This window comes from Cajanus cajan, chromosome 3, assembly GCF_000230855.2.
Source record: "Cajanus cajan strain Asha chromosome 3, NIPB_CcT2T_4, whole genome shotgun sequence".
Taxonomy (NCBI): domain Eukaryota; kingdom Viridiplantae; phylum Streptophyta; class Magnoliopsida; order Fabales; family Fabaceae; genus Cajanus; species Cajanus cajan.
Window position 1 is genome coordinate 74,436,881 of NC_138519.1, and position 131,467 is coordinate 74,568,347.

The following is a 131,467-nucleotide window of genomic DNA, read 5'->3' on the forward strand; positions in this document are numbered from 1 at the left end:
TTTATTTTTAAATATTTTATTTTAGTTTTTATTTTTAAAATATTTATTTTAATTATTTATTTCTTAATTTTAAGTCTATTTGATCTTTTAAAATAATAATAATTTTTATTTTTAAGATTTAATTTTAAATTATTTTTTAATTAATTTAAGATTTAATATTCGTATTGTAAGATTCAATTACATAAAAATTATTGAGTGCAAATGCAATTTAAATAAAAAAAAAATTGGCATAAATATGATAAACAATCACATAAATTTTTTTTAAAAATAATTGAAAATTTAAACAATTTAATTTTATATTATTTTTAGTTGTTTATGAAATATATTTTTCACATAATTTTTTCTATATTTATAATCTTTTTGAATTCGATCATTAATTTAATTTTTAATTTTCATATAAGTGAATCTAACATTATAAATTTTATGTCTTGAATCAATTAAAAATTTATTCAAAATCATGCCGCAAAATTAAAAATATGATTATTTTTAAATAAGTCAAATTGATTTAAATATAAAAAAATAAATGATTAAAATAAATATTTTAACAAATAAAGAACTAAAATGAGTATAAGAAATAAGATAAAAGGTTAAAAATATAATTTAATTTTATTAAGATTATTAGTTATAGCTGATAAGAAAAATATTAGTTATACTGATAATTTTTAATTAACTGTAAGTCTGTAACATCTCAAATAATTGTGATGTTATTCTTAATTAAAATTTTAAATTTTATTTTCGTAATTTACACCCAAAAAATCAGTGCTATTTAGCATAATAAAATTTTAATTAGAACAGAGACAAAAATACTTAAGACACTTCTTTTTTAATTTTAGACAAAACTCGAATGCAATTTGTTAAATGTTTTTAGTGTTTATTTAAAATTAAAATTAAAATTAATGTCAATAATCTTTAGTGAAAACCTTTGTATATATGTAAATTGAAGTTTTGTCATTGTTGCATTCTAATCATCCATGCAAGTTGCAAACGTGTAACAAGTAATGACTGAGTCGCAAAAGGACAGGGTTGGGTAGGGGAGGGAACGTGAAATGAATGTTGCGAAAACAGAACACAACAGTTGGGGAGAAAAGGAGAAGTGTGTAATTTTTTTTTTTAAAAAGAGTATTATTTCTTAATAAAAGAGAATTGAGGAGAAGTAGAGAATATTATTGTGAGATTACACCAAAAAAATCTTTCCTTATAAAATGAGGAAAAATGTGATGATATTGTGAAATTATTTTTATAACAATAAATAAAGGAAATATTTTTTAATATATATAATAAATTTTTTTAAGTTTCTCAAAGACAATTAAAATCTTCTAATATTTTATTTTTTCATTGATTTATATTTATGAATAAAATAGAAAAATATATTTACAAAAAATAACTGTCCTCTTTAAAAATATTAATAACTCGCTTTTTTTTGTTGTATAAGCACTAATTTATCTTATTTATTTTTTATGGAGGCACAAAGTATCTTTTTTACTATTGGTAATAATAATAATAATAATAAATAAATAAATAAACAAATAAATACTATATTAGAAATAATAATTAATGAATATAATTTTTATTTATAATATATATAATAAAGTAATAATAACAATAAACAAATATAATAATAAAAAACAATTTTCATTTATATTTTAAAATAAGTTTATTTATATATATGATATTTATTTATTTTTAAAAAACAATAATATATTTATTTAAAATTATCTATAAAATAATTGACTCTACTCCATATTTTTTTTATAATATTTCTCTCATGAATCAGTTTTTGTTTTTATCCTATTTTCTATATTTTTGTATATTTCTGTTTTGGTTTTTCATCATTTATTTTCTGTTGATTGAATCCTATAGGAGTGGGTGAGAGGGAGTGGCTGAGACAGCGTGAGACAGGGAGTTGGGTAACCGTAACCTCACAGCTAAACTAGGTCGAAGATCCGCCACGTCGTAAGCTGCTGGGTTCCACCACACCTCATAGGATTAAGATCCTAGATCCCCCAATCCTACCTTGCCACGTCATTCATACCTTCTTATCCTCCAATCGCCTTCAAGGAATAGATGTCCTATCCCCAATTGGTCAATTTAAAAGTGTTTTCCCATAGCCCTACAAACCAAGCTACCTAATCATTCTTCATCCTAAACACTAAACAATCATATCATCACTGATTAATCTTTCTATCAATACGTAGGGCACATGATAATATCATTCGCACAGGCAAGGTACCTCTTCTTGTTCAAAAGACTCGGAAAACATATCATGGTCATGGGGGAAAAAGAACTAGATAATCAAATATAAGAGTTATATAAATTATAATACTCCTTTATAAACAACATGGTCATTGAGAGTGTGCGTATATATAGGTTTTTGTTACATACGAATTTTATCTCATGTTTTATTGTAAAAAATAATATATCAATTACAAAAATGACAGTAGAGCCGATATGGAAGGGAGTTAGAACTTAGAAATGTTAATGTGTTTAGCTTTTCTCATGAGAGCATGTAAACAAGGTAGCTTATAGCCTATAAAAGATGGAGTTCAACATTAATTAATTCTTGTAGAAATAAGTTCATAAAGTTCACAAAGATATTTTGATCTCAAATAGTAGCAAGTTCCACACGTTTTAGTCTACACGAGAAAAATATCAGCTGTCCATAAAAAATATCTGCCTTAAATTGAGTAGTGGACAAAAATAAAGACCTAATAAAGTAGAAGCTTTTATAAAATCTACTTTACATGCACTTGTATTTTGGACTAAAAAATTTTTTGTCTCCATTTTTTTCTTTCAAGTACTAGTATAAAAAGGGTAATTTACGTCAGTTATTTTAAGTTTTTTACATCAGAAAAAGGTCCGACGTAAATGCGGGAGACGTAAATTTACATCGATTGTGATAGTCGACGTAAATTTACGTCGAACATTCATAAGAGCCGACGTAAAAAAGTTGTAAACAAAAAAAAAAATAACCTGTGTAAGCAGAACGGGCCATTCTGCTTGGAGATCCACCCAAAGACGAAGAATTTTCTACTTAGTATTAACTAATATATTAACAAACGATGATCCATCCAAACGTGAAGAAGAGGATAATATTAACTAATATATTAATAGATCAATACATACATTTATTTTCAACATATTAGCTAATATATTAAGAAAGAATTTTTCAAACTAACCTTAAACGCGAACCCAATGCAATCGGTCAAAAACTCAAGAACCACCCAAACACGCAAACGTACACTCAGATGCAATACACTCAAACGAAATCTTAACTCAGAAGACTCAAATTGCACATACACTCAAAACTCTCTTGTTTAAATATTGACGTGCGTGAAATATTTAAAATTTGTAAATATTTTACGTCGGACCTCGTAGGGACCGACGTAAATTAGAAAATTTACGTCGGACACAAGCTATATCCGACGTAGATTTTCTTTTTTACGTCGGCTCTTATGAGGTCTGACGTAAAAAACTTGATTATAATTATAAAAATATCACCGTGTTTTTTTAATATTGGATTTTTCTTTGTCCGACGAGAATACTGTGACGTAAATTACCATTTTTTTACTAGTGAAGGGTTAAAATACTAACAAGATATAGGGATAGAGCTACTTATATCAATATGATACGGACTTACTGAGAGCTAAATAGTTGATAAAGATACATATATAGTCCATCATGTAACTAATTAATTAGTGGATATAACACACTAAATTTTAAATAAAGTCGGAGAAATAAAAAAAAATAACAAACCCAACTACACAAAATGCTTATTTTAAGTATTATTTTCCACGACTCAATCACTGCAAAAATTACATAAATTTGCTTGTATCAGTGTTTTATTTGATTTGCACATGCTGCAAATTAACACCCCAGTTTTGGATGTAGATTCCAAAGGGGTGAAGCGACAAAGGATGTGGAGTGCGTGATTTTCTTCACGTGGAAACCGGGATAATGTAAAATTGTTGGGTGGCTATAGCTACCAGAATGAAATTTGGTCCTCAACCTCAAGGGCCCCTACCCTTCTTCTAGGTTCCAAGTGTAGGGGTCATCTGATCTTGTGGACTTAAGTCACTGACACTAACCCAAATTTAACTCCAAATGCAACACGCAATTTTGGTGGTCAAACTCCCATTAATTGCATGCACACCACCAACAGCTTGATCTGCTTTGTAATAAGTAGTGAAGATAGTGACAATTTTAGGTACTTTGTAACATACTCGTATTCAATTGTCTCCAAAAAATTATTAGTGTGTTGTAGGGTTGTAGCATGCATTGAGACACTGAGCTAACTTAACCCCGTGAGAGCGGCTACTGGATTGTTCTCATTGCCCTAGAGACTCCAGAGGATTCTATATAATTACGAAAATACATGCAAAGAATGATAACAATTCAATCACTTTGAATTAGTTTTATGTCCAAAGAATGTATTGAAAACACCAAGACATAAAAGTACGTGTTGGGTGGGGTTCGACTGATTGATAGTTGTAGGACACTAATTCCATTATGAGTTCAAAGCTGGATCATTATTTTGCCATATTAGCTGGATCATGCATAAAACTTCTAAGGCCTTTTAACTTTATATCTAGTTGTGTTTACAACTAAGGATCGTTGTCTTTCATGTCAGAAAAAGAAAAAAATAATAATAAACTTACGAATATTTCATCTTTCGTGCCCATAATTGACAAATATTTCGCCTATGTTTGGATAATAGTTTATTGAGGCTGAACAAACGTATTTTTTAAAATAAAAAAAAAGCATCTCCTTTGTAACTTACTAGCTTTTGCATTCAACATAATTTTTGAGGCAGTTAAATGAGTTTTTAAATATAGATTTTGCAATAAAGTAAACAAAATTTCACACTTTTCCAAACGCAAAAAAAACAACATTTTGTTACTTTGAGGTTTAGTAACTTTTTTAACGTTGAACGGTAACTGAAACCGTAGACTAGCTAGTCATGTTCTGACATCTTGGTAATTAATGGACAGTTTTGTAGATGTTTTAGTTTTGTTAATGGATTGGAAATGTGGTATCCATTTGGACAACATCTTCTTTCATGCTCACCAAACATGATACACAGAAAGCGAAGTTGCGAAGAATGTTGAAATTCTTTGAAGACATGGGTGAAAGAGTGATTGGTGAGGATGAGTAAGGCAATGTTGAAGAACAGGAATTGTCATTAGGCTCTAGAATGTTGAAGAAAAAGACGTGACCAAGGGCTAAGAGAATGTCATACAAGTATGTGAATTATATAAACTAAATGTTTATTAATAAATTATATATAAATAAATATTATATTTAAATATATATAATAAATTATGAGGAGAGATTCATTAATTTATTCTAAGAGTAAATCTTGTTGAATTTACTTTATTCAATAACTTATATTTTATATTTAATTTTAATGATCTAACTGTTGAATTAAAATTTTTTAATGCATAGATCAAGTTTACAAATTAAAAAAATAAATAAAAACTATTATACTTCGTTATATAAATTCAAATCAACGTATAAAATATTTTTATGATTATCCGTCAATTTGAATTAATAAAATAAAGTATCAAATAATTTTAATATTTTTTTAAATTTTTAACTTAATTTATGTATTAAAAATTTTAAATTTTACGATTAAATCATTGAAATTTGACGTAAAACATAAATTATTGATCACTCCTCTTAAATTATATTTAAAACTTATTATACAATTATTTTAAAATATATTTTAAATTTATGATAAATAATTTATATGCTAACACAAAATTAATAATAAAATTTAACATCTAAATAAATATGATAAATTAAAATTAAAATAAATATAACTAAAAGAATCTTTAAAAATTCTCTAATCTAATAAAAATGCGTTTAAAGACACTTTCATTAAAGAAAAAACTTCTAATAACACTCTAGCGCAAAATAATTGTTCTTTTATTCTATATTGAAGTGATTTTTTTTTTCAATGAGATAAAAAATATATATATATAAAAAATGGTGTTTGCTTATGAAATTTGCTTTCACAAAATATCTTTATCAACTATGTTTTGAGTTTAATGAATATGCGCTAATAATGTAAAAAAAAAAAAATTACACTATATCACTTGTTTTTGATGAAAATTGATTTTTAAAATACAAGTAATTTTTTTTAGTAAGACTCAGAATCTTTTAAAATTGTATAGATTTTTTTTATATTTGATCTAACTACATATACTTTGTTTTGAATTTGAAGATATGAGAAACATTAAATTATAAATTTGTATGTCTTCAAGACTTTAAGAAATATGAAAGTAATTAAAGAGTTTGAGTTTCATGAGGAAAAAGTAGGAAGAGAGAGATTTTGCAAAAAAATAAAAGAAAATGGTAAGAATTTGGAGAATAAATTGAGATTAAAAAGTAAAATGATTAAATTTAGAGAAGAAAATGAGATTACGAAGCAAAAAAAAAACTTGGAGGATAAAAAGGAAGGAGAACGAGAATGCAAATAAATGATAAAGTAGTTTAATTAAAATGTTGTTTGATAACAATGTAATAACCTAAGCGTCATTTAAATTTAAGATATGTAAGGTATTTAGAAGTTCCAACCCTTATTATAATGAGTTTACAAGTTTTTAAAGAAAATAATTCTTAACTGCCTATAATTTATAGTAACTACCCACAATCTTCATTGTTGATGATTTTATTTTCATTCTCCATTATTAATGAATTTTATGATCAGAATTCTTCAAGTTTTTGAATTTTCATCATAATCTTAGTGCAATGAGATTAATCAAAAGATAATATTTAACACTTAATCAAAATAATATACTAAAATATTATTTCTCAACACATACTTAAAATACTCTTAAAAGATTATCTTTTAATATTATAAAAAATGATAATGTTAACACCACTTGAATCGTAAATCATCATTAATATAACTTAGGTAATTATTGTAGAAATTAATAAACATATCATATATTTTTTTTAAAAATAACTTATGGTGGTTTGAAATCAAATAACAGTAAAAGTAACTCCAAGCGTGTGGTTCAGCGGTAGGGGTTGATCCACGCTTAAGCAAGGTCAGGGGTTCGAATCCTGCCTCCCTCGTAACGAGGAGATTAGTCACTGCTGTTGGCGGTGGATACTCCAGGAACGAACCTAAAAATAATAATATAAAAGTACTTTATGTACATAGCCTATTTTCTCTTAAGTTTTTTAATATTTAAAAAAAACTATTTTCTAGAAAAACAAACAAGCCTTAAATTTTTAGCACTATTCAAAATAAATATTAAAATGAAAGGCATAAAATCAAAATGGACTGATATTAATTATCATTCAATTAATAATCATTTCGAGTCCCAAATGTCACTAAAGAGTTGACCGATTTGTTGCTATCCTCTTAGCTTCTTTCGTTTTAAGTTAAATAAAACTAGTTTTAAATTGTTGAATGTGAATGAATCACTGACATATTAATTTGAATTAATTTTAATTACAAATTTTATAATAAAATGTGTGGACAACATAAAAATAATAAATAAAAAAAAATTATGGATATAAAGCAAGTCCAAAATACATCTCTGTTCTTGGGGTTCGTAATTGGCCCATTCTTAATTTTGAAGCCCAACATTGAAATGGATGGATAGAGATAGGTTATAAAACTTTGTGGTCCTCTCAATCTGAATCTAACAGCTATAGCTAGGCAACGAATAGGGCCATATTCATAAACAAACAAAAGAAAAACAATTATCAGAAGGAAATGGCCTAAATCCACTTTTGATTTTTTCTTTTTTGAGTTACAGTCTCTTTGATAATGATGTTAGTTTTGGCTGGGGATCTCTTTTATCCAATAAAATTAATTATTTAGGTGCTAATAATAAAATGATTTAGAGTTAGGGACTATTTTAATTATGACTAATTAAGTTAGATACTTAGAGTCAAGAGATATTTTAATTGATCATAAAGGAAACATATAGGAATAATATTGTTTTTTTATACTGTATGTGCAAAGACTAGGGTTAATTTCAATAATAATAAAAATAAAGACTATGGTTGATAATGACTTAAATTAATTTGACCAAAAAATTATTATTTTTTAGAAGTCAGTTTATAGCGGATTGAACTTTTAATATTAATAATTAAGAGACATTCAATTAGGTATATTTAACTTTAGCTTTTACATATGGTTTGGTGTAATATGGACTATGTGTTATTTATAGGATTGAAACGAATTTGGGATAAGGATTTACCGTATATTCTTTTTTATCTAATTTTAATATTAATAATTTATTTAAGTAAAAATATATTTTAAAGATTAATATCTACATAGGAGCTCCTAAACTTAGTAACTATAACTTGGAATTTGTAAGGGTAAAATTGTCCAAACGTCAATTAAACTTAAAATGTTTCATTTCTCAACCCTTCACACCTTTATGAAATAATCAGGATTTGCACCATTTTTCTCTTTTATTATATGACACAACTCAATATTTGTGTTTAAATCAAAATATCTCAGGAAACATATAGCACATAATCGTCTTTTTGGATTTGTCAATAGAAACGTTCCACTGATATCATTACTTATTATTATTAATAAATAAAAAAAGACAAGTTTATCATATCATAGTTTTATTGTAGTAAAACATTGTTGCAGGCCTCTCTCTTACCTCAAACACTTCACCCTTAATTTTTCACGAATACTCCTCAATTTAACATTATTGGTTCTTCCTCCAATCACTCTAACATTACATTGCATCTTTGTTTCCTTCATCTTTCCATCAACCATAACTTCTCATTTCACTTGAACTCCTTCTACCTTTTATCATCATTTTCCACTCTTATTTCTCCTAGTAAATCATCAACCATCCCATTGTTTGAATTCTAAAGAACAGCATAGGAGACCCCATCTTTGACTTATTATTATTATTATTATTATTATATATAATCAAATTGAATTCCTCACTTAACTTGACCCCATAGAGTCAAGTTTACCATGCCAAAGCTTGGACGTCACTTAGATGTTAATCAAGGAACAATCTTCGCATAGTGTCTCTAAAAATTCCAAAATACATTAAAGAACAATACTGCAAAGTAATATCTTCTTCATTAAGCACAATACACAATGATAATAATGAATATAAAGATATCATGTGATATTATTTTCTAAAATCATGCAACATTATTAAACAATTTATATATGGGATAATGAATATCATTCTAATCTAATTTCATTATTAACCTAAATTTTTCTTTAACTTGAACAATAGAATATTTTTGCTAGTGCTCCCATTATCAAGGATATTAAAGTAATTAAAATGTCATCTTCGTCATTAGATCACTTGTAAATTTCGATAATATCAATTATATACTAAACATATTTGAAAATAATGAAATGCCTCCACATTAAAATAATAGAAAAATTCATATGAAGAGTATTTTTCGTACCTTGATTGTAAAAATGTTGATCTTATATCTAAATCAACCCATTTAAACTTTGAAGGGGTTATCCAAGCAAAAAGAAAAAGTCAAAATAATTAATCATAATAAAAGCATGTTTGAATTTTCTTACATATTCTAGAATAAATAACTTCTGTTTGAAAGTTCTACAAGCAAACTCTTAATTAAATTAATTTAAACATAAAATAGGCTAATTTTATTACACATAAGTAGAAACTTGTTTGTCATGATTTATTTTGGCCATATTTTTCTTGGAGTGGCAATTAAAATGAAGAGAAAATTGAATCATCTGACCAAGTGAACAATGAATCAATCTCAGAGTTTCAAAATGTGATACTTGATTTAATAAAAGGCTATATACTCAACAAGGTAGGGTCATGTTTGAGCAGTCATAGCTTGAATGGTACAAACTGAGATATGTACTCAGATTAACATAATTGGTATAGTTTTCAGTTAAGTGAAATGTCATCATCATGTTATCATTTGACTCTAAATGTAAAAAATGATGATAAGTCAGAAACGTGTATTTGTATTTTACTCACAGTTAGAAACGTGTACCACAAAAGTTAACCTTTCTTAACAATAAATTATTTTTAAAATTACTTAATTACTCAAGTGTAAACCATTTAGTTTGTAGGTACATATTTGAAGAGAAAATTTTGTTATGTATAATGATTCTCCTCGATTTGAGTTAAAAAATAATTACAGTGTCAATGCCGATTTATTTTTCTCTTAAATTAGTTAAAAATCAATAGTTTCATTTTCTTGTCCATCAAAATCAATTCCATAAAATAAACCCTAAAATAAGACCCCATTTGGTATGGCGGCTGGGCTTTGTTTGAGCCACGAATGACAGGAGGCAGGCCCATCAAGAAATCCTTTGGATTTCACTTATTTTTCTTCCCCTATTTATGAAAGTGAAAGCAACCTATTGCTACAATGGTGACTCTTGCAAGGGACCACTATGTTATTCACTATACGAATTTTGAATCTAACACAATCATATGAACCAAGTTGGAGACAGGTGCTTCTATTTGGCTGCATCCCAGTTTCAAATTATTCAACACATTTAAAACCATTTCATTTTCTTCTCAAATTCAAACCGTTCCTTCAGTTTAATCGTGACTTGTACTGATTGGGGTACCATAAATCTTGCATATAGAACAATTCAAAATTAATATCATCAAGTTCTAATATAAGTGTGAGATGGTCTATTTAGTGAAGAATTTCATATCTGTGTGCAAAAAACTTTTGAATTAACAACAGTCATAATATTATGAATAATATTAGTTTTTGATCCATAGATTGAGAGATATAATACATAAAATTTTAATATAGATGATAGAAAATTGAGTTTATTAAATGTTATTGAGTGATATATATTAAAGAAATTTTATTAAAAATTACGATTCAGTTTTGTGATCTCTATATTTCAAGAGAAATTAATCTCTGAATATCAATTGAAATATATTTTGGTGCATAAAAAATTAGTCAGAAGTGTTTTTCATACTTGAGGACCATTAATCCATGGTTTCAATTGGATATGATTTATTTTTATCAGCTAGCTTTTAATTGGATATTGATAATGGGAATGTTGAATTTTCTGGATCAGCCGGCTATGAGCAGGTTTATTGTAAGTATTGTGTGATGACAACCATAACATATAATTTAATTCCCTTTTTGGTTGAAGTAATAATGTAGAAGTCTACATTATAATTATTATTGTATATCATATAGATGCGTATTTAATATGTGGGCCTATATATGTTATCCTTAAGTACGTATTATAAAGTATTGTTATCCTTTCTGAAGTGATTTTATATATAAACATTAATTTATTGAGATTGATGACATCTCATTTAATATAAATTTTGTGATGTGTTAACGCTAAAAAAATTATTTTTATTTATATTTTTTTACGATAGACCAAAATATATAAAAATAAAGAAGCTTAAGAAGTTATTACTCTTCATACAACTATTATTAAGTTTTTCCATAATTTTTTTTAAAATAAAATGATAACTTAAAATATATATATATAATTTGATTAGGCTTATTTGGTATAAATTGAAAAGGAGGAATATTATTTTTATAACAACTCATACAATAAAATATACAACTAATAGAGAGAGAAAAAAGAATAATTATTTTTTTGGTAAAGATAGGAAACATTACAAGAATAGTTACAATAAGGATTGAACCTAAATCCTCATGCTTCTAACTACCCCGATCCCTCTCCTCACAACCACTAGGGTGGTTAAAAAAAAAAGAATAATTTAAATATAAAGAATGATGTGACAAAAATAAATAAACACAAAGAAATATGATGTTGCATAGGGCTGCATTTTGTTAACTATTCAAAGAGTATATTACAAATATCCTAATGCACTTGCAATTTAAAATTCTAATGCATAAAATGAAGAAGGAAAAAATTGTTGCATTAATTGAAAGTACCTTTGACCCATCTCAACCGAAATTTAAACATGTACGAAATGTTGTATGAGTTGTCGTATAAGTTAATAATATATATTTTTTTAAAGAGAAAGTAATTATGATGTAAAATATATAATATACTCATTATCTTTATTTTAAAACTTTCTACTCATGAACCGATCATTATTTACTTATATACAGAATCTATATCATATGTATAGGGATTCGATCGACAAGTTTATCTTCTTTTAATCTTTTAGGCATATGGTGAATCGATCTCTTTATACCTAATAATATAAAATTATGGCGAATGGCTAAATAATTAAGTCGAAACCTAACTTGATGTAGCAGTTGGATATTTGTGATTTCAAACATATATTGGATATTTATCAAGTTGTTCCAAACTAAAAGAGAAGTATCGTGCATGATATTTCTTGGATGTATTGACTTTTGTGCTTGATGTGATGGCTCTTCTACATACTCAAATATCAATTATGCATCCACACCTTTTCCACCTCCATATATACAACTACAAGTGTACATTATTCAAAACTCGAAACCCTAGTTTAAGTAGCAGTTGCCTACAGATTCAACCTTTTGGGAACATGAGTACATTTTCAATTTTTTGGAACTATTTTGTGTAAAGAAATTTTTTGTAAAGTTAAATTAAAAAATGTTTTCTTTAAAGTTTAGACACACCTATATGAGAGACGATTTATAGAATAAAATCATCGATTATAGACAACAAAACTCTTACATATACACGTATTAATTTTAATTAATTAAATGATCTATAGTAATTATTGCACATAAAAAAGTTTATTTAATTTAGATATATTTTGTACATTAAACTTTAAGTATTTTGAATAATTTTTTAGTAAAAATATGCTCTGATTTCTTAATTTAATATTCCATCTAGACTTAAGTATCATATGGGTTTCTTATATATATATATATTTTTTTGTTGACTTGATATAGATAATAAGTTGGTGTACAAAAGCCCACACGCAAGATAATATATATATGTGACATGTAGATTTTTGTAACAAGAAAGTTCATCAAAATTAAGATGCACACCTAATGTGGGAAAGATATTAATGTAATTAAGTAGATATCGGTCCCATTTGTGCAACTGTATTTACAATTAGATTATATAAATGTCCCCTACTGGAGGATTCCTAAAACTTGAGGATAACAATTTTCCTTCTTGAACAATTTACTTGAGGCTTTCACATTTTTTAAAATATTCCTAAAACCCTAACTTTTAAGATCGGTTGACAATCGATCTTAAAAAATTCTATTTTTAAGATCATCTCTTTTAAGATCGGTCAAAGAACTGATCTTAAAAGTATTTTTTTCACTAGTGTATGTCTTATGTCAGTACAACAACAATTAATGATATTTATTTAAGACTAAAATATGGATAAGGATTTGAAACAAAATCAAATAACATATTAACAAATAAAGGTTTGCTATAAGAGATGCTTATTAATAAGGGTCTCGAAAGTGAAAATAAAATCACTAAGATAAGAAATTCTCTCACCAAATTTATACTACCAAATGTTAAACTTGGCTATAAACCCTAAAACTTGCAAAGATTCTATTTTTAAAAGAAAAACAAAATGCAATATGCATGATAAAAGAAGTTATAGTTTATACTACCAAATATTCAAGCATGAGAGAGACGTTATTTCTATCAATTTTGTTCTCATACCGTTAACCCCAAAATTGAAACAAAGCTAAGCATTAATGAAAAAGAATATCCAATAAAGAAGAAAAAAAAGCAAGAAACACCCAATAAAAACCTAGAATAGAGGATAAAACAAGTAAATGATCCCTTCCTTGCAATGTCGTTAATGCATCGGAGGTGACAAAGTGAGAGATGTATGAATATTGCAAACGATAATGAAAGAGATTCAACAATGAACGTCAATAATGATAACAAGGGACATAATGATTAATTAAGAAAACATTGTGAATGATAGAATGAGTGAACGATCCCTTATAAAGTCAAATATAACAAATAACAGTCAAATATAACAACGAGAGATGCAATGATAGGGAACATGAATATTGGGAGAGTGAATACAACCATGAACTAGGTGCAAAGGAAAACTTGATTTTTTATATATGAAAGTACAATTATTTTGGGAAAGTGATTTCTATATAAACCAATAGAAGGTGTTCCAATCAACAAGCACTCTTTATTTATTTTTCTTAAAATGCACCTTTTTAATAAACACTATAATATTTTTTTAAATAAATTACATTAAATTAAAAAGATAACATCTTTTTTCTTAAACACTCTTTATATAAAATGTTATAGAAGACACTTTTATATAACAGCTCTCTAACTGTTGTTTTTAGAAAACACTTTTAAAGAAAATGCTATAATATATATTTTAATAAATAAAATAAAATAAATAAAAAGATAACATCTCTTCTCCTTAAATACTCTCTATATAAAATTTTATTATAACGCTTATTTAACTAAACATTAATTCTCCTAATATTTTATATTTTTATACAAAACACTTAATTAATTAAATACTATCTAAATAAAGTTATCTATTATCACTTTTGACATAAATATAATGAATCATTTTCATAGCCAGTACCCCACGCCGATCAAGAAACCGCGATTTAACTTTTCCCTTACAATTCTTTTTTTTCATTTTTAAACTTAAGCTATGAATAAAATATTTCAAAGTTTACCCGACAACTTGAGACAAATCAATTCAAAGTATGATACCCATTATTTTACACAAACTTCTTTACAACATATACATTTAAAAGTTGGCATAACATCAAACACAATCACACAATCCAAGACCAAGTAAAAAAGGTTTCCAAAATTTTATTTTTTTTTTCATATGGGTTAATCTCTATTTTCTTCTTCTATGATTATATTAAGTTTAATCGATACACATTGAAGTTGAATTATTGACTTTTGTGTTCGAAGACTTTTTCAGGATTGGCTATTAGTGGCATTTGGTTTACTTTCTGCAATAGCACATGTTTGACAAAACCAGAAATTTCACCCAAAGAAAAGAAAACGAGACTAAACCCAATTTAATTATTATTAAATATTCATGTAACTACGTAGTTGATTATGTTGTTTGCTTGCAATACAAGTAGATTCATTTTAGATTTGCGTAATTTCTTGCTATTGGTTAACCTAATTGACATTTTTGTTCTCCCAAGACTAAAATAAAATATTCACCCATTTCCTACCTAGGATTGGTCGTAATCGAAAGTGTGAAACAATATGAACACTTCCAATGAGGAATCTGAAAAATTGATTCGATGGTTACTGTAATTAACTTTTATTTATATGATTAAATTTTATTTTTGAATAACAATAATGAAATCCGAGTCGAAGCAGAAAAAAAAATGATTGGTGATTTGAAGAAAGTAGCCGAAATTTCTAGTTTACCATATTGACGAATCTATATTTACTTCCATTTTGCCGTGCTAACGACAAAAGTTGTGTTGCATCGATATTAGCAATTAGTCAATATTTATGTTATCCATGTACTGTACATTATAATGCAAATCGATTTGTTTAATTGTTTTTAAAAAATAATTTTAAAATAAATTAATTAATTTTCATTTTTATGTATTTATCTAAACTGTTTTCTTTTAAAAAACACTTTTTTTTTCTATGATTTTTTAAGTTTAAATAAACTAACTCATTAAATATTAACTTTTTTAAAAATCACTATAATATTTTTGAGCGTGTAAAACATAAAAATGTTATTACCTAAAACATTTTACACTTGACAATTTATTCATCATAATTTTAACATAATTTATGTGATTATTTATTTATACTGGAAACTATTTATATATAAGATTGGATTAATAACTTGGTTTAAGATACAAGGAGCACCTACTTGTGACAATTGAAGTCAGTTTATACACCATAACTTAATTTATTGATACTTCACATAATTATTATGTTTATTAATGATAATTTTTCACATAATAAATGATTTTATTATTATTTGAGTAATAATAATCTCTCTCATGCACTGGCGGTGGTAGTTGGACGTTGTTCCCACAATCCTTTTTAATGTTCATTTTCGATTTAGTGAATGTCTCATTCATGTATCATAAAGTCAAATTCGCCAACCTCATTTCATAGCTTCTTTATTTAATTTTCTTGTACCAATTTTTTAATGCATTCGGTTCAAACCCATAGTAATGAAAAAGATGGCCTTACCACATTTTTTGCTGCATTTGTTGTTATGGAGACCTGGTCTTACAGACAAGACATCACACCCTCTGCTTTTTCATGTTCACGTTGATATGCTTCACCACCCTCTTCGTACTTAACTTGTTACTTGTCACACACCCATGTGTTAGTTTCCGCTTTCTTCCTACTATCTGTTCCAAAGTTTAAGTCTTTTTGCATTTTGGCTTCAATTTTGCTTCTCTAGTTTCAAAGGGTTGTTTCTAAAGTTGGTTTTTGATTTGGAGTTGGATGCATGCATAAGGTTGTTTCTGGATTTTCATATCAATTGATGCTATTTTCTTACTATGAGATAATTATGGTACTGATGTATTAGTATATATTAGTTCATATTATCAGTATGATTTCAGCTGATTATAACTGCACAAATATGTATTGATTACCATTTACCAGTATCATTTTGTGAAGCAAGTTTGTAGGAATCTGTTAGGTGATAATTGACATGAATGATGAATCTTTTGTGCGTATTTTAATGCAACATATCAATGAAAGGTAGAGATTCCTCTCTGGAATTTTCACAACTTGGTTTGTTGTTATCAGGGAGAGGAAAGTACACTGCTTAGTTCATGAGTGATATTTGAGAGTTTTCTATTGATTTTCGCATTCCTGGGATGTATCTTTCAAAGAGTTTCAAGCATGAAATTGTTTTCTTCTTGTGGTTCTGCTTCTGTTTGCTACATGCTGCTGGGCAGAATAACATCACTGCTCCCGATGAAGGTATAGTTTTCTCCTTTTTGCCTTTGTTTTTTTGGGGCATTCCCCGATTGCTTTGCTTCTATTAAACATGTACAATATGTTCGATATATAACAGGATTGCAACAATTATATTGAATTACCAATTGATATTCTAATAATTACATTGATATGATTCTGATTTAAATAAAAATAGATTGATTTAGATCTTGATAATAAGAACATACTATATCCTGATAATCTGTATTTTGTTTGTAATAATCTGCAATAAGTTGGTTCATGACATGATATAAAAGTCTCTGTAACTATATGGTTTAGTTTATAGTTAGGTTCTCGTTTCCTCTATTCTGCCAAGTACAAAAAAATTAAAAGTTGAATTTAAGCATAAGGTAGGTGAACCTGTGTGTTGTTGTCAAAAAAAAAAAAAGAAGAAGGTGAACCTGTGCATTAACCACACTTTGAGCTCAAAGGACCCTTGTGTGAGGTGAGGGGGCATGTTAGGTATGTACTATTAAAAGCCATTCATGAGCCTTCACCTAACAACTTAAGCTTTTGGGATACTTGGTTCATGGTAGCTTCTCTTTGATGGCATACAAGTCTTTATTGAAGTGGTAACTCTTCTCTTGGGGAACACTTCCAGTAATATCTTATATGTCACGGTATATATTAATAAAAGCTTCCAGCACATTAATAATTTATTCCTATTTATAATTATCATCTAAAAGATCACAGTAAAATTACTAATAGTCGGAGAGGTGTTAAAACTGTGTTGTAGAGGTGTTTGAACTAAAAAAAAAAAATACTGTAACATGGTGGAAAGATGTCAAATGTGTGTCAAGGTGTCTTTGCCAAGTATTGTGTGGAAAATGTGTTGGGTATGCCGACACGGTATTCTGTAGACATGTTAGTTCTTCATAGATTATTATAACATTTGCAAATACGATATTCATGAATCCCTTACAATATCAATGTCCAGATTTTATTACAAAAATTAAGAAATGAGAACAGAGAACCCATTACTGCAATAAAAGAAAAAGATAGGAACTAGCTGTAAAGTTTTGCTTATAATGCGTATCGTTTTGCTTGGTTCTATTGATATATGATGTTCTTATTTGGTTTAACATGCAGTTGAAGCATTGAAAGCCATTAAGAGAAGTTTGATTGATACTAATGGAAATTTGAGCAATTGGAATAGAGGAGACCCATGCACATCAAGGTGGAAAGGAGTTTTGTGCTACAATGAAACACAAGATGATGGCTATCTACATGTTGAAGAATTGTATGAATTCTATCTTCTAGACATTTCTGTTTCATAAATGACATGATTTTCAGGCTACCATTTCCTTTGTCTATCTTTTATAAATCTCTCTCTCAATCGTGTTATGTTAAAGGATTCACAGTCATTGTAGGTCAAACACTTTCTTAATGGGTTTGGAGCCTCTCATATAACATTTTTGTTCAGTGAAATCTCAATCCTAAACTAAAGCTAAGAGAGAGAAGATTTAAATAATAAAAGTTAGAAGGTATGAGATTTTGATGATGGAGATTTTCACATAAGACAATCCAAGTGAAAATTCCACACAACAGGATCAATTCCCTTTTCTTAATAATTTATATTATGTAAACTAAAAATCAGTATAATCACCTAAACAGGATGGCAGCTGTGAGCCACAACTGCACATCTCTTGATGATGATCTTTTCAGCATATGTAGATGAGTTTGCATGTCTTGATCAATCTGGTTCATCAATTGCCTTTTAATTCTGACATCAATAATTCAATACTACCTAATGCAGAGCTATCAATCTCTGAGAATTGAGAGCTTCATTTGTCACTGCTACTCCTTAATTTTTTTTCTTTGTCTGTAGGCAATTGCTGAGACTGAACTTGTTCGGAACTTTGGCACCAGAGATTGGCAGATTAACTTATATGAAAAGATTGTAAGACAGTTTTTGATTTGACGTTTCAAATGAAAAATATTCTGAACAATTTTCATATTAGCATTATTAGATGCCATTTTCGCTGGTGAAGTAGATTTCACTGATTTCAGTGTTTTTCACCCTTTTGCAGCTTTTAATTACCTTCATCCTCTGATACATGTTTTTCTTTGTATTCTAAAGGAACTTTATGTGGAACAACATAAGTGGGAGTATTCCGAAGCAAGTTGGCAATATCACACGTTTGGAACTCTTGTAAGTTGAGCCTTCTCTTTAGGCATGTATGTTAGTTACTATATGATTAAATTAGTAAGCTGTTTTATTATCTGGGTAATTTTAACCCATTTTAGACATATTAATGGATAAACATCCTTGTCATTGCTTGAATTCAGAAATGATCTTATAAAGAAATTGAATTAAATACCGTTTCCTATAGAGTTAAAGTTGTATAAACAAAGGAGTGGTATTTTAACAAGAGTTGCATCATTTCTGCATTCTTTCTCATTAAATATACTTTTCTTGCAGGCTCCTGAATGGAAATAATTTAACAGGTTCACTACCAGAGGAGATTGGCTATCTTCCAAACCTGAATAGAATACAAATTGATCAGAACCAAATATCAGGCCCTATACCTAAGTCATTTGCAAACCTGAACATGACAAAGCATTTGTAAGGTTCTTTACAATGGAAATGCAGTTTAAGGAATGACCACTCTTGCTGTTTTTACATGAACTCTTTTATTTCTCAGCAATTGTTATTATGATAAAAAAATGAGAAGAAAATAATGTTTATTTTTTCCCCCCCAATGGAGCAGTCACATGAACAATAATTCACTTAGCGGGCAAATTCCACCGGAGCTTTCCCGATTACCAAACCTGGTTCACCTGTAAGTTGGTAATTGAATATCATTGACATAACTGCAGCTACTAACATATTTTCTGTTTTATTTTGAACCTTAATTATCATGTCTATATGTTGTTCACAAGATGCATCTCTGGCCCTGCAGTCTTCTCGACAATAACAACTTATCAGGATATCTTCCCCCTGAGCTGTACAAAATGCCAAACTTACTTATCATGTAGGTTTCTTATTCTTTTTGTAATATATGTGTGCAAGCATATAAAGTTTTATTTTATTTTTTTTATTTTTGGATGAATTATCTCAACAAGAACTTCTTGCATAAGTTAGAATTAAATGAATGTAACTTCAACTTTTTTTAGATGTTTTATCATCTAACTTCTTCATAAATCATAAGTCCCTATAAACTTATTACAAGATTTTTGTTTTTTTGAGTTAGGAACCAAATACTTATCTCAATTCAAAAGCTCTCATTAAAATAAGCTAATCCAAACTAGGCCCTATGCTTTATAAAACTAATTGCACTTTGCCTCTTTTCCACTTGGTTTTAATCTTGGTTAGCTCTTGCATTCTTGAAACATCTATGATTTGGACTGTCATATACATCATAAATATAATATTTGCTGCTTTGTTTTTTGTTTTCCTCTGTATTTTTTTCTCCCCTGTTTGGGATTATTTGATTCTTTCATATGTAATTAAAAATAATTACGTGACACTTGGGTAGTTTTTGACCCAACATTTTTTGAGCTTTTCTTCTCCTTAAAAGGAGAAGCTGAGCCAAACACATTTTTGAAAACATGAAAGCCATTTAGTGTTTGTCTTGTTGATGCATTCTATTTCCTATTATAGAGGATCAAATTTTCAACACAGCATAAATGTGCTTCAACCGTAGTTCTGCATTACCATGTCAAAGAGCTAATCCCATAATTATGATTTCAGCTGTGCATCCACAGTAGATAAATAATACTAAAATAGTTCTTGTCAACTTCAAGGTGGCGTAAAGCATGCATTTCATTTCTGCTTGCCTTTGATAATGGCTTGTGATTAGGGAGAAAATGATGTTCCTATTTATTCATTGTAAAGGAAGAATGTAGAATGCTTCTGAAAACACAAGGAAAAGGATCTTGATGTGAATGCCTTAAACCAAATAGAGCAATGAAACTTTCTTGTCATGTTATTCAAATACATTGAGAGAAGTTGGAGAACAATTTACCAGATCTTTTCAATTAAATTGCCAATATATTTACAGATAAATTTTAAATTGGGATATAATTAAATAAACGCATAAACTTTGGAAACTGAAAAGTTCAATTTAAGGTTTTATTTTCTACTTACTATTTCTTACTTCCCCCTGCTTGTTAACCCTAAGACTGGGAGGCAATTGATTTGATGTTTACTGCTTTTAAATTGTTGACTGTTTTAATAAATTGTTATATAATTGGATTTTTATAGTGTTTCGTTATCTTCTTGTTCTTGCAGTCAACTTGATAACAATAACTTTGAAGCAAATAGCATTCCTGATACATATGCGAACATGTCAAAGTTGTTGAAGATGTAAGTGAATTCTGTAATCCCTTGTCTTTAAGTGAGTTTTGCAAGTACAGGGAGTGGAGCCGAGGTGCCTGAGCCTTTAATTTAAATTTTAGTTGTGAGTTACCTATTTGAGATGCTATAACAGTATAACCTTTTGTGATTAATTTCTTATATGTAGGAGTGACAATCATAACAAAAGAGATAAATGTTAGCTAGGGTATATAAACACAGGGCAAACAATGTTTTAAAAAAATGCTTGTGGTGTTGGGATTATTTTATGGTATTTGTCTTAGAGGATATTTTATAAGGGTTATAACTTTGTTATTTTTATAAGGTTGTTTCATACATAACTCCACAATGATGAGATATTGTCTGCTTTAAGCTAAGCTCTCGATTTTATTTTTGGTCATCATCCAAAAGGCTTCTCAAGCATTGAAGTATGTGTATATTTTATAAGTTGTTATTTATTCTTTTATTTTGTCGATGTGAGACCTTATTTGTATGCTAACAATCCTTCCCTCAAATAAGAGACTAACCTTTCATGTAGAAAAATCTGTCTTTATATATCACATTATCGCTTATCACTTTTATAAGAGTTATAATTTATTGGTTGTCACCGAATGCAACCTGAGGCTATGATACCATTGCCTAAATGTTTGTATCCCAACATGTGGAAACAATGTTTTAAGGATTTGTTCAATTTTTGATTTTTTGAATCAGTTTGGTGGGTTGAAATGGTTTGGATCAGTTCTTGAACACCCCTACTTTTCTCCTATGCTCTACTTAATAAAAATTTTCATCAGAGAAGAAAATTTAATTTGGTCAAGCAGAAGAGTTTGTCAAGGTTAACTATCTAAATGTTGTTACTGGTTTCTTGGTATGATCAGGAGCCTTAGGAATTGCAGCTTGCGAGGACCCGTTCCTGATTTAAGCAGGATACCTCACCTTCTTTATCTGTAAGTTTAGTTATCTGTAATAGAAGTGACTGTTCCTGAGAAAAGTGAAGATTCTAATGTACATGTCTGGAAAAGAAAAAGTCTAATGCAATTTTTAATTTTTTTGTTACAATCTAGTGCAGTTTGTAACTGTGTTTACTCACTATTATTTGTGTAAATTCAGTGACCTCAGTTTCAACCAGTTGAATGAATCGATTCCTCCCAATAGGCTGTCTGAAAATATCACAACCATGTGAGAATCTCTATCATCTAATCTGTCATTGATTGATTTTGCATTTAATTATGTCAATATTTTTCTGTATTTATTGGTTAAAGTAAATTTATAGAATATGGTTAGTTTTTATTTATTATTTATTATTTTTATTTTTGACCTCTTGTGATATGTGCAGTGATTTATCAAACAACCAACTTACTGGAAATATTCCATCCTACTTTGCAGATCTTCCACGTCTTCAGAAATTGTAAGTTATTAAACTTTCATATTTCTTATTTAATCAATTATGTCATAAAATAAATATTTTATTTACTAATAATATCCTTCTATGGGGCAGGTCACTTGCAAACAATTCATTGGATGGCAGTGTTTCTTCCTCCATTTGGCAGAATAAGACTTTAAATGGAACAGAAAAATTTCTCTTGTAAGATCTGAAGCGATAAATTTCACAATATTGGGGATTTTACCATGCTAATATCATTTATTCGTCTGTGTTTCCTTGTGCATAGATGCTACTCAGTACCGAGTTCTAAATTTTAGTTTGCTGAGCAAAGGTTTCTGATCTTGCAGGGAGTTGGAAAATAATAATCTTACAACCATATCAGGCAGTATCAATCTTCCTTCAAATGTCACAGTTGGGTACGGTCCAAAACTTATTAGCTATTTTGCAGTTTGTTCTGAAATCATTGTAGTGGAGACTGGAGATTTTCATTTTATTTTTTCTCCTTGTTATGCATGTTGAAAAGATTAGTGTCATTTTGCTGAAGGTCAAGAATTGAACATTAAATTTAGCATATATTCCATCATTTTGAAATAGCTTCACATGTAATTATCTGAAAATTACTGTATTTCAGGCTTGATGGAAATCCCCTTTGCTCAAATATAACCCTGAATCAGTTCTGTGGATCTGAAGGAGCTACTGAAACAAATGGCTCGTTCACAAATTCCAGTCCTTGTCCCACTCAAGCATGCCCTCCTCCTTATGAATACTCTGTGAATTGTTTCTGTGCGATTCCATTAATCGTTGACTATCGGCTGAAAAGTCCTGGATTTTCAAATTTTCTTCCATATTTGAATGAGTTTAAGGACTACATGACTACTGGAGTTAAAATATCTACCAATCAGCTAGAATATAAATTTTATTGGCAACCAGGACCTCGACTAACAATGGAGTTGAAGTTTTTTCCTGTATATGTTGATAACACTAGTGATCATATTTTCAATAGAAGTGAGCTGCAACGGATCACAACCATGTTTACAGGATGGCTAATTCCAGACAATGATACGTTTGGGCCTTATGAACTGATTGGGTTCGATCTTTTGGGTCCTTACCAGGATGGTAAGTCTCAGAAACTTCTTAGGATCTGCTAGAGTTCTTTGATCGAATCTGGATTTAATGCATGCACTTTTAACAATAAAATTGTGATCACATTTTCTTTAGCTGGATGAACATGGATCAGAATATTGTAGAAAGAAAGACAATGTTTACAGAAAATCTTTAACTCTTGATCTGTATCAGTGGAATACAAGATTAGATATGAGAGAATGAAGAAATCGACAGTGCAGATGCACTAACCCCCTTCAAGTCTTTTCTCTATTAATTTAGTTGTTCATACTAGGGCACCTTTGATTTTCAGAAAAAATGAAACTATAATTTGCATGATCTAGATGCAGTGTTATGTTTAAGAGTATATTATAAGTGTTGAAGTCAAGTGCAAAATCAATAAGAGCGAGCTAGTTAATATTGGAAAGTTAATGTCACTAGAGCACATCAGTGAATGAACAGACTGTTGGACAATATGTACCATAGTTATCCAAATATTGAATATCATGAATCATGATTGCAAACTGTCATATGACTGTCCTCATACTGCTCATTATTGTTTCAGAGATTGGCAAGAGTTCAAAATCAGGGATAAGTACGGGTGCATTGGTTGGCATAGTCATAGGGGCAATTGCCTGTGCAGTGACATTATCTGCAATTGTTACCATTCTTATATTGAGAGTAAAATTGAAAGATTATCATAGCATTTCCAAGAGACGTCATGGTGAGTTCCGTATCATGAATTAGCAAGTGTACTTCTATTTTTCTCTTTAACTTGTCTCGTGTTCTTCCTCTTTCACAATGATCAGTCGTGATGTTATTGTGTGTGCTATTTTAACTTAGCCTGAACCGTATTTGAAATCTAATTATCTTTTAATGTCATCTAAAATGGTCTTACTTTAATTTTTTTTTCAAGGTTTCCTCTCAGAAATTTAACATTTTCAGGGTGAAACTAGATCCACTTTTTCCTCCGGTTTTGAACTTCTGTTTGGAATTTAAAAAGTTATGTGGTGCTTGTATTTACTGTTACAAACCATATCTGATTGATTATCAACTTATCATGTTATAAAATCTATATAAACATGGACTTGTATATTCACAGCATCAAAGATCTCAATAAAAATTGATGGTGTAAGAGCCTTTACTTATGGAGAGTTGTCCTCTGCTACAAACAATTTCTCTGCTCAAGTTGGACAAGGGGGCTATGGGAAAGTTTATAAAGGTATTCTTTCTGATGGCACAGTCGTTGCCATAAAACGTGCACAAGAGGGATCCCTGCAAGGTGAGAAGGAGTTCCTTACCGAAATATCATTACTGTCAAGGTTACATCATCGCAACCTTGTGTCTCTGATTGGATACTGTGATGAAGAAGGTGAACAGGTAACTTTTGTTTCCAAATTCAGAAAATTTAGCACTTGCTATATTTTATTTTAGTAATTTTAATGGATTATCTTGGATTTGTGATGTCATTTGTGGAAGTTTTAATATACACTAATTCCATAGCTATAATTTTGTGACCTTTTAACTAGATGATGATATTATTGCTATCAAAATCAATTCTTATATATTAAATACGAATATTTATCTTATGTAAAAATATTTTTAAAAAATTTTCTTGGATAGAGAATTTTTATAAATTTTTTAATTTTTTAATTTAATTTAATTTTTAATTTACATGATTATTTATAATTAAATTCTAATATTTTAAAATAAATTATCTATAAATAAAACATATTGTGTTACAATATAAATTGTTTATTATAAATCTAAACTATAATTTTGGTGTTATAAACCCCCTTTCAGTCTTCTTTCTTTATCTGACTATATTGAATTTCTTCCATTTGGGATTTGTGTTGTTGTTTCATGCTTGCAGATGCTAGTATATGAATTTATGCCGAATCGCACATTGAGGGATCACCTTTCTGGTATATATTATGTTCTTATTTTCTAATATTATTAATTTTTTGGTTTCCATTGCATTGTTCTGATGACTTGGTAGCCACAGATGCTATGTACATTTCAAGTCTAATGATGTAGATATTTTGTTTTATAGAAATTGTGTGCCTAAGTGGCTTTCTATGTTGTCTCTCTTAAGTATGTGCTTAATGTTTTACTACAGTTACAGCCAAAGAACCTCTGACTTTTGCCATGAGATTGAAGATTGCGCTAGGGGCAGCTAAAGGTCTTATGTATCTACACACAGAAGCTGATCCTCCAATATTTCACCGAGATGTAAAGGCCAGCAACATCTTATTGGACTCTAAGTTTGCCGCCAAAGTGGCTGATTTTGGACTTTCACGGCTTGCTCCAGTTCCAGATATGGAAGGAGTTGTGCCTGGTCATGTATCTACAGTGGTAAAGGGGACCCCGGTAAGGCATTCATGATTCAATTTTGTTTTGCTAAAATTGTGCACATGTAAACTAAGTACAAGAATATCAATCTTTATTTTTGTATTACTAATTTAGGAGTCTGTTGGGAATTGGGATACAAACTAAAAATGCTTTTAAGAGCTTCTCTACTAAAAACAAAGAGTTATTTTCAGTGAAAAAACTCTCAAAAGTACTTCTAGATTTGTATCCAAGCAGGTGTTAGGTCAAGCACTAGAATAGTACTTATAAGCCAGCTCTGTGATGCCGCTAACATAAAAAGGCTCTTAACCTCTATATGCCAACACTTGTTATCTCTAATGTTAGGAGTGTTTCTTTTGTGAAAAGAATGGATATTGAAACATGAAAGGGTGGGTCTAGGGTCCCAAATTCAAATGGTATGAACACTTACATTGGATGGTTTGGAGATTAAATAATGGTATATAAGGATGACCACTTGAACAATGTGGGCTATCCTTTTAGGTCATGTTCATCCCAGCAGTTGTCTCATTCCAATTAAGCTCGAGTATAACAAATAGTATCTCAACTATGACCAGTAAAGTGTGTATGGGTTCTGGAATGTTGATTTTATTTATTTAATGAGTTTTAACATTTTGTTTTTTCACTGTTTTGAATTTTCAGGGTTACCTTGATCCAGAGTACTTCTTGACTCACAAGTTAACTGACAAGAGTGATGTTTATAGTCTTGGCGTGGTATTTCTGGAACTTTTGACTGGGATGCAACCTATCTCACATGGCAAAAATATTGTTAGAGAGGTATTTGCTTATCTTAGGACTTATATTCTCTCCCTATTCCCTATCAAGTGTGATTGGGTCAATGTGATCAACAGTTGGAAAATTCAATTTATCAATTTCTTCATTTTTTTTCTTCCAAATTCATGAACTATTAATCCATTTGGGTAGACAGCCCTGAGTAAGTATTTGCCAACATCATGGGTTGAATCAAATTAAACAATGTCCAAGTAATGTGTATCCTTTTATTACGCAGATATTCCTTCAATCATTTCCTACCTCTCAAGATATCAAATAATAGTGCTTGACACTACCACTTTTCTGATTTCAGGTCAACGTTGCATATCAATCTGGCGTGATATTTTCAATCATCGATGGACGTATGGGGTCTTATCCATCTGAGCATGTGGAGAAGTTTTTGACTCTGGCCATGAAGTGTTGTGAAGATGAGCCGGAGGCACGGCCTAGAATGGCAGAAGTGGTCAGAGAGCTTGAAAACATATGGTCTACTATGCCGGAATCAGATACCAAGAGAGCTGAATTTGTATCCAGTGATTCTGGCAAAACAGACAGTAACAGCACACCATCTTCATCATCTGCTATGAAGACTCCTTTTGTATCAGGAGATGTGTCAGGTAGTGACCTTGTTAGTGGAGTAATACCAAGCATCAAGCCAAGATAGAAACTATACAAGTTGAGAATGAAACTATTATCAATGTGAGTTTGCCATTGTCCTGTGCATTAAATAATGAGAGCACATGGTACTGCATTCTCTTCTTTGTACAATGTGTATACTTACTGATGGAGCACTGGCTGGTACATAGCATATCGATTTTGTACACCATTTTAGCTTAAAGGTAGTTTATGTAGTTCTAGTTAAGTACTGGGAATTGAATTCCTCTTGAACCATGTTTATAAATTAAAAGTTTTTTGTTACTTGTATTGATACAGTAGATTATAAATAATTTATACTATAAATTAAAAGGACTTCAAAAGTTGAGGCTTGTTTTGGAAAATTAAAAAAGAATTCCACAGCTGTTTCAAAAGATACATCAGAATATCTTTGAACAGAGAATGTTTTCTTTAACCTCCCTTTCTCCTCATGTTCAGCTTTCGCCCCATTATACAGTTATACACATCTTCCTTTTGAGAATAGTCAAAAGTTGTTAGCATTATAAGGATATTTCAAATCCTACGTCTATCTTTCTCTTGATGGATTAAAGGGTCAAGTTTGGAGAATAATATGTGGAAGTTTAACAAATATTTATTAGGAAAGAGATTGATATAGGGTTAAAGAAGAAAACAAACAAAGGGGATGGGCCATTTAGAATTAGATTAAGGATGACAAAAAAATTAACTGAAATTGCGAGTATCTGTGAATAAAATTCATTACAAATAATAAATGAATAATCTAAATAGATATTTATGAAAAATGGATATGGATATTTTTCTACCCAATTATAAGTGAAACGGTGATGAATATGATTGTATGTAGGTATCCTTTAAATAAAATTATTTAAATATTTATATTTATATTTTATATTTTTATATTATTTTTAATATTTTAAAAGATTAATATTAATTACAAGTTCAAAAATTAATATCAATTGCTTATTTTTAATATAATTAATATCAAATATAAATTTAAACTTATTTATAATATATTTTAAAAAAAATTTACAAATATCTATGAACACTCATAGGTATTGATAAAATTTATGAGTATCTGCTTAATGGATACTCATATAAATATAGATGGTTACCTTACTATCTATCTATCACTATCCGGGTTCATTACCATCCCTAAATTAGTTCCTTTGTGAGTTATTAGTGAATAACCAATCTCGAAGAACTTGCTAGTAAAATGTCAAAATTTTTCTCTCTTTTTGAATGAGCATTTCCATACCATTCTTGCAATTAGTTTTAAAAAATAATCTAGTTTCTATTATTCGGCCACAAAAAGTAGCGCCTCCAACAAGCGAACCCCTTCTCGAACATTCTGGGCCCACATTGGGCCTAGTCCAAAAGCCCCCGCGGGCCCCACTCTGAAAATATGACGCACGCTCACACGCACACAGGCCCAAACCGCGGGCATCCGAAGGGTATAAAACGAGCACCATCTACTTCCCCCCTCTCCATTTTCAAAGGTTCTATTTCATCGAAAACCAACACCACCATGGGAAGAAGTAAGCAAAAAAAAAAAAGAAAAAAAAAAGCATTTCTCTTCTCTCAATTCTTCAACTTATGAATCTTAACAAGCTAAAAATAAGCTACAAAATTTATTTTCATAATTTTCATCTTATTTTCGTAAAACACTTGAAACTTAAAATAGTACGTAGAAATTTACAAAAAAAAAAAAAGAAGCAATTAAATGTTATATTTATGAATTAAATTATATTATGGATGTTTAGGACCAGCGAGGTGTTACCGGCAGATAAAGAACAAACCGTACCCGAAATCGCGCTTCTGCCGCGGCGTACCCGACCCGAAGATCCGAATCTACGACGTGGGGACGAAGAAGAAGAGCGCGGAGGAGTTCCCTCTGTGCGTGCACCTGGTGTCGTGGGAGAAGGAGAACGTGTCGAGCGAGGCGCTGGAGGCGGCGCGCATCGCGTGCAACAAGTACATGGCGAAGATGGCGGGGAAGGACGCGTTCCACCTGCGCGTGAGGGTGCACCCCTTCCACGTGCTCCGCATCAACAAGATGCTATCGTGCGCCGGCGCCGACAGGCTCCAGACGGGGATGAGGGGCGCCTTCGGGAAGCCGCAGGGGACGTGTGCGAGAGTCGGGATTGGTCAGGTGCTGCTCTCCCTACGGTGTAGGGATGCCAACGGTCACCACGCTCGCGAGGCGCTTCGCCGCGCTAAGTTCAAGTTCCCCGGCCGCCAGAAGATCATTGTTAGCAGAAAATGGTAAGTTCTTAGTTAATAATATTTTGTTGAGAGAACGGATACTTTGGTCATCTCATCTCTACTACAACTATCAAAAATGTCTTAAAACAATTGGGTCAATTTCATTAAGTGTTTATGCATGACAAATTAAGTTTATAAAAAAAATGTTCTAAAAAGAATCAGGTCAATTTAGGGATATAATGGGATAATTATTTGGAGGTCTAAAATTTACTAAATTTATTTTAGTCAATATTTTACTTTTGTAAAATTAAATATAATTAAAAAATAGGCCAAATTCAAACTAAGTCAAGTCATTAAAAAATTGTCCCTTCACTTCATGTGTCTGTTCTTCGAATTAAGTTAATCTATCCTATTTAACACTTCTAATATCTATGTCTCAAAAGTAGTTAGCTTGGTTTAAAAGCAAATGTTTAGTTATCCTTTTTATTCTTATAATTTAATTTAAACGATAATATTTCATTTTAATCCTTATATATATTATTTTTATTTTTTTAGTCTTTATAGTTGTATAAATTTTATCTTTTAGTTTTTATAGAAATAGATGACAAAAATTAAAAAAAACAAAACAAAAAAGATACATAGAGAGACTTAAAAAGGTAAAATTTATGAAAATATAAGGATAAAAAGATAATTAAAAAAAATACTTTACTATTCTAAGCTTGAATTTAGTAGTGACGTTCGTTGAGTTGATAGTTTGTTGTCTTTCAATTTTCAGGGGATTTACTAAGTTCAGTCGAAGTGAGTATTTAAAGTTAAAGTCTGAGAACAGAATTGTGCCGGATGGGGTCAATGTCAAGGTTTGTCTCTGGACTGTGATATGTGGTTTTGAAAAGAGTTTCAGCAATGTGATTCATTGCTCTTATGGGAACTTGGAGGCTTTGAGTGTATTTTGGATCAGTTGATTGACCTTTTGTCCATCCTTTTCAGGTTCTTGGGTGTCACGGACCTTTGGCAAATCGTGAGCCTGGAAGAGCTTTCTTGCCAGCTACAGCTTAGGCCATGTACCAGTGGGAAGTTAGTTGGATGTATGACTTTTCTTCTCACCTGGTGAATGGATATGTTCCAGCTGATTACAGTCTATAAAATTGTGTTTCTTTCTACGTCTTTGTTAGAAGATATCTGAATTATGTGTCTAACGGTCTTCCAATATGTCCCGGGGGCTCGAAAGATGCACATTTGATGTATTTAAATCGCATTATTCTGTCAGTTTGAACAGTATATAAATAAATAAACATGGCCTTTATCGTGTATATTGTTCCTGAACTATGGTATGGTTACCATTATTGGCGTTCTCAAATGAAGTAAAAAATTACGCGCTATTAACCCAAAAAAAAGCAGGTCCACATACCCCTTCTGTTATTTTAGCATACTTCCTTTAAAGTTTATACAGCACAATATATAAAGGAAAATAATTTTCACCCAAAATGTTTTTTTGATTTCGGTGGGTAGACTCTTTCTCTTCTGAACTAAATAACAATATAATTGAAGAGGTAGAAGTTTGCCAACAGAATGTGCCGTATAAGCTTTCATATATATGCAAACAGCTGGATCCGTCACTTTTAATTAAAGTTTTTCTTTCTTTAAAAAGAAATTATTAGTGAAGGCACAATAACAGTGGTTGGCAAAATTTTACACGTGAACCTGTAAAATATGCTCAAGGTTGATTGTTGGGCAGTTTGACAAGAACTGAGTGCTCTGGTTTATGATCACATTCGTAGTCTAAATGAACAAATGCCCGTTCAACTTCCGGGAGTTTCTCCAGCTTTATTTGCAGGCTCTCTCCAATAGTGTGCGCTTCTTTTAAGGGTAAATCTTCTGGCAGCTCAATGTCAACCTGTTCCAAATGAAATCAAATGAGGAGGCATAGAATCTCATTGTTGTTAAGACCAACACTTACCCATACTTCATCCGTCACCAACTCTAAGCAGGACTAATATAAATCATTAGTAAAAAAAAAATTATGGTCGGAACAAGGTGGTATTTAACATGCATGAGTAAGAAAGGTTTGAAAGAAAAAACCTTGTGCAAGTATCAATCTTCTGACTATATAAGTGGTGACAACAAAACTCGGTAAGAGGTACCAGTCGTCACAAATATGTTCGAAGCGTTAAGTAGTACATAGAAGAAACTAGCAGAAAATAAAGAGAAGCCTGAATGGACCCATTAAGCATATTTCTGTGTACAAACAATAATAACCAAGCCTTCTCTCTACATGGAATCAACTATAAGGATTAAAAATGACACTTGTTCATTATGGTATTACTATTACATAATTAAGTTTTAGCGAACAAAGTTAGTCTTGTAGATAGTGCTCCTATAAATTGATTTTGTACAATACAACATACCTCCACAAAATATAGAACCCCAAACGTGTATGCACGGACAGTGTCAACGCGGTTAATTTGAGGGTGCCTTACAACGAGATATGTCAGCTTCTGTAGAACTTCGGGAGGTGCAGATTGTCCCACTAGTGAAACTGCATAGAAAGTTGTCTAGAATCAGAATTAATGCAGTTTTGTTTACAATGAGCAGACTTTGTTCTCCTTTTTGTTTGTTTATTTATTCAGTTCGACGGGAATGGGGGGTATCATGACAAATAATGGAGCTAAACTTCCTAGAGACAACTATCATGACATGCAGAGTATAATACAGTAAAGCTGATGCTAAATCCTAGTTTGGCAAATAATTCTGCATCAATTTCTAATACAAGACAACTAAAAAAAGGTTCATCTGGTTAAGTAAAACTGAAAAAGAATAGTGTATAAAATCTTTCATGGTTGACCAAAACAACAGTTCTTTCTTGGTAGTGAAATTTTAGAAACTTTGCTTTTGAGTGACAGCAACACTAAAGAGAACAGGCGGAGGCAGGAAGAGCAAGAGATGAGAAAAAGGATCAACTTTCCAACAGAAATGCTAGATAGTAATTATAGCTAATCTACTACCAATATTCACTTATTGTTTTCTCTCATGAGTGTATATACCTGCATTTTCCATGACGGTGCGGGACCAATTTGAAATAGTGTAAATTGCAAGCAAAATAGCTCCAATGGGATCAATCCACCAATAATATTTATCACCAAGAACAGCTGCAACTAATCCAACCACATTTGTTACAACATCAAAGTGGTGATCCTGCAAGTTGGCATTTCTGAGATGGTTCAATTGTATTTTAACTTCATTCATAAAGCAAACATCAGAAGAGAACCACCCGTACATCTGCATAGGCACGGACAATCTTGTTTCCTGAGCTTCTACAGTAAAGCCAGAGCATAAGCTTCACCACTGTTGAAAATATCATAATAGAGTACAACCATATTAGCTGTTCAGCAGTCATCTTTTCAGGAGGACTGTTTTGTATTAGTTGTTGTACAGCCGTGATTAATACCTGAAAGCCTGTAGCGAAATGGATTAATCCAATGCATCATGTAATCTATTGCACTTGCACGTAAATGTACCAATACTCTTTAGTGCTTTTAAGAGAACGAGTTTGCGAAAAGTGAAAACCGTAAATTATCAAAATATGCTATTTTAAAAGCAGTAGGATTCTAATTATTGACGCTTGACCATATAAATCAATATGTTGAAGTTCACTTTTTATCCATCATTTCATTAACAAAATTAGGTTGAAGTTCTCTGATTCCAATGACAAAAAGCTACCTGTTGTCAATTTTTTGAGGCAAAAAAAAACGTATGTAAAGTATAAAAACTTGGGGAAGATACAGACATGGCACCTACTGCATTCTTTCTAATACTAGGATCTTTTAATTTATGGTCCAATGGAAAAATGAGGCTTCTGTCAAAATGATATTGTCTAAGTTTACCAAAGACAAAAATAATTTTCAACCAATTAGATTCTAAAGACAAGAACAATAGGAAAAAAATTAATTCCTTTAGAATGGTTTGCATTAAGCGTAAGGTACAGATGTACATTCAAATTGAAATCTGAATGAGAACTCTTTTAACTAAAAAAAATGAAATTTTGAATTAAATTTAATTAAATGAAACAGAATTATTTTGTAGCATGCACCTCCCAGGAGGAGGAAACACTTTTGACATGGACATACAAGTCACAGCAGAATGAACGGTGTCAAAGCCAGGAATAGTTTAAGTCAGTGTGACTCACCAAGAGTTGCCATGACTGCTGCAAAGATAATAATGCCAACTGGCTGCACTCTTAGCTTTCCAATTGGATATTTATAGATATTTATGTTCTTCATCGCAAGGTGAGTGAACCAAAGTATGCCACCAGCCATGAGATCAAGCAGAGAATCCAAAGTTGATGCTGCAATAGCTATTGACCCACTCCTTACAGTGGCATAAATCTAGGCATAGATACGTACATATAGTTATTTTATAGAAGAATTATCGGCAAGTACAATAGAAAAAGAAACACTTAAGGAGCTAATTATGACTAAAATAATCAATCAAGCTTCTTCCATATGTTCATATTGACACATGTATAAATTAATTTGTAAAAATTATCTTATTTAACTTCTCTAAAAGTTGATTTTAACTTATATATAAGTTAATTTTAACTTGAGAAACTTAATTCATTTTTTCATATTTTCTTCTATTATGAGTGTCTATAGAGATATTTATTCAAATAATTTCAAATAATCAATTGTCTTCTGAATCCTCATGATAACAAACTCGGGCAATGTAACAGACTTGGGGCAACTTAGGTAATCTTGCTGGCACTAAGGGGTTAGGTGGTTAATAGTGGAATCAGTCATTACATACTATAGGCTCATTTTCATCTTTATGCACCCTTTTCTCTTTTGTATAAAACCCTATTTTTGGGTACCATTCAGTATGAAAAATCAGAATAGAAATTTCCACTGATATTTTCTTTATCCTCTCTCCTTTTACCATATACTTTGATACCTCAAATGAATCCTATCATGACCTACTGGCTACTTCAAATTATTCAAAAAACGCCTTCAACTCAGAAACATGAAATGAAATATCACCTTTAATATCAACAAAACTATATTTGCATAATTAGAAATCCTCATTGCTCTTTCTTGCTGACGTTGTTCCTGATCGTTTTCCTCAACAATGCAATCAGATGACACCACGGAGTCCACTTCCTCAAACGATTGCAGAGTAGCAAATTGTCGTTCATAGTATTCTTTCTCCCCTATAAAACTCAAAAACATCTCAAGTTCAAAGAAGAAGAAGAAAAAAAAAAACACACAATTCAAGAACACAGGTTACAGCATTAAACAATTCCTCCATTAACATTTCACTTTGCATACTTGGATGTAGTTCATTAAGTACTTTTAATAGTGTTCTCATATCAGAATTAAAACATCACCTTGATAACCTACTTTAATAATTAATGTTTAGATTAGTAGTTCTTTAAACCTTGATAACCTACGTTGATAATTAATATAAGCCTTTTATTATGCAGGTTTATATAAGTTAAACACCACAAAAACCTAGAAAACTATATCCAAGTTTTCTCCTACTCCCTCCGTTACAGTTTTAACATTTGAAAAAGAAAAAAAAAATGACTGATGTTAAAAGTTTCAATGTAATATTAATTTTTTTTTCTTCCAATTTGTCTTCTCATAAACTTTTCATGACAATCCAAAATAATGTATTATCGAGAAAGTGAAACTATCTCGAATCGTTTTGAGACGAAAGGAGAATTTGACTGCGCAAGCTTGATGAGAAAATTACCCAAAACAGAAATCTCAATCGAATCATAGAATTCCCGAACAATTATTCCGTACAAGACTAAAGTCGACGAAAGATATCTAGAGAAACATCGATTGCGAGACATAGAGAGAGTGACCTTTGCTTAAGGCGGTGGAGGAAGAGAGATGAAGGTCGAAGGGAGACTCAGAGTCGAGGCCAGAACGGACCTTATCGGGAAGCTTGGACAGGAAGGCGGCTCTGAGCGAGTTAACCGAGTTGCGGCGAGTGTGTCGGGGTGCCAGGGCGGCGTTATCGGCGGAGGTGCGGTGAGTGAGAAGCGGACGCGTGGGATCCGAATCCGAATTCCCGTCCATGACGAATGGAATGGCGACAAAGGTGATGATGACACATGCAACAACGCAACGCACACATCATATATATGAATGAATGCATTGCTTCCATTATAAGTATGCCGCTAAAATTCAATTTTGTTTTGAATATTCATCAATTGCGATAGTTGAATGGTGCCTCGCGTCACGACACGTCTCACGTGAATATACAGTGTCTTGTTTATTCTCATCATTCTGAAGTCGGGTTTTAAGTTTTAACTCGCAACATGCTACGTACGTGTGTATGGGTGCCAAACCGTGGGAAGGGTCACTTCATTATATCAAGAGCTTATAAAATATAACTCTTTTTATTTAATAGGAAGTTACTTTATTCTAGTAAGTTGGTAAGTTAATAAGTTAATCACTTCACTTTCAATTCATCTATTTTTTTTTAAAAATTTTAATTAAAATATTTTAATATAAATTATTATTTTAACTTTTAATTTTATTATTATTTTTAAAATTAATTAGAGAAATTATATTTTTTATATAAAAGGTCAAAATAATATATATTTTTATTAAAAAATTACTAAACATAAAAATGTACAACTAAAAATAATTGATTAAAATAATATATTTTCATTTTCATATAAAAAGAGAACAATCACCTAAAAAGAAAAGTCAAGATATTATATTAAAATATTAATTTTAACATAATTTTTTTTACAAATTTATCTTTGAAGGGAATAAAATAAAACAAAGCAAGTTGGTAGATTGGTAAATTTATTTATTCAATTCAACTATCAAAAATAGATGAATTAATTAGCAGATTGATCTACCAAGTTCAACTAATTGTTATTGTTCTTGTGTTCGGATACACACTTCAATTATCTTTGTTGTGACGAGTCGGATCTTGGGTCTCGGTCTTCTCGTTCCAATCCGGGCAGTCCGAAGTAAAAGGGGGAGTGTGCCTGCAAAGACACTCCGACGCTCAAGTTAGTGCTCGGCGTAATAAATGCGGTGGTTCAGAATTAATTACATACCTCGTTGGGGTCCTATTTATAGTAGTTCTTATTGGGCCGCGATTAGGGACTGGGCCCCGGAAAATTAGGGGTCTAATCCTATGCATTATGTTAATTAATCTCTCTGTAACCATCTTGATGATGCCGACATACTCGGCTGACCCCGCCGACACGTTTCGCCCCTATTTGGGGGAGTCGACGGGTTCGGGTACTCGGCATAAGCAACGCCGACGCGCTTCACACCTATCTGGGGGTGGTCGGCGGGTTCGGGTACTCGGCATAAGCGATGGTCTCGGGTATTCGGGCGAGTTGGCCACCATACGGTATACAACCCCCGTAGCGTCAAGGATAAAAAAAAGACGAAGACGGTACAAAAAAGATGGTGACGCGGTATTCGGTATTAAAGAATAAGGGCCGGTATAGGTGTATCTCGATGCGTCTTCTTGATGATGCTTGGGTCGACCTTAACCATGAGCTCAAGCCGAGGCCTTTTGCAGGCGATGTCTAGGCCGAGACCTTGGACATGTGAGGTCTGAACGAGGCCTTTTGCAGGCTTTGTCTAGGCCGAGACCTTGGGTCTGGCCGAGGCCTTTTGCAGGCGATGTTTTAGGCCGAGACCTTGGACATGAGAGGTCTAGCCGAGGCCTTTTGCAGGCGATGTCTAGGTCGAGACTTTGGACATGAGGTCCGAACGAGGCCTTTTGCAGGCTTTGTCTAGGCCGAGACCTTGGGTCTGGCCGAGGCCTTTTGCAGGCGATGTTTTAGGCCCAGACCTTGGACATGAGAGGTCTAGCCGAGGCCTTTTGCAGGCGATGTCTAGGTCGAGACTTTGGACGTGAGGTCTGACCGAGGCCTTTTGCAGGCTATGTTTTAGGCCGAAACCGTATCCATTGTGAGGTCCAGTCGAGGCCTTGAACGTAAGATCCTGCATCGGAGCTTTCGAATACTGGTGACTTAACCCGAGGCCTCGGCAGGTGCGACCTGCCAAGTTGGCCCTAGCGGTCACAGGCCCAACGGTTACTTAATCTGGGCCGTTGGATGATGTAGATCGAACATTCGTGGCCCGGGGGCGTCTTTTCACCTCCCCCCATTTACCTTGCCTATAAATAGGGGTGTTTGGACGTGAAAATTTACGCGCTGTAAATTTTCTGAGCTCTCCCGAGATCATATTCTTCCGAACAACCCGAGCAAGGTAAAATTTTGCATTCTTTGATTTCAGCAATAAATGGATAGAGGCTACGCCTCGGCGAGGAGTTGGACGTCTTCGGAAGCATCGGGCGCTTCATCGGATAAAGAGGGGTCGGCTTCAAGTGAAATATCAAGATTACCACCGCTGCAGTGCGAAGTTGTCTTCCCTTCCGATTACCCTGAACGAGAGGACAGTGGGGATGAGGTGGTCGAGGTATTGCCTCCGACGACATTGGTCGTGGCCTTGGCACAGGCAACAGAGGTGGATGACCGAGGTCTAGGTCGGGTCGGTCAGCCGGACCCGCAAGCGTTGCAAGTTGATATGAGCGGGGACGAATTGGAGGTGGTCGGCGATGCTCGAGGCAAGAGAGCTGTCAAACCGAGTACTCGGGTAAGAGCACGGATCGACTACGGAACTGTGGAGGTGCCCGGTTACGAGTGGGTCGACGGAGAGGTCGGCATTTATCTTTCGAAGCTGTCTGACCAGGGGTTGTTAGACACATTTGTCTCTTTGGAGAATTGTTTCGGGAGTGGGGAGGATCAGTTTCCCCTGCTTGCCGAATCTTCGCTTGTAGTGTTGCTTGGTGGCCTCGGCCACGACTAGTGCTCGGTCACGAATCTCTTCTACCGTATCCAAGTTTGTTCGGAGTTCGGCTTCGTTGCTTGCTTCGTCGAAGTGGGCTCGGCGGAATGACGGTTCTCCAATTTCCACCAGAATCATCGCGTCGGATCCATAGACCAACCAGAAAGGTGTTTCTTGTGTGGTGGACTGGGGGGTGCATCGATATGCCCATAACACCTCGGGTAGCTGCTCGGCCCATGCTCCCTTTGCTTCCCCTAGACGTTTCTTCAGTTCTGTAAGGATGACCTTGTTGGCTGACTCGGCCTGACCATTCGTTTGCGGGTGTTCGACCGATGTGACCTTGTGCTGCACTTCTAAGCCGGCTATAAATTCGTTTAGTTTTCGGTCGGTAAATTGCAGGCCGTTGTCGGTCAGAAGAGTGTGTGGGATACCGAAATAGGTGATAATATTCTTCCACAGAAACTTTTGGACTTGATGAGCCAAGATACACGCCAAGGGTTCGGCTTTGATCCATTTGGTGAACAGGTCGACAGCAACGATAAGAAATTTGCATTGGCCCTTGGCGATCGGGAAAGGTCCGAGTATATCGGCACCCCAAGTGGCGAACGGCCATGCTGGGGGAATGCAATGTAATTGCTTGGCCGGCTGATGGACCAAATTGCCATGCTTTTGACACGGCTGGCACTTCTTTATGAACATAGCGCAGTCGGTGTTCATGGTCGGCCAATAGTACCCGGCTCGTAGGAGTTTGGAAACGGTTGTCCTCGCTCCCGAATGCAGTCCACATATACCCTCGTGCACTTCTCTCGTCACATAATCAGCCTCGGCGGAGTTGAGGCACTTGAGTAACGGGGTAGAGAAACCGCGTTTGTACAGCTGGTTGGCGATGACAACGTATCTTCCGGCTTGGGTTCTTAGCCATTTGGCTTCGGACGGATCGGTCGGCGCATTCCCATTTACGAGGAACTCTTTGATTTCGGCTCGCCAGTCTTGGGAATCGTCCTGATTGGCGCCGTCGGCATTGACATTTGCCACCACTTCTGCATCGACACTAGGGCGGTCGATCTCTTGTTGGATTATCGTTCTCAAATGCCCCGGCTTTTTGGTCGCGGCCAGCCTGTAGACACCCAATTTCGTCCGGGGGGCATACAAATAACAAGATAGGACATCAGAGGGCCCAAAGGCCCAAACCAATTTTTTAGTGGCCCGGAACGGGCCGTTCCAAAATCCGAACGGGCCGTTCCCAAGTCCGGAACGGGCCGTTCTCAATCAGAACGGGCCGTTCTGGGCTTCTAAAAAGCCTAAAAAAAATATAGGTTGGAACGGGCCGTTCTAGACCAGAACGGGCCGTTCCGAACCAATCAAGGGGGCTTAAAATCTGTACCCCAGAACGGCCGTTCTGAAATCAGAACGGGCCGTTCTGGTTCCCTGGAACGGGCCGTTCTGGTTTCAGAACGGGCCGTTCTAGGGTGCAAATGTACTGCATAACGTTCGGATCCGGAACGGGCCATTCCGAATCCAGAACGGGTCGTTCCGGCCCACATCTGATGCCTATAAATAGAGAATTTCAGCCAGCAGTTTAAGGGGCTCCAAATTTCGTCCAGAGCTCGAAATTTCTCTGTTTTTCTCTGTTTTTCTTCCTCTTTCTTTCTCTTGTATTTCTTGAGATATTGTGAGGTATTGTAGTGTGAAAGGATGCCACAAAGCACCTAGAATCACCATTAACAAAGCTTGATACGAGGTATTTCAATCAATCTTCTTCTCTCTCCTTTATTTTTTATCTTTGTTTCTTATTTTTGATAAACATTATTATCATAAACGCAATCATGTAGATATTTTTGGGTTAATCGTATAATTTAATTTTTCAATATGTAAATAATTATCAATAAAAGGGGATAAATATTTAATTTATTATTTCTTATCGCATTAACTTCATCATAGGGTACCGATTTAGGGCGCTGTAAGGGTGCTTAATACCTTCCTTACACGTAACCGACTCCCGAACCCAATTCTGGTTATCAAGGCCATTATTGGAGCTTTTAAAAATCTTTTCTTTTTCCAATGTTTTGAGTAAAACATTGGTGGCGACTCCATAGAACCTATTTTCAAAAACCATTGATTAAGGATTAGTCTGGTATCCGGGCATTCCTTACTTGATGAGATTTTCAAAAGGATGTCTAAACCTTAGGTCGCAAGATCAGAAATTTTCGGGTTGCGACACAGCCTAGCCAACTGGTCGGCACGGGCATTGTCTTCGCGTGGGATGTTCTCGACCGACACCTCCTGAAAGCCTGCTTTTATTTTTTGATAAGCGTGATAATACTTCATCATGCTGTGATCCTTTACTTGGAAGTTTCCACCAACTTGCTCGGCCACCACTTTAGAGTCGGTTCGACATTTGACTTTTGATGCACCCATGTCCTCGGTCAGTCTTAATCCTGCCAATAAAGCTTCGTATTCGGCTTGGTTGTTCGAGGCTTTGAATCGGAAGCGCAGGGATTGTTCCAATGTTATCCCTCTCAGTCCTTCTAAGATCACTCCTGCCCCGCTCCCCTGGCTGTTTGAGGATCCGTCCACATGGAGGGTCCACCATGGTTCCTCGAATTGGCCTTGTGGGTGAAGTTCATTTATGAAGTGGGCCAAACACTGAGCCTTGATCGGTCCCCTCGGTTTGAAGGTGATGTCAAATTGCGAGAGTTCTATCGACCAGGCCATCATCCTTCCAGCGAGTTCGGGCTTCCTTAACACCTTAGCGATGGGGCAGTCGGTGTGTACAACAACTTGGTGGCTTTGGAAATAATGGCGTAGGCGTCGGGAAGTGTGTACTAGACCGAGCGCCACTTTTTCGATCAACAGGTACCGGGTTTCTGAATCTTGTAGCAGTCGGCTGATAAAATACACGGGAGCTTGGTTGCCTTCTCTTTCCTGCACCAGAACCGAGTTGATCGCCTCCTCGGATATGGCCAAATATACCAGTATTGGACTGAGAGGGTCAGGCTTCGCAAGGGTCGGGGGCGTCGCCAAAGTCGTCTTCAAGGCTGTGAAGGCTGCTTCGCAGCGTTCGTCCCACGAGAAGGCCGACGCCTTCCGTAGGAGCTTTGTCATCGGGCTAATTTTGTCGCCTAATCGTGGGAGGAATCAGGATAAGGCGACTAGTCTCCCAGAGAGGCGTTGCAATTCCTTGAGGTTTCTTGGGCTTCTCATGTTCAGCACGGCCTGGCATTTGTCTCGGTTCGCTTCTATGCCTCTTGCCGATAGCATAAAGCCTAAGAATTTGCCTCCCTTGACCCCAAAAGTACACTTCTCGGGGTTTAGCCTCATGTTGTGCTTGCGGAGTTCGCCGAAGATTTCGGCTAGGTCCGTGATGTTCTCGGTGAGAGAATTGGACTTGACCACCATATCATCCACGTAGATCTCGATGTTTCGGCCGATTTGCCCCTGGAACACTTTGTCCATTAACCTCTGATAGGTTGCCCCGACGTTCTTCAATCCAAAAGGCATGACTCGGTAACAGAAGTTGGTGTTCTCAGTGATGAATGTCGTCTTCTCCTCGTCAGAAGGGTGCATCCTTATCTGATTGTAGCCGGAATAGGCGCCGAGGAAGCTGAAGATAGAGTGCCCGGACGCTCCGTCGACAAGTCGGTCGATGCAAGGGAGTGGATAAGCGTCCTTGGGGCATGCTTTATTGAGGTCGGTGTAGTCGGTACACATTCTCCATTTTCCATTGGACTTTTTTACCAAAACCACGTTAGCTAGCCAAGTCGTGTACCTGACTTCCCTTATGAACTTAGCCTCTAACAATTTTTTCACCTCGGCGTCCGCTGCTTTTCGCTTCTCCTCCCCCATCTTTCTTTTCTTTTACACGACGGGTCGCGCGTCTCGGCATACGGCTAACCGGTGGCATAAGAACTTGGGGTCTATCCCCGGCATATCTGATGCCCTCCATGCGAATAGGTCTCGGTTATCCCTCACAACGCCCTTGATTCGTCTTGAGTCGGCTTCGCTCAACTGAGATCCCATATTTGTGATTTGTTCGGGTGTTTTGCCTAGCTGAAAAGGCCTGAGGTCCTCGGTTGGCTCGATTCGTTCTTCTTCGCCTAACCGAGGATCGAGTTCGATGTCTTCCGTCGTCTGCTGCCCTACTACATTCACCCCTTTCGTCCTCGGGGAGTCGGTCATTGGCTGTACCTTAAGACTGGAGAGATAGCATTCTCGTGTCATTTTTTGATCAACATGTACGGTTATCACTTGTCCATCTCTCGACGAAAACTTCATGCACAAGTGGGGGGTCGAGAGAATCGCCCCGAGGGCGTTAATGGAGGGTCGACCTAGTAGGATGTTATACGATGTGTTTGCGTGCACCACGATGTAGCGGATCTTGATCTCTCGGGAAGGCTTTTGATCGGACCCGAATCGGGTGTACAGGTCGATGCACCCTCTCGTCATCACCCTTTCGCCTGAGAAGCCTACCAGTGGCTCATGGTACGGCTCTAGGCTCTCCTCGAGAATTCCGAGCTGTACAAATGTATTCCAGTACAATATGTCGGCCGAGCTCCCCTGATCAACCAAAGTTTTCTTTACAATGCAGTTGTGTACTTCGATGGAAATCACCATGGGGTCGTCCTGAACAGGATCAACCCCCCGAAAATCTCGGTTGGAAAAGGTTATGGGTGGCATCCTAGGCATCCTTGGCTGGTTCACACTATTTACCGACCGCATTGCCCGTAGGTGTTTTTTCCTCGCCGAAGAGGTGGAACCTCCTCCGGCGAAGCCCCCGGCTATCATATTTATTATCTTCCTTGGTCGGTCATCGTCTTCTCGAGAATGCCTTGACTGGTCTCTCCCTTCGTTTGACCGGGATCGACGGCGTCGGTCTCTCGGTGGGGGTGCTTCATGTGAGTGGTGGCGGTTACTCCCCCTCGACTGGTGGTTCTGGGGGGTGATGAAGCTTGACAGGTGGCCCTGTTTGATGAGGTCCTCAAGTTTGTCTTTTAATGCCGAGCATTCTTCGGTCGAGTGTCGTCTGTTTCGGTGGAAATGGCACGTTTTCGCCTTATCGGCTCTCGGGGGAGTGTTCTCCCTTTTCGGCATCACAAGGATTTCGGAAGCGAGGGCCTGCTCCATCACCTTGACCCTGCTCGTATTCAGGGGGGTGTAGGCGGTGTAACGTGGTCCTCTCGGCGGTCGAGTGCTCGAGGACTCGGCATTCGCCTTTTTCATGGGCTCTCGGCTTGGCTCTTTTCGGTCGTTACCTTCTTCGGCCCTGGCCTGGTTTCAGGTCTCCGCCAGTTCCTCCATTTGCATATACTTCTCGGCTCTTCGTCGGAGGTCATTCATATCAACGGGTGGTTTTTTGCACAAACTGTTCACGAATGGTCCCGGCCTGAGGGCCGTGCTCAGCCGATCCAATGCCACGGCAGGATTAAGATCACCAATCTCCATTGCAATCTTGTTGAATCGGTCCATGAAGTTTCTCAGGCTTTCTTTCTTTTCCTGACGGACCCCGGCCAAGGCTAATGAGGTCGTCTTGTACGGCTTACTCGTTGCGAACTGCAAGGTGAACCGGGACGACAACTCACTAAACGAATCAATGGAGGCACTCGGCAGTCTCGTAAACCAACTCAAAGCTCTTCCTTTCAGCGATGTGGGGAATATTCGGCATAAATCCGAGTCGTCCTGAGTGGAGAGGGTTGCCTGGGTCAGGAAAACGTTTAAATGTTCCTCGGGGTCGGAGGACCCGTCGTACTTCTCGATCGGCATGCTTTTCCAATGGTCTAACAGGGTTGCCTCCATTATTCTTCGGGAAAAGGGATGCCTTAGGGAGTGAGTGGTGGTATCGCCTTGTTAGCTATCAATGAGCTGACGGGAGTTCGGGTCACATGGTCGGTCGGGGGGTGATATGCCGACTCCTCTTGGAGAGTAGGGGTTGACGACACATTTGTTTGGTTAAGACCTCGGAGCTCGGCATTTTGTCGTCGCAGTTCAGCCAACTCCCTGGCGTCGGCCTCTCTCTGCCTTCGGATAGCAGCCATTTCCTCTCGTAAAGCATGCAAGTCATCTTGGAGGTCAGGTTGGTCTCGGTTAGTGTTCGGCCGGACCTCTTGTATCACAGGTTCTGGTTTGGTTTGAGGCATTCCATACGGGTAGCGTTCTTGGTTGGTCATGACGGGGTTGCTATCGAGATTAGGAATCGGTTGAGTTGTTGTTGATTGTCCTTTGCGGGTCACTACCATGTCTTGGTCTCAGTCGTAGAGTTTGGAAGGGGCTGAAAAAGTCTTCTCGGCCCCACGGTGGGTGCCAAATAGGATCCACACTTCAATTATCTTTGTTGTGACGGGTCGGATCTTGGGTCTCGGTCTTCTCGTTCCAATCCGGGTAGTCCGAAGTAAAATGGGGGGTGTGCCTGCAAAGACACTCCGACGCTCAAGTTAGTGCTCGGCGTAATAAATGCGGTGGTTCAGAATTAATTACATACCTCGTTGGGGTCCTATTTATAGTAGTTCTTATTGGGCCGCGATTAGGGACTGGGCCCCGGAAAATTAGGGGTCTAATCCTATGCATTATGTTAATTAATCTCTCCGTAACCATCTTGATGATGCCGACATACTCGGCTGACCCCGCCGACACGTTTCGCCCCTATTTGGGGGAGTCGGCGGGTTCGGGTACTCGGCGTAAGCAACGCCGACGCGCTTCGCACCTATCTGGGGGTGGTCGGCGGGTTCGGGTACTCGGCATAAGCGACGGTCTCGGGTATTCGGGCGAGTCGGCCACCATACGGTATAGTTATTTTTAGTCACACTTGTATGTAGTGCCTATAAACACTTAGAAATGAATGGAAATAATGGAATTAATTATTGAGAAATGTTATAGATTACAAAGGAAAAAAAATTAATATTTTTAAAATAATTTAGCAAAAAAATATCAGTAACTGTTTTTCATAAAATATAATATAAGTATTTTATTGATAATTTTGGTATATTATTTTTATTAATAAGAATTATTTAATATTTATTTAATTATTTGATATATTTTGAAATATAATATAAGGTATTTTATTAAAAGGTTTATTATAATATTTGATTAAGAGAGAAGGGATTTATAACTATGGTTAAATGTTTTAATTAAAAGAGGGTTAAGGTTTTTAAAAAAGCAATTTTTTTTATCAAACCCTTTTTACACTTTCATTCGTACGAGTTTCAAAGTTCAAAAAATATAAGTAAAAAGAAAATCATCCTGGAGTCGTGTATCCATCTTCTCTCCCTTACCAAGGTAAGGGAGAGTAAGAAACCTCGCTCTTGGTGTCGAATTGTATGTTGGATAGTGGAATTGGCTTCTAATCCTTTGTATGATATATGCCTATGTATATTTTTCTAATGTTTCTATTTTGCTTTTTGTTCTTCTTACTCATAATTAATGTATGAATTTTTGGAATGTATGATCAATTATACATTTTGGGTTGTAATTATATGATCTAAAGTTCTTGTGGGTTTCTATGGAAAATCCTAAGGGAATTTGTTGTGATAATTTGTGAAATTATTGATTGATACGTGTAAATTGAGTGATTTGAAATGTTAATTACATATTATAGAGTGATTTTATTGATTATATATGTTTTTATGCGTGAAATTGGATGTAATTATGTGAATAACTTGTAGTCGTTGAGAATACGTGATTTTCACGAAGGAAGATCGTGTTTTCACTTAGCAAAACGTGCAAGGTCGCTCAATGAGAAGTTTCGAGGAGCTCAACTCATTTAGCTAGATATTGGTTTCTTAGCAAGAAACCTTTGGGGCTCAACTTGCTTTGTTAGATAATTGGTCGCTCAATAAGAAGCTACAACTTGCTCAACTATATATTGATCGCTCAATAAAAAATCTCAAGAGGGCTCAACTAGATGATTGGCTACTCAATGAGAATGTCCAATTCACTCAGTTAGATATTTGTGACTCAACTAAATGTTCTTGATAATGATTATTAATTGGTTGTTTTACTTTTACAATTTTGATATTACCATTTTACTAATGTCTGAGTAATATATTTGAGAATGTGATATTTTAATACATGACTAATTTTTAATCATGTAAAAAAACTATTTGATTAAAAAACACAACACACATAAAATATTTTTGTTTCTTAAAAAAATTGATCTCTTATTATTATTATTATTATTTTTTTTTGTCGTAATGGCCAAAAACAAGGGGCCATCCCCACTGATTTTGATCACCTTCCTTTGCCTTACACGATGAACAATGATACGTACGTAAATATTTTCTATTACAAACATTTTGTTACTATTTTTGTTATCATATTAATATTTCTTTTTTGTTATTTTTTGTCTGAGTATCAAGTAACACGTCCACGTACCCACCATTTTTCTAATTACACGATATGTGTCGGCTCAGCAGTACCATCGTTACATTATAATCCGACTTTGGACCAACTCAACGGGCTTTATTAAAGAATAATAATGAACTAGTTATTATTAATTATCTATGAACCACTTCTTTCTCACTTTCTCTGTTTTATAATTTTCTACCATGCACATAGATTTAATTTCGAATTTTGTTAATATATATCATCATCGTATTTCTCATGAATATATACATAATATTAAAAATCACACTTTTAATTTTATATATATATATTTATTTATATACGAGTAATAGACAAAATATACATATATTTGACTAGAATCACAAAACAACTAACAAGGCTGTAGTCTGTGTTCACTCCTTACCAGTTATACCTTTTTTTCGTATGCCTTACTATTAAAAATATAAACATGTGTGAGATGAGGTCATCAACATCTTATAATACATTAATTCAAATCAAATTATTGAATTTAATTTTTTAAGTAAGACTTTTTAATTAACATTTCGTATTTTTCTTTTTATTAGTTAAAATCATAAACACGGCAACAAAATTTTAATCTAAAATTATGTGTATATTATTTTAATCTCTCACTATTAAACTAATCTTAATAATTTTAAGATTTTATATTCTCATTTTGTAAGTGAAAAATAAAACTTAATTGGGATGAAAAAAATCCTACTAAAAATGATTAAGTAAAAAAATTAGCTAAAAAAAATAAATAACGAAATTAATGAATACTTTATATAATAATGTAAAAAAGAAAAATTGAAAAATATGTTGTTATCTTAGGGATTGTACCAACTGTTAGGTAATATGTCTGACTTCTTTCATATAAAATTATAAATATGTAAATGTATCTATTTAAATAGTTTCTTTTATCATGTTGTCAATATTTTATTTGATCTTTTGAGATAAAACTGCTTTATATAGAAAATACTGCGGTCCTGAAAAAAAAATGCCAATGAATGGTAAAATAGGAGTCGGGTCAACAATTATCAAAAGAACTGTAGCATAATAGCATATTTTATTACTATTAAGAATATTTTTATATTACATACAATTTAATAGTTAGAAAAATGTTAAAAATTATAAATTTCGATAAATAACAGATTTTTGACATTCTTTATATTTTTTACTTTTAGGTAAAAGAAAATATAATTTTATATTGATTAATTAGAGTAAAAAATTAAATATCTTTGATTATTAATATCGTAATTTTAATAGCATGATTTGAACCATTCCATAAAATTAAAATAAAAATAAAAAAGTCATAAGTCAAGTCTACTTACTACTTCCCATATAATAATATATCATCGATTTTTTTAAAACATATAATACATCACCGATAATGATTAATAACCCATCCATTTAATTTAAATTTGGAACATTGAAACTGTGTCAACGATGGGACACTCATAGTTAATTGTGAATTTGTGTATTTTATTTTCATGAAGTAATAAACTACATAATTATTTATTGTAATCGTATCCTTGAACTTGAGTTGAAATAATAATTGAATTGAATGAATATTTAATTAATGGTCAAATAATATGATATCATCGTTCTTATTTTTAAAGTGTAAGTTTGTATACATAATACAAAAGTAAAATAGAATTTTAATAATATAATCCTACTACACCAATAGTGAAAGACTCTCGTACAATGGGATTGTTGAATCGCGTTGGTAGGTTAGGTGTAGAGCATGCCATGTTTATGTCTCAACTCACGTTTAGGTTTAGCAATTTATCCTATAGTTATTAGCTGTGTTTTTAAAATTGAGTGTGGAATTGAATCGGTTTAGAAACTTATTTAACGTTTGATAAATTGTGATGAGATTAGTATTAATAAAATAAAATAAAATAATAATAATAATAATAATTAATAATATATAAAATATATTAACTAAATACGATATATAATTTTATGACAAATTTCATTTACATATAAATTCTTAGTATTTAATATATGCGTCAAAGTTCAAACTAAATATAATGTAATATTGAGAAAATAGGTAACACATTTACAATGTAAAATAATTTTACACCGTTATTCAGTCACAAATTAATGGTCATTTATAATGATCAGTTATGATCTCTACATTTAATGGAATCAACAACTTATAACGAAAGACAATTGCAATTAATTAGGATCAGTACAATCACAAGACTTGAATATGTACACTATAACATGTATACATACAGTCACCAACTAAACTAAAAAAATATATACGTGTGTATAGTACTCTAGTTATGAAAATAAAAATCTTAAGTTGTCGATAAAACAACTACTAATAACTAAGTAAAAAGTTATACTAATGGCAATATCTGATTAGTTGATAGTGCAAAATTATTTTACATTATTAGTGCATCACTATTAAACTATAATATTTAAGTTCAAATTTTAATAAATACAATAATGTCCATTAACAATAATAAGTTTATATCTAGAATAAAAAATGTCAGATTAATATAATATAAATTATAAAAACTTAAGATATAAAAAATGTAAATTAACATAAATTATTAAATTAAATTTTTATGAAAAAAGTATTAAATTTAATTTATTATAATTTATAATTTTATTAAATATTTTTTTATTACTATTAAAAATATTTTAAATAAAATTTTAAAAACATTTTAAGGTCCATTAACAATAATATGTTTATATCTAAGATAAAAAAATGTCAAATTAATATAATATAAATTATAAAAAATTAAGATATAAAAAATATAAATTATTAAATTATATTTTTATAATAAAAATATTAAAAGTAATTTATTATAATTTTTACTAAATATGTATTTTTATTAATATTAAAAATGTTTTAAATAAAGTTTTAAAAACATTTAAAAAAAATATATTTTTAAAGACTACTCAAACCAATTATTTTTAGAATAAAACTTAATTGTAGACACTCACCTGTGAGGTCATTACTATTGTCACTCCCACAAGTACTGCATCTCCATTTATTCTTTCTTTTACTCATTCCGTTTTTTATTCATAGTCGTTTAAGGTTTTGCACGAGACTTAAGAAAATGATTGAAATTTTAGTTTTCAAAAATATTTATTACATACTTTCCTATTCTACCCTCTATTTTTTTATAGTATTTCATTGGAAACATATTATCCTTTTAAATGCAACATTAACTTCACATAAGTAGTTAGAGAAAAAATAGGTAGACATTAGAAATAAATAGACACATTGTTCAGTAAACATACATTAATAATCAAGGGTAAAAAAGAGAAAAAAAATTAATAAGTCATTGATTTTAGTAAAATGAAAATGAAAAAAAAAATGATAAATTCTGACAAAACGACTATGAATAAAAAATAGAGAGAGTATTATTATTCTTGTCATTGTTATCATTATCTGTCGTTGATGATAACAATGATGATGATAATAATGATAATAATAGCGATGATGATAGTGATAATAATGACAACAATAAATGGCGATGATGGTGGGTAATCATAATGTGACACTAATAATGATCTCATGCATGAATGTCTATAGTTAAGTTTTAATTTTAATCATTAACAATTTTTATTATAATCTAAATATTATTATTTAACTATTTCATTTCTCGTAATAAGAGATGTTTTTATTTGATATTCTCTCTATATATATATATTAAAATTTTCATTTTAATATTAACAAATAGTCATTAACTTAATAGTTAAGTATTATTGTTAGAAGTAATGGTCAAGTGTTTAAATTTAATATTTAATATTTTAACAAAAAAAAATTCTCATTTTAATACTAAAAAATATATTATGTTATGTTACCAACACATCAATTTCTTTGTCATTTGCCACACTAATGCAATATTATCATTTGTCACGTTATTAGGCAATGTTATATCACTAAAAATGATTAGATTTTTAATTTAATGAATTAAAATTATACAATTTTAGTATTTGAGATGTTAAAATTATATAATTAAATTTTGAAAAATTAAAATCGCATAAATACGACACTTTAAGAGACAAAAACGTTAAACCTAAATGTTTAATATATCCTTATAAATTTATTCCATGGCATGATTAAAAAAAACATTTCATGGCTACAAATATATATATATATATATATATATATATATATATATATATATATATATATATATATATATATATATATATATATATAATGTTATTTGTACAACAACAAATGGAACAAGTCAACAAATTTTATACTTAAAGAAAGAGAAGAAGAAATAACACAAAGAAGGAAAGACTAAGGAGAGGGGGAAAGAAAGTTGGTAGGGATGACAAAATCGACAATTTTGATTATTTCGACAATTTTGGGCTTAAAGTTGCAATCCACCTATGGATTGGAAGATCCACTAGCTGGTCCACCAATGTTTTTTGGTATTATAAAAAATTATTTTGTGACAACTTAAAATTTTAACTTAATTATTATAATTAAATATTAATTTAATATGACACACGTGACGGCGAATGGTAAAACGGGATCATCCGGGTTTTTCTTTTTTTAATATCCTTCGATTTCATTTTTCAAGATTCATTTCTTTTTCCATCTTCCATATCTTAATGGTTAAAGTTTTAACTTTTTTGTTATGCTACTGTTATTTCTTATTCAATAGTCGTTTTTTTTTCCTTATGTATCTATGGTTGTTGGTATATTTTATTGCTAAGAATCTGTTGCTGAATTAAGAGTCAATTCCTATTGTTTAAGAAAACGAGATTGTCAGCACATCATTTTCTAATAAAAGGTTCTTATAAGAACTGAAATATAAACTAACCCAAGAATCATGTGTTAGAGGTACTCTTACAAGCTATTTTCTTTTTTTTATAGAACAAAACAGATTAATGGGTAGGCCAAATGGGTCACCCCACAGGGTTAAGCAAAATAAGTTATTTAAATAAAATAAATGAATATCTTCAAGTGTATAAACTTATTAAGACAAATTTAGTGTCTGATTCTGTTGATTATAACTAAAAGAATATTATATGATAATGATGGATGATGTTCTTCTTACCTTAATTCTTGAGTCCAAGTATGTTGTTACAAAGCCACTTTAAGCTCATCTTTATTCCCATCATAGAAAAAAGTTTATCTTTATGGTACAAACGAGGTCCAGTAAAGGGGTGTGGAGAAAGCTAGCTAGTGGGGATCAGTGACATGATTGCTCCATTGTGGACAAATGAAATCTAGAATATCCCCACTTTACAGAGACAATCATTTACAGGTCAACGCAAAAGTAGGTTAGCTTGTCTCAGCAGAGTTACGGTCAATAGCATCAACATCCACATTAAGTTCAAAGACCCCACCAAATGACGTTATCCCCAAGACATGGCTTTGTGCTCTACAAAAAGGGGTTTGTTAAAAAGTACAGTTTGAATAGTTGATTTTGGTTGGTGCTCATATGGCCAAACTTTGTCTCAACGAAGTGGTCATGGTATGGAGAACAAAGTGGTGCAATATTATGCCCATTAAGGTGCTCACTTGGCAAAACTTTGACTCATCATACTGAGAACCAAGTGTTGTAATACCATGCTTAGTAAAGTACACATCTAACCAGCATGTATGATTTGAACAAAGTGCTGTAATACCATGCTTGGTAAAGTACACATCTAACCAACATCTGTAGCTTGAACAAAGTGTGTAATACCATGCTTAGTAAAGTGCACATCTAACCAACATGTATGGTTGCTGGATAAATCATCTCTTAAATATGTGATCAAGAGTTCAATCTTTAAATTGGTATGTAAGGATAAACATTTGTTAATAAAAATCAACTCCTTAAATGCTCACTAAGGTTCTCATATGGCAAAACTTTGTCTCATTATATTGAGAACAAAGTATTGTAATACCAAGCTTTGTAAAGTACACATTTAACTAACATGTATGGTTGTTGGATAACCATCTCTTAAATATGTATAGAGGAATTCAATCCTTAAATCAATACATATGGATAAACATCTATTAAGTAAAATTTATCCCTTAAATGGATCTTAGTACTTTAAAAGATCAGTTTCTAACTTTCGATAAAGAGAAACATTGGGTTTAAAAAAAGGTAAGTACACATGATATAGAAACACATTTTTCCAATACTATAAATAAACAGTTTATAAACCCCAGCAATGTCATATTGATAAGCATACAAACGGAGAGATAAATAGGTCAAAATATTGTTTAATCAGTTTAATGATTTTTCTTGTCTAGAGACAATGAATTATGTTTTTCTCTCCTTTATTGTGTTCTCCAAATCAGCAGCATCAAATCAGCAAGACCTTTTCATCGCAGCTTTACAAAATTTAGTTACAAGAAGCATTCAAGCAATGCAACAATTCTCAACATACAATCACTATTGATCAGTTTTGGCCCGTTTTATTTCATTAGAAGTGAATGGAGAGACACTACCACTCAGTTGAGGGCTCTCTTCTCTGAAGTTGGAATTAAGCATAGCGAGTTCTCTCAGTTGTTGCCTTTTGTAAAGGTCTTGAGACTCATCCTGCACATGAAAAGGGAGGAGAATCAGAAACACTTCCTTAACTATACATGAATTTCTCCAAAATGTTAGTTCTCCCTAAGGCTTTGCTCATTGAAAATTTGGCTCAAAAGTAGGCACAAAAGAAGAGTAGCAACAGTTTTCTGGTTACAGCAGGCTTCCTTCAAAGGAAAGAAAAACAACATTACTGAATGCAAAAAAAAAAAAAAAAGCATGACTTAATGTGTGTTTGAATTATAGTTAGAAAGTTAAGTTGAGTAACTTAACTTTCTAAACCAATGTTGAAATTAAAAAAAAGCAATAGCCTTGTTACTTTTGATTCAACCGAGGTTTCTTTGTAATTCGCATTCAACAGAACAGAAAATCTTTTGTCAAAGATATAGATATTGCATTTGAGATCAGCTAACTGTGGTTACAAGACGCAAACATGTAACCAAATATAACCTTAACATGTTTCAATATTGCCCTCCAACATTAGGCAATCATTGGTAAATAGAAGAGGTAGCTGTGATGCAAATAAAGAAAGAAGTTGTTTATTTTAAATGAAATATGTACTAGTCGCGAATGGTTATTTCTAAAGAATCATATCTTAAGGAAGAGAAGTAGGGGGAAATTTCATTAATGAATACTCCCTCCAGATTCTTTTATAAGAAACAAATGATGGTGTATTTTACATTATCTTTTGTTTTTTATAAAAGGACTGGAAGCAGTATATCTGAGCTATGCAAGAGAGTTAAAAAGGGAGAGAAGTACCACTGGTTTAAGTAGCTCTTGTATGATTTCCTGTGCTTGCCTCAACCTTACATCAGCAATGTTGGCTGGAAGTTCAGCTTCAATTAAAATGTGAAGTGGATCATTCAGGTGCTCATAGCCAGGCCTTCCCCTCAACAACTCTTCCTGCAGAGTAAAAAATGTATTACAATTTAAAGGTTACAAACAACATATGTTGTGGAGCCAACAGAAAATGTTAACGAACTGAAATGAGGAACTATGAAAATTTGATGACACTATAACTAGGCTCTATGGAGTTAAAGGACAATGCAATAAGCTAGAAATGATACCTTGTCCAAGTCTTTAATTGAACCTTTCCCTCTGATAAATACACGACAACCTGTGGTAGCTTCCACTCGCTTCAGTGAATTACCCCTAGGGCCAAGAAGCCGGCCAACAAAATTAAACTGAAAATCAAAACAGCCTTAGTAACTCAGGTCAACAGAATTTAAAACTAGAGTGAACAGTTCATGCATTACCAATATAAAGTTTACACGGTCAACTAATCATAAATCATCGTATATGTTAAGTTTGTATTACGATAAGTATCTTAAAAGTCATACCTAAGATGATTTTTGGTTAGTTGACACTGTAAAAATAAATTCACCCCATAGAAATTAAACTTATAAAACTATCAATACATGACAAGGAAGCATGATTTATTGCACATAGTAAATAGCTATAAAGTATGTGAAAAGTCTTACATTAGGATAGCTATCCTTAGGAATATCCAAGCGCAGTATCTTCTTCACAATGGGAGAACTTGGAGCAACTGGTGAGGTTTGCCAATCCATATTTAGTCCTTGCACTCCAGATAATCTCTGATGTATGACAAGCTTAACCAATTAGTAAAAGAAACTAAAGTTTAAAACCAAACAGAAACATAAGAGGAATAAAAAATCATCTTAGGTATGAAAGAAATCATGTTGTAGTTACTGAGTTATAGAACAAAGATTAAAGCATATACAAATTTCACAAACAGAGGCAATATTGCCACCTTAAATACAATGTAGAAGAGGGAATCTAATCAGTTAAGTACCAGAACTGGATAGGATAAGAACTAGATTCTTTTTTGCAACAATACATAAATGATATATAAAAATTATGTTGGGGATACAAGAAAAATTAGGAAGGGGAGACTGTGGAGTGGTAGAGAATTTTACACTGAATAGAACATAAAAACCAAGGTACTTACCTCATGAGAAAGGCTGTTCCAACCAGTGAAGTTTGGTGTTAAGTTTGAAGAAGCCATATGACTCGGATTCATGAATCGAGTTCTATCAAATTCACTAAATCCTTGGTTCTGCAACAATTCATTCTTTCCGGTGACCCTTAAAATCTCTGATAATAATAAGATAATAGTGAATAATAAGAGCTTGTACAAAGATTATTGAATCAAGGAACATAAATCATGTTTATGCAACCTCTAAGATAGTAAGCCAACTATAATATGAAGTGTAGTATCATACACATATACTCAAATCATGACATAATAGTAACAATGGATGCCATCTATATGAACATCATGATTATCAAAACTAAATGTTATAGAAAGCATTAATACAAAGCTGATCATCTGAAGGTTTGTTCTAGTCATGCAAAGGACAAAGCCTAATTTATTTATTTGCTAAACTAGAGGATGTATAAAGTCAATGTTAGAAAGAGTTTGCATTTGTATGTAAGGAGAGTAATCACTAATCAGTATTACCACCATCTTTTAGTGTCCAAAAAGTATCAGTCTAAGAAGTTTCCTTTTCATGATTGATCAATAGATAAGAATTCTAAACTGTATTGATTTGCTTGTATTTCAAAACATATGTATGGACTTCTAATTCCTTAGGCATTTAGTAACCATGATTCATTCAATCGACAATTCATTGCATGTAAAACAAGATTAAATAAAGGTTATAAAAAACGATCACCCACCACAATTGTGACCGCATCAACTGCATTTTTCTGCGATTTTTTTCGCAACATTAAGGAACACGACAAAACCGACCGCAATTTAAAACCATTGAAGAGAAACAACAGTAAAAAACCAGTCCATGTAACCAGAAATTAAACTGAGTTTATGTTATGACTTGGCCTAATTCAAATGAAACAAGAGAGATCAATTAAAATGAATGGAACAACAAGAGGAGAAAATTCACAGCAGAATCCTTGAATACATGGATATGAAGAAGAAAAAGAAAAAAAAAACAGACCTTGATTAAGGAGTCTGGTGCAGAAGGGTAGGACTTGCATGAAAGGTCCAAGCTTCTGGCGTTCTGCCAGCAGCTCAGTTAAGTACTGACTACATCAATCATAAACAAAACATATTCCCAGAAATTAATTCAATTGAAATTGATAAACATATTTACAAATGAAAAACAAAAGTTTCAAAAGAATAACCCTTTTACATACCTATCAACATCAAAATTGCTTCTCACGTTTATGTTTGGTGAATTGGCTCTTTGGGAGGGAGGTAAGGAAATCTGATTGTACAAATTAGACATCAATTTGTAATATGTTTTGCCCGCAAGGATTAGAGAAAAATTGAAAGGCAATAAGGGAGAAAAAAGAGTTGGTTGAGATTGGATGTATGTGGTTCAATAATCCTGCTATGAAAACAGAATCATATAACCTATGCTTGAAAGACAATAGAGAAAAAAGAACTGGTTAAGGAGAAAGAAGAAAAAGAGAGGAAGAAAGGAAGGTAGAAAACTACAAACACAAAGGAGGGCCACTTCTGTAGTAGCTCAGTAGTTAAAGCAAGCCTTTAAAGGGTGTCTCTCTGTACCTCTCTGGGTGTGTTTTAATTGTTGTTTTGTTGGCTTCTGTTTCATATGCAGGACTTTATCATGTTTGTGTGTTTTCCTATTTCCTTAACAAAGGTATCACTTTGAATTTTTTGCTTTGCTAGAAAACAAAAAACAAAACTCTCACTCTCTAATCAAATTTGTTTTAGGAAGATTCAAGAGATGGATAAAAGAAACATATAGTCAAAACCACCAATTGAAATTTAAAACCTCTCCAAGATATTAACTTGAATTCATAAACAGATTGCAGAAGAAAAATTAAGAATGTTAAAGCAATGATGCAGAGAGAAATTGAAGAATTTGGTTCAATCAATTAGAAAGAAGAAGCACAGAAAGAGGCCACCCCCAATGACCAATGTGGGTCACCAGTTCTCTGTCACCAGATCATGAGCATGTAGATTGAAACCAATCACTATCATGCTTCACCCATATGATATATATATATATATATATATATATATATATATATATACATATATATTTAATATTTTTTGATTCATGTATTTAATGTTTAATTTATTAGTATATACATATTTATTATTTCTTATTTATGCTTAATACATTGTAAAGAATAATCAAATTAAAATCAAATATCTCTCCTTCTGAAGTCTCTGGAAGTTTTACTGGGTCATTAACAGCATGGAAAAATATCTTCCAACTGCCTTCAAATCAATCGAGAAATTGTAACTTCGTTTCCCTACTTTGGTGCTTAGCATATCAAATCTCATAAAGAAGGGGAAAAAATATCAAGCTATTATTTATTGTTATTATACTGCTATTAATTTTGACAGCTTAATAGCCGCTATTATTGATTACTATAATCAATTTGCTTACATTTGTTTCAAATCTGGTTTGAATTAATGTTATGCCCCAAAAAAAATAGTTATGCCATTTTATTTTTAAATACCTGTCGCCCTATTCTTGTCTTACTCGAACCCACCTACCCAAACAATTCTCCTTTGATTGCAAATTTCATAACCCTCGTTACTAGGGAATCAACCAAACATATCATTATTATTATTATTATTATTATAAATAAATAAAACTCATCACATTTTGTTTTACAATGGTGACAACTAAGACATTATGCAAACTGCCCAAATTTCCAGTTGTAAAACTTATCAGATGCATGTAAGATTGAAATGTTATAAACTTTTTTTCATATGACATGTATTAAATGAGTTATTAATATGTTTATTTGGTATTAAATCGTAAGTTGTATAAAAATTAATGTAAAAGTGTCTTCCCATTTTAAAAAGATTTTTTTTTTATGTCATTGTTGAAAGAATTTAAATATTAATACACTCTTTTATTAGAAAAATTAAATTTTTACAAACATATGATCAACAAATAGTTAGTTTGAGTGAAACTGGATTTAGTTTCCTTAAATTAAGGTTTTGAGTTCAAATTTTATAAATAAAATAATATAATTAAAGAGAAAGATCTCACTAAAAATAAATTAAGTTTTTTGATAAAATTGAATCATTGACTAATAAAATTGATAAATATTTTATACCAATAATATAACATATGCATATGTTGTTGATAAGTATTTATATAGTTGTTAACTTATTAAAGAAATAATGTTTTTGACATTAGAGTGGAGGTGTGTTAGATTCCATAATGGGTTTTATTCCTTTATTTGTTGTGATATGTATGCATGAATGAAAATCGAAACACAAAATGACACAAGTAGAAAGAAATCTTCGTTCTTTAGCTTTATTTTAATGGGAGAGAAAAATTGAACAATGTATAGATGGCCATATCACGTGCAAGTAAATGAAAGCATAGAATAAAATGTAGTGGAACATAGAAGGGGCTAGCATAGGATTCCTAGAACAACGAGGGGTGCTTGCAAAAAATAAAATAAATGATAATGTGCAATGTTGGGCCAGTGACAAGAACGTGTGGAGCAAATAAGCCACAAGATAGGTGACAATTATGATACTCATGCACACCCTACAATGTTATTTTTCTATTTATTTTTTCACAACTTAGTAACTAATATTCAAAAATCTCACCCAATTTTATATTTTTTTAAAAAAATTATAAGTTGAACTCAATACCAAAAGATTTACAACAACTCAAACACATTACTTAATTATACCTCTTTAAAAAAAATTTATACAATGTGAATGCATCACATTCAATTTCAATATATTTTGAAATAACTTCTATTTAAAATACATTCAAAATTTGTATAATGACATTTTATAATATTATATACAAAAGATTTCACAAATTTTATTTCAATTCTTATTACTAGATTGAGATCAATTTACTTAAATTTTTATTCACTTTAAAGAATTAAATCCAACAAACTAAGACAACAGCAATGTGCATTTCATAGGAAGTATAGAATGTTAGTAAATTTAAGAAATAAGTTATTTCAACCAAATTGCTTTACATGTCATTTTATATGATATTATATGTAATCAATGTATTACACTGATTTATTTGAATATAAAAAATATGATTTAAATATGAAAAACATATTTTTTATTATTAAATTATAGTCTATTTTAGAAGAATTACTATAAATATATATTTTTTACATAATGTGGGTATTTTTTAAGATTAACGATATAAATCGTAAACCTTTTTTATTGAAATTACGATAAAAAAAAATGAAATACATCAAATATTACAATTAAATTAATTGAAGTGATTTATTATATATTTTTATTATTGACTACATTTTTAATGTAATTTTTATATATTTCTCATTTTATACTACAATGTTGAAAATCACAATTTTGTTGAGGATGTAATTCTTGACTAGGCATGATAATCTAACCCGCCCTCGTGGGTACTCGTCCGAACCCGCCCCGATTTGGATGGGGAAAATTCATGTTTATCGGGTTCGGGTTCGGGTTTTCCCCGATTGATAAAATTGGGGGCGGGAGAGAGTGCGGGGCGCGGATGTTAATACTCACCCCGCCCCCGCCCCCGCCCCGCTTAATAATATAATTAAAAAATTATTTATATATATATATATAAACCAAAATTAAAAATATTTATATGTAAAAATTTATATTATTTTACTTTTCTTTTATTTTTCTAAAAATTGTTCATATTTATTTAAAAAAAAAAGAAAAAAAAATAGGAGCAAGGTGGGGGCGTGGCGGGGAAACCGAACCCCGCTAGAGGCGAGGATGGGGACCCAGATTTTATTCCCGGCGAGTATGGGGGCGGAGGAAGAGGCGATTTAAATTTGCGGGAGCGGGGGCGGGGAACGTAAAACCCACCTCCGCTCCGCCCCGTTGTCATGCCTATTCTTGACTAGAGGTAAATATATATAATTGCATATAAAAATTAGTAAGAGACAATATTCGTAAAGTAAAAAAAAAACTATTATTTTAATTAAAGAACAAAATATACATAAAAATTTACTTTTAAAAATTATTTATCATCTTATTTTCATTATATTAATGTGAATTTTAATTTTTTATATTCCTAAATATATTTTATAAATAAACTATCTTAAAAAATAAAAATAAATAATGCATTTTTAATGCGTGCATGTATAATATATTAATTAATTAATTAATATATATATATATATATATATTAAATATTGTAATAATTATATTTTATTTAATAGTAAATCCTGATTTATAAATTCATTCACAACTTAAACACATATATAACATTTATTCAATTTCATAAATAAATTATATTTAATAATTGTCATTTTTTTGTCAAAAAAATAATTATAATTTTTTAATGAATTTAATAAGTATCATAATTAATAAATTATAAGGAAAATTAACTATTGAATAACATTAAATATTGTATGAATATGTAAGTATTGTTTTCTATAATAATTGGATTTTATTTAAATTAAATAAATATATTGTAACATCCCGTTATGATCATCATATTTATGGATCAACTACTTCTAGCAATGAAAATACAACTAATTTCTTAGAATTATATACTCACAATATCAGGATATGTATACTATAACAAGTATATATGTGGATACAACTAAAACAATTGTACAAGTATATGTACAACAATCTGATAAGTACATAAAATAAAACCCTAAGTTGTTAGTCAACCTACATCTATACAAATTAACAAAAGTAGTCATCACTACATCACCAACAACATGGCCCCACAGTAGCTCCAAAAGCCCTCTCTTGCTAACCCTGTCCTACTCTCATAAAAATCATGATCATTGCAGTCTAAATCACATAAAAAAAACATGTAAGGATAAACTAGATTTCAAAAATGTACAAGTACATAAAGAAATCTATATTACTTATCAACATGTAAATCAACCAAAACACACCACATGGTTTACAACATACAACATGTTTAAAAGGTAAGCACCCAAGCAATTTAAACATTCACACCATATAATAAGATATTCATCCAATGCAAATGAACATACCAATCAATAACACCTCATATGCATACACCTCAACTCATACATCATTACATATTTACCTATGGAGATCTCCTAACACACCTAAGCTCTCTGCCTCATCCATATTCAATGCCACTCAAACTATGCCCAATGTGGCTGAGGTAGAGAACCCCTAGGACCTCACGTCTAGTGAGGAAAAATCGACGCCTAGCCTCATCAGGCAAATAATCTATGTTTGACTCATGTTCAACATTACCTTACTAGCACCTAGATTTGTCTATGCAGATAGCCTCTACCTTGATCGTGCTTGGCGCCACCCAATTGGGGTCCAGTGTCACCAAGTTATAGATTTTCCAATGCTCTCACACGTGATGCCATTCAAATAACACCTAATGCCATCTCAACTCAAGACGAGTCTTTCTCCTCACACCTAGTGCCACAATTCCCACGCCTAACATAGACTAGATAGAGACTCCTGGTTAGAGCTGCACTTGGCACCATGAAGGCACATCCGGTGCAACATCATAAATTTCTAACTGCAAACTTCAAAAACTTGCCTCAATCCACCTAAAACATAAGAAATCCAACATGCATCGTATCCATTTATATGTACACATTCTCAATAACACATTTCACACAAAAAATAACAACATGCAACTACAAAAGTGATTGAATTGTTTCCATACCATTGAACCAAAACCATGAAACTCAAACTTTCCCCCAAACTATCTGAATCATAATCAAACCATACACATTCTAATTCCAGTCAAACAACATCTAGTTTGAACAACACAATAATTGCAAAACGAATCTCTCCTAACTGCCCTTACCTCACTCCAAGCAACAAGAGGAAGAAAATAGAAGAAGATGAAGAAAATTGAGCTCCCTAACAAACTCCACACACTCCATAACTAAAACTCAATGCTCTCGAAACCTGAATCACATCATTGTTAAGCGATTTAACAAGCGTACCAGTCTTACAAGTAGCTAGTATTAAGTAATTTATCATTTTTTTTCAAAGGAGTTGTGTAATAAACAATAATAAATACAATTAATAACTAAATTAGACAAAAAAATATTCCATAAATTGATGTTAGTTTATAAAAGAAATAAAAACTATGCAAAAGAAAAATAAAGTTCTTTTTGGTGTTTTATCATATAGTTAGAAGGTGGTTAAGATTAGAGATGATATGTCAATGTTGAGATTAGACTTCACTGAATCTCACTCTTATGCATATAATCACTCAAATCTTTTTTTACATTTTATGTTAATGTTAACCCACTAGTTTACTGAAACCATAATTCCTTATAAGAAGGAGCCTAAGTTCTCTTATTAAGCATCAATCTTTTGAATACTTAATAAAAAAATTTGCATTACTAACAAGGTTTAAGACAACTAACAGATCATGTTCTATTTCTAGATATGGTTGATAAATCTACAACAAACATTAAGAGTAGAAACAAAATAATGATATTGAAATGGAAAGACACACACACACACAAATTTAGCTCATCATTTTCATGAAGAGCACAAAAACGAAAATAAGATCAATCATGGAAGATGGAGAGCCAAGGAGAATATTGAAAGTCTTCAAGGAAAACCCTAGAAGCACCCAAAAAGCTCCAATACTCGTCCCAGGTGTGTCCCAATCAAAGAATGCCCTTAATCCCTCGATACGAGAGGAAAAAAGGAGCAAAAAATGTCATGTCATAAAAATGGTGCCTAATGTAGGTTGACCCACATGTCAAGCAGAAACATCAGAATGCAAAAGAAGAGCTCTATACCAAGGACATGTCGGGCATGGGTACGTAGTGTGGTGCCCGACGTTGAAGAATTTGGTGCTATTTGCCAGATTGACATTGGGTATGGGTAGAGTGACACTTGGCGTTGCTGCTCTTCAAGGAAAGGCCTTTAGAAACTCTTCATTCTTCACTTCTATGTATCCTATCTTACTTGGCTTTCTCCCATTGTACTTCTTGATCAATTGTTAGAAAAAAAAAATGGAGATTAGTGGTATAGTTAAATGACAGTAACCAATATCTAATTAATTATATAAAAAAATCATCAAAATGAGGACTAAATTAGTTAAAATCCATGGAAGAGTTGATTTTTTTTAATATAAATGACCAATAATTATAAGAAAAATTAATATTATCAGTCACACAAGAAGATTAACAATCTCGGGGAAAGGATTCTTTGAACAACAGAAGGTTAAGGGAGAAAAAAAAACTCACAGACTCATAGTACTTCTCTATAATTTATCTCTCTAGAATCTGGAGAATTGAATTTATGATTCTCAATTCTCAATAGAAACTTTATATATCTTCCCCTCTCAGTGTAACACTATAAGTTGTATAGTGATATAATTATTTTAAGTTGTTTCGTGTTGTTAAGTTGAGTTGTTGCTTTGAGTTGAGAAACTCTAAGACTGAGGATTTTGTATGAGTTTTAATAGTGTTGAGGGTTTCTCTGGGCAGAGATTCAACTTGATGTCGAGAGAAAGAATATATAAGGTTTCTATTTAGAATAGAGTCTCATATTCTCAAGTTCCCAAACTTAGAGAGAGGATGTTCAAAGAGAAGGACTCTAGTCTATGAGTTTCCTTCAACTCTAAATCATCCCCTCTTGCTTTCTTGATTCTAAATAAAGTTTGTTTGTTGGTTCAAGTCAGTAAGAGCCTTGAATCAAGCTATTTGTCTACTCGAAGTTGTTTTCTTATTCTTCTTCTTCCTTCTCCTCTTCTTATTGACCTAGAGATTTTTGAGGTAATGGAAATTGGATTTATTATGTTTTGGATGAGTTTCTAGCTAATGAATGATTTCTAAGTTGCATGTTGTGTGAAATTTCAAAGATTTGTGAATATGTTGGTGAATTCAAACTAAAAATCATGTGGGAAGTTTGGGCTTTTGGGCTGTGAATAAATGTGTTGATTCGATGTGAATTTGTTGTTACACGTTGAATTTCAGTACATTTCTGTTTTGGTTATGATGTATATAGTTGATTTGTAATGTTGCATGTTTGGAAATTGTTGAGTTTCAAGCTTGGGTCAAAAATTAGGTTCTGCATATGTAGAATTATGATATCACATCGGGCATTTCTTCAAGGCATCATTCCAATATGAGGCTCTCTGTCTTGATCACGTCAAACGTAAGATTGGTGGTGTCGGGCATGAAAAGAGAGACTTGTCTCAGGTTGAAATGGTGTTTATCATGGTTTGAATGACGTTGGGTGTGATAGCATTAGGAAGTCTCTGACTTGGTGATGTTGGGCCCAAGGTTGAGTGGTACCTAGCATGGCCAAATCAGAACTCTTCGTCTGGATGATGTCGGACACCAGTATGGTAACACTGAATATGAATCAAACAAAGACTTTCTACTTGAAATGAGGTCAAGTGTGACACATTGCCATGCTAGGCACGAGGTCTCAAGGGCCTTTGCCTTATCCACACTAAGTGTGGATGTGTAGTGATGGGCGTGGGCGAGGCAAAGAGTTTCCTACTGAGATGGCATCTAGCATTAGGTGTGTGGCGTTAAGTATTGATTGTTGAAGGAAAACATGTTATTTGATTTGATGAATTGTTGAATACTTGTTGACTAAGTTGTTTAATGACTAAATGAAGATGAATAAGTTGCAAGGATGTTGTATGTAATGATTGTGTTGTGAGTTGTTAGTTGAAAGTTGAGATAAGTTGTATGTTGTGTATCTGTGTTGAAATTGTTATATGCATGAAGTTGTTGTGTTGTTGAGATATTGACAATGCTTTAGGCATGGTGTTGTTGAGTTGTGATGACCAACCTAGGGCTAGAGGAGAGGTTTTTAAAGTTTGTATATCTCATTATGTGGATATCGTGTTGTGGTGCTTTAAGAGCCCAAATTGTTGAAAAATCCTTCTTGGAAACTTGACCCTTGAAGTGGAAAAATGTGTTGAATCTCTTCTAGGACTTAATTGGTACCGTGTATGAGCTAGGTCGAGACACACGTGTATAAAACGACCAACCAAGTAAAATATGAAGTCTAAAACTTAATTCCTAGTTGAGTGTCAGAAGGGCATAGTATTTGGAGGGTAATTGGTGGGATAATCCCATAAGAGACTTAGTTAAGCTAGCTAATGTCATGGTAGACCCATACCTAGTTATTTTACCCTAATAATGGTACTAGACTTCCTTGTTTAAGTGACAATATTTGAGAAATCAAGTTATTGTATTGTGGATTGATATCCAGTTTGTTGTTGATCTAGCACGTAAAAAAGATCACCATGTATTATTGGTTCAGTGGGGTCAAGCCACTTAAACTGTTTACCATGTATTATAGGAGATCTTTTAGTTGAAATGTATGATGACACATGCAGTTGTTATGTTGTATATATGATGTGTTGATTTAATTGTGTTGTTCATATGCAATATTGCGCTGTGATGAAGTATGTTGATGTCTTGAAAACTAACCTGTTAATGTTGTGTTGTTTAAGGTGACCTTGTGTTGTAGTAAATATTGTTATAAAGTTGATGGAGTTGAATGTATTGAAATAATGATGCTGAAAATATGAGTTGTGTTGTAAAACCTTGTTACTTATGATTCTTGTTGTATATGTTGATGCTTTAAACTCTAACTTATTCTTGCATGTTTCCATGTGGTATGGGAGTAAAGCATAGATAGGCATGAGGTGTTTGGATGCTATCATGGAGTAGTATAGTTGTATATGAATTGCTTGACTGACAAATTTAAGTTATATAGTTTACATTTACAAGATTATTGTATCTATATTGCATATATTTGAATAGTTGTTTTTATCTTTATATGTAGGCTATATAGTACATACTTTTGTATTTGTAGATATATAACTCTAAGTTAGTAATTTTTTCACTACTAGTTATTTGTCGTTGAATGTACAAATTATAGCAGATCGTTATACTTAGGATCATCTAGATCTTTGATCAGAGATCCTTAAAACTAAACTCTTAATAGTTTTTTAACTCTCTTAGAGTAACTCTACACACCTGAAGCACCTAGTAAAGTATTATTTTACAAAACAACAATTGTCAACTTACAACATTACATACATCATATTTAATAAATATCATAATAAAATATTATAAATAAAAAGACATGTAATATTAAATTTATTGACAATAATATGTAGTGAATTAGTAAGAATAAATATTAAGAAATACATTATTATATGTTTATATTTATATTACTATATATTTAAAAAATTTCTATTTTAAAATATATTTTTAGAAAATAATCTTTTAAAAATTTAAATTAGTAAAAGCATGAACACATTAAAACATATATTACATGAGAAAAAAATACTATGAACGATCATGTAACACGCCAAGCTCTTATTATAATAAATTTGTTGAATTTTATAATAATTATCTTAAAATTTAAAAAATAAATTAATATAATTATTATGAAAAAAAAAAAGTTTATCATATATCATAAATCGATAATTAATGAATGATAATGTAATTTTTTTTTGGTATACTGGAAATTTAGAATGATAATGTAAATAAATATTATAGTATCGATATATATATTATTTAATTCATAGTATATTAAATTTAATAAATATCACAATTAATATTATAATATAAGTTAAATTGACTTCTAAAAACTTTAAATACTATATTTATCAAATATAATATGCAGTCAAATTGTTAATATAAAAAATTAGGAGAAAAAGCATTTTATATATTTATATATTAATGAATTATTAGTACTGGGGGAAGAGACATGAAAGATCATACGTTCTACAAAAATATATTTTAGTATTTATTATGTTTATTTAATAATATGTAACAATAACATTATATTAATTGTATATTATATTGAAAAAGTTCTCTATAATTAATGCTATCTTTTTAATTCGTGGGATGTACGGATTAAACAAAATATGCGAATACAGAGATTGATATATTTTTAAAATAATTTTTAATAATATATAATTAGTTTTAACTTTCACATAATAAATGAGTCATGTTAAAGTTTTAAAATCTAATATCTATGATTTCATATGTTATATGACCCTCAACCCGCATGATAATTTAAAATAATAAAATCAAATTAATCTTATAATTATAAAAATACCTTTTTATCACATTATCTACTAAACTTTAAAAAAATTATAAAAATTTAAATAATTAATTTTATATATTAAACACAAATTTTTATCTTATACAAAAATATTTTTTTAAAAAAAGTTATGAGAGAATAACCTCTGAAAATTTTCTAAGATTTTAAAGTTCGTTTTTACGAGAAATGTCCATAGTACCCCTAAAGTTAAGTAAAATACTAGAATATGTGTAATTAACATTAATAATTCTAAAATTTCTCGATAAATATTATATTATACAAATATATTATTTTAATTAATAAATAATTTTTCTAAATGTAAATAAACAGTTCTTCCCTTATTTAATTTTCTAAAAAAAAAAACTCCTAATTAACTTTTATTACTTCCAAAATTATTAAAGATACCAAATTAAGTCTAAAAATTGTTTTTCAACGAAATTAATTCATATATGATGTAATATTATTTTTAAAAAAAATGATAAATCATGTGAGTACCCTTTTTAAAATATATTTTAAATTTTGGATCACATTTGGCTTGTATTGACCCATTTTTGCACATTATTTTTGTACATCTTATTCTAAATTATCAAAATATTTTTAAATTACAAATTACCTCTAACCCATGTCATTAGATAAAATATTAGTATTTAATAATTTTTTGAATTTATACTTAATTAAAATCAATTAATTATATAGGACTCTTTAGTATTAGTTGTGCCTTAAATCAAGAAGTTTTGGTCCATTTCTTCGACTAACTTCAATTTCACAAATTTGTTCAGAAACCAAGCATTCCATCCAGCTCCAAAATGAAGAGGTTTCCAACATTTTGGCATTAAATCCACCACAAAACCAACATCAATGGCCATCACCATTCATTGAAAATTTTGTGATTATCAAGAAACAAAAATCATTTTCCAGATATGACATTCTCATAATTTCAAATAATTATTTTGGACCACAAAACCATTTTTTTTTATTTGTAAGAATCGAACTTAGTGCTGAATCTAACAACTCACACACACACACACACAAAGGCTATTTAACCAATTGAGCAAAACTCCGATGATAAATAAAATCATATAGAAACATGGCTTTTCCGGTGGATCATACACAAAAGAGAAACATATTTCTCTTGGATTTTAAAACAAGAACAAAAATTTTATCTTGAACTATATGTTCCTTTAGGACCCAAAACACCAACAAAGCAAAGGTCTTACCAAGCCAAACAAAATTTAAACAAAAGAAAGGAAGGAAGGTAAGCTCCCTCCCCTTCAAGACTTTTAAAGTTTGGAAGTTTTGAGAGGTTGGAAAGTGTAGGATCTTGAAACCTTTGAACTATCTTCTTCCAAAAATCAACATGACAATCGACAAGGGAAACTTCTCATGAATGAAAACAAAGAGAATAGTGTGGAAGGGGAGAAAATTTTCATGGAACCAAAGAGAGAAAAAGTTGGGAGGAAAATTCACCGAACACTAACAAATGGAGACACTTGGAGATGAAGTAGAACAACTAAGTGTGAAACCACTTAGCCCTTGGTCTCCTTGGGGCAAGAGATGATTCAAGTTCTACTCATCAACCCTTTTATAAAATGTCTTATATATTTCAATGAAATTTTAGGACAATTTGGCACAAAGAAAATTCAAACAATTTGTCATATAAATAATATTATTCATGTAAAAATATTTAGACTAATTATGTATTGAAATAAAAACTCAAAATCTATTATCATTTCAAAAATATTTACCAAATTTAGGTGATAAATAATTTTCAAAAACATGTTTTAAAGTCAAAAATGGAAGACAAGTAGAAGCTTCCATTAAGTGAAATGGAATGCATGTTTAATTAGAAGAACAAATTTCAATCGTGATTAAAATTAAAATTAATGAAAACAATATTTATCATTTATGTATGAATATTAACTTCTTTTACCTTTCGTACATATGACAATGATTGTAAGAATATTTCCTTTTATGTTATCTCTTGAGCACTCAATTGATGTCGTAAGCTTTTATTATTCTAAAAAGAAGTGAAATTCCAAACTTAACATGTAACTATCCTTTGAAAGCTTTTACACTTGAAAGCCCAATTCCTATATACGTGACAGAGAATTCAGATTCGACAGAACTCGCTTGCCTCTTATATTTTTTTTTATTATTATTTTTAATTATAATATAAGGACTATCATTAAAAGTTTTCACTTTTTTTTTGAGTTTTTTATTTGAAATACTCCTATATATATTACTAAATATATATCTTTAGTCTCCTAACTTTTTACTAAAATTCATCTTAATCTTTTTATCTTTTTAAAAAAATTATTTTAATCCTATAATTCTTAAATTTGAGTTAATGTTGTTTTTCTGAAATTTAAAGACATTTTGATCCATTACATTCACCTATAAAAAAATATAAGGACCCAACTAATATTCAAACTAAAAATGACTAGAAACATGGTAAAAATGAGTTCTATAAATAACCAAAAAAAATATATAAAATTTTTCAGATTTATAGTTACTAAAGAGACTCAGTTTTACGTGATTTTTATTGTATTTATATAGTTTGAACATTACTTGAAATTTATAGTTTTCATATGAGTAAATTTAACTTGACAAATTTGTGTTCTTATATTTTTTTTCACATGGAGCACAGAATACGACCCTTCAGCTTTATTTTTTATACAAAGAAAATTTATTGATTTCATTTTTATACAAGAGGCTATCGAGTTTTGTCTTGTCTCAATTCTCTGTAATGTATATTGGATCTAGGCTTTCAAGTGTAAAAGCTTTCAAATGATGGTAACTTCATAAGTTAGGCCACACACACGAATTTCTCTTCTTTTTAAAATAAAACTTTACATCAATTGAGTGCTCAGGAGATAACATTAAAGAAGATATCCAACAATATTTTTACATCACAATTATTTAACCTTCTGAAATCTACTATTGTAGCTAGTCCACAAACACCTAAATCAATTTTAGCTATTCATAGCTGACATAACAGATCAAAGATGAGAGAAACAAGGGTTCTACAAAACCTTGTCTTTGTGTTTTTTTTTGGGTCTTATAATGTAACCAAAGCCAATGATGTTCATGAAAATCACACCAAACTAAACCAATGAAACAGAATTTCTGAGCATGACCAGTAGACAAGGAAAGCATTCTCTTTCTAAACTCATTATGAACACAAAAATTACAACACCAAGCAGGGAAAAAGGAAAAAAAAAAATGGTCCTACAAGAATCCCTCAAGTCTAAGGTATGTAATCATTTTCAATAGTTGGTCTTGTGCGAGTCCCTATTGCCAAAGGTGCTTTGGTGCCTCCAATTGAAGCCATCTGCAAAGCTTCATTGCTCTCAGCAGCCCATTCCAACTGCTGAATCTTCATACCTTGTTTGGTTCTCCTCACTCTTGCAACCAACAAACTCAACATGATCAACAAGAGACAGCCTCCAACCAAACATGCCACAATGATCCACACCTTGTACTTGTTCCCACCACCACCTTCCTTAAAATCAGCAGCAACAGCAACAGCAGAAGCAGGTGCTGGAGTTGGTGCATTGGACTCCACCACAATAGAGAAGTGCCCTTGTTGAACAGTTGAACACACATTCCCATGTAATACTACATCAAATTGCACTGAACCATGTAGATCAAAATACACACACTTTGGCACTAACCCTTGTGGTGCTGGTTTCACATGAGGGAACTTAATCAAAATTGGCCTATCAGAGGCTCTAAGGTACAACTCAGGTAAATCTGAAGCAGACAAATTAGCACCACTATATGACATTAGACCTAAAACAGGTGCCAAATATGAGTAACCAGGCAAAGGGTAAAATTTTTCAGACCAATTTCCCAAGTTGTGGTACACCAAAACAAGCCTCTCCACATAAGGTTGCTCAACAACCCCAATTGGGATCTGAAACTCTTTGTACCTTTCAACACCTCTGGTCCTCAAACTACCACTCCTGAGCCTCATTGCTGAAACTTCGACCCCAGTTAGGGTTCTTGGCACTTTACCATCATAGGGTACCCCAGTTTTTGGCCTCAAAAAGGCCTTAAAGGCGCAATCTTGAAGAATGGCATCAAGGGCGCGTGACTGAGCACTTGAAAATGGAAGTAAAATAAGCAATGCCAACAATGAGAGCAGTGCAAGGAAACCGGTTCCAACCCTCATCAAGATCTCATTCGTTCAGTCAAAATTAAAGCAAAACCCACCAAGAATCCAACACTGAAAGACACACACAGAGACTAAGAAACACAACAAAGAATGCAACACAGAGAGAGAGAGAGAGAGAGAGAGAGAGAGAGAGATTACAGTTTAAAGGCTAAACCACACCAATTGACCATAAGCTGTTGAGCATTCTGTGAGTTTGTGTGGTGCTGCAGATGCCAATGGCGAAAAAGTTAAAGAAAAACGGCAGAAACCCCACCCCAAGAACTCAAAATCGGATCTTTCTGTGGTGGGTTGGTGGGAAAATCTTGAAATTGTTATCAAAGATTCATTTTTTTTTTTACCAGAATCTGGTTGAAGAAGAAAAAGAAATGTGGTAGAAAAGGAAAATGGGTTGTGAAAAAAGAAGAGAAAAAAAAAAGGTAACAAATTGGAAAAATATCAGATGAGAATCAGGAAATGTAGGGGGCAACTTTGCCGTTTGAGATTGGGAGAATGCTCACAGTAATGTACATGATAAATGTTAATGCATGCACATTCCTCCCTTCTGCTCTCTTGTTTTCTTTTGTGCTTTATGGGACCCCTAATTTTACAATTTATTTGGTACATTTTTATCCATGAATATGATTATTAAAGTGTTCTCTTCATATACCTTTTGTTTAAAAAAAATGGTTCTTTTTTCTTTCAGTACTTAATTTTCTGTTCAGGTAATCTGAAGAGTTATTATTACATTACTTTATAGGAGGATTTAACATTTCATAAAATTGTGTAGTTGATATTTTCTTTTAAGATTATGAATAAAAAATCCAAGAATGAGGGACTCGTACACTTGTCCTCTTTAATTAAGAATTAGAATTCAATTTTTAATTTACACAACAAGTCTTAAAGGCACCATGTTATTCTTGAACCAGGTTATTATATGGTTGTTAAGTGAAGAAAAATCCTAGGAAAGATGAAAAGCATAGCGAAATGGGGGTGTCAAATCAAGGAGGTACAAAGCATGTGAACTTGTTGCATTGGTTGAGGTGGAAATAGCTGATAATTGCAACTGTAATTTAATGGCACACAGATAGATAATAGTCAATGCCACAACTAACTTCCTGTGTTAGTGGGTTCTTCAACTGCCTAAATACGAAAAAAAGGATGTCACAAAGTTAAGCAATTTGATCAGATTGCTGCCGCAGGTTGTAAACTTGAAAATGATTGAACATCATAAAAAGTTAATGAGGAATTCAATTTTTAAACACGGACGGTTATCAATTTATCATAAACCCGTGTCAATTGTCATACACCAATAGTGCTGGTCCCTTTATTTATTCTTTAAACAATTTTAACATATTGGGGTTTTTCTTTTTTCAGTACCTGAACTGAATGAATTATTAAATATTTTTTGTTTACTAAAATTTTCAGACTAGATGTATAGGTAAGTAAGAATTCCCTTATATTTCTAACAATATTTGGTGGGTCATCACTACATAAATACTAATTGAATTGAAAAAAAAAAACGGCATATAACTTTTTTTCACATATGCAAACAAGAAAAGGTTTAAATTACCATCTCAGAAAGGGAGATCTTATAACATCATCCATGATCGATGACACATCTCAAAAAGGCATTAATTTACTAAAGAAGAAAAAAAAATCTGAGTAAGTTTTTTTTTTTCTTCTCTAGAACAAGCAAGTAATATATTAATATAATCAATTAATAAAATTGTTTCTTTTTTGGTAATAATAAAAAAATTGTTTCAGTTTGATTAATGATATTAAATTTGAATCTTGAATATACACTTATGTTAAATATTTAAAGAGTGAGAGTTTTATCATTCTTAATAATCTTATTTAAATCAAATATAATTGTCTTTAATGTAGGATATTGGTGTTCCAAAAATAAAAGTTAAATTGATTGCACACTTTAGGTACATCTTTGTGTCTTTAATTAGAAAATAAGTTGAGTGTTGTTCCCTAAACAACTCCTTCAATATGAGGAACATGTGAAGGAACACCAACCGTAAATGAGTCACAAGCTTTAGTATGTGTTTGCATTATAGACGCGAATTTTTACGTTTAACTTAAAGTGATAAATATTAACTTCTACATAAATTTACATTTGGACGTAAAGAAAAAAGAAAAAGTTACCTTAGAAAATGGATACGAAAAAGAACTTTCTAGACAAGAATATCCACACACGTGAATCTCTTGATCACAAAATATCAGTACCAAAAAGAAAGAGAAACGAAACTAGATCCTTGTCTCTCGGTTGAGCATCTTTTTAGCAAATGCATTTGAGGAAATTGTCTACTCATGATTCACTGTACACCATGATGTGCACACGAGTAAGGTTTGGACTTGTGAAAGAAAGGATTGTCAACTATACACTTTTTTAACAATTTTTTTTTTTGTTTTTCTTAAAATATCTTCAATTGAAAATTTGTGCTGAACTTGTAATCTTATATACCTTGAATAACTAATAATTATACTATTTTTATAAATAAAAAAACCTAAAAGATGGGAGAAAAACACAAGGCTTTTTGACTAATGATGAGTATCTAGATAAAGCATATAACGATTATTAAGATGAGATACTAAACAAGTAATATGAATGAATATACGCAAAAATATATGATAAATAAATACACTAAACAATACAGAGAACTCAAAAAGAATAAAACTGTATACTTCACAAGTTTATGATTTTACCCTTCATTTGGTGACGTTGATTTTGTGAATAATTTGGTTGAGAGGAAAGAAACATGTGTGAATTAAAAAAAAAAAAATTGTTTTGTTTTAATAGTGCAGATAAAGAGAGGAGAGAAGATTAAAGTTGAGGAGTCCCAAATATTTTTTTATAACATTAAAGTAGTGAGAAAAATGTAACTAAAGTTGTATCTTATGAAGGATGGAAAGATATTGATAAAAAATACTTCAATAAAAAATCGATGAACCACAAAACATGAGTTTCTTGGATTGCCTTTTCAATTGATTACACTTTGAAAATAATTAATTGAAACACATCATTGCAAGTGAATATTCGGAATCTGATTGAAGTACCTACAACTTTAACAAAACCAATCCCAGTTGTCAGAGAGAAAGGGTTGAGTTAAAAATGTGAGCATCTAGGTTTGATCTTCTTCGTCATCGTTATAATATATTTTTATAATAAAAAATAATTAATTAAAAAAGGTGTTAACACCTTCCATTAAATTGAATGAATCTACTAACACACTAGTTTAATCAATTAATTATAGATTCTAATTATTATGTTCCACCACTAGTGATTCATGTTAACAAAGTAGTTATGTAATCAATTATTTATTTATAAGATCGATTAAAAAAAAGTTACTCACTACGCATGAGAGGGAAAAAAAATAGGCTTAGACTAAAAATATTGGCTTGTTTGATAGTGCAAATAAAGAGAGGGGAGAAGATAAAAACTTGACTCATGTATATTTTTTTATTTCGCTAAATAACATAAAAATACAACCAAAGTTATATTTTATAAAGGACAAAATAATATTGACAAAAATACCTCAACCAAAAATCCGTGAACTACAAAATGTGTAGTTTGTTGGATCACCTTTTTAATTGATTAAACTTCTAAAATAATCAATTGAAACACATCACCATTTACAAATTAGACACAATCGATTAAAAAAGATGTTAATAGTCCTAAACCCTTACTTTGAATTGAATTAATCCACTTACTCAACACTAATTTAATCAATTAACCGTAGATTCTAATCGATGATATTTCATTCCAAATGACTCATATTAACAAAATAATTATGTGATCGATTAATTATTTATAAAACCAATTAAAAGAATTGCTCACTGCGCATGTTATTAATCAATTTTACAAATATTATGTAATAGATTAAATAAATGTTTGGATGTTAGCTATTTTTTTAAGGCAGAAACTTCATATCATAATTTTTTTTTCATTCAAAGTAAATAACTTCACAAAATTATTTCTTTCAAATCAAATAATCCAAAAAATTTCACTTTATTTCTCACTTATTACTTTTCACTTAATTTTTTTCTTGCTACCAAACAGAACATTAATTAAATTTCACCCTCACGAAATCATTTTTTTATTACGTCAGTCGTTAGACCGATAGTCAAAACCAATTTAATGCAATGAAATTCAAAGGTTGCAAAGAGATGGAAGGAGCTATTTGGGAGGCCTGTGTTGCTTGCGGGATGTGTCCTACGCAACAAACACAAAAAATAAAGAAATTTGGTGATGAGAGAAAGATTTGGTCTCAGAAAATGAATCAAAAAGCAGCGTGAATGTGATAGATAGAATTAATTATAATTGAATTTTACAATCAATATCAACTAATATAATTATTAAATATATATAATCGTTGGTATGAGAGTGACAATAAAAGAAATAGAAATAGACAAGAAGTGACACTGCCATGATATACAGAAACTTCTTTTGTCAAGTATTGCTATACAGACAAGACACTTGCTGATGTAGGCAACATATGCTGATATAATGAACAAAAATAACTAAATAAAACTCAAGTTACACAACATACGGTACAAAATTACATCAAGGTAATGTTACCCACGACACATGAAACGAGCAGCAAATAAATAATAAATGAAAAAAAAAGTATCAAAATGCGGTGCATCACCATTGTAACAGACGAATTTCATGTTATTTTGCATCATGTCCTGTGATAGAGGAGATACTTCTAGTCACCTCAGAACTCTTTGAATCCTTGACAGATATGCCTCTTGTTAATTCTGAACTGAATCCCAGGTTGGGTTCTGGAGACAATATAGATGGAGTAATAGAATCAAGGGAAATATTAGGCACTGGGGGAAAGTTCAGAGGGTTAACTTCCGTGACTTCCTCATTGCTCTCATCCAAGTAGACAACATCTTGCATTGTAAGTTGGTGGTATTCAACAACCTCCCTTAGAAACCGATTCTCACGGGCATAAACTGAGTTCTCATGCGCAAGGCGAGCTTTTTCAGCCAGAAGAGTCTCGAGTTGAAGTCGTATCTGTAATTGAAATGCTTTCATCAAAAAATATACAAGTTTTGGTGAAATGAGAATCAAAGTATATCCGAAACACATTGTCCGTGAGGTCTTAACGTGAGTTGAAATCTGAATAATCAAATCAATCAAATTAAATATGAACCAAAGAGCGGAAAAACTCATGATCGTCAACAAATATTTATATTAAGAATAATATTATACATTATAATTATAATATAAAGCAATTTGATCAAGTATTAACTATTTTTTATCTAAATATTAGTACGCATATGATCGTCAAGAAAATATAACATGATTTGGGTAAAGATTTAAGAAAACAAACCACCTAAATATGGGTCAGGATTTTAGCTACCACACAAAATTATCCCATTTTGCTTTCCTGAAAAAATGACGTGACAGGCTGGATGTCACAGGTTGCCCAGAACGGAATGGGCAAGCTTAAGCTATCTATGACACATCTTGACCGTTCATCAACTCAAACTGTTGGGTTGACGGATTCAGTCACTTCAATTGGTTAACAAAGAATTATTTTAAAAATTAAAAAAAAATATATAAACTTTAGCAAGCTAGCCTGCTTGATTGTTCCCATATATAGCCAACTCAACCTAGTTGAATAAAAGAACTAGGCTTGGGCACTTGCCGTTATTGTTATAAACAAATAAGCCTGCAGACCAACCAGCATCAGCTATCTCCAGCTCAAGTTTAAATTAAATGGGCTTGGATTAGAAAATGGCCATCAAACAGACTGTTATGACATAATTCAAGGTTTTAATGTGCTAAACATAAGAGGCTTATGGGCCCTTCGCCTGTTTTACTGGCTCGTTTTAATAGGAAAATTAGGGGTAAAACTCATTAATAACCATTAAGTACTAACACTCAATTGTGAAGGACAAGAAAACTCAAGAAACTCCTTTGCACAAAGTTAAAGCTTCAAAACTACAAAAATATAGGCCAATGAATGATGATAAGTTGTTAAGCTGAACACAGCAAGATAAATGATGCAAGGCATATTCCCAGTTTCAGGGTTAGAAATTCGGTGATGAAGCCCACACAAGAACAGATATATCATGAAGCATGGAAAGACTGTCAATTACAGAAACCATGTGAAAATTTAATTCATTTTATGGGGGCATCAACTAAATATATGAATAATGCATTATGTATGCAAAAAATAGTTTGAATGAATAATGCCTACAAAACACATCTTCAAGTTTTCACAACGTGTGATGCAAGTAATTAGGTTCCAAACACAATGCACACTGTCAGAGCTTCTATACAAAAAAGACCATTAAGAAGTTCAGTCAAATTCATGCTTTAAAAAGAATCAAACTCAATAGATAATCAATTTTACTCAGTTAAATCACAGCCGTGCTCAACTCTTAGACATTTTGTTTAGATGCTTTACATTCCTCTTGTAATCTTACCCGGCATCATACCTTTCATGATTTATAAGTGTTAATTTAACAACTCCCCGCCCACCCCCAAAAAAAAATAAAACTATAGGAAAATACTGCTATCCTGGCAAAAGGGTCAACAATCATCAAATAATAAATCTTAAATTGTGACAAAAAATAACAACTGGAAAATAAGCAGTTTTCAATGTTAATAAAGTAGACCCCTGAATGTATAGCATCCGAATACAAACAAAAATCTGAGGAGTGGGTTAAATATACACAGCTTTACCGTTATGTTCCAAGAATTTGAGGAGTTCAGTAAGCACCGTGTCATAAAGCATACTATAATTCATAAACAAAGCAAAAGTAATTGCTAACTGTGCTTACAAAATGAGTTTGGGGGAAAACCGGCATGTATATCATAGGGAGACATAAAATATGTGAAGCAAACATCAGATGATAACTTTTATGCGTGTCACTAAAAGATGCATACAAGAGGAAATAATGAAATCAAAAAGGCAAAAAGAGACAAATTGAAAATTATACCAAATCATCATCATCATGGTTATCTCCCCTTTCACGATTCTCACGTAGGATTTTATTTTCTTCCTCTAGCTGAGCACATCGATCCTTTGCAAAAGCTAGATCAGCTTTGACAGTCTTCAACTCCCGCAGAAGTAGTTTTGCTTTGGTAGCCATTGCCATTGCAACCTGTGGCATAAACCAAAATGCAAACAATGCATCCCATTGAGAAGATAAAGATATATCATAGAAGCTTATAGATTATATCAACTTGGTACCATGATAGAAAGGAATATTTTGTAATAAACTTCCATATTTTTGGATTATGAAAGCATATTAACCATGATATTTTATCTTAAAATAAAAAGCACACAAGGACATACAAAAAATAATCAAGCATTATTGAGTAAATACAACACATGCTATATAAGAATGGAAGAGGCAAAAGAATGAGATGAGAGAAACCTTAAAAATAACACCAACGTATTAGTTTGACATTACTTCAGCTGTCATGTCCATAAGATTGACCTAGGAAAATTATGGTCATGAGCAAGCTTTAGGGCCCCAAAGTTTTTTCAAATGATTATAGGTTTGCAAATTAGTTTTGTTTGAAATGGAATTAGTGATAAGAATTTCGAAGGTGAGAAAAGATACATTCAATGGAAACTAAGGACAGAAGTGTCACTTTGATTATCTGTATTAAACAGTAGCAAACACTTATCATCTAGATAGTGGGTTGGCGGAGATTAGGGTTCCATATTATCAAATATGGAAGGTTTATGGTTTAATCACAAACATGAAAGCATGGTAAGTTGAAGGGGGTAGTAGAGTACCGAAGTGATAATACACCTTTAAGAAAAAAACTAACTTTAATTCCTTGAAGTTTGACTATCAAGGGTGCCCTTCTATAAAAATATCTTCTCCTTTATTTTTTTGGCTAAACATTTCATAAAACAAGTTCATCTGTAAGAAACATGAAACTGCTGTATAAAACATAATTATTTTAGAAAAACTAGCCAATGCATTACTGAATCTTTCTTCAAACTGAATAATCATTGGAAAATTTAAAAACTGCAACACATTTCATATTCTAATTTCAAGGGTATCTAAACACCATTATATTTACATAAAAATATTGATTTATGTAAAACATTAACAAAGTAATAAGAAAAAGACATTGGAAGATTTGCAGGTCCAGCATTCATAAAGATGTATGATGCATAATAGTTGATTTCCATGAATCATACCAAAGAAGCTTCAATAAATGAATACATTCAAGATTCTCTAAGTTCAATCTCTCTAACTTCAATCATATCTCAATTATTTGGTCAACTGAATCAGCGCAAACAAATATAATCATGCAGTATATTTAAGAACATAAAGTAAAAATCAAAAAGAGAAAATTTAAAAAAAAAAAAACTTGGAGCTAGGATGTTGAACTTTTGATGCTTCACAACTTAACCACACAAGTACATTTACCACATTAAAAAGTGATACACAGTTGCCACCTTACGTCGCGAGATGCCTTCAATTGAAGTTCTTGGTCTGTTTGCTTTGGTGATGTCTGGGACCGCAATTGGGACTGATGCAATGTAGTAGAATGGTTTGACTCCTGATTTTGTCCTACAAAGTTTCCAGGCTTCTTCCTAATATGTTTGCGAGTTTCCTGAATGATATCTGAAGTCCGATTCTCAACAATTGTTAAACCTTCCTGCACGAGGGAATTAGCACAGGTGCTAAGAAGATCACAACACATCCTTTTGGGAAGGGAGAAGGTGAGAGAAATATGAAATTTGCATTTGAAGCCTGAGAAGAAATATATAACCAACATACTACAATACATTCTCATCCCTGTCTACACAAGCCCAGCCCAAAAGGCAAATGCATAAGTGAAAAATCTGAAGTAGAAAGAAAAGGACGCAGATGCAATCCTGACCAAAACTAAGAATGCTAAAATAGATCTAAATATCTATAAATTTTCAAAGATGGAAGACACTAAGTAAGGAACATGTAAGTCATGTATATAATTATGTAAGAGAGAAATACATACATATAAGCAAAAACTTTCATATCAAAGCTCACCTCCAAAGATTTACCAATGGTACCACCAATATGAGTAAGAGACGATGTGATAGCATCTAATCCCTTCATAAATGCTGGACTGTCCCTTTTGAGATTGCTCTCCTCTAAGTGATTTGAATTTTGGAACTACAAAGAGAATGACAATAGCATCCAATTTCACAGTTCAAAAAATCATGAAGAAACAGCTAATTACTAGTCCAGTGAAAGAATATGGCAACAATTCAAATTTAGAAATTTGAAGTGTATATGGCTGCTAATAGTTATTTCTTATCTCAGCAGAGTTGCCATTTCAAAAACAGATTGGGCAGTTTTGCACCAAAAAATTTTCCCTTGTACACTGATGTAATTTGTTGGATTCCTTAACCATCTTTTATTTGTACATCCCCTTCTTTTATTTTATCTAATTAGCAACAAGGAGCGGCTGACAGCAAAAATGCCATAGTGGAACAGTAGCTAGCAAGATAACAACTATTTTGAACTTGATATGCATTACATAAATTATACTACTCGTGCACATGTTGAAAACTTTAAAAAAATTGAAGACATATACATAATGCATGGATGAAGCCATTATTGTTAATCAATGGGAAGCCAATACCCAATTAGAATAAATAAAAAGTAAATGGTAGTAAGAAGAACTAGAGATGACAGAACAACGAATAGAAGGCCAATTAGAAACTGTCAGAGGTTAAAAAACAGAGGATAAAACAAAGCAGCATTGTGTGAGTCAGGGGTTGACCAGAATAGAGACAAGCTTGCCGTTCAATGGCTGGCAAATGATGTGTGACTGCGATGTAAGAAATCTTGCCAGAGAAATGTTTATCTTTGTCTGAGAAGGATTGGAATTCCTTACCAAGTAGACAGTGCATGCAAAGGAGTGAATAGGGTTTCTGATTTGATTAAATGAAAACCAGGGCAAAATCCCAAGATGGACCCCACAAACTAGCACCAAATGACACAGTTCCAGAACCAGAAAAGAGATTTTTCACTCATGAACTCTAATCCGGAAGAGTTGGCTATGATTTCATGCAAAAGCTCTCATTGCTACATGAAACAGCACCATAACAGGCCTTACATGCAATACTGCTAATAGCAGCAGCACAATAACACAATTGACTATTATGTGTGTATCTAAACAAAAGCAATGCACCTTTTCTTTTGTGAACAACTAAAACTATAGATTTTACTAGAATATGACTATTTACTATGATTAATCTACACAAGCCTTCCAAAATTTTCACCTCATTAAAAACTTTATTTTGAAATCAATAAAATCATTCAAACATTGACTTTTATTTTCCTGACATAACATATAAAGCAACATCTCTGCTAAGAATTTGAGATATAATTTTAAACTCACCTTGCCCCTAGATGCTACCCCAGGCAATTGTGACCTCCCCGTCCCAGGCATTTCAGATTGCCGGGGGACATTATCATCTTCAATAATCGACTTGGCTTTTCTGGCCAAAACACCCCAAAATCCATTCTTGGACTCGTTCACATTCTTCATAGACGTATATTCATATGCTCTTGAATCCTGTATAAACAAAACATCACATTTAGCAAAATGACACTACCATTTTGAATCAACAGATTGATACCTCCAGCAAAATCCAAGGAATACCAATTAAAGGAAACAGATATAAAGTAAGCACATCTAGAGATGCATTTCCAATCTTTCATGCACTCACACATTAAAAAAAACTAAAAACCAGCACTAATTGTAACAGACACATGTAGCTGATATCTCATCCAGTTTTAGTATTAACTAAAATCCAGAACTGAAATTACATTTACATCAACAATTAAAAGAAGCAAGCAGCAGCTTGGACTAACATCTAATTAAAAAAACATTTAAACAAGAGAGAACTACACAAACAAAACACAAGAAGTCACCCTCAGAAAAATACAGAGGTTCACAAAACACTGCAACTCTAACAGCTAAAAGTTGCTGATAAGAAGGCATTCTAAGGATGTGAAGTTGACAGTGTTTATACACTCTAGGTTTTAACTAATTTTTCTGAAGTCAATATCATTTCCACATTGCCATGTTTGCATATTAGAAGGTATTCTAAGGATGTGAAGTTGACACAGTTTATTTACACTAGGCTTTGACTAACTTTGCTGAAGTCAATATCATTTCCACATTGCCCATGTTGCAACTTCAATGTGAAACTAAAACATAACATTATGTAATATGCTACACAGAAGCAACAGGAACCCTGCAACGCAAGAGAGCTTTCATTGCCCTGCACAACTTGCAATTGCACAGGCAACAGTGTGCCATCAACAACAATCTCACAGTATCACAACATAGTGAATAATAGTTCCCCAATATTCCGTACCTTGTACTAGCATTTCAAGAGAATTTCTTGAACACATTCACAGAAGAGTTTCATAAGCTCTTTTAAACTAAACTTTTCTATTTCCCTACGCCTCATCTTCTCCACTTAAGATTACTCTAAGGAGACGATTGGTACACAAAATATTTTACTTTCCTAAGAATTTGATTATAGGAATATTAGTTTCTCACATTTGATTTATCATCTAAAAAATAGTATTCCTATGAAACATGGTTTAGTGAAATGTTTTCTACACAGGTTTCTCATAGTGTAGGTGGAAATCTAGCATTCATGAGTTTTTCCTCTTCTATGAACATGATCTATACAATATCTCAAAACTGACAACAAAAGTCTAATCTGACTAATCTACGCTTGCGGGACATGCTTCGTAGTAAAATAATGTTTTATCGTGCAAAAATGTAAAAATATTGCGTTAATTTGCCTTGCCTACTTGATGCAGTAAAAAAAAAATTGATTCGCAATTAATATTTATAAAAATTCCAGATAACATTTTTGAGCAAAGAAACAGATTTAATATTCATTCACGATTAATTGGAATCACGATTATCGGACATGAAAAAATTTCCCTTATACCAAACACCTCCTAATTTCCGTAATTTCCTTCTCTCTTAATCAACAAATAATTAAATAAACAATAAACCCTATCCCACAGAAACCCCATAACCAACACACAAATAACACCATTACACTCTACATCATCGATTTTTCACATTTTCTAGAAGCAGCAATAGATAGTGAGTGAGTGAGAGAGAGAGAGAGAGACCTTAGCGGAAGGAGGAGGAATCGGAGTGGGATGAGAAGCAGCGGTCGGAGAAGAAGAAGTAGAGGAGAGACCGTAGAGAGAGGAGAGAGACGAGTCGCGACGCGCCGAAGAAGCTCTGATAGCTTTAGCGGCAAGCGAAGACGAAGAAGACGACGAAGCGGAAGCGTCAACATCGTCGGGCGGCGGCGGAAAGAGGTTAGGGTTTCGAGTCGCTTCGTCTTCGAAGGCCGAAAAAGAAGGCTTCGAAATCCCCTGCTGCTGTCTCCGCCGATACGCCATCGAGTCAACCAACCGCCAATTTCCTGGATCAAATCACCGTCAAGCGCCGACACGACTCAAGCTAGAAACGACCGCGACTGCCACCGCCGCCGCACTCCGCTGTTTGATCTTTCGAAAATCCCGTTCCTCCCTTCGATCCGGATCCGATCACGAAACACCGATGAATGATGAAACGTAACAGAGTGTGTGTGACAGCGTTTATCAAATTTAATTTATAAATTTATTATTTTAATGTAATAAATATAAAAAAAAAAATTGGATATCAGTGTCTCACTCTTTCGTTGTCTCTACTCTCTAGTCTCTAGTGCCTCGCTTACTTTATTTTCTTACCATATTTCTTCACTAATTATCTTTCCACTTTTTATTACTAAATTTATTTACTTCAGATTTTGAATTGATTTTGTATCACTATCTTTCGATACTTTATTCTGGTAAGAATATATTGATATTGTAAATTGTTTTTATATTATTATTTAATTATAAATTATTATATAATAAATTTATTAAATTTTATGATAAATACTTTAAAAAAAATACATTTGAGATGATTTCAAATTGGCGATAGTCTAACTTTTTTTATGAATCAGTATACAAACATAAAATACAAAGTTATATGTCAACCATATTATATTATATTGGTGTAGTGATAGTTTGATAGTGTAAACAAAATGAAAGTTTTTCAAGTTTATCAATTGCAGTAGAAACATATAAAAAGATTGAAAATAATCATAACTTTGGTTGGGCCAAGCACATACTTTATTTAGTATTTTGTCTGTCTTCAAATTCACCAATAAAACAATGACTATCTTCAAACAAAGTCTGTAAATGTATGAACTATGAAGTATCTGTGTCATTCTTTTTTCTTTCCAATTTGCCCCCAATCACTGGCCCAGTTTCACAATATTATTGGCTTCTTTGCAATGCTAGAAGAAAGGCCCATTAACTACAATACCATCAACCAAGTCCAGTCAGAAATAGTAGTGTGAGAAGAAAGCATCCAGGAAAGATACACAAATTATGCATCCATGTACTTTTTATAAGAATTAAATTAAACTCTTATAAATTAAAAGATTAAATTATACTCAACTGTCTTATGATTTATTTAAATGTCACTAAATTTTAAAATTTTCAAATATAACACTCCATCTTATTTGCATCAATTAAGTAACAAGATTTTAAACAAATACTAACATAATATTTTAATTAACCAAATTAAAGTTTTTTTTTATCTTTTCTTTACAAATTACAATATACAGTCTTGTTGAAACATCTACAGGAGCTAAATTTGTGATGACACTATGGAGTTTTGTTCAATCATACTTATATTCCTTAGTTTGTTCCTTTATCTTAAGTATCAACTAACATATTAATTTTCATCTAATAATATTTAATACTTTTTTATAAATTTTAGGAGTCATACTTTTTTTTTATAATCATTTAAATACATTTAGAAAAAATAGGGAGTACATGACCCATCCATGTTCCCCGATCCCTTCATCCTTGGTTTTACAGGTTCATGAAGGAGAAGTTCTTAGTTTGCTGCAAGCTATATATTGAATGGATCACTGAAATGGGATTGCAAAATGTCATCTTCGAAATGGATAGTAAAATGGTGGTAGATGGAATTCTTTACCCAAAGGATGATGTTTCTGAATTTGGGGTTGTCCTTAAAGATTGTAAGTAATCACTCACTTTAATTCCAAACTCTAGAATCAAGTCCATTAGGAAACAAGCAAATGTAACTATTCATTCCCTTTAAGGGCAACTACATTATAGGTTAAATCATACCTTTATTATTAAAGTAACATTTCTTAAAAGTTTTGTAGAATTACATAAATATTCTTTATTACTTTTTCTATTCTTACATTAATCTTTTTTAATTGTTTGAAAAAATATTGCACTAGTACCTCTTATTACAATAACCTCTCATATTTCATTTGGAAGAATTCAGAATAAAAGCCCTTTGCAGTTTGCATATTGAAAGAGAATGATGATATATAGAAACAAAGGACGTCACAATACATAGAAACAAGACATAAAACATACATAGGATAGCCCCTACAAAGGGAGAAGTGTGACTACTAAGTAGTGTCATTTTCCAAATCCAATTGTACTACTCAACCGCATGTTATGGAGCGTGTTATATTGGTCCTTACAAGAACCATGAATAATGCTCAATTGGCTATACTATGGGAAGCACATGTAGTGCCATCTTTTATGGGATTCCTTTTCCCCCAGCTATATCATCATTTTCTTCACACATATATTTATTGCTTTCATTTGTCCTTGTTCCATATTGGTGTTTGCCCTAGTAAATGCAGAATCCTTCATTCACCCAAGTGATTGCCTCTTGAAATTCACCTTTCTCTCATAACTCATGGTGGTTGTACTTCTGTCATAGATCTCATGTCGACCGTTGAAATGTTTATAATATTATTATGTGCAAAACAATAGTTACTTTACAAATCAATTTTGTGATAAGATTGAGCCAGACTATAAATCTACTACTTAAGAATCGGTTGAATTACGCCTTGTATGTACAAGAAAAAATTATTTCACCATCAGAATTATTATATGCATTCATGTCACGAGGATTCAACCTCACTTATTACGTTTAAATTCACATTGGACCCTGAATGATGGAGGGAAATATTGAGTAAGTATGTATACATGCACCCAACTAATATTAACAAGATCCAGCAACACATTTTTTGGTAAATAACTAGGTACTTTAAGTATATAAAAAAAATAAATAAAAAAGTTATACTTACACTCGTATTATTTAATGTGTGCATTGAGACACACGTCTGACAAATATTTAAAAGAGTTTAAAATTCAGTGTACCGAAACATATGATTAAGTTAACTCTATCATTGAAGTATAAATAAATAAATATTTTTAAAAGAATTTAAAATCAGTGTACTGGATATAAAACAATTTTATAATCAATCGCAAATCATCTTTAGACTAATTTTGAATTTAATCATAAAAAATATTAAGTTTGGTCCCTAAAAAACGATAAAAGTGGTTGATATACTACTACAAAAATAGTTTTTAATGACAATTTTGTAGTGTTAAGAAAGTAATTATCACTAAATCAATCATAAACTACATGATTTTGTGGTCAATAAAAATTATCCATTAGAATCTATTATTTATTAGCCATTTTATATATATATATATATAATCAATTTAATTAAATTTTTTCAATAATTTAGTGGGTCTTTACTAACATTATATATAAATATAGGTAATAATATTAGTGACTACAAATATACCGACTATTATTTAATTGTTAGTAAACAAAATAATAGTCATTTATATGATCCCTAAAAAACAAAACATTGGTTGCAAAAAGTTAATTTTGGTATAGTGATAGGGTCTTGAAAGATTTTTTATGACTTATGGATCTCTAAATTTTAACTTTGTTATGTAAGATAGTCTTTCCATTATACTTAGTCACTAATATTGTTAATCTCATAACTAATTAATAGTTAATTATCATGTTGGTATATATTCTCTTTCCCAATTAACCAAAGGAAACATTACTGCTAAGGTCTTCCACGTTTCTATTATAGGAGTTTTACGATGCATTAAACATAGTAGAAATCATTTTTTAAAAAATTAAACATAGCAGAAACACCCATATTTGATGGACACATCCTCATTTGAGATATTTCAAAACGATTACTCATTTTACTAAACTCCAAATTCAATAATTTAGGGTTTATAATCTTAAACTTGTAACTAGAATAGACGAAGAATTTAAGGATGATTAAGACAGAAAAATTCAATTACAAGAAATCCTCCAAAGTCCAGTAGCATAGCTTCCATTTTCACTAGAGCACCCATGGACAAAGTGTTTGTTGCTAATTGAAAAATACCAAAACCTTATATTATGATCCATATTAGGTGATTAAGATAGAGAATAGCCAATTGGGAGAGAAAATGGGGAGAAATAATAGGTGTCAATTTATCACTTAATTGTTGATTGTTCAAGAAACTAACAAAACTAGTAAGTAAGTATAACAAACCATCTTTTAGGAATTAAATTGGGTGTTTACTCAATTTAATTATTATAAAGTTCAATAAGATCATTTTTTTTACAAGAAGGGACAAAACACTCAAACTAAAACCCTCTAAAGAAATACAAGGTTGAAAAATCAGCTAGCAAAAAATTCTAAATCCAAGAAGGAAGAGTAAGAAAGATATGGACACCCTCTAGCAATGAATGCCCATGCTTTACCAAGCTATCAACAACCTGGTTAGCTTCTCAAAACACATGTGTGCAAGTTGTAACATTATAAATTTTCTAAAATTATTAAAAAGATGTTTTAATTAATTAAATAAGTTTAAAAAATATTTTAGAGACTTTTAATAATTATGAGTGTTGTTAATAAATGTTTGCAAAATTGTTTTGTATAATATTTATTAGAGAAATATATATTTTTATGATATTTTGTTATAATAAGTATTTGGAGAAAAATATGTGTTTTTAATATGATTGTTTTATATATTTTATTTAAATTATAATTTTGTTGGGAAATACATTTATTTTATATATTAGTTATAACTTCTAATATTTGGGGGAAGGAAAGTGTGACCATGGTTAAAGTGTTTTACTAAAGGTTAAACGTAAGTTGGAAAGTTTTTAAAAGAGAACTTTTGAAAGTAGGGAGTCAATTTACATTTTAGTCTCTTAATTTCTTGTTACGCTTTGTGCTCAAAAGAATTGGTAGAAGAACCAAAGATCATTAGAGATCACCCTGGAGATCCACACCCTTTGTCTAGCCTTCATTGAGGTAAAGAGGAGTAAGAAACTTTGCTTTGGATGCGAGATTGTATTTTGGGTAATAAGATTGATCTTCAATATTGTCTCTATTGTATGCTTTATGTGTGAGGCTTTTTTCTAAATGTGTCCTTGTCTTCTCTATTGTCCTTTACTAGTCTAATTGATGTTAATGATATGTGTATGCCTCTAATTTTGTGATTTGAATTGTATTTGTATTAGATTGTATGTGAGTTTCTGTATAAACCCTCAATGGTTATTGTGTGAATAAAGCAAGGTGAAGATTTATATTAATTGTATGAATATGAGAAATTGAGGTGGGATTTGCGTAATTAATGACTTATAGAATGATTATAGGTTTTTAATCTATGATTCTATCAATTGATGGTCAATTTTGATGAATTTTGATGATGGAATGAATTATAAGGTATAAAGAATCAAAATTCGCTCATGTAAGATTTCATCATGGGTGTGACCAACAAGTCATGGTTGTGACTAGTCAATCACAAACATGATAAGTGGGTCACGATTGTGACGCTTTCAAATTTTAGTCTCTCTTTGGTTTTCGCCAAACCAGTCACGAGTGTGACCAGTAAGTCACGGGCTTTGTGATTCATGAGTCACGGTTGTGACTCACTCCTTTTTCTCATTCTTTTCTTTGTCTTTTCTCCTTTTTATCGCCTTTATTTCTTAAGACTTATGAGTTTGAGATAAATTGGAGATAATTAACTTCAGGATATAATCTAGTAAGTATAAGGAAGTAATTGAGTTAATGTTCAAAAGATATAGAGGTGAAGAATGTTCTTATAATAATTATAATTAGAATGTTTTAGTAGTGTGGCTTGAGACTATGATTCATAGTTAGTATGGAATGATTTTATCCTTTAGGTGTTTAATCTTATGAATGCTTTGAGGTTCCTATATTAGTGCTTAGTAAAGAGAAATCATGAGAAAGGATAATTGAGAATAAGTTATGATATAAATTGATTGTTAACAACTTGAGATGTTTTAGTGATAACAATGTCTAAGAACTTAATGTGATATTGTCAAAGTTGCTAAACTAGTTAAGTTATTAATTTAAATTCTTAGTGACTTTGATCTCTTAGTGACTATGGACAAGGTGTTAACATATAATTAGATGATCTTATAGTGATTCTATCTTGAGGTGTATCGAATAATGTTGTGTAATTGTTGTGTTTGAACTGTGAGCATATTTAATCATTGTACTAATTAATGTTGATAACTAGTTGTGGAATGTGAGTATCATATTGACACGATTATGAGCTATGTATGACTTGATTGATGTGTTTTAGTATTGATACAATTGATGTATATGGATCCTGTGAGGATCATATGATGAAAAGTCTAAGTGAGACTCAGTCATGATGTGATTATGAAATGAAATGAATTAAGATATAATTGTGAGTATGTATATTGTAATATGATAGTGCATTGAGTCCAAATTGGCATGTATCATATGCATAAATGATTTTTGAAGGTTACAATATAAAATACACCGCTAGGAAATGTTCCCTTGTGTAAAAGTTTGGGGATCAGTTCTTAGGATAATTTGGTTTGGAAGTCTTAGTCTAATCCTTTGTGTGCATGAGATGTATATTATGTAACTTACCTATCTCGACCAAACCTTAATAGTAAGTCTTCTAAGTGAAAGTACGTTGAGAGTGTAACTCGACATGTATTCCTAGGCTACTTTGTGTGTTACTAGTGATAATACATCACTTGATGTTTTTACTAGTGTCACATGCATGATAATATGTAATTTGTATCCATTGCATATGCATCTTAATATTATGTATTATTTAATTATGTCATGAATGAGTGAAGTATTATTATTACCATTAAGTTGTTTTCTCTAAACAATGTAAAGATCATGGTAAATGGCCAAGTGCTCGACTTGGACAATCAAGCAATTACCTAGATTATAGGAAAATGGAATAACAAATGAGCTAAGACTATCTCATATACCACACCTCCATAAGAGTCCACCGCATCACAAATAATTTCATCACAATTAAGCTTATAAGATCTTGTAAGAGGAAGAACCTAATGAATAGAATTGTTTCCATTATGACACCTGTTATTAAGTTGATTAGAAACACCAATCCTAGCTCAATGAAATTTCAAAGTACACGTACCTTTATTTTATGTAGAGCGTGAACCACATTATCCCATTAATTTTGGAAAATTAACTACCTTATTCCACAAGTACCAAAGAGAATCCAAGGTTACAACATAGGTCACACCCCAATCTAAAAAATATGGCAATCTAAATTTCAAATTAGTCATCAGCCACTGACACGCGTCATTGTCATAGAAGCTTGGGGGAAAACAACCATCCAATATGGTGCTCCAAATGGCGTTTGCAAATTTGCAATCTCTCAAGATATGCATAATTGTTTCATCCTCTTCCAAGCATACTGGGCATGTGGTGTTCTAAGGCATCCCCTATAGAATCTGAAGTTGTTAGTGATTAAATTGATTGCGCAACATTGAGACCCTTCCCAATCTCAAATATAACCAAATATTGAATGAGTAGTAGTAGGTGGAGTATTAATTAAGTAAAAGTCTATATGCATTCGCCATTATGAAAGATCCATATGATAAGTTGCTCTAAATCCTCGTAGATTAAAGGAGGGGAAAGCCCAATGAAGACACGTCAAACATCACTAGTAATTAGATGATGGACATGTTGAAGCTCGCAAGCATCACTAGAATTCACATAATTGGAAACAACCTTTTATATTTCATCCTCGAAACTACACGAAGAGTGATATCTACACTACTATAATTTCTTTTATTACATGCGGCTTTTTCTGCAAATTTTTATGAAAAATTCGCAGGAAACATTGTTCCTGCAAATTTTTCTACAAAATTTTATCTGCAGGTAATACCTTCGTGGATAATATATTTTTGCGAATTTTAAAATTCGCAGGAAAGTTTCCTGCAAAAAAAAATTCGCAGGAAAGTTTCCTGCAAATTTTTTCGCAAGAAATTCTGCAGGAATATTTTTTATGAAAAAATTTAAAAAATTACTATTAATTCTATCAATAATTCTTCAACTTTCAAATGCTCACAATGAATTCATCCGAAATATTTGTTTTCATGCCTCCAACATGTGATACATAATCTTTCAAATTCTAAGATTGTAGATTATAAGCCTAACACTCAACCATACAAATCAACTTGTAAGGTAAGTGTTTCCCCAACTTATATACTCTTTAATTGTTTTATTTTCAACCGATGTGGGACTTGAAATTTTTTTAAAATATTAAAATTATATAAATTTAAATATTTTTTTTTATTTTTCTTGCGGATTAAAATTTGCAAGAAAATCTGCAGGAAAAGTTACCTGCAAAATTTTTCTACCATTTAGTAAACATTACTTGCCAATTTATTTTTGCAAGAAAATCTGCAAGAAATAAAATAAAATTCTTACAATATTTTCTGTAAATTTTTATGATGGAAAAAAATGTATATGATCATTAAAATTGTAGCAAAATTTATAAGAAATATTTATAAATTATTTTTCGCAAAAAATTTCTGCGAATATTTTTTTTAAAAAAATTCGCAAAAGAAATTTGTAAATATTTTTTTACAGAAAAATTCGCAAGAAAATGACATTTTTCTAGTAGTACTATAAGCCTCGACACATTTTGGGATCCAAAAATCCAGCCAAAAGCATCCTTCTCCACAAATTAGAAGCTTGAGGTTTAACAAAGAAAGTAGGCAAAACATCATTGCCAAATGTAATTTATAAATAAAAATGACATAAAAAATAAACATGTTTATACCATATATACTAGTATTTTAGTATGTGTAATACATATACTAAATATTTATTATATGTAACTAAAGTTTATAATAAATTATATATAAATAAATATTATATATATAAGTTATAATTAAAAATTCTATAAATAGATATTTTTAAATATATAAATTATATTTTATATTTGTAATAAATAATTCACATTATAATATATAGGACATATTAATTAGTTATATATGTTGAACTAAATAAATGAATTATTTCATTTCACCTTATTTGTTGTTAATTTATTTTAAAAATAGTAAAATTTAATTTATAAATAATTATATAAATAAAAATTAAATTAGATAAGAAATTAAAATAATCTTAAAAAAATTTATTAAAGAAAATCTTTTTAAAAATATTATCGAGATAAAAATTTGTATTTAATATATAAAGATGAATTCTCATATAAACTTTAATTATACTTTGCAAGTCAAAATATTTATTTTAATAATTATAATTTTAAGTTTTTAATAAATTTTAAACTCTTATAAATTTTTATTTAAAAATTAATTATACTTTAAGCTTGAATTTTTCATATTATACATTATAGTACTTCTATTATTAATATTATATTCTGTCATAAAATATTCTCAATCAAACTTAGATTAAAAAAAATAATATACACTTCAAAATAAACATGATACTTTTCATTATGTGAGTTATTATAGTCATAATCATTTACTTTCAAATATCATTACATGTTAACATTATAATTTATTTTTAGTAATCATGTTAATATTATTGGTAGAAGTATTCACCAATTTACTTAATAATTAATCTTCAAAAAAAATATGAAAATATTACTTTAATGTTGTTGTCTTAAGAAAATATGTATTAAAATATAAACATAATTTTTGGATCTTATTTATTTAAATTAAAATCTAACTTCTAGAAACATGTTAATATCAAATTCTAGAAACATATTCTAGAAGAATCTTTTTAAAAGATAATTTTAGAATGTCATAAAATTATCTAGAATTTGTGAAAAAAGTTTACATCTATGAAGAACATTCTATGTAATCATTTATAACCATTAATTAAAATTATATCAACAAAACCCTTGTGATTGATTTAGAAGAAGTCACTGATATAAATAAGAATGATATCCTAAAATTTGTATCAAGTAAAAAATTAAGAAATAATCAGTTATATATATTACTTTTTTCTCCAAAAAATTTAGTCTTTAATATTCTCAAATATTACTTTTGCAAATAAATTTTATTCCACCAATATATATCATTAAGTTTAATTATAAAATTATAGAATAATAATATAAATAGTATAATTACTTAAAAAAAGTTATCCAAAAAGTTCAGCCAACATGCAATAAAATGTTACACACTAAACTACGCAAAACCAAAATAATATTAACCAAACAAACTAAAGGTAGTGGTCCTGCACTTGAATGATATCAACATTCAACAAACAAAATTAAAATATTAGCAGATTCTAACAAATAGAGACGAAGAAGGGGTTAGGGCAAAATCCTCTTCAGATTTGAGACAAATTTTTTATAATTAACACTAATTTATTCCATTTCTTGAAACGCCCATCATTAAACTATTAAATAATCAGTAAAGTGTAAAAAATCCAGTTCAAGTGTACTTGCATCTCGAACTCTTCAAGGAACTGGCTTAGTTTTTAAGTTAGTTCAGTTCTACACATGCAATCGTAGTTAAATAATATTATCCTATATTGGAAAGTATTGCATCAAGAAAAGGACCTTCCCCAAAAACCTTTTAAAAATCCAAAAATATCATATCTTAAAAATACCAAAAATGGTACACTAAAGAACATGGACTGGGTTTCAGAATAGATTTCCCACCACCATTTCCAAAACATAAAATTAATTTTAAACACCCAATCAGAAAGAAAAAATAAATATAAACATGATAAGCTATATGATAATTTGTAAGAAATGAAAAGCAGAAATAAATTAAATGTGATAGTAAAATGTTTAAAAAATGAGATTACTATATATATTTTTATATTTTTATTCTATAAAGACTAAATATATGAGATTTCCTTTTTATAGATTAAATAAGTATATATACATTCTATTTTTATGAGATTTTGAAAAAAATAAGAGAAAAGTGATAATGAATATATAACTCTGACAAATGTCAAAATATATAATTGTAGAACGTTTTAGCTCCAAGTTCCAACCTCTGGCTAGTGATGGACAAGAAGGCAGCATTTCTGATGCCAATTGCTTGTCTAATATTTAATTCCAGACACTGCACATTTGTAAGCAGATTCATTCACCACTAACTATTTTTATGCACAAAACAAATTCTTCACGTCAAAAGAAAATATTTTCTTCTGCATAAGAGGAAAAGACAATGACAATTGACACTTTACAACCAACCACAACCTTTAGCTTCACAAGCCCATTCCTATTTTCATAATTATGTTGAAAAAAAGGTGCAATAATAATTTCTTATCATTATTTTTTTTGGCTTAAAACACAATTTCTTAACATTATCTTTTAGTTTAAATATATTTTTATTTTCTTAAATTTAAAGTAGAATCTGTTTTTGTCTCTAGAATTTGAAACTGTTAGATTTTATAATGTGATTTCAATATATTATTTTAATCTTTATATTTAAATTTAGTTAAAAAATTTGTCAAATATAATCACATAAAATTTATCTTGATAATAAAAAATATTACATTAAATTTAATTATTCTTGTATAATAATTTTAATCTATTATTTTTAGATATATTAATGATGACCTAAAGAATTAGAATAAAATTTTTAAAAATAAAAAAAATAAAAAAAAAATAAAATAATCTGAAGGATAGAAATGTATTTTAAACCTTATCTTTCTTAACAACTGAATTATGAATTTTTAATTATGAAATATGATAAATCAATTCTCTTTCCAAATATCAGTGATCAACAGTACTAATAAATACCTTCTCCAGTTCTTTATATAAAAAATAAATAATTAATTTATCAATATTAATAAAAACAGTTAAGATGGTTGATTTTTATTAATAATGTTATATAATTAAATTTTATTTCAAAAATTTCCTATAAATTTTTTGTTTAAATAGTAATATCATTAAATGGATACATTTATTTATATATATATATATAATTATTAATTGATATATCTTAAAATAAATACTTGTTTCTTATAATTAAAAAAATAGTATACTTACTTACATAAAAATTATTAATTAATATATCAATAAATACTTTCTTATATATTGTGAGTTTAGGGTTGGTTCTCAATAAGATCATCTTTTGTGATATTTGATCTGGCAACAGGTACATGATATCGACACATCACAAAGAGATGTACATGTGTTTCAATCACTGACTAACTTGGCCTCATGCTGATCCTTGAGCTTCTCCAACTAAGGACGGTGTTTTAAGCTGAATAAAGTGACTTGACACACGCTACGCTGCAATCAATGTTGCTAGTATATTTCTGAGGTATCTGTGACAGTGTGTAGAGACAGCTAGCCACCCAATGTATATGAACATCACTGAATACCTTAGTCCTAAAACCCTTAGTGTGGTATTCCAACTACAATATGCACTTGAAAATGTCTATGAAATCGTTATTTCCATATGCATTTGAAAATCATATATTACCCATTTCAAGTTTATCCCACTTTACAATATGTCATGTTATATATATCATGTGATTAATTGATAATATACCAATACATATGTTTCTTCTAATAAATTAGAATCAATAATAAAGTATAGAATAAAACTTTGATACAATATGTCTATTATAATTCATATAAATCTCAATAACATCCAATATCCATTTACATATATTAATGAAATAAAATCTTATCTCTAATTTGTCTAACACCCCAGAAGTCTAGAACACTTAAATGTAAATTGTCTTAAAGAATATATAATATAAAAACAAATTAGTGTCATTACATTCCTCAAATTATGTATAATTTGTAAGAATTCAAATGTAAAGTGAATTTCTATTAGATCTAAACATGTTAAATAATATATAAATGAAAAAGACTGATTAATCTGATTTACATTATTTACTCACTAAACATAGATAAAATACTTCCTAATGTTTAGCTTCCTATTCAACATAATTAACTCATAACAATTATGAATCATACAAAATTACCCTAATTTCTAATTTTAACAAAATTTCTTTTAGAAGATATATTAGCTTGGTAATTAAAATTTTTTCAATCCCTTCAAACAAATTTATTAAACAACTAATCTGCATATATGCGTGCATACTTAAAATTAAAAAAAAATTATACTTGGTGGGAGATCAATTTGCATATATATAGTAATTAAAATATGGGTTGCCCATGCATGTAAAATGTGCTTTAAAAATTATGCAACATAATTGGGTCCACATTACTATTTACAATAATGACAACATAATGTAATTGTACAAAATCTGAACAACTAAAAATACTTTACAAATACAGAATCTTGTGAGCGACAAAACATGTGATAATGAGTAAGTACCATGTAAAACCCCAATAACTTACGAAGGGCAAAAAAAGGCTTTAATAACATCGTTCCATTTCCAACCCCTAATATAGTAAAATCGATGCAAAAAATATTGCACACATAATAAACCACATGATGAAATGACTAAACATAAATTTCAGCCATTCATTTATATACATGTCAGAGGATTCTATAATCGAATACTTATGTCATGTCGGGTTCTACATTTTAATTTTTTTCCGTGCATTTAATGTTATTTTAAAAAAATCCACTGGAACTCAAATGAAAATACCATTATATATTTATATAAATATATTGTCAGTTGCAACTACTACATTTGGAGTAGAAGATATTCTCCTGAACAAATACACATAACACCCATTATTTTTCCTCTGATTACACTCATTTTTGACTTTCCGCGGTCAAAAACGATGGTACCATTACCTAGCCCAAAAAAATCTGGATGTTGATTTTATTATGATGTTAACTGAAGTTACAGAAAGAACTAAACCAAAATCCAACAAAAAAAATAAAATTACCCACCAGCCAAAACAAGGTGACAAAAACGAAGTTACAAGAAGAAAAAATCTTACAAGTTATATATAACTTAGGAATAACAGAACCTTGGTATATAGAACTATTAGTTACCACGCTTTAATATAACTTAATTTGTCCACAAATTTAATAAAGATTCACCTGAAATCACCGACACAAATAAAACAAGGAGAAGCTTGGATTGACATTTGACAATAACAGGGGTGAAGCAAGCCATTTTTTGCTTGAGTGGGGCTAGAAATAAAAACAGATTTTGAGGAATAAAAATAAGAAACGTAAAAAATCAAGACTTTGAGGATTATTGCAAATAAACTAACAGCTTCAAAATTATATTAATTAAAGGTGTATTATTATACAGTGAAAGAATTTTTTTTTTTTTATTAGCCAACACTGTCCATAGAAAACAAAAGGAGACGCTCTGAATGACGAGTTCTTCCAATGCATGAACTAAATCAAGGGCAAAAAAAATTACAATAGCAAAATAAACTCTTCTAACAATATATGATAAGCAATAATAAGAAAGATTGTTATGAAAAAATAAAAAGCAAAGCAAGCTCTTTAACAATAAATTGCAACTATAACTTAAATTGTTACATTAAGATGAAAAATAGAATAGCAAAATAAGCTATTTAACAATAATTTGCAAGTATAACTAAGATTATTACATGAAAATGAAATGATTGATAACCGTCATAGGTTCAGAGCTGTGCTTGAATAAGGCATCATTGGATGACATAAACAAGAATTCACTGAATGGCAAGGGTAAATTAACTAAAATGTTCAGTTTACAGATGTGATAAGGTTAAAGAATTAAAGACTGATCACAGTAAAAAAGGGAACTAATATTTTGATATAAACAATAAAAGGAAACCCACTACACCCATCCTAGTAGTAGGAATTTGGACAATTTGCGTTACATCTTAGATTCAAACTTTATTCCTGTTATTATACACTAAAAAAGAAAGTAAAAAAGGAAACTCCCTTTGATCCAAAGCACAAACAACAAAGAAATTGCACAATTTACAAAAGATCTTAAATTCAAACTTTATTATATGAATGGAGTGCACTGAAAAAAAATAGTAAAAGGGAGCTCCCTTCAGTCCAAGCAAAGACAAGAAAAGGATGAATTTTACCTCCTGCATCATTCACACATTCACAATAGCATACCGTGACCCGTTCTATTGTGTTTGAATGAATGAGTCAGCAGCTAATTCAAACCCTCTACCCATCCATGAGTGGACTGAAGAAAGCTCTCTTGAACTATTCCTCATGTTGAAAAGGAAATTCAATAGCAAAAATTGTTATACCAATATTAATTCCATTAGATCTAAAACAAAACAAAATGACATCAAATGAGACAATACTTGTTGAAGAATGCGATTCAAAAAGACTACACATAGTGTGGGGAATCTTCACTATACATTGCGCATTCATGAACACAAGAAGCAATTCATTTAGGACAACAAAAATTAGAACTCCCTGGTTATTATTCAATAAATGATCATTGATGCAATGACTCAAGATTGAAGGGTCTCCAATTCATATTACTAGTGATAAACACAATGAACCTTGTGCAGATGTAGAGAATTAGAGCACTAGCATGTGACGCTTAATCTCCATATGTAAGATTAAGCCCGATACTTCTCAAAACGAAGAAATTATATTACGCAAAGCAGTCAGATCCTTAACAATGTTTGATGAATTAAAGGTTACAATTTAATTGCAATCTCTAATTAGCATGCCAACTTCCAAAGAATGCAACAAATATGACAACTTCAGTGAAATTGAACATTACATAACAAAGAATGTAACAAGTAATAGAAAAAATTTTTTTTACAAGAACCCTAACCCTACCAGGACCTAAGGCTATCAAAGAGCACCAGTTAAGGAAATACAAGTACGATTCTCAACTTCATTAAAATAGAGTCGCATGCCATTTTTCCAAACCCTTTGATTATCATGCACAGAATATCGAGAACTTGATCATGCCCAAAAAAAAATTATTAATATTGTGATCAAATCACACAGGAGAGTATGTAATATGGTATTGATGAGCACAAATATCAAAAGGGTAAATTTTGATATGAAACATAATGCAACAACAAAAATCAAAATCAAACTAACTACAACATGAACTTACTACTTCACCGTTATTTCCATAAAGCGAACCTAAAAATCAAAAGCTTCAACCAAAGGACAACATCAGAGCCACCACTACTGCTACACGAGAAAAGGAACCAAAACAACAGAGAAAGGGGTAAACAAAAACATGAATTGGAACACCGAAGGAGTTCCATATAAGAAAAACTAAACAAAAAACAGTGCAAGAAAACTGAAGGCAAAAAAAAAAGTAAAGGGTCAGAAGCAGAAATCACGGAAGAGAAACTGTGTTAAAGAAGTAGCAGAAGGAGAGAGAAAGAGAGAGGGAATAGGAAAGAGTAGTCAATGTCTTCATGAGAGTCAGAGAAGGGAAAACGATTGAAGAGATCTCACATCCATAAACATAAATCTGGCAAAGCGGTAAAGCACTATTTCCAAAAGCCAAAAATGAAAAAAAGGGTAAGCACTAAAGCAAGAAAGGATCATCTTTTCCCTAATCAAAAAAATTCTTTAGCTGAGAGGGTTTTTCTCAACACATAAACCAGATATAGCAAAACCAGAACCAGCAGCAAGAGAAATTTTCCTTCACGTTACTTCTTCTTCTCTTTTTCTTTTTCTTTTTTTTTTGTTTTTTGTTTTCTGAAACTGATGAAAGAAAGAAAGACCCTTATTAGGCCTTATCACTTATCAGACACAAACACAAACCGACACAAAACGTTGTACTGTGCAAGTACTGTGAATAAAGGGTAAAAAAACAGGAAAAGTGAGGATGGAAAAGTGGGGTTCCCATTACTTCTTTTAAGTCGCTTCACTCCACTGTTGTGCACTATTCTCTATTGCACTGAGTGACACAACAATCAAGTGAATCTAACAACACATACTCTCTCTCCTTTTATAGTGCTACTGCTATCACTACTATTTTCCTCGATCTGGTTTTTGTACATAGAAAGCGATGAACATGGTGCGTATATATAGGGCTTGGGCACACTAATGAGTCTGGCGGAGAAAATCATGAACCAGGGTACTTGAAATTGTATTGTTTACAAAAGGATGAAATACACCTGCCATCAACAGGTTTCCATGCCACGTTTAAGACAGATTCTCCAACATATTTAAACTATAATAACAAACAATCCTATTTCTAATATCTTCTTTTGTTTCTTCATTATTTCCTAAGTAACATGCATGTTGTTGTTATTATAGAGTTAAAAAAGTTACAAAAACTCTTTTTATTTGAGATATTAATTACACATTTTTGGTTTTTTTTCATCGTTTGATAAGCTTAGAAATTATTAAAATAAATTTTGTATCCTTGACAGTTTTTTTTAAGTGGACAACTAAAAGATCGAATTCTAATCAACATATTAAGAAACTCGGTTAATTACTACTATTTTCTAATTATGTCAAACCTTATTAATGATATAATTGTATTTTAATTTTATAATTGTTCAATTTTTAATTATGTTAATTACGTTTTTAAGTTTTTTTTTCATTTATAATTAGGATGTTATTCGTTTTTTTTGTACGGATTATTATTGTTGTTTTACTTATATTATGTTTATAAAGTCAGAATATAACGAAGAAAAAAAACATTTGTTTATCTTAATGAGTCTCTTTATGTTAGTAATTTGTATATTTAAATAATAATAATTATTTTTCAAAATTATTCTTAATTGTGAATCTTGTTTCGATGCAATAATAAATTCTTATTTTTAACAGGTAGTTTGATTTAATTTAGTTTTTAAATTATTAATTTAATCAAAATATAAGAAAAAAAAATTATTTTATTGTTTATAATTTTTATAAAAATAATATCTTACGTACTTAACACGATAATTAAGTCCATATCAAAGTACTCACTGTAATTCAAATTTTTGTATTTTTTAATTACTATATTATATTTCTTTATTGTCATGTCATGTCTAGTCATATCATGTCCAGCTTTTTTTTTTTTATAACTAAGTTTTTTTATTATTTAATATTATTAGTGATAGGAAGAAAAAAAAACAAAGAAACATTTTGTAATAGTTTTAAAACTAGTTTAGTGAGAAAAAAAAATCAAAATGTTAATATGATTTTTTATTAAATTAATGAGAAAATATGGAAAAAAAATTATAAGTTCAACGTTATAATATAAGTTAACTTCATTTTTTTTTGGGTAATATTTATTCTACTATTTTTAAAAGTTAACTTCATTTTCTAAACACTTCTTCTTTTTTTTTTCTGATGACTTGTCAAATACACCGTTTATTTTTTAGGCCAAATATACTGTTTATATTTGTATAATTTATACAATTTTTTTGTTGTGTAGGATTTATACATTTATAATAAATGAGGAGAAATAATAGAAGTTGTATTATGAAATTAAAAATAGCTTAAATGTAAATGATAATATTAATTACAATTTTAAATATATGCATTTTCTTTTAAAATAGACTAATAAAATAAAAGGTGTAATTCACATGTTAAATACTTTTTTTAATATTTTATTTTAAGTTTAAACATGAATTTAATCTATGTAACATGTGCACATTTTGATTTTATTCACTGTAATTTTTAATTTTTTAAATTTATAAATATTATTTTTATCCTAAAAAATAAACAAAAATAAGTTTTACTTCTTATAAAATATTTTTCTTCTAATTTTTATTTCTCTAAAATTTTAAAGTCACTATTTTTATTGTATTGATTATTTTACGGTTTATAAAATATTTATTTTAAAAATTTATAAAATTTTTTGAAGGTTTCGTCGACAAAATATTACACACTTGACCTTTTAATAAGTATATCAATAACTAAAAATATCACATAATAATAAAGATAAAAACATAATTTCAAATTTTAGCAAGATAAAAAATTAAAAAGAATTATAATAATCAAAATTAAAATTTACTCACTTTATAAAAATAAAAATATATTTAAGTCTTTATTTTATTATGTGTGCGACGTGAACTCGATGAAAAAAAAAATCCTTAAAATTAAACTCATGTAAAATTATGCATTGTATGTTTTAACTGATTTTAATGATATTGATACATTAATCTATAATTGTACCATATATAAATTCATTTTAATGTTGCTGGGTAGACTTATTATATTGGTGGTGATCGACTTATTAAATACATTTCATTCAACATTTGAATATTTTGATTTATAACTGGTTTTTAAATATACTTTTCTTTTTTAATTATATTTATTCATAAAATTTGAAAATTTTAAGACAGATAAAATTAATAATTTATAGCTTTTTTATGAATTGATAGGTTAACTCAATTTAAACCGTCCACCCATCACAGGCGGAATTAGTTAAAATTTTCAACCAATAAAAAATGTATTTAACTTAACACAAAATTCAACCCAACTTATTTTATGTTAAATTGGTATTTTCAACCAATAAAAAAACACATCTAACTTAACACAAAATCCCACCCAACTCATTTTGTGTTGAGTTGATTCAGATCTATCCATACAACATTCATGATCAAAGCATCTAAACTCAATCCCATTATATAATCAATTTTTCAGTTATTTAGACCCATTTAACTAATTGGTCTCAACCATCTTTTGTGGCATTTACTAGAACTTCAATTAGCATTTTTGTTTTCACTAAGAACATTTTTCATTTAATAGTTAAATACTAATTATTTTTTAAATGTAGCTATCATTAAAGAAAATTTTATTTTTTCAACAAATATATCCCATTCGCATATAGTTAATTAAGAATTGAACCACTCTCCTTACAAGCTTAAGAGATTCAATTGTATAATAATTGTATTGAAACTTGTGGATTGAAGAGTAGCATCAAAGAGCATATAAATAATAAATAAACTTTTCATTTTTTAAAATACATTTATTTATATGTATTTATCATTTTCAAAATTTAAGACAACATTAATTATTTTTTATTTATTAATTATACTCTTCTTTTTTATTTAACGTTTAGTTAATTTGTACATTTAAAAATAATAAGTTTATTTTGGAGTAAAACTTAGAGAGAGAGAGTATAATAGAAACTTTCAAAAACATATTATAAAAAAATTATTACATTTTAATTATTTGTATATAAAAACCTTAAATGATTATAAGGTGATTATTATATGTGTGTGTGAGGTGTTGTTTCTATCTTCAAGGACTCGTTCTTAACTTTGGATTAATACTTATCAAAATTAAGTTTTCTTTTCTTTTCCAAATTGCACTAGTGGACTGACGTGGGATTTTAGGTCTCAATCGACAATAACTAATCTACGCAAACAATTATATGGCCATGTCTTTTATAGGATAAGGCTATATGCATTTGATTTTCTCTGTTTATAGCTTGATTAGTCTATGACGTACACATGCATGTATTGGCTGATGTTTTTATTAGATTTAATCATCAATCGAGCATAATCCTCAATAGACAAATATTTATTAATTAAAATTAAATACTAACAATAAATTACATGGTAGCTTGTTTGGAATATTACAATTATTATTAAAATTTTGTTAATATAATAGTACAAAAGATTATATACTATATTTAGATGTTCGATTAAAGTTAAATGTTTTCCCCCGCTTCATGCCATAAAGACAACTTCAGTTTGTCTTTTAAAACTGAGTATTACTAAAGTAATGATATTATATATAGTAAAATGTCATTGCTAAAGTAGATAAGATCAAAAGTTGATGATTTAGACATCATAAAATATGCATTAAAACAGGGCAAATAATAATTAGAAAAGTTTAATTGATGCATTAGTTCCTAAGTATCTAAACTTACGGCTAAAGTAACTTTCTCCCTTGAAAAGAGATGGAATGTAATAAGAATGTGTAGGGACATCCCGCATATGCAGCTAATCTTTGTGATATACACATTTATATTTCTTTAAACTTTCATAATATTCGTCTACTTTGACTTTGGAGATTATGTTGTCTGTCACTTTTCTATTATTATTGATCATGCGTTCTTTCATCCAATATTATTATACTTAATATTTTTATACTATATTATAAAATAAGTTTAATTTAGTTTAATTCTATAAACCTATTTTATATGAAAAGAGTTAATTTTATTTATATGTTATTTGTCGGTCTTATTTTTAAGTAATGTGGGGTTGAATATTTCTCAATTAAAGGTATCATATAAGTCATATATTTAAATTATATTTTTGTTCATATATATATATATATATATATAAAAGGATTATAATCACACTGGTACAACTTTTACTAAGTATTAAACCATTCAATAACCTTATATTAAATGTGAATTTTGTAAATCTAACCGTTAGATTGAAAGTTCATATCACTTTATTCGTGTATATCAAATTTTGTTAAAATTGAACAACAATTTGAAGGTAATCAAAGTGTTCATATTTTAGTGTATTTTTAAATGAATATATTACGTCAATTTTATTTTATAAAAATGAAGTATCAAATCATCTTAGATTAATATAATATTTTGTATATATGATCTAAGAGATATGAACTTTCAATCTAACGGTTAGAATTACAAAATTCACATTTAATATAAAGTTATTGAGCGGTATAATACTTAATAAAAGTTACATCGGTGTTATTATAACCCCTCTCATATATATATATATATAGATAGATAGATATGTTGAAATATAATCAAAATTTTATGTCATTAAAATAAAAAGTTATATATGGATTTATAAACATACGTATATTTCTATTGTAAAGAGATTTTTTTGGTGATGACTAAAAGAAAAGTTAGAATTGTTAAAATGGGTTTCGACTCGTGGACTAACCCGACTCACCTTAAAAATGGGTCAGGTTGGGCCAAAAGAATGAAATTTTTATAATGAGTTAAAAAATTCAACGTGACCCACTTTCGACCTAATTCACCCGAGTTAAATTCGTGATGGTCAAATTGTCCACTTGACTAACTTATACCCTCCATCAATTCAACCCACCAACAACCCACTTAACCATATATTATTATACATGAATTATTTTAACAAGATACTATTTTTTTGTAGATAAAGATAAAGTCAATGTTAAACAATATAAAATTGCTATAAAGTTTAATATTGATGAACAATCGCTCTCATGAAATAAACTTTTTATTATTATTATTTAAAGTTGTATACCTTTTAATTAAGTTTAATGTTATATACATGATACTGAGTTTGACAATTTTTATTTTAGATTAGAGGTTATTTTAGATTGGAGGTTATTTTAGATTGGAGTTTATTTTAAATTAGATTTAAAAAAAAAAAATAGGTGGGTTGATGGGCTAGCCCACCAACCCATGGTAGATTGGATCGAATTAGAAAATTTTAGACATTAAAGTTGATGAGTCGGGTCAAGCCAACCTACTTAAAAAGTGGTTTGAAGTGGGCTGAGTCAAATAGGTCAAGTTGGCTCGTTTTGATAGCCCTAAGCAAAACTATGAGAGCTTTAGATCAAAGTAGACAATTTCTTACCAACGTGAAGATAATGTGTTTGTGGAAAACCTTGGTGCACAACAAGTGGTGTACGAGTTGATGGTGTAATCAACTAGATGAGTATGTGATAGAGTTGGCAAGTGAATTCAAGCATAGGATCCCTCTAATCGAAAGGTTAGATGAGTGTATGATGAAGTTAGTAGGTGGATTCAAACATAGAATTCCCAGTATCGAAAGTCTTCTTGATGGTGGGTTTGTCTATGGAAGAATTTTTTTTTGGTAACATGATTAAAAGGTGTGTCCCACTTTTATGAGTTGGAAACATGTTTATAAACACACCTATATCTTATTAATAAAGAGACATTTTGATTTAAATGATAATCATAAATAAAATTATAAAAGCTTAAACCTAAAAGTAGATAATATCTTATATACCAATGTAAAAATAATGTGTATGAATAAATCTTCAATGCTAAACAATATTAGTAATATAAAAATTTAAAATTAGTAGCATACTTAAGAACCAAAATTGACACCATTAATTAAATTAAAATATTTTTTTATGTCAGCTAATGTATATTCTTTGTGGCAAGTGACCATCTTAGTTAAGTGATCATGTATAAAACAATAGCAAGCCCATGTTGGCTTGTCCATCAAAGAGGTAGCCTCTCTCTACCTACCAATCACCAACAAACAAGTTTCAAATTCACTGGTGTCATCACATGGAAAATTTGCACATAAAGTAGTGTAGACATGATCTACTATTGTAGCAAAATAATGTCAAATGGGTGCGCCGGCCGGTGCGTGATGTAATTTGCTTTCCTATTATGCTTTGAAGTTAATTGGCCAATAAATTACATAAACAAGATGACAACATAGTTTAAATGGTCAAATAATTACCCTATAAAAACAAGCAGGTTTTAAGCACGAAGCACGCGGTTGCTTGTTGGTACATGGTAATGTTCATCTGAATTTAATTAGTGGAGCGGAAATTTAATTAGAGGAAACGTGATTAGAGAGTGGAAAAGAAAACCAAAGTGCATGAATTCTACTTAGAATTTAATTAGTGGAGCGGCTTATACACGCATAGCTTGACTTTTTTGGTCAATTAAGCCTCATCATTAAGTTTTATTTAGTAATTTATATATTATGTACGGTCTCAAGAGGATTCCACCCTATCATAATTGATAACCTATATCAATGGGTAATATTATTGTCTCCTTTTTCCCCATGGTTACATGTTTTATACATAAAAGTTTATAGGATGAAAACTTATCTTATTTCCAACGAGAATTTTATATTCACACTTATCTTATCGACTCAAGAAGGATAGTTGTATTTTCTTTTTAAAGAAAATTCTCATTGATGTCATAAATTTAATAAAAATCTTGTAACAAATTGTATATAAACTAATATTTTAATATGTGCATAGGATAAATATTTCTCTATATAAATATAAAGTTTAAAATAAATAAATGATTTAAACATAAAATTGATTTATAATTAAAATTTGAAATAATTTTAAATATATAAATTATATTTTAATTTAAGATAAATAATTTATATTGTGATAACATTTAAATATTGATAATTTATTTAAAAACTCAATTTAAAATTAAAAAGAAAATACTAAATTGATAGAGATAAGATGTTAATTTATTTATTTATTATAATCTCTCTCGCTGAAAAAACACACCTAAAACACTTGTGATAGATTTCTCTTCTCCCTTGGATTGGATACAAATCAACACCAAAAATAGAAAAAAAAATTAATGGATAAACAATAGTTTAATTTATTAATATATCTTCCTATATTATTATGCAATGATAAATATGTAATAATAGAGAATTATTATTGCTTATTATTTTTCACTCATTGTTATCATTAGGTTTTAACAACACTTATCAACTTTTAACTATCTCTATCATCTACTATTTGGTTGTAATAAACTCCATCTATATATGAAGTATGCTCTTTCATTAAATAAAGTAGAACCATTCATTATTCTAATACTTATATATGGCATCAAATGCTTTAACTTAATAACAATTATATCAATCCTATAAGTCATGATTACCTCATCAACAACATTCATTTCAACCAATGATTCCCAATCAATTATAGCCCTTGATAATGATGCCTCTATTAAACTCAATGGCACAAATTATCCTTCATAATTGTCATATATGCATACAATTTTTATTCAATTTAGGTAATTATTAATATATTATATGCTTATAAATCTTATTTTTGACCACAAAACACTTAGTCAATAATTAATTTCAATTTTTATGATTCAATTGTTGAATATTAAGTATTTTAATATTTTGAGATATAACATAGGGAGAAATCACTTGAAAGTTGCAAATTTCAGAGGGTAATCATAGCTCCAAGCTACATAGAAGATCACTCTAAGTTAGCAAAATTCGTTCAAAGCAATCAAATCATTCGTTGAAGCGAGCAAATATTCCTTGAGGATCACACCGGCTTGCTTAGAGTGAGCTACTTGACCATTTTGAGTGAGTCAAAACAGAGAGCATTACTAAAGCACACATACATTCACTCAAAGCAGGCCACATGGGTGCTCTACACAAGCATGACTGACCTAAAAGTCTATTAGAAAATATTATAAAAATAGGATCTTTAGGGGGTCTCTAAATCCATTCTTACTTTTACAAACACAAGTTTAGAGAGATTAGAAAAAGTTCTAGTGAGGTTACTCTTGTAATCACGGATTGATTAAAGATCATTCTTCTCTTTTGTAATCCTTGGTCATAAGTGACTAAGTTCTCTACTATCAGAGATTGATGTAATTAATGTATTGTTAGGATCCTTTTCTCATCCTCAGTTCTTAGGTCCTATTAGACTCATTATATTAGTATTATTATATTTTTTTTAAAATAATACTAGATAAGTATAGATAATATTTCTTTAAGAAGGTTCTAGAAGGAAGTTTGTTAAGAATATCTTTTGAGTGTTTCTCGTATAAATATAGTGTATTCCTTTATCAAGAGTATCAATGAAAAATATGAGATAAACCTTATGATTCGATTTTTGGTCCTTGACCCTAATGTAGGATTGTTTAACAAACATCATCAGTGAATTGAGATTTCTCTTAAACAACTTGGAATTTCTTGCCTAAGAAATTAGAATTTAAATATAATCGTAGATCGTTGAATTAATTGTATAATTATAACGTTGAATGAAAATTGGGGAAAATTTACATAGAAAAGATTAGTGAAATCAATCTTTGACTGTTCTTGTCATTATATAAATTAAAATTCTTTATTACTTTGTTATATAATTTTCTATAAATTTTAATAATTCATTCTAAAAGTCCAACAAACTAGTTTGGATCCTTAAGACCCAATCATAAAATTAGGCCCAAAAGCTCAAAGTCCAAAAATATAAAATGAAGGCTTATGGCCCAAATACAAAATAAAAATTACAAAGAAAAAGGTTCCTAATATAAACATTTGGCTTAGATATTAATTAACTAATTATCATTTTACAAACATATTAACATCATTGGTGTTGAAGTTCCTCTTAATCCCCATGTCAATCTTCTTGGCCCTTAACTTAATCATAAGTTCTTTTACTTTAATTTCTTTGTTATTATTTTCTAAATCTTACAAGTACTTCTAAAGGCTCCAAAGTTGGATTTCCATCATTGATCATCATCGTCCTGCTTAAAAATAATTTCTAAAAATATTTTATTTATGATAACTATTCTTATTTATATGTAATAATATTTTAGATGTGCAATGTATAGTATAATTGTTTATTTTATATAATTAAATTTATAATAGACAATTATATATATAAATTATATCATAATAAAATTTATAAATAAATATATTTAAACATATAAATCATATTTTATGGTTTATGATAAATAGTTTATATTTTGGTGTAAGATTATTTTTAACTATTAATAATAATTAAAAATATTTAAATTTATTTTTAAAATAAATACGAGAAAGATAAATTAAAAGAGATAATAAATTAGAAATTTTTCTAAAAACGTTCCGATTGGAAAAAAAATAGCTCCTGAATTTATTTTTGTTGAAAAATATATTTTGAAAACACTCTCATTCAATATAACTATTTTAATTTATATATGTAAGAAATATAAGTAAATTAATGTATTTTGCAAGTAACTTTAATTTTAATGTTATCTGTACTTAAAAAAAGGGAGACCAAATAATGTAGTTTGCTTTCTTTATATGTGATAAATAAATAGATTACACAATTTCATTTACCCGATGAAGTCTGTTGTAATTTGTTATTTTGTTTTAGACTATAATAATAGATTATATTATTACTATTATTAGACTTTTTTTTTTTATAAGCTACTATTATTAGACTTTAACAATGGATTTGTAAACTTGTAATTAGTAATTTAGCATACAAATCAAATCCATTTGAGAAAATAATGAAATTGTACACAACTAGTTATAAGAGTACCTCTAACGGAGGGTGCTTATTGTGTTACTTAAGAATAAGCAACGGAGCTTACAAGAAACTCCCATTGGAGTAGTCTTATGTGACAACTCAGTTGCTTAAATTTTTTTCACAATTGCTTCTGCAAGCAACGGAGCTTAGCACTGGAAAACTTGAAAGAGAGAAATTTGATTGGTTCTCTTGTATCCAGGTGGAATATGAACAGAAGTTTTGAAAATCAAAAAAACAATAAAACATCCTTCACCTCTTCAACCTCCGTCCGGGGAGGGCTGTTGACGTCGGCGCCTCAGCACGGCCCGTCCCCTCCGCGCGCGACCAACTCCGCCTGGCCGTCCCCTCCGCACGCGACCCCTCCTCGTGGCCGACCCCTCCGCGCGCAATTAGACCACTCCGTCCCGCACGCGGCTCCTTTCAACCAGACCTGCTGGCCGGTGAGCGAACCCCTCCGCCCGCGCGCGCGATCCCCTCCGCCCGCGAAACCCCTCCGGCCGCGAACCCCTCAGGTCGCGAACCACTCCGCCTGCGAGTGAAGAGAGTGAGTGAAGAGTGAGTGGAGCGTGAGTGAAGAGTGAGTGATAAGTGAGACAGTGGAGCGTGAGTGAAGAGTGAATTGAGAGACGTTGAGACTGAATTGAGAGACGTTGAGACTGCATCAGAAAAAAAATAAATAAATAAAAAAGGATGTGGTGTCAAAAATTTATAATAAAGTGCAGTGTGAGGTGTTAAAAAGTGTAGTATGAGTTGTAAAAAAGTAGAGTTGCTTATAAGCAATTTTCATTAGAGTAAAAATTGTAAAAATGTAATATGAGTTGCTTATGAGTGACGTGGCACAGTGAGACCCATTTAAAGTGTTTGGGAGTTGTTATTGTAGATGCTCAAACAGTAGCTACCCATATGAAATTCTAACCTTTATTTGAAGTAGTTCTGTCTTTAGTATTTTCACACAATTGTTTGTGTCAGGTAACCCCTTGCCGAGTAAGGTAGACATTTCCACATGCCTAATCTGTCAGATAAGACGTGTTAGGGCATCTCCAATGGAAGCAACTCACTTGAGTTGCTTCATGCATTGGAAACTGAAAAAAGTGGTCCCTAGTGTGCCATGTCAGCATTAAGCAACTCAAACAGAAATTCACTCCAATGGTAAGAAACTTTAAGAAATTCAGTTTTTAGAATTTTTTTTCAAATCATTTATGAACCAATTGAAATTTTTATTAAAAAGGACAATTGCACTACAATAAAAGAAAATGAATTATGAGAAAAAATACACAATAAGTAGATATTAAAAATAAAATAAATCAATAATAAATACATAAACATTATACGAAATTAATTTTCATCATTATTATTTCCGAAACGTTCCCAAATATGTTCAATAAGATCTGCTTGAAGTTGGCGGTGTATTCGTTTGTCATGAACATCTGCTCTCCTTTGAAGGTATGTTGTTCTAAAATTGGGATGAGTGTAGACCCCTAAAATTGACCGGGTCGGAAATAAGACTCGAAGACTCTCGAAGACCGAAGGAAAGTCAGCCGAAAGGACTCCTGGAAGACCCTGGAAGACCCTAGGATGATTCTTCATAGGTTTAGAAGTCTTAGAGTAGCTTAAAATAAGGATGTGAGAGGATTGGAGCTCAATACGGCCTCCTAGAAGTTCAGTACGGCCGTACTGAACCATTTGAACTGCAATACGGCCGTAGTGAACTCAATACGGCCGTACTGAAGTTTTTGAACTTCAGTACGGCCGTACCAAATTCAATACGGCCGTACTATAGTTCAAAAAACTTCAGTACGGGCCGTAGTGAAATGAATACGGCCGTACTGAAGTTTTTGAACTTCAGTACGGCCGTACCAAATTCAATACGGCCGTACTGTAGTTCAAAACTTCAGTACGGGCCGTATTGATGTCAGAGGCCGTACTGCGCCTCACTCCTATATATAGGACGTCATTTGGACGTCATTCCACACATTTGGACACTTTTTCCAGATTCTTGGACCCTCTTGTTGAGCATTCTAGGGTTTTGAGCAGTGTTCTGCCCTAGAAGTCTCTCCGAGAGCCGATCCGACAAAGTTCTTGAGTTCTGAGCATTTAGCTTGAGGATTCAAACTAGTCGAAGGGAAATCTTTTCGATTTCCATAGTAAAAATTAATTTTTAGGGAAGGAGCGAGCAAGCGTGTAGTGGGAAGGAGCGCCAAAAAGCCTCCTAACGTCTGTTTAAATATATAAAAGCACGCTTCAAAGGTTTCTTTTTCAAAATCCTTCCTTTTACTGCTTTCTGATTGTTGCATTGCATATTTAGAATTTTCATCATGTAAATATTCCGCTTATAATCGTTTCTAATAAATAGGGGTAATTTAGTAATTTTACACTGTTATTTATGAAATAATCCGTCATAGGGAACCCGAAAGGGGCGTTGTGGGGTGCTAACACCTTCCCCGCACGTAACCGACTCCCTTACCCAACTCTGGTTGTAATGACCAAGGTTGATTTGCGAAAATCAATTGCCTTATCCCTTTTTCCAATGTTTTGAGTAAAACATTGGTGGCGACTCCAAGAACCCTTCTTTTTGTGAAAACCACTAATCCATGGAGGGTCCCGCTTGGGATTAACATGGATTGGTGAATCATTTAATAAAATTGTTAGTTCGATGAGGTCTCAGTTTGAGAATAAGTCGTTCTAACAATCCATCACTTTTCAAACCTTTAAAAAGAGTCCAACCATCGTCGCGAATGCCAAGGTCCGTTTCGGCGGGTGGCGACAGATGGCGACTCCACTGGGGAAGCCTCGAGAGTCAGTCCCATTTAGTGATGGATTATTTCTAAAATAATAGTTTAAAATTACTTCGTTACCCCTTGCTTGTATGATAATATGTTTTATCTAGCTGGCTTTAATAACTGTTGTATGTTTAAATTTTCGCAATTGTTTGAAATAAAAACTGCACACAAACCTTTGCACACAACAGTTCCCTCTATACCCGGGGGCATGAGTGGAAAGCCATAGGGAGTGGATGTTAGTACGGCCGGTTGTCGAATGGGTCTATAGGTGCCCGTAGACCGTTGTCGGAAAGCATCACTCAAGGTGAAAACCATGAACTCAAGTCCGACAGTGCGTTGGAACTTTCCATCGACTTACGACGAGAGGGATTGGGTCCCTATAATGGGGGCACCTTGGGGGCCTCAGACCGGTGAGAACAGTTAGAACCTCCTTGAATATGCACTTTTCTGTAGGATACCTCTACCTCGTGATTCGCTCGTGACTGTTCGTGGATGAGTGAATTGTTTGTGCATTATTTATGTGACATTGTATGAGCATACATTGCATTATTTAAACATACAACATCCCCTTTTAAAATAAGAATAAATAGGAATAAAAAATCTTCCATTACATGGTGTTAACATCTACCTTCATCACATTCATATAGGTAGTTTCCCTTTTCACCCGAAAAATACAAAAAACAAAATACCCAAAGAAAAATATCAAAAAAAAAAGATATTTATCCAAACCAAGCAATATCATGCATCATCTTAGGAGCATCCCGAAAACATGATAATGCTTAGTTGAATAAGCACAATGCATGCATATTCAACGCCATCATCTCATATCATGCATTCTTATCAAAGATCATGGAGGGATCTAGGTTTGCATTTCATACATCCCTCCTAGTAATTCGTTAATAATAGTAATAAAAAGAAAGGATTAAGCGATGCGTATGTTCAGAATGGATCGCACGCCATTTGTTATTAAGTGTAAGCCAACAACCGCGCCAAGCGAACGCACATCAACTTCGTTGTTGGTAATCATGACGAATAAAGGGGAAGGTCCGACACCGTTGAAGATTACTGTTCCAAGACCTTCCCCCTACGAATCAAATAAGGCTGTGCCGTGGATATACGACATCCATTCTTCTGCCGACAGCGATATCTCTAACATCGCTGGACTTGGGGGCATGACTAGGAGTGGCAGGATCTACACTCCCGAAGATCTTCATGATAAAGCTCCCAAGAATAAAGAAAAGGAAAAAGAAAAAGAGAAAACCGAGGAAAATAAAGAATCCGAGGAGGAGACTGATAAGCTGTTAAAATATATCCGACAGAGCGAGTATTCCATCATGGATCAACTTCATAAGACGCCAGCAAAGATTACTCTGTTGTCGTTGATCCTATGCTCCGAACCGCATCGACAAGCTCTGTTGAAAGTCTTGAACGAGGCATACGTGTCGCACACTATCTCCCAAGACAAGTTTGAGGGGATTGTTAGTCACATCACGGCTAATGATCACCTCACTTTCACCGATGAAGATATCCCCACTGAGGGACCGAACCACAACAAGCCCTTGCACATCTCTGTAAAGTGCAAGGAATATCACATCGCTAAAGTCTTGGTAGATAATGGATCTTCCTTGAATGTGATGCCAAAAAGAACGTTCGATCAAATGGCAATCAAGGGAGTCCAAATGCGCCCGAGCAACATGATCGTTCGAGCTTTCGACGGTTCTAAAAGAGAAGTGGTGGGAGAAATTAATCTTCCAATCCAAATTGGACCCACCATCTTTAATGTCGAATTTCAAGTGATGGACATTACTCCCGCGTACAGCTGTCTCCTCGGCCGACCTTGGATTCATGATGCGAAAGCTGTTCCCTCTACACTCCACCAGAAAGTCAAATTCATAGTGGGTGACAAGCTGGTGACCGTACAAGCTGAAGATGACATACTCATCAGCAAGCCATCTGCCATACCTTATGTGGATGTAGCAGAGGAAGCTCTAGAAACCGCCTTCCAAGCATTGGAGATTGCCAATGTTGAAACGTTTCCCCGAGAAATGAAGAAGGTAGCCCATATGCTCACCAAGAATGGATACTTGCCCGGACAAGGACTTGGCAAGGATTCCCAAGGGATTCCCGAGCTACCCATTATTAAAGATAATCCGGGGAAACAAGGGTTAGGATACAACCCTAATAAAGATCAAAGGACGAAGAGGAACCAAGATCCTTCTCGACGTTCTTTAAGCCAGATCTTTAGGAAGGTCGGTTCACAAGCGTCAAGGCCGGTCGTCGTCATCAAGTGTTCTTCTTCTTCCGATAGGGATGTATAGACCTGATGACTGTTAGAGATTACTCCTTGGGGACAGCCCGACCCCCGAGCCTCGATAGGGCACATGTTTCCGCTAGAATTATAATAAAATCATTCTTTATTATTTCTTATTGCTTCTTTTCTTGCTTGCAATAAATTTCTAGACCACATTATTTTAACCCTGTTTGAATAAGCATAAATGAGGTTAAAATCGTCTTAATAACAATAAACCCGCATCATTTTTATGTGGAAGTGTGTGACAACTTGGAGCACCTTTCCTTGGCCTCGACAGGTGCCATCATGGATAAAAAAAGAAATCCTAAAAACAAAAAGCTCGGCAGGAAACCCAAAAAGGGGGCTGCGCAAAAATAAGAGCAAAGAACCCGCTAGGAATCCCACAAAAGGGTGACCTAGGCAAAAATTAGGGTTGCAAAAATAAACAAAAACAAAGGTCCGCTAAGACGCCACAAAGGGGTGTTTTAGGCAAAAATAAGGACAATCAAAAAAGCAAAAGAAACCCATGATGGTACCATGAACCGAATTCAAAAAGAAAGGTTCAAGGAAAGCTATCTAAGTTGTCAAATCACAACGTCAAATAACAAGACTTTCTTAACTTCATAAGTGTTTAATCAAACAAGCCTAAACACATGAGCCTACCTTGGCCAGCCATTCTTACAAAAACCATTTTCAAAATAATAATAATCCCCTCTAAAACACAAACTTTTGAACAAAAATATCTTTCCCTTCTTTTCTCTTGTCCCAAACGATTTTAGAATAATCTAGTGGAAACATGGAGATATAGTGGTCAATAGGAGGGTTGACATGTCTTCTAAAGGAAGGGAAGGATCACTTGGTTGATGACACCAATCTCGATATAACACGCATCATTCCTCGGTTACAGAAATTGGCAGCGCACAGCCCGTCTAGAGGAATGGCAAAATCCAAACAGAGAAACGCATCGGTTAATTCTTTTGAAAAATAAATCAAATAGAATTAGGTGCATCATACCGCATACATGCATACAGATGATAGGTGTACTGGAAGATCACTTATTCTCTGTTTATTGAAAAAACAAACAAAAAAACAAAAAAACAAAAAACAAAAAATATAAACTTCAGAAAAAATAATGCGCCCGTACCATGTTCAGTACACCCGTACTAAAATTAGGGTTATGAACAAATTTTCAACTCAATACGGGCGTACTGAAATGAATACGGCCGTATTAGCCATAAACGTCCACACCAATACGGGCGTATTGAATTCAATACGACCCGTATTGGCCCATTCTTTTGTACATCAATAATAAGATCAGTACGGCCGTACTGAATTCAGTATGGGCCGTACTTTTTTCTATAAATACGTCCCTCCTCCTCTCATTCATCACAACATCTTCATTCCTCTGCATACTTTATCTGTGAGTGTGTTTGAGATCCCTCCGTACAGAAAAAGCCGAAAATCGACAAAATAGGCAAAAAAATCAGAAAATCAACCGCATCGTACAAAATAACTGAGCCTGGAGAGGCTTGCCGAAATAATACTCCCCAAGAGACATCTCAGCTTGCACTCTTGGGCTGAACAGAAAATCAATAAATCGTACAGAATAATTGAGCCTGGAGAGGCTTGCCGAAATAATACTCCCCAAGAGACATCTCAGCTTGCACTCTTGGGCTGAACAGAAAATCAATAAATCGTACAGAATAACTGAGCCTGGAGAGGCTTGCTGAAATAATACTCCCCAGAGACTTCTCACCTCACACTCTTGGACCAAATCCCCAGTAAGAGCTATCAAAGCAAGATCAGTAAGATCCCCCAATGGAAGTAATGATCATCCAAACGAAATATCCGAGTCAAAGGACTCAGACTTCCTCATTGGAAGATAGCTTTCCAACTCGAGCGACGAGTGAAGCTAAGCCTGAAGAGGCTTTCTAAATAATACTCTGGGATACATAAGATCTTCAATCCCCATTCGCCTACTCAGAGGCACTCCTTCAAAAAAAAAAAAAAAAAAAAAAAATCCAAAAAGATCAATAACCATTCCCCAAGCGGAATCCGGCACTCAGCCGAACACCAAACATCAAGATAATTCACCTACTCAGAGGCACTCCTTCAAAAAGAGAAAAATCAAAAAGATCAATAACCATTCCCCAAGCGGAATCCGGCACTCAGCCGAACACCAAACATCAAGATAATTCGCCTACTCAGAGGCACTCCTTCAAAAAGAGAAAAATCAAAAAACATCAATAACCATTCCCCAAACGGAATTCGGCATTCAGCCAAGCACCGAACGTCAAGATAATCCGCCTAACAGAAGAGGCCAATCAAAATCAACACGACAGAATCCCCCAGCGGATAACAGCCTACACAGAGGCAACAAAACCAGAAAATCAAAAAGAGTCACCCGAATAAGGATAACCGGGATACTCCACCAACGTTGAAAGGACGTCAGCCAATCATAAGGCATCGCTCACCTCAGGAAGAGCATCTTTGTGTCTGCATCCCCACGGAATCAGAATTTCCTAGTGGGCACCAACTACGCAATAGAGAGTTGGGACACAAGAACCTATGAGTAACTGCACATCCCCTAGACGGACCCCTGCGTTATCCAGCCCTCAGCGGCATCAAAATCAAAAACAACCGTCGAAGCAGCATCGTGGACTGTGGAGACAAAATCATCACAATAGAATCCCCCAGCGGATAACAGCCTACGCAGAGGCAATAAAACCAGAAAATCAAAAAGAGTCACCCGAATAAGGATAACCGGGATACTCCACCACCGTCGAAAGGACGTCAGCCAACCATAAGGCACCGCTCACATCAGAAAGAGCATCTTTGTGTCTACACCCCCAAGGAATCAGAAATTCCCCAGTGGGCACCAACTACGCAATGGAAAGTTGGGACACAAGAACCTATGAGTAACTGCACATCCCCTAGACGGATCCCTGCGTTATCCAGCCCTCAGTGGCACAAAAATCAAAAACAATCGTCGAAGCAGCATCGTGGATTGTGGAGACAAAATCATCACAAATCCCTGGAGAGGGCAAACTCACACTGCCAACGTCGTCAGAAACACGGAGGCAGACCCTGGGGAGGGCAAACCGCAAACCCTGGAGAGGGCAAACTCACGCTACCAAAGTGACCAGAAGCACGGAGGTACGCAACCCTGGGGAGGGCAAACCGCAGACCCTGGAGAGGGCAAACTCAGCTGTCAAGGTTGTCAGAAACACCGAGACAGAGCCTGGAGAGGCAGTACTCAGCTACCCCGTCGTCAGAAACACGGAGGTATGCAACCCTGGGGAGGGCAAACCGCAGACCCTGGAGAGGGCAAACTCACGCTACCGAGGTTGTCAGAAACACCGAGGTATGCACGAGCCTGGAGAGGCGACGACTAATACTCAGCTACCCCGTCGTTAGAAACAACGGAGGTATGCAACTGTCAAGGTTGTCAGAAACACCGAGACAGAGCCTGGAGAGGCGGTACTCAGCTACCGAGGTTGTCAGAAACACCGAGGTATGCACGAGCCTGGAGAGGTGACGACTAATACTCAGCTACCCCGTCGTCAGAAACAAAGGAGGTATGCAACTGTCAAGGTTGTCAGAAACACCGAGACAGAGCCTGGAGAGGCGGTACTCAGCTACCCCGTCGTCAGAAACAACGGAGGTATGCAACTGCCAATGTCGTCAGAAACACAGAGGCAGAGCCTGGAGAGGCGGTACTCAGCCACCAACGTCGTCAGAAACACGGAGGTGTGCAACTGCTAACGTCGTCAGAAACACGGAGGCAGAGCCTGGAGAGGCGGTACTCAGCTACCGAGGTTGTCAGAAACACCGAGGTATGCACGAGCCTGGAGAGGCGACGACTAATACTCAACCTGGAGAGGCTACTCAACAATTTTCCACCGGAAGACACTACAAGTCGGAAGGATGGCTTATTCCTCGGACAATTGGGTCAACTCCTTTACTTGTCAACCGGTACACCAAAAAGCCGTTTGACTAAGTAAAGGGGGGGCAGCTGTAGACCCCTAAAATTGTCCGGGTCGGAAATAAGACTCGAAGACTCTCGAAGACCGAAGGAAAGTCAGCCGAAAGGACTCCCGGAAGACCCTGGAAGACCCTAGGATGATTCTTCATAGGTTTAGAAGTCTTAGAGTAGCTTAAAATAAGGATGTGGGAGGATTGGAGCTCAATACGGCCTCCTAGAAGTTCAGTACGGCCGTACTGAACCATTTGAACTGCAATACGGCCGTAGTGAACTCAATACGGCCGTACTGAAGTTTTTGAACTTCAGTACGGTCGTACCAAATTCAATACGGTCGTACTATAGTTCAAAAAACTTCAGTACGGGCCATAGTGAAATCAATACGGCCGTACTGAAGTTTTTGAACTTCAGTACGGCCGTACCAAATTCAATACGGCCGTACTGTAGTTCAAAACTTCAGTACGGGCCGTATTGATGTCAGAGGCCGTACTGCGCCTCACTCCTATATATAGGACGTCATTTGGACGTCATTCCACACATTTGGACACTTTTTCCAGATTCTTGGACCCTCTTGTTGAGCATTCTGGGGTTTTTGAGCAGTGTTCTGCCCTAGAAGTCTCTCCGAGAGCCGATCTGACGAAGTTCTTGAGTTCTGAGCATTTAGCTTGAGGATTCGAACTAGTCGAAGGGAAATCTTTTCGATTTCCATAGTAAAAATTAATTTTTAGGGAAGGAGCGAGCAAGCGTGTAGTGGGAAGGAGCGCCAAAAAGCCTCCTAACGTCTGTTTAAATATATAAAAGCACGCTTCAAAGGTTTCTTTTTCAAAATCCTTCCTTTTACTGCTTTCTGATTGTTGCATTGCATATTTAGAATTTTCATCATGTAAATATTCCGCTTATAATCGTTTCTAATAAATAGGGGTAATTTAGTAATTTTACACTGTTATTTATGAAATAATCCGTCATAGGGAACCCGAAAGGGGCGTTGTGGGGTGCTAACACCTTCCCTGCACGTAACCGACTCCCTTACCCAACTCTGGTTGTAATGGCCAAGGTTGATTTGCAAAAATCAATTGCCTTATCCCTTTTTCCAATGTTTTGAGTAAAACATTGGTGGCGACTCCAAGAACCCTTCTTTTTGTGAAAACCACTAATCCATGGAGGGTCCCGCTTGGGATTAACATGGATTGGTGAATCATTTAATAAAATTGTTAGTTCGATGAGGTCTCAGTTTGAGAATAAGTCGTTCTAACAATCCATCACTTTTCAAAACTTAAAAAGAGTCCAACCATCGTCGCGAATGCCAAGGTCCGTTTCGGCGAGTGGCGACAATGAGCACCTATAGATATTTCAGATCTTGACATGTCATCATCTACACCATCATAATCAATATAATTTTGATAGGTGTCTCGCTCGTCCTCGACAATCATGTTATGCAATATGATACATGCATAAATTATATTTTTCATTATGTCGGCATCCCAAAAACGTGCCGGACCTCGTATGATTGCGAATCGAGATTGAAACACTCCAAATGCACGTTCTACATCCTTTCTCGTTGATTCTTGTCGTTGGGCAAATAATTTCCTTTTTTCCCCCTGTGGCATGGAGATGGTCTTGACAAATGTAGCAAAGTCTGGATATATGCCATCTGCTAGATAGTAACTGTTGAGATTTCCGTTGAAACACTTTTGTTAATATTTGTAAATTCGTTTAATTCTATCAACGGTCTCAAACACGGCAAGTATACCGGCCGTTCAAGTAGTAAAAATATCGTATCCACAGGGATTAGAAGGTAATATAAGCATTTATTAACTATTCGTGACTAAAGAATAATTCCAATTTCATAGTTTGTGCAGTGAATGCAAAGTTGTGACTATTGGAATGAAAGCTGTAAATAAATATTGTTTTATGAGTGGAAAAGGTAAGGAATGGTATTGTGGTATTGTGAGGTTGTGGGGGTCAGATTTCACCGAACGTAACACTAATGTATCCTTAATCTCTTGTTGAATTCATTGCTTAGTCAACCCAAGAGTTTACTCAAACCTAATCCCTTAGAGAAAGAGCCTAGGTGTGGATATTGAATATCAATCCCTTGAGTACCCAATATTTACACCCGCATTACGGGCTAGGGTTTAAGACTACTAATGGGTCAAGCTGTATCCCTAGATACAATCACCACTAGGCATATGTTTCAGAACTAGTTTCAAAGGTTATTTTCCAATACCCATGGAACCTTAAATCATGCAAAGGGTGATCAATCCAAAGCAAGCATTAAGAATAGAAACAAACACAACAAAGAATAAAACAACATGTATATATATCATTAAAATCGTAAAGATTACAATAGAGTACGTTGGTTACATCTAACCCCACAAAATAGGTGAAACCACTCAACAAAGAGGGCAAATACAAAATAGAGATGAAAGAGGAAGTGAAGAACCGAAGGAAAGATCCGCACACAGACGATCCCAAGCCCTGGGAATCCCTTCCGCAGCTCCTGGAGGCGCCCAATGTGAGAATGGGGGAGAAGTCCCCGAAAATGCCTTCAAATACGAGCTTGGGGAGACAGATTAGGGTTCATGCGCCCGGCGCATAAGTCTTCGCGCCCGGCACATGGCCTTCCAAATGCCCTCTGTCTTCAGGACACGCCCGGTGCAATTCATATTGCGCCCGGCGCAATAGCTTCCAGAGGTGAGATGCTCTGTTTTGCTCGCCTGGCGCGGATCACCTTGCGCCCGGCGCATAACCTCTTCTCTGCTCCTTAGCTCCTTTTAGTTTCCAATCCTATGGATCTTCAATCCTCAAGTCCCTAGCTCAATACCTGCACAAAAATGAGGTGTATTAAGGTATTGTTAGCTAAATTTGGGTTAGTTATATCTGCACACAAAATGAACCAAAAAGAGAACAATTATATTGCAATGGTTCAAAGGATGAATGGAATTTGTTCAATAAGTCTCATCCAAAAAGAGGTAAAATTGAGACTTAACAACTCCCCCAAACTTAGAACCTTGCTTGTCCTCAAGCAAAAGGTAATTAATCTAGCAGATAACAAGCAATGCAAGTGAGTCAATTTCTACATCCTAATTCACTTGTATCTTCTTTTCGCAAGCATGAACCTCAGATGAATTTCCAATCACAATTATTGTAATAGAACATGACAAGGTGCAAACAAAGGTTTCAAAAGAGATCAAAGAGCTGAGAAGAGTAATGACTATCTGTGTATGCATCCTCACTAGGAAAATGTTTCTCTCTATGCACACTAGTATATCAGGGTGAGTGTTTCTCTCTAGTCTACTACTCACGCCACATAATTCAACTTTGCTCTTCGTTTCCAAATGAAACCAGTGGTAAAACAAATGCAGACACTTATCACAAGGTCTTTATTAGGGCAATCTGGGTCAAGCAGGGTCAAGCGGTAGCAGTTTTATGGTTTTTCAAGGATTGAAGGTGCTATAGCTTAAGAGAGCAAATAAGATTTTATAATGATGTCCCTCTCCATACCCCATTACAACAATTTGGCACATGCCCCTAACCGGATCCAAGCCATTAGCCTTATTGTTTTTGTTTTGCTTTTTGTTTTTTTTTTTTTTTTTTTTTTTTTTTTTGTAATGGCTGACCACATACTTTCTTCTTCCCAAATTTCCTCATTCTTCAACTCTCCCAAACTTATTTGATGTCATCAATTTGCTCTCTTAACCAAGGCAAAGGTTATGGTTAATTTTCCATGGTTTGGGACAAGTGGAAGGTGTGGTGTTTAGGCTTAGGAAGGTATGGGTCAAGTGGAAAGTGGATATGGCTTTTTGGCTTAGATGATTAACAAAATATGGAAATGTAAATGCCTTGATCATATAAGTGCACAACATAAGAAAACCACCAGGGAAACTCAAGCAAAGTCTATCATGCAACCTAAGCGTAGTTCACTCATAGGTATTTAGGCTCAAACCTCACCCGGCTATGCATCCACAAACTATCAAACTCAGCTCAGTTCTATGATCAACATTGAAACCCGTATGCAACTAGTCATGAACTAAAGATCTAATGTGACTTGAAAATGTCTAAGGTACACACAACATAAACATCAAGCAAACTATAATCCAGAATCGACCACAAGCAAAACAAGTATCAACAAGATTAAAAACCATGCTAAGGCAGACTATTCACAAAAGAACCAACAAAGTAATCACCAAAAAAGAACTAACTATAAAAACAATTAAAATACTGAAATTAAAAGACAAAAAATAATTTGCAATAGACAAAGGTAAACTAAGGTAGGCTCCCTATACTTCCCTCTATGGGGTCTGGTCATCATCATCTTTAGGGGCTGCTCCACCATCAACGGCTCCGTCTGCATCAGCAGCTCCACTCCCCCAAACTTAGGAGCCTGGTCCCCAGGCCAACTAGTATATGCCTGAAAGTCCTAGAAACCAAGAGTGGTCGCGGAGTATAAGCATGAAAAAGAATGGTGAGCACAAAAATGTATACATAGTGATGACCAAGCAACTATAACACAATGGAGAATATCCTTAGACCAAAATTAAACACAAAATGCATGTACACGGAAATGGACTAAGACAATGCAACACAAACAGAACACAAAGAAACATGAATGAAAAATAGTTAAATACAAGGTATCAGGAATGTTTTGCGCCGGGCGCAGAACAGATGCGCCGGGCTTCATATCAGTAAAACTCAACGAGGTCCAAAATCTGATATCGCGCCGGGCATGCGTTAAACGCGCCCGGCGTGGTGGTTCCAGAGACCAAAAATTGAGTACTAGGCCGGGCGCAAAAGAGTCACACCCGGCACGTAGTCACTTTAAAAGGTCAATTTGCCCAGGTTTTAAATTAGGATCAGGCTTTATTTCCACCTAGACACAGAATTGCCTCATTCCTCACATTCCAAACAAAATGTACCCTATATTTACCCATTCAAACATGATTCTAACAACTAACACATAACACAAACAACATATACCACAAAACACAACACATAATACAAAACAACACTTATAACACAGAACAACATGCAACAAAAATCTAAAACACAGTTCAGATCTCTGGGTTGCCTCCCAGGAAGCGCTTGTTTACTGTCCCGAGCCTGACGGTGACCAACTTGAAGTGCTCTACTCTCCTTCTCCTCCTGTTGCTCTTGTTCCTCCTTGCTTTGTGCTCAATCTCATGATTGCTCAACAATTGCTCAGAGGGATTGGTCAATCTTGTTCATAGTACCTAGCATACAAGAGAAAGTAGAGGACTAGAGCGCCCAGGTCAGCTTCAACAATTCATTGCTACCATAAAATGAAAATAAAAGTAAAAGAATAAGTCACAAATAGCTATAAATACTAAATCGCCATTCTAATCCCCGGCAACGGCACCAAAAACTTGTTGAGATTTCCGTTGAAACACTTTTGTTAATATTTGTAAATTCGTTTAATTCTATCAACGGTCTCAAACACGGCAAGTATACCGGCCGTTCAAGTAGTAAAAATATCGTATCCACAGGGATTAGAAGGTAATATAAGCATTTATTGACTATTCGTGACTAAAGAATAATTCCAATTTCATAGTTTGTGCAGTGAATGCAAAGTTGTGACTATTGGAATGAAAGCTGTAAATAAATATTGTTTTGTGAGTGGAAAAGGTAAGGAATGATATTGTGGTATTGTGAGGTTGTGGGGGTCAGATTTCACCGAACGTAACACTAATGTATCCTTAATCTCTTGTTGAATTCATTGCTTAGTCAACCCAAGAGTTTACTCAAACCTAATCCCTTAGAGAAAGAGCCTAGGTGCGGATATTGAATATCAATCCCTTGAGTACCCAATATCTACAGCCGCATTACGGGCTAGGGTTTAAGACTACTAATAGGTCAAGCTCTATCCCTAGATACAATCACCACTAGGCATATGTTTCAGAACTAGTTTCAAAGGTTATTTTCCAATACCCATGGAACCTTAAATCATGCAAAGGGTGATCAATCCAAAGCAAGCATTAAGAATAGAAACAAACACAACAAAGAATAAAACAACATGTATATATATCATTAAAATCGTAAAGATTACAATAGAGTACGTTGGTTACATCTAACCCCACAAAATAGGTGAAACCACTCAACAAAGAGGGCAAATACAAAATAGAGATGAAAGAGGAAGTGAAGAACCGAAGGAAAGATCCGCACACGGACAATCCCAAGCCCTGGGAATCCCTTCCGCAGCTCCTGGAGGCGCCCAATGTGAGAATGGGGGAGAAGTCCCCGAAAATGCCTTCAAATACGAGCTTGAGGAGACAGATTAGGGTTCATGCGCCCGGCGCATAAGTCTTCGCGCCCGACGCATGGCCTTCCAAATGCCCTCTGTCTTCAGGACACGCCCGGCGCAATTCATATTGCGCCCGGCGCAATAGCTTCCAGAGGTGAGATGCTCTGTTTTGCTCGCCTGGCGCGGATCACCTTGCGCCCGGCGCATAACCTCTTCTCTGCTCCTTAACTCCTTTTAGTTTCCAATCCTATGGATCTTCAATCCTCAAGTCCCTAGCTCAATACCTGCACAAAAATGAGGTGTATTAAGGTATTGTTAGCTAAATTTGGGTTAGTTATATCTGCACACAAAATGAACCAAAAAGAGAACAATTATATTGCAATGGTTCAAAGGATGAATGTAATTTGTTCAATAAGTCTCATCCAAAAAGAGGTAAAATTGAGACTTAACAGTAACCCATATTATATTGGGTTCTATTCACGGTGTATTGCACTGTCGGAGCAGTCCCTAAAAGAACTTCGTTAAAAACATTAGATGCATTTAACACAGTAATATCATTATTCGAACCTGCAGTTCCAAAAAATGCATGCCAAATCCACAAGTCTTGTGATGCAACAACTTTAAGAATGATTGTTGGATTGGCATGATCACCTCGACAAAATTGACCTTTCCATGCAACTGGAAAATTCTTCCACTCCCAATGCATATAGTCAATTGAACCGAGCATTCCAGGAAACACACGTGCCTCTCCCATCCGTAGTAGTCGTTGAATGTCTTCGTTATTAGGGCGTCTCAGATACTCACCCTAAATATTTCACAAATTCCTTTCACGAATCTTTGTAAGCATTCCACTGCAGTGGTTTCACCAATTCTAATATACTCGTCCACAAAGTCAGCAGGTGTCCCATAAGCCAACATACGAAGAGCAGTTGTGCACTTTTGCAACGGTGATAGGCCCCTTCTACGTGTTGCATCGAGCCTCATTCGAAAGTACTCATCATGATTGCTTGTGGCATCTACAACTCGGAGAAACACATGTCGTCGCATGCGAAACCGCCTTCGAAACTGAGTTTCTGTGTATACTGGATTTTCAGAGAAATAGTCATTGAACAATCGTTCATGACCTTCCTCACGATTTCGATGAACTACCCTCCTTGTTTGGTTTGACCTTGTGGTGTTGGGAAGTTGTTCCTGATAGGTTTGTATCATCAACTGGATCAATTCCTCGTCAGTGTTGTCGTGTAGTTCCTCATCTATGAATTGATCCAAAAGATCATCTAAATTGATGTTTGGATCATCTAAATTGTTGTTTCGATCCATCACGTATCAATCTAAAAATCGAAGAAGAATAGATGGGGATTTTGTGTGAGAGAAGATGTGAGAATGAGTAGGATTAGATGACAAAGTCTACATATAAATAGTTTTACGACGGCTAGTTTTATAACGGCTAGTTTTACAACGGCTAGTTTTACAACGGCTAGTTTTATAACGGCTAGTTCTACAACGGCTAGTTTTACAACAACACAATTTGAATTACAATAATAAAAGAAATTAAAACTCAAATACTTACCTAAACCCTAAAAGAAATTAAAACCCATATTGTTGTTTAAGATAGTTACAATACTTTTCATGAGCTTCACGTTGAGTCTCATTCATGTTGGAAGTATCCTTCATTATGGTTTCATATGCCAAACGTCTTTCTTGTGCCTCCTTCAACTCAATTAGTCTTGATGCATAGGCATTTTTCTCCTTTATTGCATTTTCTATGCCAGAAAAATCAACAACATTAGTATTAGAAGTTTCTTTTCCTTTGGCCTTCCTTTTGGCTACCTTTTGTCCTATCGGACGGGATGTTGGCGTTGGTATCTCATATTCATCAAGTTCAATGGGTGTCTCTGTGAGACCCCCCTCCCTTATTTTTCTCTCCCCCACTCTCTTTCACTCACTTCTCTTACTCACTCCTCATTTTCACTCTCTTCTTCCCCATTTTCCTTTCTCTGATCATGAGTGGCTGTGGTGAATCTTAGGAGCTGAGTAGTGGTGCTGGGTTTCTTGCTGAGCCGTGCGGAGCTTCCTCAAGCTTCTCCTACTTCCCCTTTTCTTCTCTGTTCAAGCTCGTTTTCTTCCCGGAGCTCGGATTCTCGCGCCGAGGTAAGGGAAGCTAGTTATTTTACTGTGCTTGACTGTGACTGAGTGCTTAAACTCATTTGTTGTTTGATGATTGCTGGCTTTTGAGCTGGGGTTGCTGAAAAATGGGGATTTTGGGGGTTTCGGAAGTTTGGAAGAAATTTCGGGATTTTGATGATTTGTGATTGCATGCATGAAAAGCTGGTATTTTTGGGCTCTTTGATGAAAATAGGAACGTTTGGCTGGATTGCATGTGTATTTTCTATTAAGTTTCGCAGGTTTTGGTGAAATTTTCGTAGCATGTAAGGGTTTCCGTTTGAATTCGTGCCGGGCGCAGTTCTTCGCGCTGGGCGCGACTTGAAATGGGCAATTTCTGGGTGAATTGCGCTGGGCGCGATGAGGACAGTGCTGGGCGCAATAGAATTTGCAGGTCTCTGGTTGAGAATTGCGCCGGTCGCACACTTAACGCGCCGAGCGCGAATTTGTGTTTCAGAATTTGACTTTATAGTCTTCATAAAAGTTGTAGCCTTGGATGTTAGCTTTCCAATGGCACTGGAATCACTCAAAAATGAGTTTTAGAACTCCAGATATGGCCGTTTTAGTGAAGAGGGGTCAGGCTGCCAACTTTACCTATAGCTGTTGCGGTTTTTAGAATATTTAACAAGGTAGATGAATGAATTAAGACTTGGTTTATTCATGAGAGTTGTAGGAAATTTGATTATCTTTCATATGAGATAAGGATGAGCATGGTAGGAGTAGTATAACTCATGATGTGCTGTTTTCTGTGAAGGTTGCCATTTCACATTTAGTGATTTGGTTAGGTTGAAAGTTGTTTTAGGTGCTTAGGTTGATTGGTGTTGTTTGGGTGGGTAATTTGACAGGATAGACGAGTTGTAAACAAGATGGATAAGCCATATTATATGTTGAATATGTTGTGTGTTGTATTGTATATGCTGATATTGATGTTCTGCGCTGAGCGCAGCCTTTGTCGCGCTAGGCGTGAGACTCCTTGGGAGTCTCTGCCTTGTGGGCGCTGCGCGCAATTTGAATTGCGCTGGGCGCGAGACCAAGGGGAGGTCTCTGCCATGCCCGCGCTGGGCGCGGGTATAGGTACGCCGGGCGCGCGAGACTCCTTGGAGTCTCGCCTGGCATGCGCTGGGCACGTGTGAGCCTTGGGCTCTCTGGCTGAGCCCCGCCAGGCGCAGGCATACCTGCGCTGGGCGCGCTAGCCCCTGGTGCTCTCTGGTTGTACCGCGCTGGGCGCGACCATGAGTGCGCCGGGCGCGGAGCTGAAAAATTTCTATATGTTGGTTAATGTTGTTTTATGCTTAGTTGAGTTGTAGACGAATATAATGTGATGACTAATGGATGATGTTGGTTGATTGATGTTGAGTTGTATATTTGTGTTGTGCTGCAAGTTGACATGTTGAGTTGTAAAGTTGAGTTGTGTTACAAGTTGATGTTGAGTTGTACAGTTGTGTTGTGTTGCAAGTTGATATGTTGAGTTGCCAACGTTGTGTTGTGTTGAATGTTGATATGAATTGTTGTAGGCCATAAGGGCTGAGTTGCTGTAGGCCATAATGGCTGAGTTGTTGTAGGCCATAATGGCTAAGTTGTTGTAGGCCATAATTGATGGAGGACCATCCATGGTACTTCATGTGAAACCCATCACATGGTCCAATGCTATGACTAATTTTGAGTAGTGTAGGATTTATTTGGTTTATTCCAATTTTACCCTTGTATTTTGGGGTATTTTAGTCATAGGATTTATTTTCTTTGTATTTCCTATTTTACCCTTGTATTATGGGGTGCTTTAGATAATTAGGGTTTTCAATTTTTGGGCTAAGGTGTTTTAGAGGAGGTGACGCAATTTTTGGCAAAGTTTGGACCTATTTTTGGTGTTAGAAAGGCTTAGGCCCAAGTGAAGGGCAAAGGTTGCATGGTCTTATCATGCACCTTGTTATAGCCAATCTAAACCCATAGATTCCAAACTTGGCCACCAAGTTGCATCTAGGGTTAATTTGGCATTGCATTTGGAGTGCATTTGGCCTTAGCATTTTCGGCCATACAACCCTAAATGCAACCCTAAATGCAACTCCTCCTATAAAAACCCCACACCCCACCACTTGTAAACACTTTGGATATATATGAATTTGAGTGAGCATTCTTATGCCTCAAGTCCCTATCCTTAGTCCCTAGCTAAATTCGGCTAGCCTACCTTCATTCTCCACCCTTGGAGAGTGATACCTAGAGTGGCCTCCACCTACCTTGGAGTGAGCCAACCTAAATCACCAAACACCATCTCCTAAATAGCTTCCGCCCAAACACCTCCCTTCTCACGTCAACTTCCTTTCCTTCACCAAGTACCTACCTTTGTCTTCCTTGTTGAACCTAGATCAAGGTCAAGGCTTCCTCTCCTTCATCTCTACGTCATTTCATGGAGAAGGAACCCATCAATAATGGCTGAGTTGCTGTAGGAGATCTCCGAGTTGATATGCATGACGACGCATTGTGTGCTTATTGCTGATTATGCTGTAAGATCGATGAGTTGTATGCTGAAGATGTGAGATGTGTGCTGTTATGGCTAAATGATGTGGTACTTTAAATGAATTTTGTTAAGTTGATGGATGTGTTGATTTGCTGTGCTGATAGGGGTAGCTGTTTACTATTCATATATTTATATATATGTATGTTATTTCTTTTTACTAGCTTACCGTTTGTTGTTTCCATGTGGTTTGGACTGCGATGATCATACTATGTATGGGAGCAGAGCAGGGTTAGGCGGGTGGCTAGTGGTGAGTCTGCATCTGGCAGGCGGAGCTGGATCCTTGTTGATGCTTTGTTGTTTTCAGCTACTTGGTGTAGCCGTTGATAATGTATTTTGTTTTTTGTACACTCTAACTCTAGTCAGATAGGGACTTTGTATATATTTATATTCTAGACCCTATATTTATGTACTTGTCCTTTCTGTCTGGCGTTTCTGGTGTACAGTGGTGTGTGTAGTGACCAGCCGGGTCGTTACAGTCTCTGTGTTGGAAGACGAAGAGTAACCACCTGCAGATGTTACCTTCCCTCTTTTTGAATTGTGTTGCACGAAATCAGATTGCCATTTTGGTTCATCTCTCAAAATGACCCATGCATGCTCCATATCAAATTTTTTACCTGTATCTTGAGTGTAATTCTTATGTGCGAATGCCATGACATCTTTCTCTGAACTCCCGCTTTTCTTTTTACTAATTGCTTGTTTGTAGCAACCAATAAATTTTTGAACTGCAGGATGAATTCGATTCCAACGTGCTTTTAGTTGAGTCGATTCTCTCTCTGGGAACTCGCCACGGTCTTCATCGTTGTTGTATGCTTCTGTGATTCTCGACCAATATTGTCGTAACGTTTGATCAACTCATATGATTGGATCCTTCGATGTATTGACCCATGACCTCACGAGAATAATATCTTCTTGAACTGTGAATGGAACACAAATTTTTTTTGTTGACGAATTCTCTGCACTTCTATCTAGTTGAATTCCATCAAGACCAATTGGTGATTCAGGTTCACTATTAGGAGTGTC

The 131,467-nt window shown here is 32.8% G+C and overlaps 8 protein-coding genes across 9 annotated transcripts; 2 read left to right on the plus strand and 6 right to left on the minus strand.

The window, feature by feature from the left end:
* Positions 1–16,007: 16,007 nt before the first annotated feature.
* LOC109797287 (putative LRR receptor-like serine/threonine-protein kinase At1g06840) lies at positions 16,008–27,684 on the plus strand. 2 transcript variants are annotated; one of them, XM_020357275.3, is made up of 21 exons: positions 16,008–16,222; positions 16,655–16,831; positions 17,936–18,086; positions 18,675–18,746; positions 18,927–18,998; positions 19,269–19,412; positions 19,558–19,629; positions 19,750–19,821; positions 21,081–21,155; positions 22,022–22,090; positions 22,254–22,322; positions 22,480–22,551; positions 22,642–22,728; positions 22,875–22,943; positions 23,159–23,643; positions 24,194–24,352; positions 24,731–25,008; positions 25,502–25,553; positions 25,748–25,998; positions 26,638–26,772; positions 27,080–27,684. In XM_020357275.3, the coding sequence occupies exons 2-21, from the start codon at positions 16,726–16,728 to the stop codon at positions 27,428–27,430; spliced, it is 2,841 nt and encodes a 946-aa protein (XP_020212864.1). In that variant the 5' UTR covers positions 16,008–16,222; positions 16,655–16,725; the 3' UTR covers positions 27,431–27,684. The 2 variants fall into 2 exon arrangements, with proteins under 2 accessions (XP_020212864.1, XP_029126726.1); XM_029270893.2 differs by having other exon boundaries at positions 16,221–16,358.
* Positions 27,685–28,785: 1,101 nt separating this feature from the next.
* Positions 28,786–30,911, plus strand: LOC109796570 (large ribosomal subunit protein uL16). Its single transcript, XM_020356239.3, has 4 exons — positions 28,786–28,934; positions 29,160–29,661; positions 30,377–30,458; positions 30,589–30,911. Exons 1-4 carry the CDS (start codon positions 28,802–28,804, stop codon positions 30,655–30,657), a joined length of 786 nt encoding a protein of 261 aa, XP_020211828.2. The 5' UTR covers positions 28,786–28,801; the 3' UTR covers positions 30,658–30,911.
* A 69-nt stretch (positions 30,912–30,980) lies between these two features.
* Positions 30,981–35,778, minus strand: LOC109796562 (Cation efflux family protein). The gene is made up of 7 exons (XM_020356231.3): positions 35,462–35,778; positions 34,632–34,801; positions 33,785–33,983; positions 32,876–33,054; positions 32,643–32,793; positions 32,007–32,137; positions 30,981–31,495 (listed from the first exon to the last, which is right to left on the minus strand). The coding sequence occupies exons 1-7, from the start codon at positions 35,676–35,678 to the stop codon at positions 31,316–31,318; spliced, it is 1,227 nt and encodes a 408-aa protein (XP_020211820.1). The 5' UTR covers positions 35,679–35,778; the 3' UTR covers positions 30,981–31,315.
* A 7,922-nt stretch (positions 35,779–43,700) lies between these two features.
* LOC145956460 (uncharacterized) lies at positions 43,701–44,219 on the minus strand. Its single transcript, XM_083072064.1, has one exon. It carries the CDS (start codon positions 44,217–44,219, stop codon positions 43,701–43,703), a length of 519 nt encoding a protein of 172 aa, XP_082928190.1.
* Positions 44,220–52,848: 8,629 nt separating this feature from the next.
* Positions 52,849–57,256, minus strand: LOC109817225 (KH domain-containing protein At3g08620). Its single transcript, XM_020382440.3, has 7 exons — positions 56,447–57,256; positions 56,248–56,336; positions 55,239–55,384; positions 54,748–54,864; positions 54,334–54,450; positions 54,026–54,169; positions 52,849–53,275 (listed from the first exon to the last, which is right to left on the minus strand). The coding sequence occupies exons 1-7, from the start codon at positions 56,536–56,538 to the stop codon at positions 53,129–53,131; spliced, it is 852 nt and encodes a 283-aa protein (XP_020238029.1). The 5' UTR covers positions 56,539–57,256; the 3' UTR covers positions 52,849–53,128.
* A 13,173-nt stretch (positions 57,257–70,429) lies between these two features.
* On the minus strand, positions 70,430–72,032 carry LOC109817234 (uncharacterized). The gene is made up of 2 exons (XM_083071293.1): positions 71,605–72,032; positions 70,430–71,517 (listed from the first exon to the last, which is right to left on the minus strand). The coding sequence occupies exon 2, from the start codon at positions 71,461–71,463 to the stop codon at positions 70,537–70,539; it is 927 nt and encodes a 308-aa protein (XP_082927419.1). The 5' UTR covers positions 71,464–71,517; positions 71,605–72,032; the 3' UTR covers positions 70,430–70,536.
* A 3,825-nt stretch (positions 72,033–75,857) lies between these two features.
* Positions 75,858–84,118, minus strand: LOC109817229 (uncharacterized). Its single transcript, XM_020382444.3, has 6 exons — positions 83,596–84,118; positions 81,830–82,006; positions 80,470–80,595; positions 79,901–80,098; positions 78,412–78,576; positions 75,858–76,474 (listed from the first exon to the last, which is right to left on the minus strand). The coding sequence occupies exons 1-6, from the start codon at positions 83,872–83,874 to the stop codon at positions 76,124–76,126; spliced, it is 1,296 nt and encodes a 431-aa protein (XP_020238033.1). The 5' UTR covers positions 83,875–84,118; the 3' UTR covers positions 75,858–76,123.
* Positions 84,119–122,218: 38,100 nt separating this feature from the next.
* Positions 122,219–127,555, minus strand: LOC145955899 (uncharacterized). Its single transcript, XM_083071294.1, has one exon. It carries the CDS (start codon positions 127,090–127,092, stop codon positions 126,565–126,567), a length of 528 nt encoding a protein of 175 aa, XP_082927420.1. The 5' UTR covers positions 127,093–127,555; the 3' UTR covers positions 122,219–126,564.
* Positions 127,556–131,467: the final 3,912 nt, after the last annotated feature.

What these genes read in the sequence shown, in the direction of transcription:
- LOC109797287 (XM_020357275.3), top strand. Translation starts at nt 16,726, where the DNA reads ATGTATCTTTCAAAGAGTTTCAAGCATGAAATTGTTTTCTTCTTGTGG. An exon ending in CTGAACATGACAAAGCATTT is followed by an intron (nt 19,413 to 19,557) that starts GTAAGGTTCTTT and finishes CCAATGGAGCAG; the next exon opens with TCACATGAACAATAATTCAC. An exon ending in TCTGAAAATATCACAACCAT is followed by an intron (nt 22,323 to 22,479) that starts GTGAGAATCTCT and finishes TGATATGTGCAG; the next exon opens with TGATTTATCAAACAACCAAC.
- LOC109796570 (XM_020356239.3), top strand. Translation starts at nt 28,802, where the DNA reads ATGACGCACGCTCACACGCACACAGGCCCAAACCGCGGGCATCCGAAG. An exon ending in ATCATTGTTAGCAGAAAATG is followed by an intron (nt 29,662 to 30,376) that starts GTAAGTTCTTAG and finishes TTCAATTTTCAG; the next exon opens with GGGATTTACTAAGTTCAGTC. An exon ending in CGGATGGGGTCAATGTCAAG is followed by an intron (nt 30,459 to 30,588) that starts GTTTGTCTCTGG and finishes CATCCTTTTCAG; the next exon opens with GTTCTTGGGTGTCACGGACC.
- LOC109796562 (XM_020356231.3), bottom strand. Translation starts at nt 35,678, where the DNA reads ATGGACGGGAATTCGGATTCGGATCCCACGCGTCCGCTTCTCACTCAC. An exon ending in TAGTTTTGTTGATATTAAAG is followed by an intron (nt 33,984 to 34,631) that starts GTGATATTTCAT and finishes ATCTATGCCTAG; the next exon opens with ATTTATGCCACTGTAAGGAG. An exon ending in CACCGTCATGGAAAATGCAG is followed by an intron (nt 32,138 to 32,642) that starts GTATATACACTC and finishes CTTTCTATGCAG; the next exon opens with TTTCACTAGTGGGACAATCT.
- LOC145956460 (XM_083072064.1), bottom strand. Translation starts at nt 44,219, where the DNA reads ATGGAGGCAACCCTGTTAGACCATTGGAAAAGCATGCCGATCGAGAAG.
- LOC109817225 (XM_020382440.3), bottom strand. Translation starts at nt 56,538, where the DNA reads ATGTCTAATTTGTACAATCAGATTTCCTTACCTCCCTCCCAAAGAGCC. An exon ending in AGCAATTTTGATGTTGATAG is followed by an intron (nt 56,337 to 56,446) that starts GTATGTAAAAGG and finishes TGATTGATGTAG; the next exon opens with TCAGTACTTAACTGAGCTGC. An exon ending in AAGAGCTACTTAAACCAGTG is followed by an intron (nt 53,276 to 54,025) that starts GTACTTCTCTCC and finishes TTTCATGTGCAG; the next exon opens with GATGAGTCTCAAGACCTTTA.
- LOC109817234 (XM_083071293.1), bottom strand. Translation starts at nt 71,463, where the DNA reads ATGAGGGTTGGAACCGGTTTCCTTGCACTGCTCTCATTGTTGGCATTG.
- LOC109817229 (XM_020382444.3), bottom strand. Translation starts at nt 83,874, where the DNA reads ATGGCGTATCGGCGGAGACAGCAGCAGGGGATTTCGAAGCCTTCTTTT. An exon ending in TTCCTCCTCCTTCCGCTAAG is followed by an intron (nt 82,007 to 83,595) that starts GTCTCTCTCTCT and finishes TTGTTTATACAG; the next exon opens with GATTCAAGAGCATATGAATA. An exon ending in CCATTGGTAAATCTTTGGAG is followed by an intron (nt 80,099 to 80,469) that starts GTGAGCTTTGAT and finishes TCCCTCGTGCAG; the next exon opens with GAAGGTTTAACAATTGTTGA.
- LOC145955899 (XM_083071294.1), bottom strand. Translation starts at nt 127,092, where the DNA reads ATGGATCGAAACAACAATTTAGATGATCCAAACATCAATTTAGATGAT.